We start from the raw sequence: 127,135 nt of genomic DNA on the forward strand, positions 1-127,135 counted from the left end.
AGCATCGGGGACAGATCTGTAGGTTTGTGTGTCTGTTTGTAAGTGTGAGCTTTGGCAACCTGTGATTACCTCTATTTTTAAAGACACTATTCATATCACACCCTTATATCTGCAACGGATTCCCCTGACAGCGGCTTTTGTCGGGGTTTGCTCACTTCCAAAACCTATTTGCTCACTCGCTGAAAGAGAACGTGTGAAGAAATCCTTAAAAAAAGAAACAACAAGCAGAGGAAAAACTGTGTGTGTGTGTTAGGGTGTGTATTGAAATCTGTTTCGCTCAACATTTGGAGGAGCATATTTCCCAAATGAGACAACGCTCATAGTGTTAACTTATTTTTCGTTGTAGTTTAAATTGCTGAGCTTTATACAATGGGGGCTTCGGTTTGGCTTTTCTTTTAGTGTCCTTCAGTTCTGCAGGTGAAGCTGTTCCGCTGTAGTGAGATACCGACCCACTTCTCTCTTCTTCCTCGCACTCCACCACCGAGCCACAGCGGAACCTTTCGTGTGGACCAAAATTAAACGCGCAGATGAGAGATATTTGACAAGGAATGCAATGTTCAGAGCAGCAGCTGACGCTCGCTCTCTCTCTCTCTGTCTCCATTGATGTCATGGCTCTGTGTTCACCTGGACCGGGGCAGCAGGCGCAGACGCTGTTTGTCCCGACACTCGCTTGGAGGCACAGCAAAAGGTCAAGCGACATAACAGTAACATCAGGGGACATTCTGAATAATGATAGTGGACATTTATTATACAGGAGCACAAGCAATCCCTGCGGGATCCTTTGCAGGGCGGGTCAGATGTGACACTGGGTTGGATTTCACAAATAACCACATTTACGCCAGGCCTTAATTGTGCCTCCCGTCGCTTTACTACCTCAGAGGGAGCAGCCGGAAAGAAATGAGGCATAATTAATAGCCGATTTTACTTTCGAACGTCTCTCCACCATCAAATGACTTGCGGCGGGTCTAGATAGACAGAGGCAGAAGTGTGACATTGGACGAGAGACGATGAGCCCGAGGGATGGATTCAAAATAGGAAAAAGGAGCCGGTGAGCGACCGAGTGAGGCAGATGGAGCCTGAAAAACAAAATGAGGGGATTACGAGAGGGAGAGAACGACGGAACGGTTCAATAACACTCCTCCACACTGGCAAAGCTTCATCAGCTTCAGAAGAGTCACGGCGCTTTGAGTCACAGCAGATGGGAAGCAGGGCCGAGTGTTGGTAGAGGTACAGCAGCTACTGCTGGTGGCCCAATCTCAGACGCTTTGTCAACCAAACCAAAATCCATGTCCAGCCCTTCTGTGAAGGCACCAGCTATTGTTTTAACAAAGACAAATGTGTGTGTCGCCATAGTTTATTCTCCGGGAATGTCAGAAAAAAAAAAGAAAGGCAAAAGAAATATTTCAACATCCGTCAGCAGCAACGAAATGAAGATGTTGCCGATCAAACGCTGTGTTGTGTGTTTACAATCTAAAACGCAAGTTTATATTACACACGGAACTGCTCGGTGACGTGCACGACCAACATTGTGCTTGTTGAGCTGTTGCATTGCACAGGCCTTTGATGGGGTACCAGAGAGAATCAATCAACCAACACTGTGTCCCACAGAAATGCAATTCAAACCAAACCAATGTTGGGCTTGAATTGTTGGACCGTTGTTTAGTGACGCAAAACAGTGACAGCTCTGCCTCAACTGTGACCACAAGCCGCAAACCACTTAGAGGACCACTTACATTTAAAAGATAAATGCATGAACACAAAAGCAGGACATGCACTACAAGGAAAATACATGTAAAATGAGTCTCTGGATGCAGTTTTAGTGAGTGTGACACACACCCCTTCCCATCAGATTGGACCGGCATCATCGACATCAGCTACATACGTATATACTTTAATGACAGCGTGTTGTAAATAGCTATTTCTCTCTTTGGACTCAAGGGTAAATGTTTAGCTTCAGGGTGACACACGCTCCACAGCATGCACTCTGGAGAAAGACTTTGAGTCCAATTCTCACCATTGAATTATTCGACTACGTTTTGCTCCTGTTTGTTTGTTTCCTTGATTCAAATGGTGGAAAACGTCATCACTTTCCCTGTAGTTCACGTTAGCGCGGGGGCATTAAATAAAAAGCTCTGAATCACTCGCACTCCAGCAGCGCCATTATGTGATATTTATGCTGCCGCTGTGTTTTCAGAACGTTTTTTTTTTTTTTTTGTGCCGTGCGCTGCAACGTGTGCTTGTGGAGGTTGGTGCATTATTCATACGTGGCACTCAGACGTCCCGTTGAAACGGCCTTATTCAGAAGCTCCCTGCTCATTTTTTAGGCCTTGAATACAGTTGAAGATGCAGGAAAACACCAACTGTCGTGCAGACCCAGGTGACCATCAGCATTCACTCTTCCACATGTCAGCGGTGCGGACCATGTTGTCTGGGCGCGTCGAAAGGGCAGAGACTGATTTGCAAAGATGTATTTAATGAGGCACGTTGCCGAGGATACTTCCAAACACTGTGAATTCTCAAAAGGCGTGAACGATGCTACATAAAACTAGGCACAATGATAAATAACAATTTCACATGGGAATAAGTCCAGTTCTATTGCCATTTTTCTCCAGGATGGTGGTCCAGATGGTTTTCTATCTGTAATTATTTTATAAACATCTGACAAACAACGAGCCATCAGCCCTTAGACCAAAGAGATGAAGGGGGAAGCAAAGTTGCAGGTATCATTGAATACGACAGCTATCACTACGAAGGAGACACCTCAACAGAAATAACCTATGACACAAAATAAAGTGCTTTTCACGGTATACTTTTCACATATATTGAAATGCAGGCTGAAGAAGGATCATTTTCGTTAGATCGGTCTTGTCCAAAAGGAGACAAACAAGTTGAATTATTCCATCGTTTGGCCTCGTTCTGCTGCTGTATTCTGCGTTTCAAACCAACATTTCTGTGACACATCTTCATGAAACAGAGTGTGTGTGTGTGTCTGTTCTCTCTTTGGAACACAATGTCCTTTTGAAGACTGCCTCACATTTGTTAAATAAATAATGGATGAATGAATCAGTAAAGTCTAAACTGTCAAAAGTTCACCTCTGAACTCTACAACCAGAAAAGTTCCCTATTTATTTCATAACTGAACAGCAAGCTGAATAAAGAGAAGACGAGAGAGAGAGAGATGAGACGGAGAGCAGAACATGAAGACCACAGGCTGACGTTTGATCAATGGTGACTGGTGCACCCGTGTGCACAGCACGACCTGCATGCACACACACTGACTCATCGCGGTTCGACGCTGGTGTCATTCCTCTCCCGCCGCCCGGTTCTCACTCAGACTCAGACTCCTCGTGGTGGTCAGAACGTCCCCGTTGGCCATGGCCGCGGCTTATTTCCCTGCGTTCCACGGTCGTGCAGTAAGGCAGTGAGTCCTTTACGTGGGAACGCGGGAGCCGCAGCTGTTAGAAGCTCAGGGTCTCGCTCAACGAGCTCAGCAACCAGCGGCGACCCTCAAGTTTCCTCTCACTTTCTTTGTGAATATTTCAAAAGTCTGTTCTGCAGTCGACTGTTTTATGCTCCATAAATAAAACATATGCTGTCCCATACAGTGTTTTCGTTGTTATATTATACTGAAAAAGTCAGAGAAGAAAAGTTTTTTTTGAGTTTCCCTTGAAAAAATCCCCAGTGACTTCAAATTTGTTTTGAAAATACTCTCATTTCTGAGCCTCCAAGTTGCCGAGTGCAGTTATCACTCCCGACAGCTGAGGATTTTTTGGGGATTGGGTCTTCTCCTTTCATCTTCTTCTCCTCGCTCTTCTGATGGGGGGGCAGGTGCAGCTTTCTTGTCCTTGCAATGGGCCTCATGGTCCCATGAAGTTAATGTCAGTCCCCATGCAAGACGGCAAGACGGCATGACAAATGACAAGAGCACAAAGGAATAGAACGTGAAGAGTGTGCAGAAACAAGAGCATTGAGGGGGGCATCACGCTCCTCAGACAGGACATGGCGTCCTCCCACGTCGCTTTTGTGGCCAGGAACTAAATGTGAACACTCATGTGCCAGGCATATTTAAATAATTTCCTTTACATTAATTTTTTTGACTTTGAAAGATAAAACTAGACTAATGAGAAATAGTTTCTTTCTAAAAGCGGGACTTTTGAGACACTAAATCAATTCCACTGGAAGCCGTTTGTTCATAAAGTTCCTGCTGGAAAAAGTGTCTTTTTGTTTGTCCAGTGTGTCCGTGTTTGGTACAAGTCACTCAGGACTGTGTGGAGAGTCGTTTCGCAGGGTCGAGGGGGACAGGGGGGGGGGGGGGGGGGAGGAAGGCGCGGTCTGACTTTCAGAGCCTTCCGGGGGGACGGCAGGAGTGGCGGGACGATCACGCGGGCTCAGATCTCCTCTATGGACTCAGCGGGGACCAAGCCTCTCTTCTTTCCGCTGCTCAGCCTCAGGAACACCTCGCCGTCTTCCCGCTTTCCAACGCAGATCTAAAAGGAATTCATTAAAAATACTGAGTTGCTCTGTGAAGTAACAGATACAATGCGGTTTCTAAATGTGGAGAATTTGAGACAATTTGAGACATAATTGATCTGCTAGGACACAGGTTTGGTTACTATAAGGGGAAGTACTTTTTTGTCAGAAATTATTTGAATAATGAATATCAAAAGAATAAAACGGTAAACAAAATTTAAATGACACATTTTATGGGAAAGATGACACCAAAATGAAAAATACATATTTTTGGATTTGATTCTTAGCAGCAGGAAATAGGATTTGGTTGTGTGAGGAAATAATGTGAGAAATGTTGATGATCAGTGCATTGTTCTGCTGATAGTCCGTTAAAACAATAGTGGAAATAGTGAGCGCTAACGCCGCTAAATAGACACAAACATCAGTCTTATATCAGTGTACCTGGGATTCCCTCACGGCCATGTGTCCTCTCTCTCGGCTGCCCGGATAGCCTTGGACGACCCGCCACACTCTCTCTCCTGGCCTGACCCGCTGCACAAAGTTGGCCGGGAAGAAGCCGACTTTGTCGCCGCTCTTGCCCTGGAAAACACAAGTGGAATGAGACAAACATCGGAAATGTATCATGGCGAGTGTCGAGATGTCATATCCTCGTAATAAGGCACTGCATTGGTTTTACAGCTGGTTTTACAGCAGGCCACTTAATTATCCAGTCTCTTGGGATATGCGTCTTCATTGTGTTGATTGTGGACCAAGCAAATATTTAACACACATGTCCAGACCGGAGGAACGTTTCTGCATTTATTGATATGTTTCAGAATAGTCATCAGCTGTTAAGTCTGTGGAAAGAAGGAAATTCCAAACAAAATATAGATAAATAAAGAAATAATTTAAGATGAAAGAACCCTCAGATTCCGCAGGTATAGTAGAACATTTGTGTTTCTGTTTCATATTGATTCACCAATCGTATCGGGTTCCTCAAAGGGAAGATTGAAGGTGTTCCATGACGACCCCGTCGATTTAGGCCACATAAGTGCTGGTGAATACCGCTCCGCTAGACGGAAGATACACAGACTGCACATGCGTTCATGGCACGAGCATCTTCCTTTTTCTTTGACGCACGCGGATGCACATTCGTTCGCAAGTCGACCTCATTATGTTAAACTCCTGGTACCTTTTGGAGAAAATGATGTTCTATTTCTGTCTGTGGCTGCCTGCATGTTTGTGACGCGAAAATTGGAGCAGGTGTTATTCATCACGTTCATGATGAACACATCCGCACACTAAATGCCCACACACACACACACACACACACACACATATTTCTGTTCCTTCAAACACACATCTTGCACACAAATGTTTGCGAATGATTAATTACCCACCTTCCACCACTCCTCGTTAGAGTCATCAGTGACCTGCACACGATCACCAGGCCTAGAGGAGAGAAGAAAGGGGAGCAGATGAGAAGAAAAGAAAAAAAGAAGGGATTTAGGTGGAGCGGCAAAGGGGAGGCGAGAGGGGGATACATGACGTGGAAGAAGAAAGGGGGTCGGGTCGGGGGGGAGAAAGTGAGAGCAGCAAGCAAGAAAAGAAAAATATGTAGAGTTCAGTTTGAGGACAAGAGATGATATTATAAAACTGCAAAATAAAGCGGCCGTACCCACATTTAAAAAGCTGTGCAGGTTAAAATGAATCTATTTGATCCTCTGCACGGGTTACAGAGCAGCAGACAACAAAGTCATGAGAGCGACGTGGAATACAACTCTAGCAGCTACTGCAGTGGGGAAGGGTGGGTCTGATCTGCAGCCAACCTGGTCTGAATGTTAATGACGCTACCAGGTTTTTATGACACACACACACACACACACACACACACACACACACACGCTGTCCTAGATCCAAACTGCTGTCCCAAAATACCCTTCTTTACATTGTGTCTTGTGTGTGTGTGCTCTCACAAACTCATAGTAGCAGTAAATTACACCCAGTTAGCTGAACAGAAGCGGTTTTGGATTCATTTAAAAAGAATTATATTCATAGTTAGACAAACTCGTGGAGACCTTTTTTTAGGTCTGTGCATGCAGTTTGAAGGTAGAACTGTATAAACCTAGTTTCCTTTATGTGGGAACAGCAACTTTGCTCAATTTCGATCTAAAAAAAGACCCTTTAAAAGTCCTCCAGTGGTGGGAGGGTCTGATTTAACAAGTTAGAAATTCATTTTATGTCACACTCTTAACATTTGCACATAATAGGTTGTATAATGTTGCATCAGGATTTCCGGTTACTGTGCATCCGCAGTCGGGGAGGCAGAAACGGTTGTTCCGGATGAATGATGACATTTTGTGTGAAAATGAAAAAAGAAAATGAAAACTAAACTCTTTTAAGTCAAAAGAGCACAACGCAGTAAACCTTCAGCCACTTGATCCTATAAAAAAAAAATGAACAAAGCAAAGTCCAATGCTTCTAAATCCCCCGAAAATCAAACCCTAACGACTCACAGCACATATTTAGAGCTGTCGCAGCAGGACAAAGGCAGGTGGCTCAATTTCATCCCTTGTCCCAGGAGGCCTGAATGAGCCAGCATTAAAAATAGCACCCTGAAACCCAGCGCGGCCCTTTTTAACGTCTCAAAGTCCATTTGATATTTTCCTGCTCAGTAAAGCCAAACTGGTCTGCTGGAGGAAAAGGTCTGTTGTTCCCCAACAACACGTAAACAATCCGGCGTCTCCTCTCGAAGGCGATTGTGCTTGGTAGACATCTCTCTCATCTCCTTATTGTGCAGTTACACCTTCGTCCATCTGGTCAGTGATCACAGGCGGCGAAAGCTTCTGAAATCCCTCGTTGTACAGGCACGTTGCTAATGAGGCGAATGAAGTGCAGTGCGGGAAACCAACAACGAGTGATCTCGGACACAACGGAGGGGATTTGGTGACCTTAAATAACCTCAGCTCGCATTGGGTGTGCAGAGCCTTTGGTTCCACAGTTAGTTGGGCAGTTATAAAATGAACGTACCGATTGTGTTGAACACCTACAATCACCACAGTAATGAAAATGTAACAGTGTCATGAATCATTCTACGGCCGCGTCCTTCTTTTCTTCTCTTTCCTCATTCTTCTTTCTCCTATATAGCTTTTATACCTATATTTGCACTTAACTTTCTCCGCCCCCCCCCCCCCCCCCCCCTCTCTCTCTCTCTCTCTCTGGCTATGATAATCTTCAGCTTCGTGCCATCTCCCTCTATGTGTGCACGCCTCTCTCAGTTGTTCAGTGCCTTTACTCCCCCCCCTCCCGCTGGGAACACAGCTCAGTCTCTGGCTCTGTGAGGGGACGGCGATGGGCTTTGAGTTTATAATTAGTCGTCCTTAAGGGCGCCCTGACACCGTCCTCTGCAGATGGCGAGGACATTTTCATCCCGCGGGAACAACAGTCGGGTCAGAAATACAGACAAAGCAAATGCACTCCCACAAACAATAGCAAAAAAAACAACAATATCACACAAGCACGTCTGCACGTCCACCATAAAAAATGCCCGCTGAAGGCGGACTGCGTGGCTTCAACTCACTGGAGTTCCAGGTCATTCTGTTCCTGAGGCAGGAACTTGTAGAGCGCTACATAGGTGTGGATGGAGTGAACTTCAATGCGCTTGGGTACCTGGACACAGTGAGACAGGGACGGGAAAGTGGTGAGATCAGGTATATAGACGCTCGGGGGAGGGAAACATCTGCAGGGGGGATTAAAGAGAGAGCTACCATCACACTGCTCTCCTCTGCTGCATTCGGAGCTTCGGCGGGAGTCGGGGCGCCGCTGCAGCTCTCGTCCTCCTCCTTCTCCACCTCGACGTCGGGGACGGAGACGTCTGAGGGGGGGGGGGGCAAGGGATTGTCTCACACGGCGCTGCTTACGCACACAACCACACATAACGGTTTCATCTTTTTTAAACAGCTCTCTCTCTCTCTCTCTTACGCGCACGCACAGAGACATGCACAGGTACATCACAACATTGCATCGGCACACATATGCACGGACATACAGCAAACGGCGGCGTTTACCCCCCGTCTCTTGAGTTATCTCTTCCTCCAAGCTGTACTGTCTCTGCTGCATCTCCTCACCTCCCTCCCCCTTGTCAAAGGAAAGACAGCGGGAGAATGTAATATTAGCAGAACAATGTCAAAGAGGATGCAAAGTGGGAGTAGCGCTGTTCTCCGCTCTGAATGCGCACCAAACGGATCAGTAGGTCGTAGAAGGAAGAAGAAGAAGGATACGCACACGCTTCATGTGCACTGTTTGGTTTGACAGGTGGGTGTTTAGGACAATTTGAACACTGTTTTTACTACTATATGTTTAATGAGAGGAGCACAGACACCACAGCGGCATCTGTTGTGCTCCTCGCAGACAGATGACGGCCATATGCCTGGTTGTATTTACAGTAACTAAGGGACTGAGAATGAACTTGATAGGAAAACATCGAAAAGGCCTCCAAAAGGAAAATCTGACATTTTTGCATATTTCCCTTTCTTATCTTTCCCATTTAATAAAACCCTTTTACGTTTAACATCACCCTGCTCATTCTCAATTATTTGTAGCTTCTTTCTAACGTCAAACCAAAATATGACAGGACAGTAAACTAGGGGGGGGGGCGGGGCGGTGCTGCGAATCTCTGCAATGGCACGCGGACCATTGGACCAACGTTGTACCACACTGGTCCAACTGTCCTCAACCACTGGGTGATGATGTCATACCAGGCTGCGCGTCGGTGACTCGGACAAACTGCCAAAGCTGGAGCGGCTCATCTGTGCCAAGGACGTCCCGTAGCGCAAGGCGGCGTACACGGGATCGACACGCATCCGCACAGCCTCTGAAACCACACACACACACACACACACATTCATAAAAACGAATGCACACACACACACACACACACACACACACATGCTTACGTTCAACATAACTGTACATTTTTCAAGCAAAGACACAGCTCTGCAAACAGCTGTGACCCCCCCACTGAGATAACACTGTACATCTTTATTGCGATGCAATTGTTGTAATGAGTAACACAGTCAGTCCTGGACCAGAGTGACCCACTTCATCTGACAGAGGACCTGACAAAACTTAAGTACACATCAAGACATTCCAATAATTCTACATGATTGGATTTGTTTATACATGGCCAGATGTGTGTGTATGTGCAGGAGTGTGAAGGATGAAGTCATGATGACATTCAGTTTCATATTGAAGTAGCTGCATTTATCTTCCAGGGATTAGAATTAAATAGGTGCGTGTAGGTCTTCACAGGTGACAAAGCTCAAGTGTGCTTCAGTAAAGGTTGTGTAACAGACGCCTTGTGACTGAAGCGAGCCTTTCTGTAAAGAGCAGATTAATTGCAGGGGAAGAGAAGGTGTGCTCAGACTCTACACAAATAATAATTATTGCAGTCTCTGACCTTCAGTTTTTCTTTTCAGTGACGACGTGAGAACTTAATGTCTCAGTGTCTCTTTTGACTCGAGTTTACTTCAACCAATTATAACTTCAAACATCCAATCAATAACAAGCACAGTTTGACCGTCTCTCACTTTAACCTTATACAGCTTCTTTTCTAGTTTAAAAGAAGAAAATAAATCATTGTACGGATTTCAATCCGATACCAATTATTTCTAATTGTCATTGAAAGACTGCGACGAAGAGCTTTAACAGTTACTTCACTGCTGCAGCGGATTAGACTCCCACCCGGATAAATGAGGTTTCATATGCCACCGCTTTACCAAAAGTCGCTAATTGATAATAATGTGTAAAAACACGAGCGCGGCTATTCTACCAGCTCTTTAGTTTGCTCGCTTTCGGGGACACTTTGCAATGTGCGATTGCGAGTTGGGCAGGTTGCAGCCTCAGCTTGCTCTGGCAGAGTTCCTGGCCTCATGGTGCTCAGCTCATGGGTGATGACAGAGCTGTAGGTCAATTGTGCCCTGATTCATAGATAGAGTGCAAAGGAAGTGACGGCGTGAGCTGCGAACCCTGATTCAGCTCGGCACACAGTGTCTGAGATGAAGGACTGTGTCACATACACAGATGTTCAGCCAAGAGGTATTTCAAAGAACAAACAAGCTCCCGATCAGAGATGACGGGTGGAAGAAGAAATCCAGGGACTTTGAGGACATAACAGCCGGTGCTTGAGAGATAAATAGGATGTGTTCGGTTTGTTTAACTTCATAATTGTGGAAACCAATAATTAAAAATGGGATTTCTATTCAAATGAATATGTTTGGTGAAATAGAAGGCCTGTTATGACGCAGTGACCTAGTTGGAGGCAGCGATTCAATGTTCGATGTTGGAGCTTGAACATGCAAACTACCAGACAATAACATCCAACCGTTTATCAGTCGAGGGCCGCACAGTGCACAGCATGAACAGAAGCATGAAAACATAGACATTAAAATGTGTAAATATCTATTCACATACTTCCAGGATGCAGACCGTCCTCCGAGGGAGGCTGAATTTGTTCTTCCTCTTTACATTTTCCCACTTCACGCTCCTCGGTCATCGGGTAAGATGGAGACAGTTCTGTGTTTAAACACACTGCATGCACAAGCACACACAAAAATCCACGGATAAAAAAAAAATAAAAAGGCGAAGCGCGCGACATCACAATAACAAAAGCACAGAGGACGCATACATAACACCCACTCACTCATAAAGCACACGCACACAGACACTCAGGAATGCTCACCTTGGCTCGGTTGAACTTCCTTGACAACAGACAATTGGTCGTTGACAAGCATCGGCGAGCTGAAGTTTCGCTTGAATGCACCGGACTAATGGAGGATAACAGACAGAAGGATTTGTTTTCAGTTTATTGGCTGAGCTGCAGGGGAAGCCTGCTAATGAAGTACCTTATGTAGTAATCAGAAACACATCAAGGCTCATTTCTGCCATCAAGTGACAAACTGAGGCAACCTGTAGGTCTCTTCGCTGCTTCACTTAGCCGTTTACCAGTATGCACGTGGCTTACACGCAAATGGGCATGTGATTATTTGTCTATTTGTCTGGACGGGTTCCATTTCACACTGAATTAAGTGTTTCGGCTGAGATACCAGTTTGTCTTCCCATTGACTTGCAAATGAGCCACTCAATTTTTCATATTATGTTAATAGGAAATTTTGGGACCCTTTTGTTCTTGTAAAGATCCCCAGGTTTCTAGTCAGCTGACGGCTTTCTCGCCGTTCACTGCCCCAATGATACCACCATCTTCCAGTCATCCCCGTCTTCGTGCTCTCCTGTCAGACGGCACTGAGCCGTCTGGAGCTCTTAAAATTGTCCGAGTGGCTCTCAGAAGGTCTCGCCTCCTGCTGCACATGCTCACGTCCTCTGTCCTGCACTGGGAGATAAACCCCACGGCTCTGTCTGAAATCCCTCCAAACCTGCCACCAAGTGGACTTCACTCCTCAGGTCAAGTGTCACGTCAAGTGTTTGTGTCTGCGGGTCGAAAAGCGTACGTGTACAAAACACGTGAAGCATTATTGCGATAAGAGTTAAATTCTGCGTGATCCAGCAGTCCGGGTTCACCGTGGTAATGTAACCATGGCAACAGTTGTCCCAGTCTCATATGTGTTTGTTATGGTAATGCTTTCATTTTTGAAATGACATAATAGACACACAAATGATGGCAATCCAAATGGGCTGTTAAAGAGGTCTTGGTAAACGCAGGTAAATCGGCAGCTGTAAAGCAGCAAAAACCTCTGATTCGACTGGCTGCCGGCCCAGTGTTACACTGACGAGTGGCGTGACGCCGAAAAGGTGAGACTGTTTCAACGTGAATGTGCGTCCAAAAACCACTCGAGAGCGTGACGCACGGCACCAGAGAGGAGCTCATAAGCCATGGGCACCGCACCAAAGAAAAGCAGCGTTTTTTTTACGGGGATGTGTCTAGATGTGATTGAGGCATGAGGTAACTAAATGCTCCAATTGACTTGAGCAATTTAGCAATGTAGCAAAAGTTTAGCAAACACAGTGAAGGAGTTTAAGCCTGAGACATAAGACCGGAAAACTCCACAGCAGCAAGTAGTCAACCCCAAGCTTTAGTGTCTTACTAGGATCTCATCGCACTCAAAGACCATTGTGCTGGGTTGAAGGAGACTTTAAATCTGTGACCGAGACCATAAATTCATTCATATTTGCAACATTACATACGTTGAATTAAAAGTAGGATAATTTTCTCGTAGACTTCTTCACAATCGGACCCCCTTTTGCATCAAGCGCAGTAGCCCTCGAAAGAAAGCAGGTTTAAGGCAATTCTGCCTTGGCGGCACTTTTCAGAACAATCGTATGGCACAATCTGCTTAATCACTGCAAAGGAAAGATTCAGCTTGCGAGTCTCTTTTTGTTTTCCCCCAAAGACCAGCTGATCGTTTCTGCTCTGCACGGCGCTCATACATCTGGTACCATAGCATACTGTATCCTCCTTGCAGAAACTAATTTGTAAGCAGATTTTGTTGCCTCTGGGATCGAGCGAGCAATTTCTTTCCTTTAAGGATATTTTCTCGTTCTTGTCATATTCAAGAGGGAAATGGAATGTTCCTGAGAAGTTTCATGCAGCTGATATCTGCCTTCAGCGGAGAGTAATACCCACCGTGGCTGAACAGACAAATACAAGATTACCATATACACAGGGGTTCCAAACAGGAAATCTAAGCAAAAAACCCCAAACACATTATCCCCCCCTTGTGAGCATAACACAGCAGTGGTGTTTAGTTACAAAAATGTGCCAAATATTCACAGACACAACATTGGGCAAACCAAGAAATGCAGTGACTATGTTGAGAAAATCACTACCGATGTTACAAGGACAGCAAATCCTTCTGTGTGTATGCTCGTACCTTCCCCTGGCACAACTGCAGCGACAGTTCTGAGGTGCACCACAGGTGAGCAGCCATCTTGCATGTCTTACACCGCAACGCCTGTTTGGAGTTTCCTGCAGAGAGGGACGAAGACGAGAGGAGGAGAGCAGATGAAACGCAAGACACACGGAGAGGCAGCCAGAGAGAAATAACAAGGCTACACGGGGAGAAAATCCCAACCAACCGGGGCGGCCTGCAGATTGTGCGAGCGGGTGGGTTTTCTCTCGCTTCTGGTAGAGAGCGTAATAAAGTGTTGTCGTTTAATCAAGCTGGCGCTGACACTAACAGCTTCATAATCAACGGCTCCCCCTTCCAAAACATCCTGGAGAGATTGGACAGCAGCTGGAGATATTTCAAGCATAATTGATTTGGCATTGTGTTGTCTTTCCATCTTTCAAGTGCTTTAGTGATAAAAACCTCTGAAATTGTGTATGTTTGTTCCTTTTGTTTGTCACAGGCTGTTGTTGAGCCACTTTTATCCTACTAACCAAAGCCGAATAGATTTCTGGATTAGTTGCAGGTTGGGGGGGACATCGACAGGTTTATAATTGTAATTGTAATGCAGCAAACATGCATTCTGCCTCACCAGCCTAAGAAGGAGACGGATGCTCCATGGTGTTCGGGGACCGTAGAGGAGTGCAGCTAGAGTGAGTTGATATATTACGTGCACATAAACCCACAATACATGCAACAACAACAAATTGCGCTCTGTAATCAATCAGTGCAGTATATTTATATTTAGCAGAAATACTGGGAGCAGCTAATGGCGGATGACATCACTCGTACATCTGCAGCACAATGTCCTGGTTACCAATCCATCTCAAACAGAGCTTAAACAAAGGCATCCAGTCTACGAGCAACCGAATGAGGAACGGTCACATGGCAGCGTTTCACTTGGCACATATCTGGCTAGCCGAAGGTCCGTTTGCACCATTCCCTTTCTGGCGGAATGTTTTTATGTATTAATTAAGTATTAGTACCACGTGAAAGAAAAGGCAAGTGCACCATGAGTGGATGGAGGACCTTACCCACTATCATGTTCTTGCAGTGCTGACAGTTGGTGGGTTTGCGGAAGACGTGGTCCTGGAAACAGTGGGTGATCTGAGGCCGCGGAGGTTTGGCGGGCAGCGATGGGGAAAGGCTGAGCGAGGGGGAGTGGGAGGAGATGGAGGGGTTGGGGCTGAGAGACGGTGAGACGGACGGCGACCGGTCGCCAGCGAGAGGGGAGCCGGGCGCCAGGGGGGGAGAAGGAGGCGGCGGATCAGTGATGAAATCTGGGGGCAGGCGAGCGTCGCTGTAGGACCTTTGGAAGAAGTTCTCCACGCTTTTGCTGCGCATGATGGTCTTGAAGGACAGCGAGCGCTTTAGTCTCTGCAGCTGCACACACACACACACACACATTGACAGAGGCAGAGAGAGAGAGGGTACACTATAATAAACACCAGATTAGTGCGAATGCAGTGGCACATTCGGGAGAAATAACAAATGTCCAATACGGCCTCAGGGCACCACAAGCAATATCCCGGCGTCCATAAAGACAACGCTGTGCAATATCACCTCATATGGAAACAACACGTTAACAGGCACTGTGACCGCACGGCGTCCTTTGAACGGTCACATTTAATAGGGCAGCTTGTGCATTTGGCCCGTGGTTAAACAAGATAAGCCCTTTCTCTTTGACAACACCCACGGCCGTGCATTGAGGCAGGAGGTCTATTGTGGGGAAACGAGACAAGATAGTTTAGGTAGCCTTATCGGCCATCGACAGCCTCTCTTCAGGCCTCTCAATCTGATGGGCCGCTCGTTGGGCCGATTGATCGGCTCACGCTGAGCATGCACGCCCCACGGACCCGACGTTCCCGCAACCTCTGGCGGCGTCACGCCGCGCGGACCCTTGGCGTTGACGTGACCAGACAGCTTTTCAGTAGCGGACGGTTGTCAGCGTTTGAAAAGCCGGACAATCGGACCGCAAAACTGCCAGCAGGAGCCTCTGAGGTCGGCTGGCCGCAGCCGCCCTCGGCATCGATTGGCTGGAGATAAACACGCGCTCCCTGACGCTTTTCTCCTCCGTACAGCCATTTGTCACCCTGACACGGAGTGTCAGCGAGAGAGCCGTGCGAGGGTGTGGCCGCGTGGCAGAGGATGAATGGATCTACGCGAATAGACAAACGGACAGGTAATCAGTCCGTCTGCACTTTCTCTCTCTCTGCTCGGGACTTAATCACTTCCCGGTGACACGCTGTTTACGGCTCCGCGCGTCTGGGGACGAGATATAAAAACAGTTGATTTGAGTCGGTGCTTGCGAGGCACAGAGCGGGACACAAGTGACACAAACAGCGCCGGCCCGACTCATCTCATTGACTGTGGATTTCCAGTTTTTGGAAATGCCTAATGTGAATAATGATGTTTAAATACAGTATATTTACTCTTTATTTATACCCATAGCAGCAGACATAAATAGCGTTGTTACCTGCTAAGACCCAACTAATGATGACTAATGAAGATTTATCGACTTCACAGCCGCGTGATGCTTCGTTTTCACTCCCCCTGAGACGCGTAGACGAGGGAAATGCGTAAAATCACCGTGCTTTACCTAAGGTGCTCAGATAAATTCAAATCTGAACATGAAAAACTTTATGTCAAATGAAAAAAACTCTAATTCTAAATGCATGGTGAGTTTGTTTGGTACCATCAATTTATACTTTATAGGAGTAATTATTTTATTCCAATAATCTCATAATCATTCTGCTGGAGCAAGATGGCTGGAGGACGAGATACAGCCAAAAGCAATTTTCACAACCCGGCAAACCAAAAGTTGAACATTGAACATTCTCAGATAACCTTTAAAATCATTAAAACCAAATATTCCAAGAAGAACGCCTTATAAGAACGTGTGTGTGTGTATTATTTTCTTTCCTCTGCAGCATAGCAGCCTTGAGCTGAGCTCTGTCAATCAGAGCAGCTCGGATGGAGCACAACAGCGTAACAGCTACGGATGGAGCACATGTCTCAATTACAGCTAATCTAATCATCTGTCGGTGTGCGCGCGAGCCTAGAAAGCATCCCGTCAGCTCCCATTTGTACATTAGCTGAGAGCGTCGCGGTGGAAGCCGGTGTGACACCACGCTGGATTTGGGTCACGTGAATTACTGAGTCAGGTGAGAGGCCGGTGGGTCGGTAGCAATGAGTCAGAGTGAGCCGCACATGACGCCTGGTGTCTGATCCAGTCCCAAACGTGGGATTATTGATCCGCAGCAATGGTCCGAGAACGACTGCGATGAAAACAGCCTCAATCTGATTTCATCTCCGAAAAGAAACATATGGGTTCGTTTTAGCTTGTTGATGTTTCAATTCTGTGAAATACACTAGAGTATTTACAAGGTGTAATCATTCTCACATATTTGCTCCATCTACCAGCCTCCGGTTGTTTGAGCAAAACATAAACGTCCAAAATCCAAACTCCAAAGAGGAACGGCAGCCTTTCAGAAGACACCGCTTATATTTGACCTGAATATGTAGCCTCCCTCCAACCTAATTGATCGGGGCCGGGCTGAGATCTATATGGGCCGCTCCAACCTGGCCAGAGGTCAGAACGGAGCAACAAAGGCTCAGTCCCACTGGGGACGTGACCATAGTCTGCTTTTGTGTGAACTGGTATAAGTAATTCAGCCTTTAGAGACGTTTGCAAAAGGAAAGGCTTATCCAGTCACTCCAGCTGTGTCTTTGTTTAAAAAGGTTGTAAATGTCAAAACATTCCCTCTCATTATAGAACCGGGTAAGACGTCCTTGTCAGCCTCTCCTCCATGTTTTGAATTTCTTTAAAAAGCAACAGCCAATCAGTAACATCGCTTTAAATAGAAATGTCCCTCTTTTCTCACCACTATGCGTGTTCACTCCTGAACTGTGCCAAAGACCAGAAGGAGAAATCTGTGCACGTAAATGCAATATTTTTCTTTCCATCGCTAGTAATTTCGACTTTAAAATTCTGTTCTAGCTTTGTGTTCCCCTTTAACACTTCACACAAAAATAATTTGCAAAGTGTCTCTGTGGACGTCACCGACCTTGTTTTAAGTGATGTTACAGTTTCATGAATGATAACCAAGCTATGAAACACACAGTGTTCCGCCTCAACTCAGTTGGCAGCCCGGCAGATCTCCGTACTGAATTTGCGATAAGAGATGCTAATCGCAGGCTGCTTCCCTCGTTCTGCCCCCATCGCTGATGCACGTACAGCACACACACACACAATCCCATGCTTGCTCATACACACATGCTTCTCTTCCCGTCTCTCTACAATTGCTTAACCGAGGAGAAATAGTAGAGAGGATTATAAGCCACTTTGGGCCCTGCCTGCAGGCTTCGCCCTGGTAACTCATCATCCACCAAGTGTTCAACCACACACACACACAACACAATGTCCGACCACGACGGGAGGGGATTGTTGTTTCTGATTGAGCATCTGCAGCAACAAGTATCTCTCACAGATACTTGGCTTTTATACAGTTATCTGTGTAACTTGAAGCCCTCTGGCGTGCAGTGTTCTCACACGTTTCCCTGCACTGTCGCATCAATAAACATCGCAGCAGTAAAGGTGTTACATTAATCAACAAGGACCTTGGTCCACGCCAGCCTCCCTCCCTCCTGCCCGCGTCAGTCAGGATCAGCGCCAGTCTTTCCTTAGATCGCCACGCTGTGTCCAGGGTCCCTAGATGATGAATCATACAGACTTTGGCAAACCCCACTCCATATCCCTCATGGCCGCTCACAACATTTATTCTTGGACCTAATAAAAAAAAGTCAGGCGGAGTGGAAGAACACCAACACACTTCTTTCATTTCTGCTGCTTTACTTTAGATTAAGCCGTACATCACTGCGCAGTGCTCAAGTGCCAGGCATCGGGGAGAAATACCTGGTGTGAGCTATTTGTTCTTTATCTTTGGAGTAAAGAACAAGGATGAACTGTGATCAAAACTGCCAACTGGACCCTCCAAAAAGACACGTTGGACGGTCTATCATTTTCTGCGCTCGCAGGCGGTCCCCATGTTAAAAGGACCTGTACACTTTAATCACAGAAAACATCACGAAATAGAAACAGCTCTCCGCCAAGAGCATCACAGTGGATTGATGTTCGGGCATATTTTCTGCTCTACCAATCACATTTCTGCCAGCCTTGGCATTAGACCAGTACATTGTTGGGAAGCAGGGAGAAAGTCCATGCTTCCATTCCTCTTAATCCTCTGGCACTCTATTCCTCTGTTCCTGGTTTCTGTTAAGTGCTGCTGGTGGTTTTGAGGGAGCAGCTCCGGGAAAACAAGCGCCCCGTCATATCAAATTAATATCTGTGCATTATGTGCCTGATTAGATTCTATGAAGACTGAGACCCCGTGGCGGAGTTTTCATTTTAGCAATGGTGTTGACTAAGTATGTATCGTATGGGTGTAATAATGATGAGATCTTCAATCCACCTGTGACCACACCTGTGCCGATTAAAGCCCAGCTGACATTGACTTGAGGCGGCTGAGGGTAAAATCGTGTTTGGGCCTAATGAATCAAGTGTTCCATTAAAAAGCGAGCTTTCACAGCTCCTGCACTTGGAAGGCAGCCCTCAAAATATTTGATAAACAGTCAACAAACGGATTCGTGGGGACACTTTGTAACGACACTTGAGGCTCACACTTCACCACGCAGGGCATCTCGTTTTTTGGCATAATAGGCACAAAATGCACATATAAATGTGGCCTTTTCGATGACATGACATGTAAACCTTCTTGTAATGAAAGGTCATTTAACATGTGTGTGTGTGTGTGTGTGTGTCCAGCAATGTTGCAAAAAAGTAAAATAAGTCATCAACAATAAGCTAAATCAACCAACAATACATATGAAAAGCATTATTTAAAGCAATCCTACCATGTGAATTATACTCATAATAATGTACAAAATATAAATAGCAACTACACAGAAATGTGTGTGCGAGTGTACGTGTGTCTGCACGCGTGCGTGCAGGAAGTGAATTTGGAGCGGCAGAGAAGAAGGAGGCAGACAGAGACAGTGACATCACACCGTACGCGTGTGCTTACACCTCATGACGCAGTCCTGATGAACGCAGTTGCGGTAGTGAAGAATGCATGCGATACAAAGCGGCGGAATAACGAGAAAGAGGCGCACAGCTGCATAACAACAGGTAAAAACTATTATTCAGCCCATAATGATTTTAGCTTAAAGTCTCCACGGAGGAAACTCGTCGGCCAAGTTGAGAGTCTTTGTCCCCCCGTTACACAGACTATTGTGTTGTCTGAAGGACGCGGGAGTGTGTTGGTTCACCGGAATCACACCTGTGTGCGTACTTGCCTTGGAGGACATCGGCTGGATGGACATGGTGCTTGGAGAGCGCTGCAGCGGCGCGTCGCTCTCCCTCCCATCGTTCCCAGTGAGCATTGCCACTGCCGTGCGCGGTCGTTAAAAGACACACAAACAGCTAAAGAAAACCCGTTTAACTCCGCAAACTGTGTCCGGTTTCCACAAAATGTCCAGCGTCGGCCATGCAAAAGCTCGGCAAAGTGTGACAGATCCACATCACAGAGGGGTTTCCACGCACCTCCTGCAGGTCGATTTGAAGAGTTTCCAAACACGCGCACGGCAGCTGTTTATATTTGGTTTAAGCCACGCACGGAGATGTGAGGTATGATCAGAGTCATTGCATCGTCGCTTTGAAGCGCATCCGAAAACTCCAGTGAGGACCAATTCCGTCCTACAGTTTCGGGAAAGGATTCAAAAGATCAAAAACGTCGATGCGCGGTGGGGGGGTGGGGGGCATCTTAGAATGAATACGTCCAACAAAAAAGTCTGCTTTGGGGAGCTACCGATTGGGTGCAACTCCCAAACGAGCTGTGCCCTTCACTACTGCACACACTTAAATTTAAGCGCAATCTGAGACCCGCCTTCCCGTGCGTCTGAGGCGCGTGATTGGCTCCGGTTTTTACAACTCTGACCGAATCGGGCACCACGGACGTGGGCGGGGCTTATTTTCCAAATATAGTCTATAGCTCGCATTCGGTTTATAGTGAGGTTCTCTTTTTGAGATCATAGTGAGGATGATTCCTCTTCGTTTTCCCGCCCAGTTTTATGTCAACACATAAAGTGCTTCTTTTTACTCAACTACTTAAAAAAAAAAATGAGAAAAAACAGTGACTACATAATTGCAACAGGTTAAATCAGAGGTCTTCAACAGGGGGTCCGCGACCCCCAAGGGGTCCGCGAAGGTACTGCAGGGGGGTCGCGAAATTTTTGGTTGATAAAGACAATTTTTTCCCCCACAAATGTAAATGTCTTCAGAATCAGAATTTTTTTATGGTCTTTAAATACACATTAACATGAATCCAACATATTGAAGCGAATAAATTGATGGAGAAGAAGTTATCTGTCAGTGCGCAACACACACGTTCAGCTTCCCTCAGCAGCTCTCAAGCTGGGCACCGGTTCACTCACAGCTCCTTTCATGCGAATACGACAGCGCAGGCACCAGCCAATCAGATCGCGTTTATGCTCACGTGTAAAGAGCGGGAAGCTCAAAAATAAAAGATGGCGGACCAAACTCCGTAGAATAGGGGGTCCCTGCTCCACCTCGCCATCAGTCTGGGGAACCTTGGCATGAAAAACGTTGAAGACCTCTGGGTTAAATAGTTACACCATCTAATTTGTAGTATAAATTCCCATATACTTGCCAATGTAGGCTATGCCACAAATGGCCGAGGACTTGTAGACATTTCTGTAGCCTATTTAATGAATTTGCGATTCAGTGCATCTGTCATCTTCACCCACAGCAGTAAAGGACCCATTTGGGATGAGCTGCACTACTTTCGCACATTTGTTCTTTTGCAGGGGAATTGTTTTTGGGACACACTCATACATTTCTTGTCATTTCCCACCTGCCCTCCAAACCCAGAGGTGTAAGTTACCACGTGGGTGCTTGCATTCAGAGTTACTGTATACAGCAGGGGTTTGGCATGATTTGTTTTAAGCTGCCACAACAAGACCCGAGGATTGGCACCCGTCATTTCAAATGCAATGTCATCTCCTGGACTCCCGGGGTCCACTCCACACTCACCTGATGAATTAAATAGACAGGTAGAGTTAACATAAGTGGAATTGCAGAACCATCCACAGTGTGCGACGGAGAGGAAACACTTGTGTCATTTAAGTATTTTCCTCCATCTGCACGGCATCAATTCACCTAAGCGTGACATCAAAATCTGATGTAAACCGTCAGGAAATCCACGTGCTTGGATGAGTTGTGCAAAAGACCCCCAATGAAGACAAGAGGAGAAAACCTTGATTACTGCTTCACTCAGACAGGACACAACAGATTGCAGCGCACTAGAATAAATTTACACAGATTCTTCATCTGTGCTTTCACCTCAGACATGTGCACGTCAGTACAGACAACAGAAACATCACATTTCAAACCAGACACACGCGTATGATAAAGACTGTGCTCCTAGGACCTCACAGAGACCTTTGCGAGGTATGGAAATAAAACTGTTGTAATTTATTATCATTTGTAATTCACCTCCAAAATCTAAACCAGACAAATCTGCAGGTCAGTCACTGCCTTCTCCGTGCCATTGGTACCTCTGCTGCTTCAACCTGGTACCCTCCTCCATTGGACTTTAGAACACGTTTTGGAGCAGAGATGTATTTTATCCTCCATCACTTACATTGACATTGCAGGACTCGGGTGGGACGGGGAGTGGGGATTGAGTCTGCGATTGCCTCATGATGCTAAACCCAAAGTTTATGGGCAATGCTTCCCTAATGTTGCATTTTTAATGTGATGATGTCTGCATTGTGATAAATGTAGAATGAACAATTCTTGCATTTAAAGTGTGGAGAGATGTTTAACGGCCAAATATGAAGTTGAGGATCCTCCACAGAAAGCCAAACCTGCTCCAATGTTCAAATGGTTTTAAGACAGTATAATTCAACCATGTTTACCTCTCAAAGTTGTATTTGAAGCTACAATCACAAAAAAAGTGTTTAGAAAAATCGTTTTAAACTGTTCATTTTATGATGTCCTTTAAGTAAAGAGTATATATAGGAACTAGTGGTTTACTCCACTGTAATCCTGAGTAAAGCAAATACATTTCTCCCATTGAAAAGCGGACAGACCCTGAATCCCGTCACCAGCTGAAAGCTGACCGGCTCTCGGCTGCCATCTGCTGCTCCGACAACAAGAGCAACAAGAGCATCACCAGAGTGAAAACCAGACAAGTCTTAATAATATAGGTATATATTTATTTATACGTATATATTCATTTATAATCGGTTAATTGTAAAAAAAAGAAAAGAAAAAAACATTTACAGTAATTTTATGAACTACAGTCATTGTCAAAACGTTTTTGAAATTTCACAGGTGTCAATCTACCATGAACACACAGTGCGGATTCACCTCTCGCTCTCCGTCCTGATCCTCAACCGTACTCCAGTGTTTGGGACGTGAAACAAGCGCGTACAGCTCGACCGGAAGGTCTAACAAAAGGATGGAGGCGTTTGGGAGGAAAAACAAGTCTGCAGTTTTGCTTTCTCAGGAGCCCGTAGTGTATTTTGTACCTTAGAAAGAGATAAATAGCAGGATGTTTCTTTTGTACAAAACTATCAGGAGAACGTGTTCGTACCCGTGACTCCGTCTAAGTGTTTGGCTTTAAAGCGCGCTGGCTCTGGTGACTCAATCAGTGACTGACGAGGGCGAGACGGTGTTACAACCTGGCTCACTTTAAATCCCGCCACGTTTCCTTCTTCGTCCAGTTGACTGTTCAGACCAGGAGAGTACATTCGATATCTGCGCCATTTTGACTCTTAGTTGTTCCCTAATCCCCCGTAAACCCAGTCAAAACAAACAGAGCCGAGTGGATTACACAGGATTCATCTCGGTTTTTCCTGCCCGACGTGGCCGCCATTGCCATTTTCTGTCTCGCTTGTTGTATTTGGACATGGGCACCTCATGGGAGAGAAAAGCAAGCAGACAAAGCACGCGTTTGGGAGAAAAATCCGATTCAGCCGTCCAGAGAGGTCTCCTTGATGGAAACAATTCAATAGGTGGAATACAAAAAGCATACATAGACTTCCTCATGAACTCAACTCACAGTAAAAAAAAAAAAAAAAAATCCAACTCAAATTTCAACATTTATTTAAATTGCACTGTTGCCAACACTTCCCCTGGACAAAGGCTACACTCTGGACATTAAGTAACAATAAACTCAAACACCATCAGATCAAAACTAAGGACTGGAAGAAGACTCAAACTCATCTCGGAGACAATAAACTTCAAAACACAGAGCAGGCGCAATCCAAACCACACCAAAACAAAAATGCAAAAGAAGAGAAACGGTAGAGATCCAGAGGAAATCAGAAAGAAAAGCAGCAAAGGACACACGTATAAAAGGAAACCGGACGAAAAAAAGAGACGTAGAATGAAGCAGGTGCGAGTGGAGGAGAGGATGATAGATAGAAAAAGGCTTCAATACTTCATAGGGCTGGGGAAGGGGATCCATTATAGCCCTCCGTTATGACAGAGTTCTTTCCAGCAGGAGATCATTTCGGAATAACCTCCGCTTTCAGAGACTCCGACGGTCGGATCCGGTCTCCACCTTCGGCGCCGTCACTGCGCTCCGACAGACGGAGGAGGTCCCAGCGTGCTTCTACTCCATCAACCCCCGCAAGGCCTCGTAGGATTGGAAGTTGCCCGATGCCAGAACCAGGTGCATCCCCTCACCGCTGCACTAGTTCCTCGTCATCAGAACCGTCACCGGTGAAAAACAAGAGCAACTAAATGAAAATCGAACTAACTGATAATAGACGTACTTTGATCGTTTTCAGTTGGCTTTTTCTTTCCATTGTTCTGGTCTGACAGCATGAATCCACGAGGTCGTGTCAGACTTTTATATTCTTTCACGCTGTCAAAAGAGCGTCTTTGTTACTTCCACCGGTGTCGACGCGAGCGGACGTGAGCCGACACGAGCCAGCGTCAGTTCTGCTGTCAAACTCCACGTTGGGTGCCGGCTGGATCGTCTGTCCGAGGCTCCAGCACGTACTCCAACACTTGGACAAGCAAGCGCGAGCCGTGCCGTAGTTCCCTCAGGAAGACCCATCGACAGACATCTCCTGTCTCACATCATCATCATCTGTCGTTTCGCTGGCTTCTACTCACGGACAATATTTACAATTTGATTTTAAAAAACTAGAGGTGTTACATGCAACATTTGGCATCTGAGTTCCCACATGTGATTCTTAATTGGTGTCCATTTTTAGAAAAATATTGAAGTGTTTTTTTATTTTTTTATTCTTCAGCATGTTGAAGCTTCGGATTGTAACAGAGAGAGGTGGGGGTTCAGGTGGAGCAAGTTCAGTGTGCGGATGATGATTCCTCACTGTGTGTGTGTGTGTGTGGTTAGTGAAATGCTAGTCTTAAATTCAGAGATGGCTGTTGGGTAAAGTGTCTTATCATTGCTTAACTGCAATTGGTGCAAATAGCTGCAAATTTCTTTCTTTTCGTCACAAAACAGGCTTTCGGGGGCTTTTCTATGTGTTTGTCTGCTGGACGCATTGCTGCCCATCTTTTCAAAATAGCCTGGAGGAAAAAAGCTAACCGGGTTCTTAAGTCAAATGCCCTTCCCTTCTAGAGGTAGCGGTAAAGTAGACCTTCAACACCGAGGGGGGGAGGTGCGACGGTCGCAGGGATTTTTAAATATTTTGTTAAGAAAGTAGAACCGGTCTCAAAGTGCTGAACAGAAGCGCGCGCTTCTCTCCTAAAATACGAAACGATGGTTTTTGATGGGAAAAATTTGACAAACTCGTACTTCATTTGATGATGAAGAGTTAAATCCCTTCACAGAGGTGACCACATTGGATTTTTACATAACCCTCTTTGTAATACTGGTTCGGCCACTAAACACAGACCAAGTAAGCTCTGACATTCAGTTAATCGGTGTATGCAAGTGTGTCTGAATATCAGAATGCCTGGTGTGTGTGTGTGTGTGTTCTGTATGCATGTGGTGGAGAGATTCAGGAATGTTTTTTGGGGGGAAAAGTTACCCGAGACCATGTGGGTTGTTTTGGTTCTCTCCCCTCTCTCTGCAGCTCCAAACTGGGAGGACACACCAGCATATTCTCTATGACCGGGCGCCACGGCGGGGACGGCAGGTCCGGGGTCAAGCGACGGGGAGGATGTACGAGGGACACGGGGCGTGGAAAGGTCGGGGTTGTTGTCTTTACATCATAGCAGGACGCAGCAGCGGCAAAACCTCTGACGACTGCCCCCGACGGAGGGCGGTGGAGTGACGGGAGCGAAGTACGCGTGCACTTTGATGTTAGGCAGATGGGTCTGTGTTGAGGGACGAAGGAACAACAGATGGGAATAGTTTAGTGGGACAAATACTTCCAAATGAGCACAATTACAGACAGAACGAGATCAGCTCGCTCTGGACAGAAACATCCCTCACTTTTTGGTATTTCACACCTCAGTTTGGATCCACTTCTTGTGGGTGGAGCGGTGACCTGAACACCAGAGTGCTGCTCGCGACAAAATGTTTGAATCCAGGAGATGCCTCTGAAATGTTCTCCGGTGTTGATTCTGAATCAGGCCGTTTTCATAGGAAAAAGGCTGCTGTCATACTGCTTGTTGTGCCCCACTTGTACTCTTCCTTCCTCATTTAGAGGCTGTAGAGCTGATTAGCAACTATGCTACATGCTTGTACATCACCATTGCTGTAAGACATCTATCCACCAGTAAGACACTGTCACGTCAAATGTACTAGCAGCTAGCATAGCCTAGCAGCTACCAACATGTTTGGGCACCATCGGTCCTAAACTGGTCCGACACGTGATGGAATTCCTCTGCACAGTTATGTATGTCGCGCCTCTGTTTGGGTTCCTTCCATTGCAAAAAAGCCCTCTCCGCCTTCAGCTACCGTCTCCCACATTTAACGGACTACAGCTCGCAGCGGTTTCGTGTCAGGGGGTCAACGCACACCGGAAGTAAACAAAGTTCTGTTAACTGCGTTAAAATATTTTATCGCATTAATCTCAGCACCAGTAATCACAGATTAACCCCGTAACTTTGACAGCCCTAATTTTGACACATTTGGGAGAAAGATTCGAGAGGAATCAGCCATTTGTGTGTATAGAAAAAAAATCATAGATCTTATATATCAAAAATTGGGAGCAAACTAAAGTGTATTTTGGATCGACTGCATAAGAATCAGAGTTTATAACGATGTTATAAGCCCGCCGCACTCACCCGTAGTCTCTTGATGCCAGCGCGGGTGATCTGCTGGCAGTCATAGAGCTCGATGCGATCCAGGCTGTGGCAGCTCTTCAGGTGCTCCAGCGAGGCGTCTGTGATCAGTGGGCAGTTGTCGAGCTCGATCACCTCCAGACGGTCGTGAGCGCAGGGGCCACTGCCGAGGTGTCGGATGCCGTCATCAGTGATCAGCTCACAGTGAGACAGACTCTACAAGGAGTGCCGAGACAAGAGCGCCATTACTCGAATATCTGCGACGTGGTGCTTGTAAATACAACAGGACTGGCAGCCACACACACACACACACACTCACCAGGACTTGCAAACGAGGGCAGTGGATGGACAGCTGGATAAGTGTTCCATCTGTGATCTGATGCAAAAATAGATATATTTTTAAATGTCATAACAGCATACAAAAGTGGAACTATAATTTGTAGCTTTGATTGTTTATTACCTGCACACATTCTTCTAAATCCATCTTTTCAAGCTCATGACAATTCTATAGCAGAGAAAGAGACACTATGTTTTCAAGATGCTTTGGGACTAAAAACTAGTGAAATGAAGTCCGAATACTTCAAATGAAGCATGGAATTGTTGCGTTTGTATGAACCAGTAATTCAATGCCACACTCACCCTTGCTAATGTAGTAAAGCCCACATCTGTGAGCTGAGAGCAGCGAGCCACTTCCAATATTCTGAGGGGAGGAGTGGAGCAGAGTTACACGAGTTACGAACGCGGCTGTTGTCCTGGCTCACGGCTGTCACACTATTACGTTAGTTAGTAATTGGACGGGCTTTTTACAAGACGGGAACAGCTACTTGATTCTTTTCTTTCCAAACCATATGATTTAACCCCAAGCGCCAAGTGCAGAGTTAGGATTTGTGTGGAGCGCGTGGACTCACCTGAGGCGAGGGCAGTTCTGTCCCAGGGCGTGCAGGATGGCGTCTGTGATGTTGGCACAGCCCGACACACAAAGAGACTGCAGGCGGTGACAACCTCGGCAAATTGTAATGAGGCCTTCGTCTGTGATCTGCTGCTCACAGAGAAAGTTCTGTTTGCGTTTTTGTGTGCGTGTGTGTGTCTGTGTGGGAGGTCACTTAAAATCAACAGCCAAGGTGAGATGTGAAAACATAAAAACGTTCCTGTGCTCAACACAAGCTATGCTTCTAAATCAATGTGCAACTTTGACAGACAGAGTATTCACGTACTTTAATACAGAGTAAATAAACGGTTTTAAATATTGCTCAAGAAAACCGTGTAGATCAGGCAGAGGAGGAACGGGTGAGAAACAGCTAGGCGAGAGAAAGTGAAGAGGAGGAACTCTGACAAGATGAGATAATGAGTTCCTGAGGTACGAGATGAGAAAGAGAAGGACAGGTGAAGGATGAGGACGAGAGGAGAATACAGGTGGCGATGAATGAGGGGCAATAGTCACATGGAATAGTCTACATGCACGCATACATACACATCGTCTGGCCCCGTAACTTGTACTTACTGAGCATGTCTGCAAATTGAGCGTGACCAGCTCCGGACAGTGAGCCCCAATATGTTTCAGAGCCTCGTCCTCCAACTGTGGAAACACAGTCAACTGTCACTGATATATATATACACACATATATATATACAGACATACATATTTATACCGTAGTGTTGACGGTCAATAGAAAGACATGGTGCTGTACTGTATACGTTGTCATGTTCTGTTAACATGCATGCAGTTCCTCAGAAACATCCTCTGTTGCACAACAAGTGATGCTTTGTTTGCAATAGCAGCAGCTGTGTTGTAATGAAAAAAAGAGGTACTTGGTAGTTAGTACAGCACTTTCTAGTCTTGCAACCCCTCACGTCTCTTCTGCTCTACATGTCATTCACACACTGTTGGCTTTGAGAGCAAATTGAGAGGTTAAGTGACCGTAGCCGGGGGGGGTGGGGGATCACACCCCCCATTTTCGACTTTCTGACCCACAGTTGCTAATGGCCAGAAAACGAACCTAATGCAGTATTGAGCAATAGGAACAGTAACAGATGTTACTCTGAATGAAATAAAATCCTCCATGCCGCAGTACGGATCACCAACTCCAGCGTACCTGTGTGCATCCCTTAAGGAAAAGGCCTTTGAGTCCTGGACAGCAACGCACCAGGGCCTGGATGCCATCCTTGGTGACCTGATCACACCAGGAGATGTTGAGCTGCTCCAGCAGGGGACAGCCCTCACTGACAGGAGGACATTCAGAAAGGAAATACATTTCATTAGGGGGAGAAAGAAAATCATGGGAGAAGAAGAACATGGCACAGAGGGAGGGAGGATATAGGAAACATTATTTAAGTACCTTTTGTGCAATTTACGTCAATTACATAATACATTTACTTGACTGATTTAGGTTCACCAACTGATGATTTCTGAGGGTGTATATGTTGCAAATTCAGGGGAAATGTGTTTCCCATACACACCTGAGAGCTTTGAGTGACAGGTTGGTGATTGAGGTACAGGAGGCGAGGTCCAGGTGCTTCAGCTTGGGACAGAACTTACTGAGGCTATTACATGTGCTGCGGAGGAGAAAAGACAATGAGCCTTTTCAAAGAGAAGCGGCATGATGGGACACTGGCATCCCACAATGATGCCCATACCTGTCAGTGATCTTGGTGCAGCCATTTAGACTGAGCAGCTCAATGTTCCTGCAGTTCTGAGAGAAAGTCCTACAGGGAGGAAAACAAACAGAACTCGCCAAGCGCTCTCTCTCTCTCGCTCTCTCTTCAAGGTCTGAAGTAAATAAAATGTCTGTCAGGTCAAGTCCTCGTCATACTCACCTCAGGGCGCTGTCACCCACCCCCAAGCAACCCCGCAGGCTCAGCTTTCTAAGGAACCCCCCACATCGCTTTGAGATGTTCTCCACCACCCGGCCCTGGAACGAAAGCAATCCACTCAGCCGGCTGTATATGCTTCTAGACCTCCATTTCAAATTAACAACGTATCTCATGTGAAGCGAGAACCGAAAACGAACAAAGCAAAAGACCAAAGTTACAGGTAGGAGATTAGATTTACTCACCTCAATGTCCCTCTGGAAGTCAAAGAGGTCGATTCGTTGCCAGTTGCTGCCATCTAGGGCCAGAACATTCCAGGACTGTGAGAAGGGAGGGAGACACGACGTTTAGGGTCAAGTTTGTTCTCAAACAAACTCAATCACACACTGGAAACACACAAGACAAAAACACATACAGTCACGCACACACACACCTTGTGAACACAGACTCACCCGTGAGACCTGGGCACAGCGACAGAGTGTCACGACATCCAGAAAGGAGAAGATTCTGGAAGACAGACAGGTTCGGTTTAGAGACCCTGATCCCCGCTGCCAGAAGCTTCCTCCTTTACACTAAACCGCCCAACTCGACCCTGCTTCGGCTTCCGCTCGCAGCACTGAGGTGTGAGTGAATCAGCGAATATCCTCTGTTGACTGTGGGCGGCGTGGATGCGTTCGCCCCCTTTGCTTCGGAACAGAGGTGGAAATTTACTACGAGATCCCTCAATGCAGCAAAAAGCTGCGCGCGGGTCGATGCAGGGATGCCCCGAGCTCCAGCACAGCCTGACACCCTCACAAATCAGGGCGCCGAACCTGGCGAGGCAGCACATGGCCAAGCGCCGCAGCACGGGCCGGCAAGGCCGGGGCTTGAGTGATGGCCTTTGTTTTTTGTAGCATCCCATTGTCTTTTTTCCTGAATTCCATTCAAACGCTTTATAGCCCGACAAATCTGTTTTTAATTACAGTTTTAGCATTGGGAGGAGGGGGAGGGGCTCTAATCCTGGTTTAGATTTAATATTTTATATATACACACACAAGTGTCCTACAGTATATGTGTCCTGATCGAGGTCTGCAGTGGGGGGGCGTTCAAGGCCAATTGTGACTTTGTGTACGATTGGATGTTCTGATTGAGAGCGAAAGGCAGGGAGGCGAGTGTGGAGAAGGCAACATGCCATATTTGCTCGCAAAAAACAAAAAAAAACAACTACAAGATTCTAAGTTGTGTGTTTCAAAAGGTCACTCACCGTAGCAACAGCTCCTTGGGCAGCTTCTTATTGATGACCGCCTCGTCACTATTTGTGAACATCTGAAAGGGTACAGAAGAGCATGTGAGTCCTGGGCGTTTTTTTCTTAAGCAAAAGCTGGAGACTCCTCCATCCCCTCGCTTCACTCAAGGATATCCGAAGCATATAAAGAAAAGATAATTTGCTTAATGTCATCAGCCAGGATAGATGCAATGTCATGGAAAACATGTGGCAGCTGAAGGTCAAACAGCACAGCAAACTGTAATTTGTATCTTCTTTACAAAATCAGCAGGAAAGGACTTTGTACTGTCGACTACAGGGCCGGGATTTCCTCCGCTCGCTTGTTATCTTTTCTGCCTGCATATGCTGCCTGTTTACCTCCCCTAACAACAGCGTCCGCATGCACGGAGAACGCCCATTGGAATTAGTTACAATATGTTCTCGTAACTCTGAAACTAAATTTCTCCAGATCTGCAACGGCAAATTGATTTCAACACGCATGATTGTACAAGTCAAAATAGAAAGCTACGATCCGCAGATGAAGCCAAAGTAGACAAAGAGACGGTACATTAGCATTAATTAAGACCAAGCTTCTTGAACACACGCACACACACACACACACACACGGTTCCCATAGTTTGTGATAAATAATAGTCTGCTAGACTTTAAAATGTAAGACGTTGAGATTCAGGTGCCTCCCTTCAGTCACAGCAAAGCAAATCAAGCAACATCTGGCCACATCCATATTCCATTTATCTTTCTAAATCTAGACCAGACGGGTTAATTGAGCGGTGGGGGCTTTAGTGTGTAAATAAAAAGTGCTAATGCTATTTACGGGAGATAAACATCTTTTACTTGTGGAGGTCTATCCTAAAACCACATTCACAATAGCAGCAGATTTTGACATGCACACTTAATCAGACCTCTTCATCAGCACAAACAAACTGACAGGTCTGACTGTCAGTTAAGTTCTGTCAGTTCTGGGTAAGAGCCTCTCCACACGTGCCCACACGCAGGCAGTCTACGCAGGGGCGGCCTGCCAGTGCAGACGTGTACAATTTTGAATGAGTAAGATGGGTCAGACATTTCACGTTTGGATTTGGGGCAAACTGACTAATAGCATGTCCTCCACAGCGCTACGTTCTGTCCAAATAATCCAGGGACATTTCCAAAGAGCCAGCTGAGCATGGTCAACAGGCATACACTCTCCCCTTTTGTAATCTAACATAAATGAATGCGAGCATTATGTTTTCTCCACTGGCCAACTATAGTCAGGGAAGAAGGCCTGGCAGGAGGTAAAAAGCTGGATGGGCTATAACCTCCAGCTAGAGATCATTGTGAAGCTAAACAAAGTGGTCATATTTTTAAAAAACTGAAATGTTCTTGTGACAATATTGTTATTAATTACATATTAGAGGGCTGTAGTCTTTTGTTTAAGGCTGGTATACAGCAGATTAGTATCTTAAACCGGGCAGTTAAGCTTAACAAAATACAACATTTTTGGAAATACATACAAAAGCACAGCTCCCTTTAGTGTATGATGGAGCAATTGGGTTTGAGCCGTTTCACCGCTGTGCCTTTTTGGTGAGCTACATTGCCTGTTATATTGTGTTTTTTACCGGTATATTTGAACTACCTAAATGCATGAGTAAAACATAATAATTATCTTAATTTTGGAAAAATGCAACAGTAATTTGCACAGCCCCTGTACAAATAAACTAAGAAAAAGAAAATTGCATTTTAAACAGCACATATTTTGGTCCTGCATTATGAAAAAGAAAATGCGTGTTGCACATTCTACTACAAAGTTTCCAAGAAATACCCTGTTTACCAGAAACCCCCAAAATCCGAAAAGCACCCTTTTTTATTTTGAAGTAAAGGTCGCCACTTCCGGTTCCGGAATCCGCTTCGCTTGACGCCGCGGCTCTACCGCAGCTGTCGGGCCAGAAGGTAACGGCCTGAATCTTCTGAGTCGTCAGCTGTTGCGCCGTTAAAAATAAATAAAACCACACACGCACACAAATCCCACGCTGCCTGTGGATTAAACCGCACTAAGTGCTTAGACTACACGGCGCAATGTCACCGACCGGGGCTCGTTTCGGGTGCCGTTGTTCCTCCAAAATAGATCAGCTACGCTTGCGGCTGCGACACAAAATTTACACAAATGCTAAATACAACACCGCAACTCGTGTGCGTGTAGCTGCAGTGTAGCTGTCATTCCGTACAGGTAATGGTCCACGTTACACGGACGGTCTGGGCCCATTTGTTGCCCATCGCCGCCACCAGTACCGCAGCGGCCGTGTCAGTGCACAACAATCCGGCTCGTCCGACAACCCAACAACCCCCCAAAAAGTCATATTTGAAGAAAATAAATCACGGCCGGATAGACACAGGTGTAATTGTAAAACCGCTTGTGGGAATTGTGATGTCAACAAATGTCCTTCGTCGGTAAATGTGCTCCGCGCAGCCTCGGCGTCTTTGTTTTGACGGCGCAATGTGAAAAAAGGAGAACGTGTTTGGGACCTTTAAACGCTCCATTTCCACAACAACAACAACAACACTACCACCACTAGTGTTTCGGTCTCTGTGTGTGAAAACGACGACCGCCGTGTTCTCTTCACGTGCCTAAACCACAGAAAAACACTGGCGTTTCTGACCCAATCCCACCGCCGGTGACTGCGGAAGCTGCATCCACCGCCTCCCCGCAGGCGCAGTCCAACAACAAACACGGCGGCGGTTCTCCGGTTGTAGGCCCGCATCCTGACGGGCTCCACGGCTACGCGCGGGGGTGGGGGGACGCGTGTCAACGGCTGCCGGGTCGCGGCGACGGCGGGCTCACCTCGAAGCGGCTCCGCGAGACTCCATTCACCTCCTTCCCCATGTCGGAGGGCCGGTTACCGACGCGACGGATTCGGTGTAGGCGACGCGAAATGCAGATACGGGGCCTCTTCCTTCCGAGTGCCCCGCACGACTATCATGCTACCGTCCTGGCGGCGGCTCCTCGGTGGCGATGTCGTTGTATTTATCGAACTGTAAAAAACAACAACACAAAAAAAAAACTGTCGAGGACGTCTTCTATCGGATTAAATGCGAGCTACGGGCAGCAGACATCCAGTAAGCCAGTTCTCTTATCTGCTCGCGTTGCCCTCACCTCCTCCTCCGCCTCCTTCTTCTCCCCCTACAGGCTACGGCTTTCCATCCATCCACACAATAGCCCGACAGGAATAGGACCTGGAAGCCCAAAATGGAGCTGGTTTTAGGACTAACTTCACATCACTTGTAAAGGAAATTACATTTGCGTTTATTGTCCAAAGAACCAAATAAAAAAAAAAACTTTAAAAAAACTTAAGGCAGGTTTTGGTAGAATTTGACACGACAGAGCTAGAATATATAATAATACATATCGTTGATCCTTTCCTTTGTATACCTTACTTGGAACTGACACATAAAAGGACCTATCCAAGGCTAAATACGTCTAACATGAGTAAGTTCCATCATCGAAGTCTGCTGGCATCATGACACAACAAGTCGCACTGTTCTATTCGGTGCAAAGAAGCGGATTGTTTGGCCCATTATATCATATTGACCATTTCAATGTTTGTTAACTCAATTCCACTGCATTAACTGTTCTCAAAAAAATGTTAACTTTCTTGTTTTTTCAGTACGCGACTTCCTGCTTCTCGTTTGCCACGCCCACTTTGACAATTGATCCAACCAACGTGCAAGGAAGTAGCGCGTCAAATTGCGTGTTCAAACGTTGGAACACGTGCTTGATATGAGTTTATTGTTGTCTTGTGCCACAATAAAAAGGATGTTAATTAATGGTGTCTTTCCATATCCTTTGAAAAATGTGGGTTTAATCTCTTTCTGATGGAAATACCGAATAAATTTGATGTACTAACTGTTTCACTCATTGGAAACTCATTTTATTTCCCTGTATTTAACAAATTATGTTATTGAGTTGACAGCAAACTTCTGTCATTGTAATTCTAAAGCTATAATTTAAATGATACAGGGAGATAAAATGCTCCCTCTGTTCACTGGTGCACTTTATTTTTAACTTTTAAATATTTTTACCCATAGCCTTATACTACTAACCCATAGCATTATAATTTATCTTATTCCTCGTGCACTGTTGTCTTGTCGTCCATTGTCATACGTATGACAATGGACGACAAGACAACAGTTACGCACCACCTCCTGTTACGCACCACCTGCCAAGTCAAATTCTTTGTATGTCTGACATATTATGGCAATAAATGTTTCCTGATTACGGCCCAGCTAAAACAGCTCAAATTCATAACTGAAGAAGTGAAGTGTGGGAAGTTTGTTTCCAGTTATCAGTTTGACTTACTTTATAAGGCTCACTTTATGAAGTTCTCTGTTGGCTTGGCACCATTAAGCTTACCCTGTATTTTATATTCATTGTTTAACTAATCTTAAACACAATTTGGACAGACCGACACAGGCTCAATAGCGACTCTTTTGTGAAATAGATGTACAATCATAACGTAGCCCCATAGAAACCTTCACATTTTCAACTATAAAACTTTGGTCTACATTAAACAGAGACAGACAAAGGGCTCTAGCAGCATTTTCTACACGTTGCAGCTGCTTTCATTTTCGCCTATTGACTTGTTTATTTTCATAATCCACGCTGCCAACTGTTTTTGTTTGGCATATGTATATTTTGAATTTGCACCTGTTAATCTGTTTATATTTATGACGTTTGGGTTATTGTGAACCTTCTCACATTAATATTCGTTACTGATTGCATTTAGTTTATTTGCACTCGAACAATATCCCTAAAAAAACGATCACGTAAATAAATATGTGACACAGAAGCTTGGAGCTGTCAGGGCCCCAGGACGGTTGCTCGTTATGCCTGTCGGTAATCTAGCTTTGCCATGTTAGAAATTTAAAAGCCACCACGATCCTTATACTTCCATTCCCCGGGAATACAGTGCCGCGTGTTGTAATATTTCATACAACAATCCTGTAATACCGGAATGTTGTTCCTTTTTCTTTTTATATTTCCCGTTGCTGGCGCACGACCACGAGTACAGTGGGCGGGCCATGTGTTGTGATAGGCCGTTGCTAAGATACTACCGAGATCGACAGCGTTCCTGTTTCCGGTTCATTCCGCTGTGCGAAGTTGCTAGTCACAGGAGCCACAATGGCGTTTGTAGTCTCCTTCAGATAGGGCTGTGGATGATATTAAATCCACTAGCATCGCCCTAAATATAGGCCTGGTTGACTCCCAGAGCCATTAATAATAAACTGGAACATCTACTGCACACGACAATACTATGATTTCTAATCAATATTGACTTTATAGGAGATAAAACTTATATTAAAGGGAACATGTAAACCGGGTCAAGTTTTCATTTTGTTCGAGAAACGAGCGTCTTTAATGAAGGCATTCACTTAGTTTCTGACTGCTAAGGTCGTAATTCTGTGGAATAAAAGCACCTTAACTTAACTTGGCACTGGACAAGGACACCTTTCACAAAAGGACTTTTTCTTTTTCACGAGTCGGCTCGCTAGCCGTCGAGCATTAGCTAGCAGTGCTAGCTAAATTAAGGACTGAGACGACAGCATAGTGCTCCGATGTTCGCCTGGGATCTTTTTCATCCACTGACTAATTCAATCTGCGTGCTCTGCAGTGCTGGAAACCCGTGGTATCGTTCTGCTTAGTCGGACTGCGTTGGCTATCCCGATGGAATGAATCGGCGTTGAGGAGGACTGGACGCGAGCGGCCTTGGTGTGTTTATATTTTCTTTCTCCCTCTGCTTAGTAACTTAACGTTTCTGTTGTGGGTTTGGAGGCGCTCTACTCTCCCCCCCTTGTGAATGAATTGCCTGGACCACCGAGGCCCAGTTGCAGCCGAGGTACCGACGCCGGACGTGAGGGATGCCTGGGTCGGACCGACACCATGGGACCAAGAGGAAGCCGGAATCTAGCGGTGTGCTGCACCAGACCCAGGCCTCGACTCGCGCCTCTGCGGCCGACAAGACGAGCAAGGAGGGTAAGGTGCAGTCGAAATCTTCGATGTCCTCTTCCAAACGCAAACGGCACAAATCAACCAAACATAGTCGCGGGTTCTCGGCGGCGCCAGTACCCGAAGATTATACCCTCGGCGATGCGGCGCCACCTGGCGTCCACACGGTGAAGCCTCTGGTGGAGTACGACGATATCAGCTCCGACTCGGACACTTTTTCAGACCCGCCGTCGAGGCCTTCGGAGAGGGGGGGAGTGGACCGACTGGAGCCGTCGCCAGACTACGACGGGGATGACGTAGACATAGAGGCCGACGGTAGCGAGGACACGGGCCACAGACACTACCGGAAAAAAGCCAAGGACCCCAGCACAGTTAGAGACTCTGGAAATGGAGAACGTGGGTACAAGAAAAAGAACAGCAAAGATCGCGAGAAGGGGAGTGCCGGGAAGAGCAAGGAGAAGGCCGCGTCCTCGGGCCCCTCGTCCAAACGCCAGGTCCAGCCCGAGGGCGACTCTAAACGGGGGGAGCTGATGCTCTCTACCCAGGTGCAGCCTGTGGCGAGCGTGGGCAGCACCACCTCCTCCGCATCCTCATCTCGCAGCAAGGAGAGCAGCCGCTCGGGCAAGTCTCGCAAAGACAAGCAACAGCGGCGGGAGGGCCGCGCGGAGGACGGCCGCGGCTCCTCCCAGAGGAACCGAGCCGACAGGAGCCACCGCAAGTCCTCCAAGAGCCACAAGTCCAGCCCCAAGGGCAAGGCTGCGGCCAGGGGGAGCCCCCGCCGGAAGGGCACCGGCTCGGCGCTCTCGCCCAGTCCCAGAAGAGGGGCCGGCAGCGAGAGTCCACAGGGCGGCGGGTATGGGCAGCAGGGGGACGACGGCTACTCCAGGCGGAGGGTGGCCCAGCAGAGCCCCTGTCCGTACGGGGACATGTCCCGCCGCAGCAGGCAGAGGTCGGACAGCCCCTACGGCAGCAGACACCGGTCCTCCAGCTACGAGAGGGACAGCAGCCCCTACTCGAGGAGGCGCTCCAACAGCCCCTATGGCGCCCGCCGGTCCTCCAGCACCAGCCCCGTGTCACGGTGAGTACAGGCGGCCAGGCGTTCGTGGGGGGGGGGGGGTAATGGTGTGGTAGTGTACGCGGACACACGCATTTCCGATCCACGATGCTGCTCATTGACAGAAGTCAGTGGGACCGGTTCTTACTCGCAGAGGCCTTCTCCAGCCAACAGAGGGGGGTTCAGCTTGTACGCCCCTAAGGACGTTGATAAAAGCCTGATGGTGACAAAATGAAAGGATGGTCATTGTGTCATGACAGGCAAATGTTAGGATGTATTGCGTTTATTTATTTTATTTTAGAGCTTTGGTTTAAGGGCTTTACTGCACTCATCAGACTGACTGACAGTAGATTTTAGCCGCTGTTTTCCTTCAAAGGCAGCTTTAAAAGCTGGGAACACACTTACATTGTTTTATAAATAAGGATCAGTCATGTTAGTGTTTAATGCAATAGTTCCACTTCCTAAAAAGCCATTTGTCATGTCCACGTTTTGGTTTTAGTATACCTACACTACGAGTTAAAATTTGTATACAACATGCACAGATTTTAATTTGTATTTATAGAATCAAGGATACCTGAAAAGCCTTTGAATGTATTTTATGGTTAACAGCGACTGAAATAGTCAAAGCAAATGTTAAATAGCTCATTACACAAGGAGAAGGCGCTATCACAGTTTTGAAACTAAGTCACTTGGTTTTGGAAAGAATCTTTTGTCTATTTCTATATGTATTCTATATCAAAAGATCTCATAATAGCCAGTTTACTACCCGTTCTATCAACAGAATGCATGCTATTCTTCATCTACACAGAGATGTCAACAATTCATTTTTTTAATTTAGGCGCTCTGGCCGCTCCAGGAGTCGTTCCCCTGTGCACTACTCGTCTTCTCGTCGCTCCTCCTCTCGGTCCCGTGGCAAGAGGCATAGTTCCTCCGTTGCAGCGGGGGCCGGCTCCCACAGCAGCCGACCAGCGAGCCGCTCCCCTCCCTCCTCCCGCCTGCCACTTAACTCCAGCCTGGGAGCGGAGCTGAGCCGCAGGAAGAAGGAACGGCAGGCTGCCGAGGCGGCTGCCCGTGCTAGTGGCGGGGCGTCCCCTCTTCCGCCAGCAGCGGCGCGCAAGTGTGCCGGCTCCTCGTCGTCGTCAAGGCCCACTAAAGCTGCAGCTCCACCGCCAGAAAGAGACTCGACAGCAGCAGAACCTCTGCCCCCACCGCCTGTGCCGTTACCCCAGGATGCTCCCGGCGGTGAGGATCCGGTCGCTGTGCCGCTACCTTCCTCGTCCGCCTCCTCTACGGCCCCGCCTCAGCCCTCTCCTCCTGTGCCACCCGCCCCAGCCACGCAGGTTCCACCACTTCCCCCTCAGGCAGAAACGAGTATCCAGCCTCCTACACCGTCAACCGCCCCCCATGTCGCACCGCCGGCTTCGGTTCCCATGCGCAGCCCTCTCCGGCAGATCCCGTTCCACAAGACGTCGACTCTTCCTCTCCTGCCTTTACCGCCTGCACTGCTGGGAAACACTCAGGACAGGTGAGTTCCCCCTAACAGGGACACATACCAACGTAATGTCTTACAGCAGCCTCAGGTGCAGGAGGACATAAGAAGTTAATTTACAGCACTGGACTGAATGCACATTCATCTCATCTGTGCTCTTGTAATAAAGTATTCATTCCATCATTGTCATCCCTAATGTAGAGTAAAACATTTCACAACCTCACTTTAGAGGCTAGTTTATTAAGTAGTGTTATTTGTGTTCTAAGTCACACATGAAAGTGACTGACCCGCCTGCTTCTCTCCATCACCATGGAGCGGCCATACACACTTTTAGTTTAGCACTTTGCGTACTCTTAGATGCCCACAACTTTCTCCGCCCACACACGGTAGTTTTACAATAAAATGGTCAGCTGGGTGAAAAGGTCAGTGGTGGCGTATACACATGAGGGCGTGCTCAGCACATTGGATATCTGTTTTTCTCTAAACTTTTGTGTTTTGCATCATCAGTCCAAAGAAGTCCACCCCCCCTCAGAGGCCATCCAGGAAGGAGAAGGAGGTCCGGAGCCGACCGTCACTCATCGACCTTCCTTTACCCCCCACCCTTCCTGGAGGTGACTCCTCACCCCCACAGTTCCCCACCCAGCAGGCGCCACCGCTACCCCAGGCAGTCCTTAAGAAGAGACCAAAGTCCGTGACTCACTCACCCACTCCCAATCTTACTCTTCAATTTCCACGTTAAGTCAAATCTGAGTGTTTTTTTCTTGTTTTTCAGGATTTGCTGCCCGCGATATGGTGAGCGCAAACATACCCAGAGCGACTGGGGAAAACGCTGTGTAGATAAATTTGATATCATCGGCATCATAGGAGAAGGCACCTACGGCCAAGTGTACAAGGCTAAGGACAAAGACACAGGTAAGTGAACATCACCAGGACACGCGTCGCCCTCGTACTCGTGTGTTCAAATCTAAAAATGTATTTATTTCATTAATTTTTTTAACGTGACAGGTGAATTAGTGGCTTTGAAGAAAGTGCGTTTGGACAACGAAAAGGAGGGTTTCCCCATCACAGCCATTAGAGAGATCAAGATCCTGCGGCAGCTCAAGCACCGTAGTGTTGTAAACATGAAGGAGATCGTCACCGACAAGCAGGATGCACTTGACTTTAAAAAGGACAAAGGTAAGAGGATTATATATTTAAAACATGACAGTGCGAGTCAACCGCTGTGACCGGCAGGAACTGCTAAGACGCGTTGCTACGATCCGTGTCAAAATTAAAACATAGACTTGTTTAATTCAAAACCGTGACCAAATGACAAATTACTACTTATTCCTTTGCCATGTAAATCCCTACCTTGTATGTTACTGTCTATTATTCACATTCATATTTTGAATTGACATTTAGACTCAAATATTTCAATTCATATGCAGTTTAAAAGTATCAAATCAGGAATCAAATCAACTTTTAATCACAATGTATCAGACCCTAGTAAACAGATATTGTTAATTTCATGATGTGTATCACATCTTCAGGAAATCTGAATATAATTACAGCAGTGGGTCCGGTAGCACAATAAGTTAACGTAGTGAGGATTCACAATAGTAGCCCTTCTTTGGAGTTTCATCTCACATGAAGCAGTGCTGGTTTACACCTTAAGAAAGGAACATGACGCGGTGCTGCAGCTGGCTGTGCACTTAGAACAGCGTTTCAGCTCACTGTCGAGCCTTCTCACTAGATGCGGAACACATTTAAAGTGAGGTTAAAAGATATGCGCTGATGAAAGGACAATAGCAAACCTTTTACACCTTCGATTCTTGACACTTTTAGGGTTGAGTATGTTTTGTGTTTCTGGTTTCTAAATACATCTTTACTCCGTATTTAGGTGCTTTTTACCTGGTGTTTGAGTACATGGACCACGACCTGATGGGCCTCCTGGAGTCTGGCCTGGTCCAGTTCTCCCATGAGCATGTCCGCAGCTTTATGCGCCAGCTGATGGAGGGTCTGGACTACTGCCACAAGAACAACTTCCTGCACAGAGACATTAAGTGCTCCAATATACTGCTCAACAACAGGTGAGGAAAAGCAGAAGGAGTGAAGTATTAAAGTGTCCGTTGTTTAGACCTTTGGTTGCGCTTCATCTGCCGTAGCTGCTAGCATTTACTTGATTAGCAGTAAGGACCTTTTCAGGTGATTTTCCATGCTACCTTTTATGAGCATGTGTTAATTTAACTAACCTCTGAACCCCTTCTGTAAAACTGACTTAAACAATATCCGCTATAATGGAGCAGCAGCACCATCAACATCCACAACAGTAGCTCTGAAGTGATCCTGCAGAGGGTTCAAATGCAGCTGTACTCTGTAACAATTGTAAACTCAAAGACCAAAAGCAGTCACATGCTAACAATGATTGGAATGCAAGAGGTGTGTGCGAAGCAACAAAGGCAACTGCTTTGCTTCTAACTCGGGCTTCAAATTACAGCTCCGATAGCCAAGAGGCGAAGAGAAAGTAGCTCAATGGATGAAAAATGGATCCATTCAGTTGGGACATTTGTTCGCTGTCATTTATTTTTTCGTTTAAACACTCGCTCTAATTATGTGTTGACCTTTTTTAAAAAAGCAGCATGTATTTATTATTTAACCTGAATTAGAAGAGAAGAAAATTCTATATTCTTTTTATATTTCTATGAAAAGAAAGCGTCCTGATTTTGTTTAGATGCAAACTAGTTAAAGAGGCAGAGTTGTATTTAGTGTCTCGGGGTCAGTTACTGTCAGTGTTTCTTCCTGGTTTTGTTGCCGCTGATCCCTCTCCTTTTCTCCGCACAGAGGGCAGATCAAACTGGCTGACTTTGGTTTGGCTCGGCTTTACAGTTCAGAGGAAAGGTAAGACGTCCAAGGCTTTTTCCCCAACACTGAATTAGATGTCTCGATGGCAATTGATTGCACACATGCTGTATGAAAAGGCAGAGTCTCATCCTCCCCCCTTCTCCCCCCCTCAGTCGGCCGTACACTAATAAAGTAATCACACTATGGTATCGGCCCCCTGAGCTCCTGCTGGGAGAGGAGAGATACTCTCCAGCCATTGATGTATGGAGCTGTGGGTGAGTAGAACATCATCCATTCACACTTAATAACAAATGAGTATTTTCTTTCTGCCGTGTAAACTAGACTACGTGTTTGCAGCACACTGAGTAACTTTTTAATCCCGAAGCACCGTTTACCACTGAGACACAAATGGAGCTCCCTCAGGAGTGAGATGCTTGATTCTTTTCATTCTGCTGTCAAATGTTAACTTGATTATAAAGTAGAGGACCATTTAACAAAACATCTTTTAAGCAGTATGAAGAAAGAAAAACGTTGCCCCGGGAATACATTTCTATACTACTTGTTCACTCTTTGTCTCTAGCAATCTTCTTGAACTATGATTGCTAGAGTTTGAGGGAAACACAAAAGGTATCTTAAAAAGCCAAATGTAGTAAGATTTATTTACACAATCCCACTCATCCTGTCTGACGAAGACAGTTTTTTTTAAACTAAGTTTGGTGAGTGGTTGTATATACTTTGATACTACTTCTGCTCATTCTTTGTCATGACAGGTGTATTCTGGGAGAGCTCTTCACAAAGAAGCCCATCTTCCAGGCCAACCAGGAGCTTCTTCAGCTGGAGCTCATCAGGTCGGTCACCCCCTCCTGAGCATAAAGCACCTCCAGTAATGCTGCCACCGCTACACCCCGATATCTTTGTTTCATCATCGCTGACCGTTGTGTCCTTCCCCCACAGCCGTCTGTGCGGGAGCCCCTGTCCTGCAGCCTGGCCTGACGTCATTAAACTTCCCCTCTTCAACACCATGAAACCCAAAAAGCAGTACAGACGGCGGCTGCGGGAGGAGTTTGCCTTGTACGTAGCAATGCTGAGTTGTCTCCCCCCCCCCCCCCCCCCCCCCGCGCAGCTGAGGTCAGCCAGTGTCTCTTTCTACAGTTGAAAAACCTTTTTTCTTCCTTTTGCGCAGTCTACCGACTCCTGCCCTGGACTTGCTGGACCGAATGCTGACCCTCGACCCCGCACGGCGCTGCTCATCAGAGCACGCGCTCAACAGTGACTTCCTGAGTAACGTTGAGCCCAGCAAGATGCCGCCGCCAGAGTCAGTAGCCCAATGGCCTCCGCTTACCCCTTTTACTTATGTTCTATTCAATATATATATATATATATAAACATGCATCTTTTTTTAACAAATTGTGAGAGCTGAATGCTTTTTGTTGTTTATAAATCTTATTTGGGGTGTAATAACCTATCAACTGTCTACAGTCTCCCGCACCACCAGGACTGCCACGAGCTGTGGAGTAAGAAGAGACGCCGCGCCCGTCAGAGCGGGGTGCCCGAAGATGTGCCTGTGCCCAAAGTGCCCCGCAAGGATGCGACCGGGACCTCCAGCGGAGAAAACAGCCGGCCTCAAGCCAGCCCGGCTGGAGCCCCACCGCCGGAAAAGCCGCCCCCTGCCGCTAACTTGGAGAGTGAGTTGTCAGGTAACTGCCGCCTAGGAGACCTTGGGGAAACACTGGTCCTAATACGACACTTATTTGATACCCTGTTGACAGAGGTTGAGGCTGGTATGCTGATATACTCTTTGCACTTATTCAGAATAAAATGTCTCTGAAGGAGATATTTATCTGATGCTTTTTCATAGTCTGATTGGTTGTTCTTGTGGATGCGTTCAGGACTGGGGGTTGCTGCAGAGCAGTTGAACCAGACGGAGCTGGCGGTGCTGCTGAACCTCCTCCAGGGACAGACGGACCTCAGCCTGCCCCAGGTGGCTCAGCTTCTTAACCTCTCCAAACCAGAGACACTCAGCCAGTCGCTGTCTGCCCTCAGCAATCCCTCTGACCCCCAGGGGGCGCCAGAGGACCGGGCCCAGCCCGCTGCCAGGTCCCAGCCCCCAGAGCCACCTCCCGAACCCCGGGAACTCTCGCCGACATCCGGAGACCCGGCACTCAGCCAGGAAGACCAGGCCGGCCTTCTGGCTCTCATTCTGGGCCACATCATAAAGCCACAGGCCGAGGAGCAAGGCGACGAGAGCAATGGCGTCCAATCAGAAGAGGCACTAATGCGCGGTTCGTCTGCCTCTACTTCTGATCGCAAGGGCAAGTCCGGGTTTAGTCTCTAGAGGGTGGAAAGTGTGGGGGGGGGGGCACCAAGGTCAGTCGAAAATCACTGGGAACAGCGAGAATGAAGAGAGCAGGGCAGACAGAACAGATAGAAGCCACCTGAGTTGTTATTTCAGATTCCTGTGTACTCTTATCAAATTTAGACTTCCTGATGAAATCAACAGTGATGAATTAACCAAATGAATTGGGTCATTAGTCCTATCATGCATCCCCCACCCTTTCCATTACCCTTGACATCCGCCACACGCTCGCCACAGTCCCGTTTAACCACCTTCCGTGTTGAAAAATGCAGTGCCTCGCAAAATGTCCCCCCAGCGTTTGTCGTCATGTGACCCTGGTAACCAGGTAACACGGTTATCTCTCACTGGTGTACTCAATAAACCAGGAGAAAGTTTAGTTTTATTCATTTTAGTCAACGGGAAGGTTCACACTGTACTGTTCCTTCCACATTTCTCCCACTTCCTTGTTTCTTTCTCACGGACTTTGTTTCTGTATCTTTCCTCTGAACTCTCCACTCATGTTCTCACTTCATTTTCATCATAAAGCAAGTGTCATGGATTCTTCACATGAGGCGATGTTGCTTTAAACAGTCTGTAATGTCAGCCTTTTTATGAAGAAAGTCTAATAAATTATCAAGTGAAAATAAATGTTTTGAGTCTTTAGACCTCACCTGCATGTGTTTCTTTTAACTTTGGTTGGTCACACTTTTTTTTGTTTTTAAACTGTTCATTCGGACACTGATATTAATTCAAAATGGCATTAGCAAGTTGAATAAAACTATTGGCTGTGCTGCTGACACTGGAAAGGTAACGGTCCTGTTTTCTTCTGCTCATTTCTCCTGGGAAGCACTGCTATAGAAAGGAATGAGACAACCTGGTTTTGTTATTGTGTTTCCTCTACATAAGTCACCCTTCCTGTTCATCCAGCTGTACGTGCCCCTCCTGATGTTCTCATCTAGTGACCACATTTTCCCTTTACTGAAAGTTGTTGGTGGGAGGAAAAGCAAAAACGTCTGAATCTCTCTTGCATAAATTTTATGCAATATAGTTTCATTCCATATAGTGAAACGGTTCAATGTCAAACAGTTTCATTTTCAATGTTTAGATTTAATATATCTGATTAGGAGCATGCCTGTATGTTTTTCTTCTTTTTTTTTTCGAAGGCCGACTTTCAGGTCATCGTAGTTTTATCTTTTGCTCCATATGTTAACTTTATTGCAGCAGTACTGGCCGATAAGTTTTCCCTCATAGTTCTAAGATGCACTTCTAAAATGTGGTGAGACATTTAAAGTGCCGTGCTCTCCCTCTTGTGGAGAAGGTAGGAATTTCAACTGTCAGGCCCTTTCATAACAAATGCATTGCTATTTTCTGTGAGTGCAGATCAGAACAGAAGAGGACAAATGACGTTTGGGGTAGTCGTATAGATGGTGCACATTAAAAATTGCTATGCTTTGATGCCTAACGTTGTGTCCTCTGTCCCGTTTGGCCCCGTCAGATGGTACGACATCAAAGAGCAAAGCGCTTGGGGTCAACCAGGTGCCTCCATCTGCTGAGCAGCGTCCCCCCTCTCCACCCGGGCCTCCTCCGTCAGCTCTCCCCCTGGGGCGAGAGGCCCGTCCCAGGCCGGACATCAGCCCCGCCATGGCGGCTGCCTTGCTCCAGCTCATCTCTCAGCAGGACTCTGAAGAAGCCGGGAACCCCGAGCCCGGCGATGACCCGTCTCCGGCGGGGGATGCCCCGCCCCCTCCTCCACCCCGGGTTGCTGACCCCAAACCTGCAGCCGACGCCCCAGCGGGACTGGGGACCGCTGCTCCTACCGCTGCAGCACAGTTCCCCAAGGACCAGGACCTGCGCTTTTCTCACGGAGCCGCCCGCTGACCCCCCGAGGTGCACCGAGGCGGCTGCGTTGTTCCCGGCACGCAGAGGAAGAGTGCAGATGGGACACTGGACGCATGAGCAGGTAGCTAAAGTTGAATCAAAGATTATGAAAATGAATGTCTTAAGGAAAGAGCTGCAGGGCCTCGCCGGGTCCCGATCACCACCGGGAGCAAAGCCGCTGCATTGGAGGGAGTGTTTGGACCTGGGCTTGATCCGAAAAAAATCCACAAAGTGACCGTTGCCCACTGCAATCCTTTCCCTGTTCACTGAAGATCCTGACTTGAATGAAATTTAGCTTCCAAACTGAGTGCCGTGCAGCTGACACTCAACGTAGAAAGCAGCTGTGATCTTGTTTTTTCTTCCCCCAAACAAATGATTGTCACGTCCTCTTGCAGTGACTGCTTCTGACGTCTGTTTTCGGAGGTTGGGCTGGGCGTCCACTCTGATATAGGGGGGGGGGGGTGTGACTGTGATGGAAGCTAAACTACTGTGAATGGGTATTTGAGACGGACCACTGGAGCTACACGAGTTTCCCCTTGTGCCGCACATGCCGGCCAGCGCTGCTGTTTTCAGCCTTGTGCCTCCTTAGTGACCCCTAAAGGATGTCGTCCTATCGGGGGGAGCGTGGGTTGAGTTTCTGCTTTGGATGATGCTTACAACAGTGCACATCTGCAGGACTGTATTATTTTTTGTTTAGTTTTTTTCACACAAAGACTACTCCATGTTTTCTTCTGTCTGTTATCAACAACTGATCGTGTTGTCGCCGCGTGAAGGTTTTCCTTTAGCATACAGCAAAACGCATAAACCTGCAGTACTTCTTTCCTGTCTCTAATATGGATTTAACCACAAACTGCTCCATAATACTCAAGCTATTCTGCTAGTTGAGATATACAACCCTAGAAACATGTACCCACAGAGAGCAACCCTTGTTTTGGCTACCTGGTGGGCTGTGAAAGCCCTTTCTAAAATGCCACCGCCTACCTGCCAACATGTGCAACAAAAGCTTCTTTTTTCTTTTTCTCCTTTTTTGGTGGTTATTTTCTACATAAAGAAAATTATTCACGCTTAAAATAAAAAAATTGGTCCATGGTTTTTTTGTATGTTTGTTTTGCTTTGGAGAAGGGAATGCTGGAGGAAATGGTTTGGTGTGTCTGTAAAAAAGAAGGAAAAAAAATAATATTTTGTAATATGTGTTTTTCTCGGTTGAGTTTATTAAAGGAAGTAATGCGACCAGTTGAACGGTGTCTCCTGGTGTGAATGTTTTCTCTGAAGTGGCCACTAGATGGTAACCCCTCACTCGTACAGCGCCGCTGATATCTGCAGCAGTCATGCACCAGAGTTCTGATGATTCTCATTCATCTTACGATCTGGCAACTCCTGTTGGGCTTTTTTTTTTACCAGGAACATGTCATTGATCGTAAAGGTCACATGACAAGACAAGGGTAAAACACAATGTAAGAACCCACTGTTCATAATCTGAATGAGGTGCTTGTTTTGTTGGTTATCGCTAATCGAGTTTGCAGGTAGTCCCGTGTTTATTTAAATCCATATCCATACGTGTGGCAGTTGAAGTGTAGTTTGTTTTCACATAAAAAGGCAGTGTAAACGTATGAGATTGACCCGTCAGACAGTGACTGCAATCCTCCCTTTCGTGTCAATCTTATACCCGTGTTTATTCCGTTACAAGCTGGGTTGATCTCTCCATAAAGACCCTGACGGGCAGACATGGATCATAAACTGCAGGTTTGCATAGAGAGGCCTGCAAGGTTCATGCAAGACTAGGTGTGTGTGTGTGTGTGTGTGTGTGTGTGTGTGTGTGTGTGTGTGTGTGTGTGTGTGTGTGTGTGTGTGTGTGTGTCTTTTTGTGTTAGAATTGGCTTCACGCACACCCAGACCAGTTCGTCACTTGGCAGGCCTACAGAGCCGCCGCTTACCCCTCTGGCCCACCAAGCAGCTGAGCCCTCTGAGTGAGAGATCCTTTCAGAGCGGAGGCAGTAGGAGGCTCACCTGCCCCCTAGCGCAGGCCCAGTGTGAGTGGGATGAGATGGTGCCGTGTGCGTGCGTGTGTGTATGTTTCCGTCTGATGCTTTCGCCCACCGGGACTTCAAATAATGGTGAATGTGCCCGCAGGGATCTTCCACGGGAGAAGTAAGTGGGCAACGCCAGTGCCAAGTCACAGAGACGATGGACGAATAAATCAGGAGCGAGGAGAGGGAGGGGCACGAGGCGGTGCCATCAATCAGAAAGGCACCTTATGGGGAATGCCCATAAATGTAGGAAATGAAGCACGTGAGCGACATAATAGAGACGGGGCTGCCGGCGCCATTCAGGAAGGAGCCTCCATTTTGGACGCCGTCGCTTCACTCTCAGCCACGTTCTGGAGGACTTCCAGACAGACAGTGAATTGACTGACTGTCCATTTGGGTCGATTTATTCAAAAGGTTGTTGAGGCGCTTGTCTTTTTTCGTATTGCATCTTGGTCCAGTTTTCTCTGTTTTCCCGGTGCAGGCTGATAGCTGGAGCAGGAATATTGGATCCACGACACGTTTCACTTTAAGCAGTCGTCCACTGTGCGAAATCCGTCAACCTTGAACGGATAGCAGCTCCGTTTTGAACATGTGTCAAACCAAGAACCCGGCTCTCGCATCACTCATCAGCCCCCGACTGAGTACAGAGCATTTTGGAAGGTGGATCCTTGTTGGTTCATTTGTTGTAGAAAGCCAGATTTAACCTTGCAGGGACTTGTCGGATGCTCTTTTAAGCTGAAATGATCTTAAACGAGGCTTCTTGATCATCAGATTGCAACAACAAACGATTTAAAAATCAAATCTAAAACAACGGTTTGTCTGACCTGGTGCTACATTTTAATTAAAGAAAATTCCCTTTTGTGATGGAGACGGCGAGGCTGATGGACAGCAAAGGAGTTGAAACCCTGACTGTGGAGAAAAAAGCAATGCAATTAATATTTTACACAATCAACAATAATTTCTAAGCCTTTTGGCTGGATTGACCCTCAACTTCACAGCCTTAGATTGTGATTCATTAACTCAAGTTGCCGTCCCAAAGTGCACAGTGTGAGATACCACTGATGCAGGCTTTCCAGACAAAACAAAACTCTAAATCTGCGGCTGAGGAGCTCTATAAATTCACTTTCTTTTAATCATGTTTACTCGTAAATGTAATATGAATCTGGCTCTTTAAAACAACACTATAACTAATTTTCCCGTTAATTTACAGTAGTCTACTGTCTCCCACATTTCCTGTATTCTACTGTAGTTCTACAGCATACCTATCGAAAATGACATACTATAAAAATATGACCGTGTAGCGTTGTAAAGAAGTGGCATTATGCTGTTATTTTACCTGTGCCAACTGTAAATTACGACAGCATACTACTGTAAAAAAAAAAAAAGTATTACAGTGCTGTATAGAAGCGGCATTGTACTACTCACCGAATGTGTGTGTGTGTGTGTGTGGGGGGGGGGGGGGGCAGTGTAAATCTGGGCCACTGTCGTCTCTGCTACGAGTTTGATGACTGAGGCTGTTTGATCAGTGACTATGAGTAAACTCAGTGAGGGGAGGAAGGGACTCCCACAGTCCCACATCTAAGACACACACACACACACACACACACACACACACACACACACAGAGTGGTCCGCTAACAACAGCGTAAATATAAAGCATAATGACAGAGAATTTTCGAATGGTCAACAGAAAAAACGTGTAATTAGCAATGGAACTTGGGGAGTGAGCAATTTTTGCTGTCTTCATCAAATCCTCTTTTTTTGTCTTCAATCAAACTGAATTTAATGTCACTCGTTTTTGTTTATGACGCTTTATTCATGTGATGTATCGAAAAAAATCCATTGACTTCATCCCAGCAGTGATATATGATTTAGTGCTGCTACAGCATGCTTTATAGACACTATAACGCCATCTCCATTTCTACTCAGTTTATAGTTTTGTGAGAAACTGCTGTCACACGCGCTCGTTATTTCTTTATCACTCAGCAGCAGTGCGACCAACAAAATTCTTTTTAGGAGGCTTTCGGACGAGCCAAATGATACAGATGTTTGTTTAGTATTTATGTAAAGTCACTGGTGCCAGGTCATAAAACTCCTAATAACCCTGAATCACATTCACTGCTATGGTATGAATTCTACCTATAGCAGCAAGCGTTGCATCAATAATCTATATTAGGGGTGAAAAGGCTTAAAAGGAAAAACATCCCTCTCTCTGCGTGATGCTGCACTTCTGCGAACCAAAGTACTTTTCCGAGGTCTCATTAACGATTACATTCAAAGAGCCTCATGAGCCATGCAAGATCATTGTGTCTCTGTGTGTGTGTGTGTGTGTGTGCGTGTGTGTGTGTGTGTGTGTGTGCTGCCGCTTTAAGGGCAGAGGGGCTGCTGGGAAAGCAGTGAGCCAGGTTGGTGGAAAAGGAGGCGGGTGGTGATGGTGTAAAGGGAGGGGGATGTGGGTGGAGGAGGGGGTGAGTGGGGGGAGACGGGCCCTGCAGGACCATTTGCGCTGAAGCTCATTTGCGCAGCGACACTTAATTGGCTACAACAATTAATTAATGTGTTGGAAAGTTGGCACAAAAAGTTCATTTAAGAGGGTTTTAATAAGCAATTAGAGGAAAAGCAGCGAAGAGGGGGAATTACTGGAGAGGAAAGAGAAAAACCAAGATGCAGCGCACGTCTGGCCACTACCAGCGTGTACGCCGTGCTGTACCAGGGGTTCATATCTTTGTCTCTTTCTCTGACCCTTCAGTTTTTGAAGAGCCGACGGACGATTAGGCGCCATTATGCCGCTTTATGGCTTTCTGTGTCTACCGCTGCTGGTCTTAAGTGGACTTGAATCCCATGATGCCCTCATATTGTGTACATATCAACCCCGGTGGCCCCTCCTGCCCCTCCCATTCCTACCTCTTGTCCCCGTGCCCAGTGGAAAATATCGCATGACTAATGAGCGGAGCGGGTTGGAATCCTGGGGAAGATGTCCTTGGAAGACGAATGCATTTTCAGCAGAATAATTAACTTAATTAACAAATTCACATGCATATTCATCAGCCTATTAATGTCTGCTCCGCGCTGCTTGATGAGCAATGCAATAATAACCGTTTCATTTGCATATTTGCATTCACACTCACACCCTTCTCCAAATAATAAAAAAAAGACAGTGTAAGAGACTCAAAAGACAAGGAAGTCGCCTGGCCTCACGTTGTGTTTTGCAAAGCATTTCCCTGCGAAACACGCACAACTGCTCACAGATATCTATCTCTGGCACTCCTTTCCAATCACTGCATGCCAGTTCAACTTTAACAAGATAAGAAGTGTGTGCGTGTGTGTGTGTGTGTGTGTGTGTGTGTGTGTGACTCTCTCTCCCTGCTTGCACCTCCAGCCCTTTTCTTGAAATCACTGCATCTCCCTCTATGCTTCCTCTCTTACTGCTGCACCCTCCGTCTCTCCTTCCTGTTTTCGTCTCTCTCTCCTCTTGTTATTTATTCATCCCCATCAGACTCTCAGTCTGTAATTTATTTATTTTCCAGCTTTTGAAGTTGAGCTCATCTGCCTGTCAGTGTTTGCATGTGTTGCTGGAGAACTTGCATGCGTGCGACGAGCACCGCCGACAGTTGTCTCATTGCACCTAAACTAAAGGAGCATCTAGTAGGGATCTAAATAAACAAATAGATCGTTCGTTTCATTTTACTTCCTTGATTCCTGTTCACGTTTTAAGGGCTCATTGTGTGTTTGTGTGTGTTTTTTCTTTAACACTGTGTTTGTATTCTGAGAAGCAGAGATCTCTGTGTGTCTCTCGGGGAGCGATGAAAAGTCAGGCTCTATTTCCTGAGAGGCTGTCTTTCATCACCCAGGGTGCATTTGTGTTTACCTCTTCTAATTCTACTTGTATTGTGTCATTGAAGTCCCTTGTTTGCCTTTGCGAGCTCCTCTCCAATACTTCACATGATAGTGATGTGGAAGATAAACGTGTGTGTTGCATTTAAACTGGACCTGGGGCCACTGTGTGGGTGTCTTTCATTGCCTATTTGAGGAAATGAGGGTGATGCATTTGTGAAACTAAGAATACGTGTACGTGCGTGTGTGTGTGCGTGTGTGCGTGCGTGCGCTTGTCTGCATGTTTGTGCTGCCAGCTTGTGTTCAGACAGCAGCAGTTTGCGGAGCGAGAATTGAAAGAAGGGAGGGATGCCAAGTGAGTCCCTGGAGACAGATTCATTGGACAGAGAGAAGAAAGAGGAAATAAAAAGGATTTCACAAACACACACACACACACACACGCACACACACTCGTGCAGCCACTTACACAAAGGAACCGGGCCTAGTGAGCTCCTACAAACCCCACAGAGAAACAAACTCACAGCCAATAAGCGAGTCTTTCATGTGGTTCAGGTTTGATATCACTTACATCATCAGGTACAGCTTCACCGGGACCTCCCATCATGCATCGCCAGAGAAGGACCTAAACACACTTCAAAGCGTTAGGACCATTCAAAGTGTTGTCAAGGTCCAAAACGCAAGTCCTCACAGGGGTAAGAGAACAAGAACAAACAGATCAAGATGGATCCCTCTCCTCCTCTCTCCATCGCTCCCACTCCCTCCTCCTCCCCCCTCCCTCAACTCCCCAGTCTGGTGAGGTGACACCCGGTGTGCAGTGTGACACTGAGCTGCCACCTCCCACTCCCGGCATCACACCTCTGCCCCCTGCTGGGCCAACCCGGTCACGGCACCCAGACACTCGGCCGGCGCGTCATCAAAGCTGGCGGCACTGAACTTTCCATTTTCTCCTTCTCTCTCTTTAAATGTTCTGTATGCAACTATTTCACGTCTAGTCCTGTGCGCTGCGATTCTTATTCATCTGGGGTTGAAATCATCTGCTGTTGATGAATAGAATGTCTAATAAATCGACACAGACTTTCTGATGTCTGTGTTGCAGCTTTGGTGTAGTCTTAAATGATCATAATTTCAAACAAAGATCAAGCTGATTATGCCAGAAAGCAAAAACGGTTTGTGTATTTACAAATTTCGTCTGCTCAAGCCACTGAAGATGATCTGATTCTGGATGTAATCTGTAAAAGGTTAAAAGGTCACGCCGGATGAGGACAACACGTCTTCCATTACAATCCGTTGCAGTTTTGTTGAACCTGCACATCTCGCGGCCCTCGGAGTCACCAGGTGTGTGCGTCCAGCCCGGCAGGACAGTGGCGAGCGGGGGGGGGGGCGAAGCAATTGAGATATAGAGCATTAGTCGGTGTCAGGAGTAAATTAGAGGCCAGATCTGTTTTCTAATCAGAGCACAAGCACCGTGTTAGAGGAATTAGGGCGACAGCTGCTGTGAGCTTTTTATTCCTCTCTCTCTCAGCCAGAGACAGTCAGACCAGCTCAGGGACCACCTCTTTACCGCAGCCACCTGTCAACCGGTGCGCGCGCACGCGTGTGTGCCTGCGCAGACACGCATGTTTCCCTATCCAAATGACATGCACACTCACATACATGTGAGCACACACACAGACAAACACATCTACTGTCATGCAAGCTCGCACACAGACACATGAACACCGTCTGGTACGCTGACCTCCCTCCGTCTCTGAAATTAATGACAGTGCAGGTTGCAGCCATTCGAGGTGTGTTTATGTTTTTTTTAAGTGTGAAGGGCCCTTATGAGGTATCAGATGTAGATAAGGTGGAGCGGTGGGCGGCCTCGCATATGTCTGTTTACTATGAATCCATGCGAAGGCCTCGACGGCGCATCCACCGATGGATTCGCCGCACCAGCTTTGCAAGTGAACAGATATTTTGACGGATTAGTTGGTGCAAGAAAAACAATCCTATCGAGCAACGTAGCAGTAGTGGTGTTTTACATGCAATACAATATGTAAAGCGTGTACAAACAAATATAAATTACGTCTGCAAAGGTGTAGGCAGAAGCATAATGCTTATATATTCTCTGTCCTAAATTCTTACAAAATAAAGCCACCCTCAAGAAAATTTGATATAAAAGAATAAGAAAGAAAAAATATATATATGCACACATCATAGCACATTTACACATAGGTGCATACATGCATATACATACATATACATACGTATCAATACACAATTCATTCAAAAATAGCTTTATAAACTTCTAAAAGCAAAAAATGACTCATACATTTCTACATTTGCTTTAGCGTTGTTCCATAATTGGACTCCTACAATAGAAAATGAATAAGGCGAGGACAGATTCTCGTCCTTGGGGTTCACATCCTTACAAGTTAAATGAAAAAAAAAGCCCTGAAATAACTGTCATGAAATGTGTTCATTATTTGGTAACATAAGTGATGTTTAAAAAGGTTGACTGCTGGTTTGAAGGATGATTGATGATACCGGGGATGAATAAATGAATGTCGTGAGCTGTTTGCACTGATTCCACCCAGCAGAGATCTCTTGTGGGCATAATTGTGGGAGGGTGAGACGTGTGGGAGGTGGCATCGAGATTCACACAGTGTCACATACTTGCTTCAGAACTGTCACCTCTTCTTTTTTCCTTTTTTTTTTCAGATCAAGGGAATCGGTGGTGTGTTTCCAGTGTTTCCAGGTAATGTGCAGGAATGGATTTTGGAGGAGTGAGATCATCGCGGTGGGTCTCGATAGAACTGCAGTGATTGCCAAAAATACTTATTCTTGTCAGTCAAAAAAATATTTGTATAGCATTCATCGGTTTCCTCAAGGAATACAAGACACTACAATGTCCGTAGCGCAGTATACACTTGATTTTTCCTATTTCTATGTGGAAAACTGTATTTGTTCCCAGAGGTCACTTCTTCTCTGCTCTTCCACCGAGATTTGAGATTTCAACCTTCTCTCTACTCACATTCTATCCTCAATCTGACCGCTGCGTTTGAAAATAAAGATTTCAGCTGACCAAGAAGGTTCTTTTTCATTTTTAAATCCATCTTAACCACTTTCCCTGTCCGGTTGGATTGAGAGCGTAGATATAAGAATACAATTTACATCCCATTATAACACAAGCAGAACTCAGTCATCCTCTACGCCGCTAATCCTTAGAGGGCAGCAGAGGTGCCGAAGTCGATCCCGGCCACCATCGACCGGGTACAAGCTGTCCAGTCAGTCGACATGGACACAGACAAACATTCTCTCTCCCAGTCGTACACCTACAGGCAGTTTTAGAGTCACCGATTTACCAAACCTGCATCTCTTTGGACTGTGGGAGGAATCTGGCGAACACACATGGAGAACACTTGCTATCTTGCCGCCTAAGAGGAACTCAGATTGTAAAAGAAATATTTAAATTTTGTCATTTTGAAGGAGAGAGCTGCACAAATTCAAAAAAGTTCTCTGGCTACTCTCATTGAAAATCAACCCTAACGGATATCTCTAACTATCAGACTCAACATAGACTCGACAGCCGGACCAATCTAAACATAGAGAGATTCAGGTAATAACACCTTAACGTCATTGTGGTTGTCTATGAAAAACAATGTTGTGTGAATAGTAAGAGACAATCCAGTTTTACGGTGAGGAATCGGAGGGAAGAATTAAGGTTTTCTAACACACATTTCTCTCTCTAACTTCAATTGAGGTGCCAGTCTTCTGGCTTTCGACGCTAATTTGCTACAAAACACATGCACATTCACACACGGACACACTCACACATCTACCCACAAACACTCGCACGCACACACACACACACAGGGACAAACACAGCCCTCTTCTCACTCTTACACATCCCACACATGTGCGCCGCCACACAGTGTCATAAATAGACAGACACGGCCAATCTGAGGCTTGGATGGGAGCCAGCGCTGCAGCAGCTCACTAGTTAAATTATTAACACCAACTGGGAGAGAGACAAAGAGAGGAGCGGATCAGGCAGCTCAGCGGATAGGAGATGTGGAGGGGAGAAAAGAGGAGGCGAATCGAGACAGGGCCGACATCAGAGGGGCTGAGGAGGTTTGCTGTTTAGGGGATGAGGGGGTCCAAAGATGGAGAGAGAGAGAGAGGGGGGGAGGGAGGGAGAGAGGGAGGAGAAAAACGGCTGCCGAAAATACAAATATCTATTGAAATTGCCAAATGAGGAGAATTTGGGAAGACTACAGAAAACAACAGGATGTTGGCGTGTGCGAGGGGAAGGTAGAGAGAGGTGGATGTTGAGGTTTTTGTCATGGATGGCAGAGGAATACTAATGGTGTGCGTGTGTGTGTGTGTGTGTGTGTGTGTGTGTGTGTGTGTGTGTGTGTGTGTGTAGTTAGCAGAGTGAGGGGAGGGTAAGAGAGATGGAGAGAGATGTTGGTTCTGATCCAGAGAGTTAATGTTGCGCTCATTGATGGATAGAGTGCCAGCCATGAGGCTCCATACCCACACAAGATGAATGTAGGGCTGCTCTCTCTCTCTCTCTCTCTCTCTCTCTCTCTCTCTCTTACGTCCCTGCTATAGTTTGATGTCCCTCATCTTATTTCTGTCTCTTTTCATAAGTGGTAATCAGACGGCTCTGCCACCGTCAGATCCTAAACATGTGTTTGGTTTTATGGTCCGCCGCTGGAGCAGGGCGTCTTGTGTGTGTGTGTGTGTGTGTATTTATGACACAGAGAACACTATTTAAACATACCTTTGACTGCACAGTCAGGCGTTAAATGCAGAAGAAAAGGTCAACCCCCAAAACCACAACAAATGTGAATGATAGAAATGTCTTCTTTCAGGAAAACTGCAGCGAATGACATCAATTTTTTGAATTGTCCTCAGCAAAGAAACACTCATTTTGCATCTATTTTGAACTTTGCTTCCTCTGTAACGCATATTGTTCTAACAGATAATGATTGATGAAAAACACTTTGAATGCACGTTCAGCAGAAAAGCAGTATAATGTGTTTAATAGTGTGCATATTTGTGTGTCTGTGTTTTTATTTATACATGGAACTTGAATACTTTTTCCTGCAAGGCCCCCTACACCTCCACCACACACACACACACACACACACACACACACACACACACACACACACACACACACACACACACACTTCTGGCGGGGGCATCGGGGGGTGAAGTGATCTGTGCGAAAGCCTCCTGTTCTATCCGCCGCGCGGCTCAGGCAGAGGGGGATTGTGGGTAGCTGCTGTCTGCAGGGGTGGGGGGGGGGCAGAGTTAGCGGGGAGGGGAGGCGAGGGGTGGATGGGTTGCCGGGGCGGACGGCAGCAGATGGCGTGCCACACTGTGAGGGCCGTCGGCTGGCATCCAGAGGAGGAGGAGGAAGGTAGGGGGGAGGTGGGGGAGTGGGGGGGGGGGGGGGGGGTACGGGGATTGGAGGGGCACTGCTCCCAAAGTGCCAGCAGGCATCAGGAGGGAGAGAGACAGACAGAGGTGAGGTAGGAGACAAGCTGGTAGACAGGCAGACAGGAAGAGACCTCCGGACTCAGAGATTAGAGCTTAAGTGGGGTTCGGGAGAAGGATTTTGCTGCTAATTGCATCCAACGAAGAAGAACCACAGCGGCAGCTTTGTCTTTGAGCCCTAAGCCTCTGGTGACTTTTGACCTTTTTTTCCGCTTCTACACAGCGTCTCCCAGTGGCCGCCGCCAAAGGACGTGCAGTCTGGGCCATGCAGAGGTCCTCCGTTGGCATATTGTGGTTTCAGGATTGCCACCGATGTAGCATGAGGTTGGCATGGGAAGGGCATCGGGTTGGCATATGTGCTGTGAGCAGATGACAAAGGGCTTGCTCCGATGTGACATAAGTCTGGCAAGCTTGGCATCAAGGTGGCATAAGACTGGCACGGGGTCACAGGGTGCCGAATGAGTAGTGTCTGTCGTAGAAGTCACAGTGTGCGGTTTCTGCGCCTCATGTGTCCCAGTTTCAGAATAGTTACAGAGATACAACAGACAAAGTGTTTGCATTCTTCACTCTAACGTGTCAATCTTGAAGATTTTCAAGATTGACACGAAGTTGACATCTTGGACCACTGATAAAAGTCTGGCAGCATATACACATTTTTGGGATTAGAGGCCAACATTCCTGGAAAAATATGCTGTATTTCAATTGTTCTCCACTGTGAACACACACACACACACACACACACACACACACACAGAACTATGCATCGTTTCTAAAAACCTATACGTGATGAATCGATGAGCAAACTCTGGACTGCTAAACTCTTAATGCAATTCCATTGTTTCACCTAAACAACAATTCTAAAATCAACCAGGACTAACATTGTAAGTAATGCCACTCTACATAAACATAATAAACGTGTCTTGTGGCAATTCTTTGGTGTCTTTGAGATTCAATCAACGGAATTGTCCGAAGAGTTTAGCTGTCTGGATTCTTTCTACTACAAAAGAAGTGTTCCGAGTCTTATTCCATTTTTTGTTTTCATGCAATGGAAAAACCTGCAATGCAGCATTATTACCGGGTAATAAATAGTGTAATACTCTTATTAGTGAGCCATACTCACCCAACTGTGTTAACTTCTTCTGAAATAATGACTCAACAGACATTTATTTAAGTCAAAATCTTTGGGATTGTGTACAAGTCACATTACTAACCATGCATTCAAAGCTTGATAGTTTGAAAGTACATGTCTTCTCAGGAAAATGTATCATGACTGATTTTCTAATGTTATAAAAATGATGTAATCTAATTTTTTAGATCGGTCATTCAACTGACTACAAGGACGCTGTATTTAATTTAATTTAAAATGTTGATCTACAGAGTAATTTTCATTTTTTCCTCCCTAAAATGTAGTCGAGTAGTGTTTTAAAAAAATGTACACGCTAAAGTATGTTTTATATTTGTGGAATACTTTAGAACGCACGCCGCCCCGTGCTGCATGTGTCTGTGCCCCTGTCGCTCTCGCTCAGGAGTTGGCACACGGGCCTTAAATATTTCATTTAAAAAAGATTTGTCATTCCACATACATGCGTGCGCGCGGCACGCTAATGCTAACCCACATCTCTGTGCTGACTTCTTCAAATCTGCGCCACACGACTACGCCAAATGCACTCAGCCGTACTAACGCCATCCAGGACTCACTTCTGAGCCGTTTAGATTGACCTACTTGGTGGCTCTGCGTCAGCCACTGATTGAATTCTTTACACCGTGTTTTGATCAGGGTACAACTTTTTTACATTCCTAACATGTGCATTAAGCTTTTGAATAAAGGCCTTGAACACGCGATGTCATTTGGGTCACAGTCCGTGGTGGATGGAGGACGTTGTTGCTTTTGGAGGTGAACGGCTCTCTTTCCTTTCTGCATTCACTGCGAGTGCTTCACATTACCTGCGAAGTATTGTTGAAAACGAGTCTCTGTCTCCTCCTAATTAAGGTGCGGGTAACAACCAGCACCTTCAGCAGAGCATGCACATATGCAGACAGACACAAACACACACACACACACACATATGCACCCGTGGCCACACACAATCATCCACACACACACATCACAACCCGCTGCTGCAGAGAAGGGTTGAACAGATGTTGAGGAATTTAAGATGCAAAAGGGAACTGGGACTCCCCCCACCCCCTAAACACAAACACACACACACACACACACACACACACACACACACACACACACACACCCTGTGCCCCACCTTTCTGAACTCCCCCTCGCCCCCTCATTCGCATATATGCACGCGCTCCCGTCTTTACCCTCTAACGCGCTCATGAATCTACATATTTTACACCCAAAACTTCGAGCTGCATCTTAACTGCCTCTACACTGTTAGGTTACGTGTGGATGGCTCGTGCGTTCTCATGTACCTACACGTGCGTGCACAAAGGCAGACACAGACAGACACACACGCGTACATGCATTGTGGCCGACATCCCCCCTCCAGGCTGGCCCTGCTCATAAGGGGCACCATGTGGCACTCTATTCCCTCTGGCACGAGGCACAGACTTTGCCAGCTCTGCATTGTCCTCTGCCCGCTGGAGAGACACACGCCAAAGAAATGGCCCCTCGCTGCCTCCGTCTCCATCTTTCTTCGCCTTTCCTTTTGTTTACCATGAACTGAGATGGATGCCGTTTGCTTGCTTTTGGCCAAAACTTAAGATAAATAGGTGTGTGTTTGGGATGGAACACTACGGGGAAATCTAGTTTCCCGCGCCTCATTGTCTGCCCGTGTGTCCCGCCAGATTTCCACCCTTTGTCCAACTGAAGTATAGTAAATATTGTTGTACAGCGCTGCAGTGGATGATTAAACTCTGTGTCCCTCAACAGAAATCACATATTCTGACTAATTGATCCGTTGGTGGGGTGTTTCGTCTTCTCCTCCACATCCTTGTTGACTACACAAAGATCCTGGAAAATCCCCGTGTGGACGTTTTAACGGACACTGACACCAAGACATGACTGACGCAGATTTTCTTTGCCGGGTCACTGTCAGCGGTAAAGTAGAGAACCATGTAGTAAAAATGCAAGATCGGCCATAAACAAAACATAAATGTGTGTTGAGTTACAACCGTACGGTGCTTCTGTTTATAACAGGTTAAATATGTACCAACGGCATTGGATGTGGGATGAGTTTAGCCTCTACATCACTAGTCAAACTGTGCGGGAAAATGTAAAAATCTTAATTTGTTTAGATTTTTTCTAGTTCTTAGTGTTGTGGGATGGATCCTAGTAGCTCTAACGGAAAACGATAATCACATAATCACTCAGGATTTCCATCTAATGCAGGGATTGCACTGCTTTCTGTTCTATTGACTTCATTTATTATGATTAGTTTCATCTCAATTCAAATGATTATTTGATATTTTAAATGTGCTCCATTGAAGAAAAAACATTGTGAAAAAAAAATCCTGAACATACACAAATTTAAAAGAAATTGAATAAGCAGACTGGAGGTGTTATTGGTCTGCACTAATAGACAAAAGGACATCGACGTCATCGGGAGGAAAGCGCTCCCTCCCTCCAGCACACAGCTGCTCTGAGGAGAGAGGGGCTCCGCAGGGCTCCGGGTAGCCTTAGCTCTCTATGCTTGGGTGAGAATTAGCCAGCTTTAGCACTCGCCTTGCCTGGTAATCCCTTAATCCGGCTAGGCTGAGGAGGAAGGCTTTGGAGGAAGGATGGCGTGTCAATCCATGTCTCCACGTCTCTCTTGGCACAGCGAGGCACACAGAAAACATGGAAAAGTTGCGCCGTGCTTTAATGAATTTGCGGTGTTGTTCTGTGTCACGATTTTCATCTTCTTTAACATCTTCCAACCCTATCAAATAAATAATGCCAAATTCATTGTGATACCTGACTATATTTATTAAACACATCATTGGTGGAGAATAATTGCAGCTTTTATTTCACACCACGGCACTGGACAGCATTTCATTTTATTTTATTTTATTACCTGTGCACTGCTGTCTTGTTGTCTATTGTTACACTGTCTACTGTCACGCACCAACCGCCAAGACAAATTCCTTGTATGTTTGACATATTTTGGCAATAAATGTTTCCTGATTCCTGACATATTCATTAAACATTACACTCAAGAACTTATTTCCAATATGACATGTACAGTAATGTAATAAAATACACCCTGTGGCTTCATGGGGCAAATAGAATGTTTCTTCCTAAACCTACATGGCAAACTTGTTGGTGAACAAAACAGCTTTTACATTGATGCGTGATTAAAAAAAGAATGTACAAATATGTAGATTATTGATACTCTAATTTATGTTTTTTGCTTCACATTTGCTATATGTGTATATGTTTAAAGAGATGCTTTTCTTCAGTAGAAGAGAAAAGTCCATTATGAGGGAAGAACACATCCGATCACAGTCAAAACGGGCATGTGTGCAATGTATTGAAAAAAGTATTTGTACTTTTATTCCCGCTCCGTTTTTATTTAGGCAATTCTATTTCTGATTTGCAAAGGTAATTTTTCCATTCCAGCTGTCATGTATACAACCATACATTATTTACAGATTCCCTGTTTCTTATGTTATGTTCTAATGTTCTACCTCATAGAAAAGAAGATCCAGTCCTAACCTCACAAAGTTGTGTCAGGACGCCTGCACACAGCGCACAACACCAAGTTCAATGCAGTGTGGCGATCAGCTGTACAATCTTTTCATCCTTGGGAAGGTGCAAATAACAAACCCTATAAACACACAAAAGACTAAACGCCCTGTTTGTGAAAGTTCATTCATTTTAATAAAGCACATTTGCTTTATCGCCTGATCATAAGTGGTAGTTCACAGTCCTGCTGATAGACCATGAATAACAAAACATCCCGACATGTTAACATTGGCGGCAATGCAGTAACACAGAAGGGACCGAGGGGCCGCCTGGTACTGATTGTGCAAACACACGGTAATGAATGGCTAATGTGCTGGTGCAGGAGACTTTAATGCCATCCTAATTCCCTTTTGCTCAGAGTGGGGCACTGTGTCCTGAGCCTGTTAATCTGAACCCTTTAAACCTTTAATCTGGGAATCTGTCACACACACACACACACACACACACACACACACACACACACACACACACACATAAAACATAGACACGGACTACCTGTCATTGCCTCGTAAAATTACTGCACCATACCTGCCACATCGCTTGGTCTCTCTCTCTGTCTCTCTTTCTCCGAAACACATGTGACATATTGAGCGCCTGCAGCGAGATTCTTCCCCATGAGCGGCATTCCAGAGCAGGCCGTCCCAGGGGAGCATGGGAGTGGGGACGGGCAGTGGTGGGTCTGGGGGCGGTTTTTGGGGATCGGGGAGGGGGGGGGGGGCGAGGTGGTGAATGGAGCTTGTTGATGCAAAGGTCTGGTTGCTCGGAGTAATTGGAGGGCTGGGTTGGGTCAGTCTGCTGCTGTTTGGACTCTTGGTCGAGAATTGTGTCCCTGAAGAAGGACGGAGGGACCGTAGGACAACTGAAACGCTGTGGCCTCAGAGGTTGTCTTACTGAGCGTCTCATTTACACTTCCAGACACGTCATGTCCTACCGATTGATGGACCTCATCGATTCCCTAAAGGGAAAACTAGTCGTATTAAAGAATCATCCAGGTGGACATTATGTTCAGTCGGCAAACTCAAGGGAGCATTATTTGTACAACTTGATCCACATTACATTTGAATGCAAGTAAAACAACATCAAACAAGGAAATTGTACTGTGGGCACAGTGGGCCTTCTAACGTGTCCAGTGGGCCATCTGGGCATCCACTCCACACAGTTTAGGTCGCTAAATACCGCCAAGTGACCTTCATACTAAAGTGTGGTTCTGGTTGCTTTTTCTGTATCGTATCGGTTGCTTGTCCTCTGTTTTCTTTTGAAGACAAAACACCCAGATTGATTCTCTGTTTTTGCAGAATCTTCATATACGTCGACCCGTTTCAATAAAGCATAACCCTTTATTTCTCGTTTAACTCTTCTATCTTACAGCAGCGCATTGCAGTGCAGTTTTCCGGGCCTCTCCTGCGGTTAGATCAGAACGGGGTCTTTGTATGCGCCACCCGAGACAATGTGTGCGTGCATTTTTGTCACATATTATCTTAACATTTCTCCTCTTTCTCTCTCTTTGTCCTCTCCTCAGTGTGTTTGCCGGTTAATATTTCATTTGCTTTGCCGTTGTAGAGGGCTGGTACATTAACCAGCGGTGCCAGTTGAGCTCCCTGCTTGTGGCTGGCTGTATAAAAATAAACACACTCTAGTTGTAATGAACAGATGTCACAGAATTTAAACGTGAACGCTCCCCCCCCCTCCTCCTCTTCCTCCTTCTCCACACACACACAAACACAATCCAACCTCTCTCCCACCTCCTCCTCGTTGTTGCTCACGCGTAAAGGCGCACATGCATGCACACACACAGCAGCTCACACTCATGCATCAACATGTTTTCAGACAGAAATGAAAGGAGCTGCAGGATCAAAACCCTTATAGTCCATATTGAGCGCACACAGAAACTCGGTTTATTTGCATGTTAGCTTTCCGTTGACAGAGTAGCATGCATGTCAGGCATTTTGTTGCCTTGCCAGTGTCTGTATTTGCCAGTGTCTTTATCTGCCTTATATTTCCCTCTTCGTCCTCCTTCCGTGTGTCTGACAGTCCACCAGCAGGCTGACGCTGTGGTCATTTTACAGACTCTCTTCATGAGGTCCCCCCATCCATCATCCCTCAATCCCCAGCGGCACTATCAGAACTCATTTTGGTACTGTGAGGAAGGGATGGGCACAAGTGTGTGTGTGTGTGTGTGTGTGTGTGTGTGTGTATGCGCGTGTGTGTCCATCCCCCTTGTCACTCCCGATCTTTTCCCACTGAGCGTGTGCCAGCTCTCTGTGTTTGCTGGCTGACAGGACCAAAGGAGAGAAGATTGTTCTCCACGTACCCAGAGACCCTCCCAGCTAATGTGCTGGTGCAGGAGACTTTAATGCCATCCTAATTCCCTTTTGCTCAGAGTGGGGCACTGTGTCCTGAGCCTGTTAATCTGAACCCTTTAAACCTTTAATCTGGGAATCTGTCACACACACACACACACACACACACACACACACACACACACACACACACACATAAAACATAGACACGGACTACCTGTCATTGCCTCGTAAAATTACTGCACCATACCTGCCACATCGCTTGGTCTCTCTCTCTGTCTCTCTTTCTCCGAAACACATGTGACATATTGAGCGCCTGCAGCGAGATTCTTCCCCATGAGCGGCATTCCAGAGCAGGCCGTCCCAGGGGAGCATGGGAGTGGGGACGGGCAGTGGTGGGTCTGGGGGCGGTTTTTGGGGATCGGGGAGGGGGGGGGGGGGCGAGGTGGTGAATGGAGCTTGTTGATGCAAAGGTCTGGTTGCTCGGAGTAATTGGAGGGCTGGGTTGGGTCAGTCTGCTGCTGTTTGGACTCTTGGTCGAGAATTGTGTCCCTGAAGAAGGACGGAGGGACCGTAGGACAACTGAAACGCTGTGGCCTCAGAGGTTGTCTTACTGAGCGTCTCATTTACACTTCCAGACACGTCATGTCCTACCGATTGATGGACCTCATCGATTCCCTAAAGGGAAAACTAGTCGTATTAAAGAATCATCCAGGTGGACATTATGTTCAGTCGGCAAACTCAAGGGAGCATTATTTGTACAACTTGATCCACATTACATTTGAATGCAAGTAAAACAACATCAAACAAGGAAATTGTACTGTGGGCACAGTGGGCCTTCTAACGTGTCCAGTGGGCCATCTGGGCATCCACTCCACACAGTTTAGGTCGCTAAATACCGCCAAGTGACCTTCATACTAAAGTGTGGTTCTGGTTGCTTTTTCTGTATCGTATCGGTTGCTTGTCCTCTGTTTTCTTTTGAAGACAAAACACCCAGATTGATTCTCTGTTTTTGCAGAATCTTCATATACGTCGACCCGTTTCAATAAAGCATAACCCTTTATTTCTCGTTTAACTCTTCTATCTTACAGCAGCGCATTGCAGTGCAGTTTTCCGGGCCTCTCCTGCGGTTAGATCAGAACGGGGTCTTTGTATGCGCCACCCGAGACAATGTGTGCGTGCATTTTTGTCACATATTATCTTAACATTTCTCCTCTTTCTCTCTCTTTGTCCTCTCCTCAGTGTGTTTGCCGGTTAATATTTCATTTGCTTTGCCGTTGTAGAGGGCTGGTACATTAACCAGCGGTGCCAGTTGAGCTCCCTGCTTGTGGCTGGCTGTATAAAAATAAACACACTCTAGTTGTAATGAACAGATGTCACAGAATTTAAACGTGAACGCTCCCCCCCCCTCCTCCTCTTCCTCCTTCTCCACACACACACAAACACAATCCAACCTCTCTCCCACCTCCTCCTCGTTGTTGCTCACGCGTAAAGGCGCACATGCATGCACACACACAGCAGCTCACACTCATGCATCAACATGTTTTCAGACAGAAATGAAAGGAGCTGCAGGATCAAAACCCTTATAGTCCATATTGAGCGCACACAGAAACTCGGTTTATTTGCATGTTAGCTTTCCGTTGACAGAGTAGCATGCATGTCAGGCATTTTGTTGCCTTGCCAGTGTCTGTATTTGCCAGTGTCTTTATCTGCCTTATATTTCCCTCTTCGTCCTCCTTCCGTGTGTCTGACAGTCCACCAGCAGGCTGACGCTGTGGTCATTTTACAGACTCTCTTCATGAGGTCCCCCCATCCATCATCCCTCAATCCCCAGCGGCACTATCAGAACTCATTTTGGTACTGTGAGGAAGGGATGGGCACAAGTGTGTGTGTGTGTGTGTGTGTGTGTGTGTGTGTATGCGCGTGTGTGTCCATCCCCCTTGTCACTCCCGATCTTTTCCCACTGAGCGTGTGCCAGCTCTCTGTGTTTGCTGGCTGACAGGACCAAAGGAGAGAAGATTGTTCTCCACGTACCCAGAGACCCTCCCCTGCCAAGTCTGGGATGAAATCCTCGCTAACTCCTCACAGTCGGGCATCTCAAACAAAACACACACCATTACTGCTCCGGGTGGGAGGGTGATATCACACTAAAAGTCAGTCAGATAGACAAAGGGTTGCTTAAAACAAACCCTGCAAAGAAAGATCTTTGGTGGGTTTTAGATTTCAAATGTTGTTTTTACTAAAGAAGGAGTTTCATAATTTTCCTGGAATCAGCAAGAAATAGATATGAGAAATCAGCGTGACTTCAAGATGAAGAAAAAAAAAATACATATATAGAATACATGAATATAATATCAGATTACCCGAGCAGCAGGTGTATCAGAACAAATGTACATAGCCTATAGCTCACAGGTAAATCTGTCTTGGTCAAGGCTCAATGAATTCACCCACAAAAAACCTTCCTACCAACCGACACTGACGCAGGAACTTTGAACACGGGTGTCTTTTATGTGTCTTCCTCTCCAAAGTTGAGTCTTTAAAGTTTAAAAGAGCTGCAGAGAGCAGGCAGCGGCGGTGACGGACGGAGCGGCTCGTCCCTGTGATGGCAGAACAGGCCGCAGGAGATTAGAGGTGACGGAGGAGGCTGAAGGAGAAGGGAGAGATGAAAGGAACCGAGGGGAGAGGTGCGGAGGTCGTCCGGGGGGTGATCAGTGAGGTGGATGTGATGCCATCTGACAGGTCCAGCTGGGAGACTGCCCGCCCCCCCAGCGCTGCAAACTGGTCAATATGGAGGCCAATTACTGCTGCCCATGTGACGAGGGCATCATCCAACCCTATCATAACACACGTGCACGGCCACACACGCGCGCGCACACACGCCATCTGTGCAGACCAGCAACGACCCCCCCCCCCCCTTCGGATCCAGTTGCGTCCCACTGCACGCTCCTACTTAACCTCTTAAAGAGGGGCCAGCCACCGGACCCTCGCCGCCCCAAACACACCGGAACTGGGCCTTCGTTGAGAGCTGTCGGTCAGGTCAAGAACAATTCCGCTCCGTCGAACTCTCTGAACAAACACGTACGCGTCAACATCTGGCACCGATCAAACGCAGGAAAACATGGCCGCCTGCCAAAGGCCTGAAACCTACCTGGCGCTCACCAAGATCTCCACCTCTTGTCTTTTCATCCCCGGGTCGTCCCCCTCCTCCCAAGATCCTACCCCCTCCTCCCTACTTCCTCCTCCTGCAGCCCTTGTTTCTCCCTCGGCGGGACCTCCAGCATTATAGCCCTCTTTCAGTTAAGCTTCTGCCTCGTCTTCTGCCCCACTGCCCGAGCTGCATCGTGCACCATTGTGTGATAACAAACAGATGCTGTGGAATTTCCTCTGGATTGCACTGCCTCGTCTGCCGATGGGGGGGGGGGGGCACCGGCATGTACAGTCTGGCAGACTGAGGATGGCCGAAGCTCAGGTTAACATGATTGTACATCAATTATTCAAAGTGTTATGTAATATTTATTTTTATTTTTTAAATCTAATGTCTGTCCATTTCAAGTATTACTTTGTGGTTTGTTTCTTTAATCACAGACTAAATGCAAATATTCAAAATGTCAGATTGTATCAACTGAAATCCTAAAGGCTTTCATTTACACAATATCGTACATTATGATTTGATATCTGCATTTTGCAAAAACACTCAGTTATTATTTTAACTAGACGTTAATTGGAATTCACACCATAATACTTGTGACATTTTGATAATCGCACTATTGACTGTTATGTCGGACAAACACTCTTGATTTTTTTTCCTTACCAAGTTGAGTGAGAAAAAGAGTGGGCATGAACATGATAATTTAAACAGCGAGATTCATTCACTCACTTTTCATCCTGAGTGTCATTGGAAGTTTTTTTTTTTCTTCATACTTTTATTTGCACAATTGTGCCAAGTAAAGTATCAAATGATTCATTTCACTATAGGCAATTAAAACGAAATTTATAAAATGGTGCGATTTGCTTAAATCCTTCCGTTGGTGATGCAATTTAAATAAAACACCTGAATCCCGTTTCATATTTATCACAAACCAATATCATGTCTTCATTAAAAAAAAATACGTGGCTTGACTTTGCATAGATCATTTGACACACACACATACAAGTGACATTCAGCAAGCTGCTTTAATATTGACACAATTTGAATCAAACGTAATCAAAATGATGGATTTTTTTCTTTCTTAAAATGTGGTTTGTGTGCCCACCGTCAGTGTCTTTGAAGGCTTCATGTGTGGACAATAAACAATTTTCTTCAGCCATCACAACCTTCTTTCAATGCATGAGCTCATGCACAACATGACATAGAGGTGAGTATATTCATAGGCCAACTCCTCACAAAAATGCCTTACTGCGGCGTATCTCTTTGCGTATTTGGCGAAGAGTTACTCAGGATGAGCGCTCTCTTTTTTTTTTAAACGTCCTGGATAATGAACAGATGCTGCAAAAATTAGGAAAGAAACATCAACTCCTCCCAGCAGTGCTACTTTGGCCCGGTGAACTGCACGCTGGCGCACACACACTGGGTTGTCCTCTCCGGAGCTCCTGGTGCTGCTGCTGGGGAACATTGAGGGACTTGGCACAGCTCTCCTCTGCAAGCCTGCCAGCCTCTCTCTCTCTCTCTCTCTCTCTCTCTCTCTCTATCTCCCTCTCCCTCTCTCCCCCTCACACACTCTCGCCGGACAGTGGAGGAAGAAGAGAAGGAGTTGTGTGTGTGGGGGGGGGGGGGGGGGGGGGGAGTATATAGAATCCGCTTCTTCAGAAATGTATGCAATTCTCTTTTTGCTGATGAGGCCAGAAAGAATGCAGAGGCCATTAAACCACTGCAAAAGTGTAACATCAACCTTTGGTTGGTTGATTTGAAAACAGCCTGAACTGCAGAACTGCGCTTTAGATTCCCACCCGGGACTCTTCTGCTAAATTAATTCACTCAGAGGTAGAAGCTTCTGCCAAATGTTACATGTTCAAATTGAAGGCAATGGTTTTATATTGAAACTGAAGGGCACAGATGACGCCAATGAAGATGAATGATTTGAAGATTTGAAGAATAATTCCTCACAATGCCAACATCCATGACGAAATTCAAATATAAATGTATCTTTGTTAATATTTTTTCTTTATGTAAAACATAGAACAGAGCAGGAGCATAATAGACTTAGTAAATGTAAGATATTCTCTAAAAAAAGGTTTATTCATCTTTTAATAGTTGCTGAGGACCAGGTGCGCAAAAAAAAAGACACTGTCCATATTTTTGATTGAATTAAATATTCCAAAATGTGTTTATCTGTTTGTCCAAATAATCATATTATATGCATTGCACTAAACCTAAACAGTGGCACTACCTCACTACATGTCAGTGTCCTCCCCTTGCCAGCAAGTATGGGGCTAATCAGCTATTTGTTTGGTAAGTTATTCCAGAATTTTTTTTTTTTTAACTTTCCACTTTTAGACTGTACACATTTTGTGATGATCAAAAATACACGACAGGGCCGAAATCACAGCTGATGCCCACGCTGTTTTAGTTTGTTTTAGTTTAAAAGGGAAATAATAGTTAAATATTTGTATGTATCGATGTTGGGATTTGTATTCATATTCGTACTGGTTATCATCACTCACATAAGACCAGTGTGCCCTTACAACAGAGAGCACCCAGGACATTTTGGGGAACATATGGGTCCCGGGGCAGCGCTCCAAACTCTGGCGGGGTGCGGCGGCCCCTCGCACCGCCTGCGTGGCTCTGTGTGTTCACCTTTTTTTTATAAAAAGAAAATAATGAATATTTAATATAAATGTTGAATATTTTACCTGCCCGTTGGTAAGTTGCATGAGTGTTATGTTTACAAAGATTCAATAAAGATATTTAAATTATTAAAACCGACCCGCATAAATACATTCATATGTATAATGGCAATCCAAATAAATGTCTGACATAAATATGTGTTTTCAAAGTTGCAAGGTTTGAAGCTATGAAAGGGGTCAACTTCATAATTACTATCTGGTGTTAAATACATTAACGAGGGATGGGAATTACACATAAAATAACAAATATTTATTGCGGCGTTTATCAATGGCGCCAAAACTGCATTGCCGTCTGACAATAACGTTAATTATTTTAATTGATTTAATTTATTGACAAAATCAAAAAGAGAAAGAAGTAAATACTGTTATCGCGTGTAGAATATATAAAAACAAACATAAAGCACCGAGGGTCTTTTTCGTGTTCTTTATGTGATGGTGTGACATTGGTTGTGATTCCTTAATTGTGCATTTAAGACACCTGGCATGAAACCAACATGCCTGCAGTACGTGTGTTCTGGAAACGTGTTGTTTTTTGCAATCACGAACTCATTATATGTTGCAGTTTTACATCTATATGGATATTTGGATTTTTACCAAATGTGCGGCTCAAACAGTATTTTGAAGGAACTCGCCGCGGTGCTGAAGCTGAGTTTTTCCTCACGTGTTCTCTTAATGGCGGAGAGGGGCCTCCATTATAACCCGGATGACTTTGAATGACATCAGCTAACCTTCATAGTGTGTGTGTGTGTGTGTGTGTGTGTGTGTGTGTGTGTGTGTGTGTGTGTGTGTGTGTGTGTGTGTGTGTGTGTGTGTGTGTGTGTGTGTGTCCGCACTGGAATCAGCGTGTCAATCTGTGAAGCAACGTTTACACTAAATCTCCCCATGCAATTTGAATCATCCCGGACATTTTAAGGATTGTTTGTGTAAGTTTGAGCTTCCTGTCGGAAAGAAAGACGTATTGACACTAACTTAACTCATTCGATAGGAATTACAACACTGCCCTCTTCCTCCCGTCTCAGTTCATAATATAAAGGCCCCGAGGCTCTGTGCGTCCTCCAGGTCGTGTCACCAAGCAAATCCGGGCTCATATTCCTCCCATTTCCCCTCTATTTATAGTTTGTTAAGCCCTGATATCGTTCCAATACATTACTTTAATTTGAGTTCGATGTAAAAACGATGATCCATGATCCATCTTCCAATAATTATAGAGAGTGAATCCATTTTATAAAGCGATATATTGTTGCGTGTTTCGATAGGTGACAAAAAGAAATCAAGTTGCACAGTGTCATTTATTGTCATTTTATTTTAGCACTCAGTTGATTGAATACAAACTTTAAAGACTTGAATTGTATGAAAGAAACGCTCTGCAACACGTGGGATCCCTTCATTTCCATTGACTATTAATGATAATTACAAAAACAACACAATAAATACGTGCAATAAGAAGAATGATAATAATAGTAATAATTATAATAACTTATTCAACACAGCATTACAAATAAAAACGAAAATGTTCAACGAAAATGTATGGACGGTACAATGGCTCAATTAGAGGAATAACGCTCATATAAATAAATAAGAAGAAAAGTGAAAAATGATTGTTCTTTTTTTTATGTGCAGCATGGCCAGATGCATTGGGTGTATATTGTGTGTTTGCATGTGTGTATGTGTGTGTGTGGGGGTTTGGCAACAGTGCTGATGAAACAGTGTCTTTCCGGGCCGTGTTGCCCCTCTTCCGCTGGTCTCTTCTTTGCATAGATGCGAAACGTGTGTTTTGCAGAGACTCTTCTGAAAAAAAAACTACCACTTTTTTATTGGTTCAGTACTTCTTGCATTTCATTATTTTCATAATCCCCCCCCCCCCCTCCAGATATCGAACGTGCAGGCAAGTCAATTTACATTATCTTTTTTGGGGGGGATTTTATTCCTAATTTCACAAGATTAGAAAATTGCCGCCAATATCATGGCGTGGCTGTAAACCAGTGATACAGTGGTAAATAAACAACTTCCAGTAACCAAAATGCAAACAACCACCAATACAGACACAACTCCCACTTTAAAATAGCATTAGTATTGGCATCACGGGCCTTTTGATTTGTTCGTCAAATCTCCTTTTATTTCAGCTGGACAGATTCTGTTGCGATGCGATTGTGTGTTGGTCGCCCTTCCACTACATATCTGACTTTAGAGAAAGAAAAAGCTAAGACGGAATAAAAGGAAACGGAAAACACCAATGACAACGAGTGAAATATCTCTCCAGAATGTCTCAATCCTGGCAGGTAAGCTCTTCAAAACGTGTGCCGTGGTTAGATGTTTGATTGCCGGGGGCCCACGACGGGCTCTTTATTTCAATTGTGAAAAAACGCGTTGAGTTCGTCGTACGCCGGGGCCCGTTCGTGGTGTAAGTGCATGTCGTGGTAAGGCGGGACGTTTTCAGAGTGAATGCCGCTCCGGGCCCCCGAGGAGCCAAACACCAGGTTGGGGGGCCCGGTGGGTCTGGAGCCAGGCAGGCCGGAGTAATGCATAGAGTAGTATCCCTTCTCGTTGTCGGGGGACGCAGCGCCTTGGTGCTTCAGGGAAAAGTTGCCACTGACGCACAGGGGGGGGCTGAGGGGCCCCTCATACTCGGGACTGTTATACTCCGGGGATCCGCTCCCCCCGTACAGAGAGTCGTAAGCCGAGCAGTAGCCGTGCGCCCTAAGCGGATGCGAGTTCGAGCCCGAGACCGGCTGGCAGTGGGGGCTGGAGAGGCGTGCACACTGGTACGGGTAGGAATGCATCGGGAAGGAGCTGGATCCGTACCTCCCGCCGTCCTGACACTGCTGATCGGTAAGGAAATTACGGGAGTTCAGCTGCAGGCATCCCGCCACCAGGTTTGTCGTTGGCTGGGAGAGTCCTTTGCACAGCGTCTGCACGTAGGACACAAGGTCGGGCCTTTTTCCAGAGCGCAATATCTCCGACAGGGCCCAGATGTAGTTCTTGGCCAGCCGCAGCGTCTCGATTTTCGAAAGTTTTTGCGTTTTGGAATAGCACGGCACCACTTTGCGCAGGTTGTCAAGCGCAGAGTTCAGGTCGTGCATCCGGGTCCGCTCCCGTGTGTTGGCCTTCACCCGGCGCATCCTGGAGCGCTCCACGCGGGCCGGCGTCATTTTGCGCTTCTTGGGGCCCCTTTTCTTCGGCCTGTCTCCCTCCGCGTCCTCTCCATCCTCCTCTTCCTCCACCTCCTCGTCGTCGTCGTCGTCTTCCCCGGCGTGCTCGGATTGCGTCTGACTGCCGTCCCTCAGCTCAGATCCCGCCGTGCCGTCCTGAGTGTCCTGATCCTCATCTTTGATTTTGGAATCCTCCTCCTCGCTGTCTTCCCAGCCCGAGTATTTCTGCACATCGGGCAGCAGAGACGGGTCACTGAAAAGCCTCGTCAACATGGTTGCTCTGGAGAGGAGAGAAAAGTACATTGAGGCCTCACTATTACGGGACAAGCAGTGTAAAATGAATGAAATCAATTAAACCGAGGGAATTTTTATTAGGCGCTACCATCCACATAAAGACGCTAACTTTGCATCAAAGTTTAAATCACTAAAACCCATTGCCTGTAAAGTCTTTGATTTGGCCTGAAGGACAACTAGTATAAATTTGGGTAAAATTAAAAGGGGGGAATCAGCTCTTAAATCGTTGCTGTCGAGTTAGAGCCAGACGGATCCACATTTAATTCCCCGCTGTCATCCGTGTGCCCTGCCGCGTCCTCCCGCAGCGGGGTCGCGGCGGCAGGGGCCACATTACAGTTCCCACGAGGACCCCCACTTTCACTCCTCCTGACGCGCATATAGCATCCTGGCCGCATTCCAGCACTACCCGTCCACACCTTGCACCTCTGCTCAGAGGACGCGAGAGGGTTTTTTATTTAATTGGTGAGCTGCTGCTCTGTTTGAAGTCACGCTTTTATTATTTAACCAACGCGTTTACAGACATTTCTCAGCTGCAGCGAGAACCCAAAGGAAAATCCGCCAACAATGTGGTTTAGGCGTTTTGAAATAACAAACTGGATTTTATTGCAGATAAAAATAATAATGATTATTATTATGATAGTTGCAATAATGATAATAATAATAATGGTATTTTTTTAATCCAGGAAACGAATACTTTTAAGACATTTGGAAAAACACAACTCTAAATATTTATGCTCTGTTAAAACGAAACACAAATGAATTAATACCACAAGTCAGCAATGAACTATACCAAGAAAAAAATGAATTGATTATGCTACCACTTAATTAGTAAGCGGATCCCCTTCTCAGATAAAAAGGGGTTAGACGAGATGATCTTTGAGAGATTCAATGAGATTCAATGAGCTTCCTCCCTGACATGTTTTACTTCCCATCCATTATAGTGCAGCAGCAGACAGACTTGCAGCCACAGGAAGGTATGCTTGGTTAATTATCTCTGGGGGTGTGCCAGAGGCGAAATCTAGTTTTAAAATCTCAGGCTCAGGAGGTTTGCTCAATTAGAGGAAGAAAAAAAACACACACACACAACAACGTTTAATTAACAGACCATGCAGCGTACACGAAATAGATTTCACACATAATTCAGTATGCACGAGTGCACGATTTCAAAGCACTTTTTAGTCAGCGATAACCTTTTACAGATCGGAATTTGCTTGTATCCTTTTATCCCTCGTTAAATATAAAAACCCCACACAAACTCACAAAGCATAATTAGGCAATCCAATATCGCAGGAAAAAAACGTGCAACAGCTCCACTGTTACAGCAACGTCTGCTGTTTAAGCAACGTGATGTCGAGATAGATTGTTAGAGATAAAACTAGACAAACAGAGATAAATCCCGCCGCGCACCGCCTGTCACCGTGCGGCGTCGTCACCACCCTTTCCATTTACTCCCGGACTGAACGTGCAAATCATCGACGAAATCATCAATAAATCTGCCATTAAGCTCGAGGACGTCCTCCGACGCAGCCGGACATGGTTGTGAACATATTCCAGGAAGAAAGAAAACATCTTATTCTGCGTACTTATTGTCTATTGTTTCTCGGTCTCCGGGTGCAGAAGCAGGACTGTGTAAATCAAACCAGTGTCCGATCTGATCTATTTACAAGCCCGCGATGCTCCATTCCTCCGGACTGCCCCCCCCTTTGACCCGAGCCTGCTATCTGATTTGAGCTCATGCGGAGCAGGTAGATCTGGATGTCAAAAGTTGGAGGGCATCAGAGCAAAGGTGCTACGGACACGTAGTTAAACGAGGATGCCTCGTATATCCGTTCTTGCCATTTGAATGGATTCCAAAGTGTCACCCGATGTAAACGAATTAAACGAAAATACCAGAGCAAATGATTGATTGGCAACAGATTCAACGGCTTTTTGTCTTTCAACAATAAAGTCACCAAAAACTGGCTAATTCAAGTGGAACACTGAAGACACTCAGACACTAACCTGTTCATCTGTGTGCAACAACAATTTACTCCTCCATTTTGGAAGGGCATTCAAGCATCCAAAGATGCGTTTTTTAATTTCCAATCGATTCATTAATAAATGTTTCTATCGTTGTCTACGCTCCAACTCACCTCGACTTGAGCTCCTCGCGGAGGCGGCGGGGTGGAGGGAGAGCAACGGGGGGAAAAAAGGAACACGTGCGTGAGTTTCAGACCATCTTCATGGAGCGCGCGAAGCAACGCATCCTCCTCGGTGTCGTGCGGGGCAGAGCGCGGCTTCCTTCTGCCCGGCGCGGATGGGGTTGTTCGGGAGGGCGCTTCACTCCCCGCGCGCGCGCACCGGTGCGACCCGAGCGTGCGATCAAACGTGCGTCTGGCCGAGTGCTGCGCGCGTGTGTGTGTATACGTGTGTGAGTTAAGTGAGCATGTGTGTGTGTGAGTGAGTGAGCTACCGGGGAACGGGGTTACATACCAGCTAAAGGCTGTGATGCCGGCGCGCATATGGCCGGCGCGTCACCGGCAAGAGCCATCACATGAGAGCCCGGTGATTGACATTCGGAGAGATTTGCCCGCGGGGGGAGAGAGACATAGAGAGAGAGAGAGAGAGAGAGAGAGAGAGAGAGAGAGAGAGAGAGAGAGAGAGAGAGAGAGAGAGAGAGAGAGAGAGAGAGAGAGAAGGAGGAGGTAGGAGGTGAAGGAGGAGGAGGAGGAGGAGGAGGAGGAGGGGGGGGGGGGGGCTGTGCCATCTGTCGCTACGTTAGAGCTCACACAGCCAGAAAAAAAATGAGGAAAAACAGAAGAGAGAGAGAGGGAGAAAATAAAATAAAATGGAGGAACAACAAAAATCATCATTGTTGACCTGTGCTGCTGCTTCAAGGGATGTTGACTATTTTTCAATTTAACCTGCGAATCTTCTCATTCACCTGCCAAACACACTCGTCGGCGTTTACTCCACTTTAAAGAAGAGCTGCGCAGGTAGCAATCATTATTATAGGAGGCAAATACACGATCAATTGGGATTAGGTCGACATATACCTTGACTCACGGATGCCCATCCAGAGTTAATAATAGTGAATAAGCCCCAAGACAAACATGTTTAGCAACTCAACTGCTCCTTTAAAGACGTTTTTCTCATGAACACCTTTGAGATGATACTATCATTTTGCATGGAGCTTATGGCATCAATGACGGGTGGGGTTTAGTTACAGGTTTCACCATCCATCACATCCCTGGTTCAGAAGCAGGGTGGTTGTAGGGGGGATGGGGATGCATTGCATTAAGGCCAAGGAACAGACGGCATATTGTTTATTTATTTACTATTTTGGATCAAATTAGGCTTCAACGTATTCCGAGGAACAACAACCAATTGGGATTTGTTCTGACTTTTGAATGAGTCCGATCAGAAGGTATATGACGCAGGATATTGCCGCATGGAGCGGGTTGGTGCTCGCGAGGTTACGTGAAAAGAGCGAATGTTTGCTGGTCGCTTTGTCTGAATGTGTGAGGTTTGCCAGAGCGGCCGCTGGTGTTTCCTGCATGCGATGCTAAATGAGGGGAGTCTGCAGGGGCGAGCATCCGAGACAGAGCGAAAAAGGGGGCACAGTGAGAGGTGAGAGAGAGTGGGACCCAGGTGTACAGGGCCACAGGGGAAGTATGAAAAATGAGGAGAGGGATGGGAGGGTCGGGGGGGGTTAGACAATAGGGGATTGGTGCTGGCAGGAGCTGGCAGAGGTGCCCAAGATTTAGGAGGAGGAAGGTTGGCACCTCGCTTGTTTAGATGTAAGAATTCTCCGCCAGCAGCACTCTGGTCCCTTCAGCTGCATCTAGTCCGTCCCAGCTCCGAGATTTCTCTATTTAGCAGACATTAGTGGAGTTAATGGGGGGGAAATGAGCTCGATGACCACCAAGTCCAACTTGGCACAAAGACACCAACCGGACTAAGGGAACGAGGGAGAAGTAGCTGATAGAAGCTCATCATGTCCTTGGATCTAGATCACCCCTGTATCTCTTCGACAACCACAACTGAGGGAAGCTTTGGGGGGGGGGGGGGGGGGGGTTGGGTCATCCCTGGGGTCACCATGTAGTGTGGCAGCTGTGGCTAGGGAGCCGTGATGCTATATACTCACTAATGTGTCTCATCCCTTCTGGGATGAGGGGATGGTAACTTGGCACTACCCCAAACCATGGCGGGGTTATTGTGTCAGCATTTGTGTGTGTGTGTGTGTGTGTGTGTGAAACGGGGGGCAAGAGGCATCTAGCTCCACCACCGAGCCAAATCGATGCCCTATCCTACCTCAGTTGCACTGAGAGATGCAAAGAGGGGGGAGGGGTGGGAGAGGGGGGGGGGGGGGGGGGTGATGCCTCTCAACAAGTCCAAAACAACCTTCAGGTCACCTTGCCAAAATAAATGCTAAATGTCAACAGTGTGACTTTAGCCGGCACCGGGCTAGAGGCAACTCCAACCAGGCTTTGGTCTGATATTTCAATGCTGGATGAGAGCTTGCTGGGAATTATGATATTTCAGAATGACTCTGCGGGGTGTTTGTTTAGGATTAGTCATAAGTACGGGCCACCTGCTGCCTTTTCATAGGCTAAATGACTGCAAAATGAGTGTCCTTTCTCTTTAAGATATAAAAATCGCCATGGGTCTTTTCCTCTATCCTTAATGACACTCAATATCCTTTCAAAGTCATCAAGCCACTCCTCCTGACTGTTCATCTTTTCTATGCCTTTCCCTTTTTTTTCTAACTGTCAGACATGTGAGGCGATGACCTGCACTCTGCTAGTCTGTCTGCAAGAGGTGCAAACTTCTACTGGCACAAATATGAAATACAGAACACACACACGCGCACACACACACACACACACACACACACACACACACACACGCACACACACACACACACGCACACAACCAGACCCTCCCACCCCCACCAGACACCGGGACCCCATCTGCACGCTCCTCTCTCCAGCCCCCTAATTGCATATGCACAAATGCAAATGCCTATTAATTAATTACTTGACTAATTAGTGCAGTGGTATTTTGGAGCGATAAATCAAGTGGAGATGGGGCCGAGGACGGCGGGGCAGCGAGACGGGCCGCGCGGAGCATCGGCAATAAACCCACACCAGAGGGAGTGCTCCTATTGTGCTGCGTCCTGCGTGTGAATGCGTGAGCGGGCGCAGGGGGGGGGGGGGGGGGGGGGGAAGGGTGCGCGCACCCTGGATCGCCCGGAGTGAAGCCTCGTTTAAAAATGCCGAAGAGCTGCAAGAGGCGGACTGAGCGGGGTGAGCGCTCTCTGTCTGAAAAGGGGAAGCGAGAAAGGAAGAGCGAGGCGGACAAAATTGAAGGCGCCGATAAGATGTATGACCTCTGCTCTACCGACGGTGTTGTTTCTTGGCCCGCGGCCAAGTTTGGAGCCTCGTTGCACCTATTTTCACTGGGGAGAAACCATCAGCTACACACCGTCCCTGCTCCTGCTGATGCATATTCATACTCACATTGTAAATCTTGTACAATAGTTCATTGAGCATAGCAGTTGGCATCATTTACACAGTGATACTGATGTGATAATTGTGGCATCTGTGATTGGGAGGTGAATAATTCTGGCAGTCGTGGTAAATCGTGTATCCGTGTGTGTGTGTGAATGGATGTCTGTGTGTGTGGGGGCCTGTAGGTGTGCCAGGCCCCCAGGTACCCGTGGAGATCTCCGGACTGAAATATTCATTCTTGTTTGCTCGCCCAGACAGTGTGGTCCTAATTACAGCATCAGAAAGCTCCGCCTCTCCTTCTCGCCTGTCTTGGCTGCTGTGGAGACAAACCTCATCTGGGAGCAGGATGGATGTGTAAGTATGTGTGTGTGTGTGTGTGTGTGTGTGTGTGTGTGTGTGTGTGTGTGTGTGTGTGTGTGTGTGTGTGTGCGCACACGTCCTTCTACACCATTCATTCCAGGGATCGGAACCGGGGTCGGTAGATCCGTTGCCTGGCTCGCTCAATTCTCACACCTTCTCACCCATTTACAAACACCACACACTCAAGAGCACATTTCCAACGAGCGGTTCGGGCCGCAAAGTCTGTGGAATTCATTCATCTCATTTGCCTGCGCGTGGCGTTTTGCGCGTGTCTCCAGCTCGCCCTCACGCCTCATCCACGGTGCGCGTGTCGGAGCCGGTCGAGGATCGATCTCTCTGTCAACGTGTCTGTCTGTCTGTCTGTCGATCCGTCGGGTCGGTGTGAAGCTCTGGAGTTTTTCATCAGTTCCCGTGCCAACCCAACCCGGGCCCGGCCAAGCTGAACCATCTTGTGGGATTTTTGGCTTTTAATTATAGTAAGAGAGGATTAATTATGGCAGTGGAAACAAGGGGCCATGCATTATTGATGCTATGAGTGAAGGGCTGGAGGGGGTAGAGGGTGCTAATTAAATCACTGCCCCGCCGCCACGTCCTCCTCCATCTCTGCCTCCACCATGTCTTCCACCTGCTACGCCTCTGACACCCCACCCTACTTTACTGCCCACGCCCCCACACACACACACACACAAACACACACACACACACACACACACACACACACACACACACACACACACACACACACACACACACACACACACACACACACACACACACACACACACACACACACACACTCATAGCTCTATTTTAATTTGCTTTTGTGCTGTTGTTTTTGTACATTAACCTTCACTGAAATCTCCAACTCAAAGTTGTAAATAAGCATCTTTACCTTTCCAGTGATCTCACTCCTATTGAGTGTTTCCTTCCTCTTCTTGGGTACAGGAAGCTTTCCCCTCTCGGTTCGCGTGCTGCCACGTCCTCTTGATAGTGATTGGTACATCTATTCAATGTCCATCAGTTGTGACATGTTTTAAATTTGCCTTCATCCTAAATGAACGCCTCGGTTTCAATTTCAAACCCCATTAGGAAAGCTCCTTGCATGCCGTCAACACAGGACGAGGCTTTTTAAGAGGCAAATCTAACGAAAGGCTGCCACCTACTGGAATTCATTCATAATTATCATTATCGGTGTTTACCATTTCTAAAAAAACATTTTACAGGTGTAATATTCATATTAATTATTAATAATATATAGTATATTTTGCCAGTAAATGTTGTAACCAAAAATGCCACTAAATTTTGATTTTGCCAGAATTGACCAAAATAAAAAGGAAAAAGAAAGATAATTAAGAAATTGAATTGAATTGTTGATAAGTAATTATTATTAGGGTTCTTGTACTCTAACAAAGAAAAGACACTTTATTCTAGTTTCAAAGTCTCCCAGTGTTCTTCTTTAGACCTTTGTTTGGGAACCACACTTTTGACTTGACCTTCCACAAATATGCTTTAATTTAGACTTCATATTTCTTTTCTTTTCTGTCTCAGTTTCTTTTCTTATGTATTTTATTCCATGTGACTCTCTCTATAGATTATTAGTAAGCTGATATGCGGTGTGTTGTGCCAACACAGACGGATATTTGTTCCCTCGCATCAGACGCTGCAATGATAACAAGCTGGGGAGTTGATCCTCTGTCCATCCCAGCAGCGCTCACAGAATCATATAATGAATCATTAAGTTCTATAGAATAACAAAATGTCTGTGCTCGTGTCTGACCTCATGACGAGAATGAAAATACAATATGATATTGTGATCTTTTACATTCCATTGTAAGTTGTAATGACACCGATCGGACAGCAGGTGGTGCTCATGCCACCTTCATCACAACTAAAGCCGGTGAGCCAGTGCAGGTGTACACGACCATGGCTATTCATGCAGCACTGCCTGTCTATTGTGAGATAGTATGTTATATAACTGGATTGAGATGTGTGTGTGGGGGGGGGGGGGGTCAAGTGTTGAATGACAGACAGTGCCTCTCTCTGCTCCTTAACAGCATTACCTGGACACCTGCTATGACAGTACAAAGCCTCTCTGTGATCCTGATTAAATGAATATTTCACCTTTTACAGTGATGTTAGTCTCTACAATCCCATTTCAATGCATCAGCGTGTTGATGCGGGAGCACCTGGCCGCTAGAGACAATTAGGTAGCATGAAAGCACGAGGATCGTGAGTAGCAATGTTGGTTAAAACTTTCTCCAGCTTCTTCCTCTGTTATTAGTTTGTTTTGTGATGACACATTCAGAATGCAAACCAGGAATGCATCTGGTCCTCGTAGCAGGTCAGGTAACACGGGGGGCGTCTGAAAGGCCTGTGAATCACTTACATAACAGCAAGGTTTTTGTTAGCTCTCGCTCCACCGCCTGTCACACGGCTCAAGATGCCGCGTTTAGGAGTAGATAGAATTACACACTTTTTCCTAATCTTGGTGCTGGTTTGGAGTGTCTCCAGAGTAGTGTGTGTGTGTGTGTGAGCAGTGCACATGGCACATATTTTGTACACCGTGTCCCTGCTTTATTGCGGGAGTTATCATCACGCTTGGAGTTCTCAGGCTGCAAGTGTGATCCATCTATGGGAGGTTTTTCCTCTGGTTCTGCCAGCAGAGTGATTAAACGGCACGCCTGACACAAAATGTATAAACACAAGGACGAGTAACAAAAATAGAGACAGACAGGCTGGTACGAGCGTAGATGGGTTTAACCAATGTCTGCAAACACACACAGCCGAGTAAGTGACACATCAGGTTTAATTAGAGGTACAAACAAATACAGTCTCTCCCAAGGGGATTCACACCCACAAACATCGTGGGGATGCTAGCGGTGATTAGCAATAAACAAATACAAGATCAAACATTGATGAATGAATATGGAGGGGCAGCTTCAGGACAGTGGAAACATCGTGATCAGCTGAGGTAAACACAGATCATTAAGGTTGTTTCTTTCAGGGGATTTTCCTTGTTAATCGGTTTAGGCACGAAGGACTTCTCGAAGAATATCCATTTGCGTTCCAATTAGAGCAATTTGTTCAACTTGTCAGTGTCCACAGTGTGGTGTAATTTTGTTAATATGACAGATGGCCAGAAGAATTTACAGTGCCTGGCTGCTCTGACACTTTTCTGTTCATACATTCACAAGCTTTTCTGTCTATCGGCTTTTCTTACGGCCCGGAGCTCCTGTTTCATGTTGCTTTGGTATAACATGCTCAACACAAAGCCAAACCGCTTCACATGTTAATCCCACCTAACCCCAACTGCTCTACATGACGAGCTGAGAGGGCGGAGCCACCAGGAATACATATTGTTGGATTTGCCCGAGAAGAGAGTGTCGTAGGAATAAAAAGGAAAATAATTAAGATGTCCTGGTGCTTTAATAACGTACATTAAGATGTCTCCATATGGGCATTAATTCTATGTGCATCCAACCTGTTTTAAGTATAATCGGTTCTGCAAACAACCATGTTAAGGTTTTCGGGGGAACTGTAATACGTCATGGGATTACATCCTGGTTTTCTTTTTATTAATTATTCCTTTTTTGCATGCAAACACCTTTGTACTCTCCTCAATAAATCTGCAAATATGAGCGTCTGAGAGACGCATCTTATTTTGCCAGAGAATTGGAATTATTCTCTGGGATGAAATGTCTCATTTTATATTTAGAGTCTCTGATCAAAGCCGTTCCTCCTGTACCAGACTGGCACTTGCTAGTTTCATCTGTGTTGGACTATTTCTATTGATTTTTCAAGATTTGTTTTGGCCGGTTCCCCTGGGTACTCATTCGGCGTATGCCAATAAAATATTTCGGGGGTATTTGAAAAAGTAATTCTGCAGGAAATGAGATCAAACAAAGGATTACTTTAAAGAGTGAGTTAACGCCAGGTATGTATCGTGTTTAACCTGAGAACACTGTGGTTTTGCAATGCTTACAGGTAACAAGGCACACATCTAAACGGATATAGTTTTGGCAGCATGTGGTTTGCAGGTGTGGCATACGTTGGGTTTATTTGCCATTTCTGCCAACATTACCTTGTTTTTAGCTTCCACCTTCAGGTTCTCAGCAGGATAAAAAGGAGGGGGATTTCGCCTGATGTTTGGCATCCTGTCTTGCTGATTTTAATGACCACAGTGGTGACCACACACAGCTGGTGGTCGCTTTCCTGTGTGGTGACTTCAAACAACACTTAAAGTGTTCAGCGTATTTGCACAGATCAGATTCAATACTGTATATGTATTTGTTTTTTTCATCATCCTACTCACTCTCTGAATTCCCTTGCATAAAAGAATATTTGTTATTTAAAAATACTTTCTCATTGCACGGTGGACTTTTTTGCATTCTTTCACAGAGCCTATTACACATCCCCAAGATTTATTGCACAGTCATTGCTGAGGTTATGCAACCACTGGCAAAACAAATCGAAAGGCAACCGGTGACTGAGAAGGGTTTTATCCTCAGAAACATTCAGCAGTTATTTACACAGTGTCTATTAGCAGAAGCCACAACCTTTCAAAAAAGCAATAATGAGTTGCCACCCGCAGGCATGCAGGGGTGGTGCTTTGCTTGTCAACAAGAGGGGCTATGGAGCAGTAACCCCCCCTGACAAGCCCTTTAAACCCTGGTTCATCTCCTCACTTATGAACAGTGAATAAATAACATGCTGGAATGTCTGGCCTGCAAACCTCAGATCCCAGGGTAACTTTTTCACCTTGACCTTTCACTCTGTTCTGCCCACTAAGCCCTTCCAACCACCCTCCTCCTCCTCCTCCACCTCCTCCTCCACAACTCCAGCTATCTCCTTCATTCCATCCGCTGCCAAAGCTCAACTCTGCCCTGAGGCCAAATCTACCGCTTTTCACTGTCCAAATCCCTCTGCCGTGTGAGTGAAATAACAGCAAGGCCCTGATAATAGTACTGGCACATGCCCCCCTCCCTCTATACCCTTTGCATTTCCATCCATCATTGTTTCTTTCTGTCTCAATGTCCTATTTGTCATTATTAAGTGTCTCGTTAGATCAAAACTAAATTAAATTATCAGTTATTTTGGCTTTTCTACAGGATGGAAGACAAAAACCAAGGTAATCCAGTGTTACTCAGTGTTACTCAGTGAAATTAATTTGTAATAGCATAATGTGTAACAGCCCCCAATGTAATAAATCCAGTGCTCATGGCTGTTGGGTCCCTCGTACATTCCTCCTGCATGATCCTGCATGCACCGCTCTACTTGTTTATCCCTCCTTGCACTCCCGGCTCCCTCCATCGCTCAGCGCAAATCTCTCATTCACAAATAGAGGCCAAAAGAGGCTCAGCTGACGTGATGAGATTATTATTTTTTTTCTGATTACAAATCAACCTCAGCTTAGACAAGAAAAAAAAACGCAGCCGCCGTCCTGCTTCATCCTCTTTCCTCTCCTCCCCTATTTGCTCCGGCCCCTCCCCTCTCTCGTGATGTCTCCTCCCCCCTGTGGAACTTTGCCCCTCCTCTTCACCACCTCCCCACCCACGTCTCTCCCCCAAAGCCACATCTGAGGACGTGCCTCACTCTCATCAGCTGCACAGGTTGTAAAGAAAAGGGGGGAGGGGGGGGAATAGGGAGAGAGGGAGAACAAGAGAGGTAGAGGAGAACACTAGCGACCGCTAGAGAGGGAAAGAGAGATCAGTTTAGAGTTTTGGTGAGAGAAGGAGGGCGTCCGGGTGTGAATGAGTGAGGCAGCCGAGAGGAGACAAGTCTTCGGGAGTGGGGCTACACAGCGGTGGGAGGTTCTTCCAGGGAGGTTGTAGTGATCTTCAGCACAACTCTCCCCTCCTTTCACTGGGAGTCAGACACCCACCTCCCCCCCCAACCCCCCCTCCAGGATCCAGAACCATGGAGCCCTCTGTGTCAACCGAGGGCGACGAGGAGCCCAAGGAGAGGAAGAAGATCCATTTTGCTGTGCCGACCACTGTGGCCACCAATCTGGACCCTCGGCAAGTGGAGATGGTGAGCAGGCGGTGGGCAGATTGGTATTGGGGGGGGGGGAATCAATTTGATGTTTTTGAGGAATCATGTTTTAGTTTTCGCCGTCAAGTATTCAACAGCTTAATTTGAGTGGAATTAACAGATTTCCCCTTTTCCCTCCAACATTTGTCATTCAAAGGGGGGGGGGAGGGGTGGGGGCATTGCCTGGTGTCACTACGAAGTGCTGTAACATTACTGAGCAAATTGCTCACTTTTGTCATTAATTTCCACTCTGCATCCGCCTTGCTCGCTGCTCAGTTTAGTTTCTTGCTCGTGCAGGTTAGCTAGGTCTGCTGCCTCAGTTTGCAACACGTTTGAGAAATGATGATGACATTTCCCTCTTGCTGTTTCCTCATGAGATTAGCGCCTCGCCGTCTCATCCTGACCTGTTTAAAGTACGACACTGACACAAATGTCATTGACTTGCATATGCAGCTCTTTTGTAACAGAGCAGCAACATTCAAGTCCTTGACATTTAGTTGTTCGCGCAGCTGACAGTGTTAATAATTACTTTTTTTTTTGCATTTGGCTGCTGTCCCTTTCTCTGCACGTTGGTGACCACTGTCAACTGAGCTTTTGTTAGTACAATGATGCTTTCATCTCTCGGCAGACCAAAGGTTCCTGTGACTTACTCTGCATGGCCTGTATCATTTTGTGGAATGTTCATTGCTTATTTGTAACAGAACACCAAAAACCGACCCGCTCTTATTTTAGAGCAGGGGGAGAGGGGAGGGAGGGGGGGGCAAAGTAGGACCTGTTTGTTGCCGAGGTAGATTGAGGCCAATGGCTGATTCCTCCGGAGAGCTCGAGCAGAGACGGAGCAGGAGTGCAAGAGACAGAGAGAGAGAGAGAGAAGTGCCGGGCTGTATGGAGTAAAGTACGGAGCAAAAGAAACAACCGGTTCTCCGGGTTCGCCCCCATCTGGGCTCCGCTCCCTCAGTAACTGTCCTTGTTTTACAGCTGTCATTCAATAAAGAGGCTTTTGATGAACTCGTGTGGCTTCCCGCGATTCTCCTCACTGATCATCACGTATTCAAAGATTGCTTGCAAAGAAATATGGAAATTGAACTTTTGCCAAGCAAATCTTTTGTTCATTTCTTTCTTGAACCGAGTGGGACTTTCATTTCCTTACACCGCCAGCTTTTATTCAGCTACTGTCACAAAACAGGTTATCAGGCCACGTCTTATTTGCCACTAAATTGCCACTAGTCACTAAATGACTTGCTAAAGCAACATGTTTTGCAACACCTCATAAGACTTGCACTAACATTTGGACATAAACGCCCCCCCCTCTTATTATTATCTTATCTCTCACATCCTGCCGTTGCAATCTGATCCGTGTCACTGCTTCCAAGAAACCACGTGCTATCAACGTACCATATGTGAGAGTCCTATACTCATGTTCTCATCCTCCTGTCTGTTTCGTGAGGACCTTATTGCTCAATCCCCTTATGGTGACACAGTGATGATATTTAGCGGCAATATTTAGAGTTGTTGGCTGGTTCTCCTTCAGTAAGCCGGCCTCGGCTTTTACTTTCAATTGGTCTGTGTGTGTGTGTGTGTGGTTGCTTTTGTGTGAGCTTGGTGCTGCTGTTCAAACCAGGTTATTCACCTAGATGTTTAAAAAACTGTAAGCAAAAATGTAAAACCATAGGATGATGATGATGATGATGATGATGATGATGAGAGTTATTTCTAGCTTTGTTTTTGTTGTTCTGCGTGTGCAGGTGGATGAATCCTGCTTGTTAAAACAAAACGACAAATGTGCCGAAGGAAACTGCAGGGTGTGTTTGTGTACGTGAAAGCAGATAGCATCTACCCAGAGCTGATGGAAGTCTCCAGAGACGTGAGGGTGGGTAAGAGTAAGGTTAACAGCACTCATTTAAACCCCCCCCCTGCCCCTCCCCGGCCCCCAGCAATCACCGTTGCCCTCAAGTCAGTCTTCGCTAATGAGTCGCAATGACTCTACCATTCTTCAGAACTTGTTATACAACCGGCAACTCCTCACTGTTCTTTCCAATTATTTAACCCCCCCCCCAAAACCGCTGTTGACTGACTCGGCGGGTCTTGTTACTATGGAGACAGGCTGCGCAACAATGTCGCCCAACGCTCCCCTTACGTTTGCATCTGAAAGGTCAACTTTAATGGACCGCTCCGTCCGTCTGAAAGGCTGTTTACATCGATGGTGTTACATGTTTGTGTTTCGTGTGTGTGGGAATCATTGTTGACGGGCTCAGGTGTTAGTGTGAGAGACGATTCCACACCTCCCACTCAGTGCAGAATTGCCCATTGTGGGAGAAAGAAGCAGCTATTCGTGCATGCTTCAGAGGTGATGTTCTTATTGAGCAACACTCAGAAGGAATATATTCTACCGTAAAACATTCTTGCTTATCCTCATTGGTGTTTGGCCATGCAGATCGTCTCGGTTACATCCAGCCGAGTGCTACGGCATATGTTGCTTGTAGTCGTAGGCCGTACTGTAGGGGAATGGTTAACAATGTTCAGGTTTCAGCATAACCCCCTGACTCCACAGTCAGCACATTTCTTGAAAGCTGTCATGACCAAGACAACCTGAATATTCCAAATACAATTTGGATGTTAATTTAATCGTAATTAACATATAAGAAAAGCACTAAAGATCTTCTAACAAGCCCTGAAGCGCCTTGACCAGAGTTTGTCATTCATTTCTTTTCTGTTTGTTTCCAAACTCTGTCCTGGATATATCTGCAGTTATGTTCTCCTCTTGAAATACTTCTGTACCTCACAGCAGTTATCCCTTCTTAGCAATCTTTGAACGATCATGAGCTCAGGTATGATTGCTTGTGAACGCGTATAAAGCACATGGTTCCGTTTACCATTCCTGGCCCCCACCATAGACGTGCCTGGTAGCTGATGTGGGGCGAAATGCTCCACGGACAGGGATTAGGGTCATGGAGCACTGCATCCGTACCATTAACTCGCAGTGCCATCAACAAGCAGACCTCTCTCTCATTTGACTCAACCTGATCTGCAGTCCAAAGCCTTCGAAAGGGCAAACCTCTCTATATTAAAGATAAAGCCCACCCACCCTGCGCACCCTATGCCTCGTACCCCCCACCGCACCGCCTCGCCAACCCTCCCCAGTTCAGGCTCTGGGTTAGATGTCAAACAGCGACCTTCGACGCAGCGTGTGTTTGTGGGTAAACATTAGCAGTCTGAGGGACTGTCAACATGGACATCTTTTCAATGGCACAAAGCACGCTGGGACCGGGCCGCAGGGGGCAGAGATCTCTCCCTTACACGGGGGACAAGAATGTCCCTGTATGTTGGTGCGACTCAAAACGGGATCCGTCAAACTTACGTAAGAGAGATTTTCTATGTCTCAAATGTGTCCACTGTGTTGATGTTTTTGGTGGCAAAAGCCAATAAGGAAAGAAATAACAGGATACTGCCGTAACCACAGATTGCAATTAGTTTCAACACAATGAATGAACCTCTGTCTTCTGAAGGCTGCAAATGTGCTTGTCCCCCCCGCCCCCCCATGTTTTTGACAGTTGAGTCATTTTTATTAGTTAATGAGTCTACGGAAACATTTCATGTTGTGTATCTGTACAGCAGCTCGGGACAAAGTTTGCTTTCATGCTCCTGTTCCTCTACGTTTTAGCAGTTTGTCGTGTGCACAGAAGCCCGCTTGCGTTTTCATGTAATAATTTACATCCTCAATAGCATCATGTTGTCCATGACGAGGATTGTATTAACTGAACAATCTATTATCTTCTGTTGGCTCCAGTGTGTAATGTGTAAACACTTAATAAAGCATAAATATTGAGCATGGGGGGTGGGGAGGGGATTTGCTGACACTGTACACAGTGTGTTAAAGACGCACCGTCCAGAACCTGATGTGGACCTGCAGTGCTCCAGCACGGCCCCCTGAGTCTTTAAGCTTTAGTCAACCAATCATCCGTAAATCCGTAAGTCACTCACATTAGTAAATAAGTCAGGTGCCATTCAGGATATGAAGAGCTGCAGCTCCTTAATGTGCATTCATTAATCTCTAATTGCATATCCACTTTCTGTTTTCTCTGTTCTCTTTATTCATTTTTTTAACCATGGCTTTAGCAACAACAGCATTCATCATATCTGTGATGAGGATTAGAAAGGCAACAGTGGCACAGCTGGGAGGGAAATGGGGGGGGGGGGGGGAATAAGAGCTGGACGGGATCAGGAGCTGACTCGTGACCAAATATTCACACATTAATATGTTTATTGCAGATTTATCAGGGTGTGATAAATGGACACTGAACTGCACTTTTGAGCTGCCGTCCTTCCTCTCAATTTTACTTTCAACGGCAGGAGCTGGAGCCTCCTTCTCTCACCAAAGAGCAACAGGATGTTCAGAATGACGGGCGTGATGAAGGGAGCATCGCGGCGTGACTAAAACCAAACGGGATCACTGATCACTGTTTCATCAACACGGAGAAGACGCGGCATTATGTTATTGCTGCTGTGCCTGTTGTAATCTCTGATTTCCGTCACGGAGTTTGAGAGTTTTTTTTCTCCGTTTTTTTTTTCCTCATGTTTATCTGCATGCAACCTAATGAGCTTACACGAGGGGCGTACCATGTGTATCGGGGGAAATGGCCTTAATCAGAACTAATGCTATGCACAGATAGTCCAATCACACAGGGCGTGTTGTCCTCAAACACACAACTAATATTTGGAATGTACGCAACGTGACGAATTCATTCGAACAAATCTTGATGACGACCTTTGGTGTGCACATTTGACGAGGCTTTTGCATCTGCAGGTTGTGTGTTCAACCAGATTTGTCCAGCTGCTACCAGGTAGAAAATATCTCCAACAACAGCAACCTTCAACATAAATCTGTTTTTCATTTATCACCTGCGGGTAAATGTGACGAGTGCAGATGAGTAACTCTGTCCTTTGTGTGTCCCTCCCCCTGGTGACCCTGGAACCGGCCACAACGCTAAACAGAGTGCGCAAACAACGAAGGCACAACAGCCCCGCGGTGTTTGGAGGCCGTTAGAGATGCCGTCATGCCCCGTGAACTCTTTGACTGACGCGTCCCCTGTTGTCTCGCCTCGCCCCGTGTTTCTCCAGTGTGCACCGCGACCTGGCGGGTGGCTTCCTGTCGCTCATCCCCACCTGCGCATCCGTTGTGTTGTGGTGGTAAACATCTCATCCAATAGTCGCTGGAACACCAGACCAAGCAGCTAATTGCGTAAAAGCCTCGGGGTGCAGGCCGAGGGGAATGAAGGAAAGGGGGATGTGTGATATTCCGCCAGTAGATGCGGCGTAATTACGTTTCATTTTTCTCGGGGTCATTGGAGAGCCCCTCCAGATGCTACCTCCAGCCCATCTGTTCCTTCAGTTAGAGTGGGTGGGGGGGGGGGGGGTGGGGGGCAAAGGTCACCGCTTGAGTGTTACGAGATTGCTGAGGCAGCAGGAAACTCTCTGAGCGAGCGCGTCGTCGTGCACATTTGACCAACGTCGGACCTCATTGCGCTGCGGTCGGGGGTTGTGATCTGCGTTTGCACGTCCTTGACCCCCTTTGGGTCACAGCTTGAACCTCAACCAGCGTGCGTTACTGCGTGGAGCCTTTCTTAAAGCTGTCGCGCAGCGAGAATTGAGCGTAGTCTGAATATGTCTGAATGAGCTGTTTGTTATGCGATATATCTGGTCACGGGTGGTTTGTTTGTTATGCTTACGGAAACATTTAGCCTGCCAGCTTTGCCAGGACGGCGCACGCGGGTCGGTATCGAGTTCAATCCTGACAACAGCCTACAGTCAGCAGTCTGTCCAATCCCTTGAGCAGAAACAAAAAAATCATTAATTCCTAGAATTGTATTGTGGATTTGCTCACAAACAGAAACAGCAGTCATATCAAGCATGATTATGATGATTAACATGGGTTATATTTTGCATCTCGTAGCACAAAAGCATTTCACTGTTTTATCTTTCAGGCTCTAAATCATTTTGCTGCTAATCATAAAGTTGATAAGATACAACCAGCTATAACTTTGTATTTGTGTTTGAATTCCCAAACGTTTCAATAACTACTTATTCCACACCACTTTTGTATTTTCTGGATATTTGACAGTCTTAGTTAATAGTAGTAATAGTAGCTTGATACAATTCCATTTTGTTCACACTTCTGTAATAGACTTACAAATCAAGCATGTCATTACAACGCGTGATTTATCTGTTATTACATTTATTACAGTTATTACATTTATCAGTTATCTGCATTAAGTTGAGAGGGATCTTTTTTCACCTCATTATATTATCAAGCTCATTGTGCGATCGCACTTGAGGGCCCACATGGGGTTCTGCCTCTATCAGAAGGTTGGGGGGGGGCATGACTTTCTTTAATTGAGTTGCTCCTCAGTTTCAACCAGCCAAAGTTCATGACAGCAGAGACAAGAAAAGAACGGAAGTAGAACTTTGTACACCCAGAGGTGGATGAGACAAAAAACCCTAAAGGAATAATAACGAACTGGCCCAGGGATCAAAATCATCCGTTGCCACTCGGAAGAGCAGTAGAGCTACGCCAGTGAAACAGACTTCAAAACAAGACCTACATTCCTGTGTTCCAGATGCTTCCTCCTTGGGGCACTGAGTACTGTGCACCTACACAAATGCTTATTCCTGACTGGTACAGCGTCGCGCAGATGACATGACCACGAATCGATCTCGCACAAATCAATATGGTCCCATTCCGGACCGAAATGCCATTCGGTACACAGGAGATTTAAGCTGACAGGGAAGGAGATGTGAGAAGGAGACTCAAGATGCTTGCGTGTTGGCGGTGGGTACGGAGCAGAGCCCTCTGTCGACCCCCCCAGGGACCCCTGCGATCTAGTTTATGCTGTACTACTACTGCTGCTTTTTATAGGCCCGGCCACGAGAGCATCAGCTTGGAGAGGCGCCTCTGGGGAGCAGACCCACATCAGCAGATCCGCACCCAGGCTGCTAAGCATGACTGTGCTAAGCCAACACGCGCGTACCTGTGCACACACACACACGCGTGTGCAAAGTTAACGTTTGCTAATGACTCGTGTACGCCACACAGGACAGAGTGTGGTATTAGAATTTGAATCTCTACTATAGAAATGTAACTCTTAGATAACGAGAATTGCATTAATATGGCACATCTTAAAACATTTCTCCTAATTACTTCATATAGGGTTTAAAGAATTGAGCAACAAATAAATCAATGTAGAAATACAAGATGTTAGATGTATAAATTTAATAGGAGGGGATTATATTAAAAAAATCTTAGGAAGTTTTTAACAACTTCTGTCCCACAAAACAAAGTTTGCAATGCAACAACAAACTTGCAGGTTTCCACACTTCCTGCACCCGTCACACAATGCAGAGTTTGCCTATTATTCAAATCCACTCCTCATGCTTTAGATGAACTGACGCACATCTTTTCCAGGCTGTGATGCATCAACCAAATCTCCGGCGGTGCTGCTCCCTCCTGGGGGGCCGCCTGCGGGCGCGCACCTGTGGAGCCGCTGAAAGGCCACGGCAGCGGCCTGCTCGAAGCCCCTCAGAGCAAGTCCACAACATCTTAGTACATAAACAATGGCTGGCAGCAGAGGGAGGCGGGGGGAGGGGGGGGGGGGGTTGGAAGGGTCGGGGGGCAGGGGGTTTAGCGAAGCGGAGGAAGGAGGGGGCGAGAGATAATGCGTAGCGGGAGTGATCTGGCACGCTGTGCCCCAGTGTCATCGTGAATGAGGAAGTCGCATACGTGTTATGTAACTTTGGTCCAGTGGGCTTGTTTTTAAAGCTGGAAAATTACCACATCGCTGTGTGCGCAGATGTCAACTGGCATTGCCAGAGTCACAAAGTATCATGTCGCACATTGTGTGTTTCCTTACAAGACAGATGCACCTTTTGCTTTGCCTAAATACATTTGTGTATATTGACTTTCATGTACAAACCTTTTTCATATTCCTTGTTTGTGTTTCACAAGACCACCAGGATGATTACACACCCCCTCACAAACACACACACAGCACGTAGCCCCAGGCCGTCACACCTCGGCGGGGGAAGGGAAGGGATTGATTTGAGTTATGAGAGAAGTGAGGGAAATGTCACCGTCAAGGAATGACGGATGTGTAAGGAAGTAAACAGGACGGAGGAAGCAGACGATCAAGGCAGATGGAAATGAAGAGGTGAATGAGAGAACGAGTGTCAATCCGGGGGGGCGGGGGGGGGGAGACGGGACAGCTGGGAGTCGTGCGACAAGATTAAAACGTGTATCTGGTGCCGTGAACAACGACAACATCCACACTCGTTTACTTTGTGTGGTTGCGTTTTGAAGGCCCGACAAGCCTCTGCTTTGGCAACATGTGCCCGACTTCAATGACGCACACGAAGCTCAACGAGACGCAGGCAGAGCGAACACCGACCTGTGTCTTTCTGCATGGACCAGTTTAATACAAAATAGAGCCGGCCTGTTTCACTCTGTGCCGTAAACAGCACCCGCGGGTTCAGGCCGTGGCCAAGGTTGGCTTCCTGCACAGAGGACACTCAATACCTCACTTGTCTGACTCGCCAAGTCTACTTAGCTGCGCTGCTTTTACTCTCAGCACACCTCATTTTATCCTACTTTTTTTCCTACAGGTGTTGTAGGTGTCGGCCATTAATCCTCTGGCATTGCGTTTATTTTGGTTGAAACTCTCTGCGTGTGAATCTTATTTATGAAGCACGGGCCCCACACATTCCACCGAGGCCCAAATGCATTTTAAATATACATTGACATATCCAACTAATTCAAACTTTCTTGTTAAAACTCTTCTTATCTTAGTCTTATATTGTTTTACCAAAATACAGTCGTGAAGTAGTTGGCGGTATAAACTCTTTCAGTTCCTTCCAACTCTGAAGTGGGCGAGTGCTTTACACTCTAAATAGTTTAAAGTGACATCAGCCTCCAAGGGGTTGTGAGGAGCGATGCCAAACTGCATAAGTGCAGTGTGATAGGCCGGGCGGGACATCGGTGGGCTTGAGGCGGCACAGCGTCGTACTTGTCCCCGCGAGGACACAGAGGTGCTGTACACAAGGACTTGAGTCCGTCCGGTCGTCTGCTCTCGCAGCGACAGCGATCTGTCCGGAGCCGACGGGGGAACAGTGTGTGTTTCAGAGGGAGACTGTAGTGTGTGTGTGGGGGGGTGAGGGTGGGGGGTAAGGGAGTGTCCGGGCCAGTTGCTGGGACTCATTTATAGTCTGAAATCATTTTTTGCACTATATACCTCTTTTAGGAGGAGGGATATAGTGGTAAATGGAGCGCACTCACTCACACACACACTTTTGTGTGTGAAGAGGTCGTTCAGTCCTCGTACTTCTGAAATGGGGGCTAATTTGACACTTGAGCAACAAGCATGAATTCCACTTTCTCTTCTAAATAACATGCCTTTATTGATGATGCTGCGCCGGCCTGGTTAATTATTCATCTAATTATGGCTGATGTGTGTGTGTGTGTGTTTTGTTCACAGATCCGACGCAGGAGGCCAACGCCTGCCACACTATTTAGAGTAGCCGACCAATCCTCTCCCGACGATGATCAGTCCACCCATCAGGTAAAGGTGAAGTCAGAACACTTTTCTTTATTAAGTATCTGCGCATCCTCATCTGTACTCTATCCAAGGAATTAAAAAGTCACCTTCATTTTAGAGTTGTTGGACAAACTAAGGCTGTGTTTTCTATTGTTGAACACTTTTCTGTTTAACACTTTCTCTGATGTGTCAATCCTCACCAAGTCTCCATGTTCAAACCCCCGCAAAAAAATCTGAATTCAAACTTTTAAGCATTTTAAATTCCTGGAGCTTAAAGGTTTGTTCTTCACCTTGGATCAAAATTCTTAATTACCAAAGAAAGTCAGAAGAATACAGTAAGAGTACAGTAAATCGTTTGCCAAAATAAGAACTGTGGTAAAAACTTTTGCGGTGAAGAATTAGGTTTGTCAGGCAGCACTTGGAGTAAATATGAACTCTTAAGGAGGCAAATACAGCACTCGAGCACACGGAGTGACTATGACCTGATGTGTGAAATCTGGAAGGTTTTCATTTGAAATGTGAATTTGTCAGGATACCGTGTGTGCTTATTGCCTGTTATTACTTCATAAGGATGCTACAATTTACACAAGTGTGATCAAGGGTTGTTACGACAAATTACAATAAGCAATTGAAACAATATCCTTGTAGACAAAATACACTAAAAGCAATTCCCTGAATAAAGAATTATCGGAATTGTTTTGCTAATGACTTTGACCCATTTCTATTGTATACTAGTTCTGAATCACTGGATGTCTCTCTCTCTCTCTGCAGTGGGTCGTGGGAGAGAACGGAGTGCTCAAACCAAAACGTGTCAATCCAAACGTGTACCAGCCTCCGTCACTCAGAGGTACGGTGAGCAGTACAACAGGTGGCGGTCGCATGTCGTGATTTGTCCTCGTGTTTGCGTCCTTTGTGCTTTACCGTGCTTTCGCAGCAGTCGATTCTCCTCCTCGCTCTCTATGCTTCATGACGGCGGCGACAAATGGGACAAAAGTGCATGTGACAGATGGGTTAACGCGCTCTAAAAGCCTGTATTTCATCCCCTTTTTTGCATGCGTGACACGTAGTGTTACCGGCATGCAGTTACATGTGAGCATGTTTCCATGTGTTTCTGCTCTTTACTGTACACTCACACAGCATGATTCGCAAATGTGTGTCTGAAAGAGAAAGAGGGAGATTAGAGTGTGACAGCTGTGAGACACTAAGTGTGAGTCTAGGAAAGTCTGGATCATCCCGGATTACGGCCGATGGTGTATACAGCTGTGACGGACACGCACGCACACAGGAATGAACGCACACGTGTGGGCAGCATGGAAATGCACCAACACAAACATGCACTTTTTTCTTTTGTGACTTACTGTCGTGCCCTGTGGCCTCCTGCGTGTTGCATGTGCCCGTTAACGGAGAGTCAACACAATATCTGCATTACCGAGCCCGTAATCAGCGGAGCATCATTTCATGGGGATTCATGTGGAGCGATGATATAATGAGCCAGGAAGCCTCGTTCCTGCGTCTGAAATCTCTCCTTCTGCAGCTCCTACGCAGAAGGAGAGAGGGGGAGGGAGAGAGAGGGCGAGAGAGAGAGAGAGGGGGGGAGAGAGAGATACCTCAGAATCATTTCTAATTCTATAACCTACAGTGAACTGGAATATGTGAATCAGTGAGCTGCCTCGGTGGCGCCCTGCGTCGGCTGAGGGTGTGAGGGTGTGAGGGAGAGGAGTCAAGGTGACCCGGGAGAAGCGAGAGGGGGGAGATGAGGTGTCACCACATAGTGTAACTGGAGAGAGAGAGAGAGAGAGAGAGAGAGAGGAGCCTGAATCCGCGCTGCCAAGAGAGCGGCGAGGAGGCCGCAAACAAACAGATTAGAGAGCAGGGAGCAGAGAAGGGATGGAAAAGCACGCGTGCTCAAAAGAAATCCGAGTCGGGTGCCAATTTTCTGCCTGTCTGTCTGCCTGCCTGTCCGTCTGTCTGTCTGTCAGTGCATGTGTTTAATTGGCTTCAAAAACAGCTGTGAGCCTAAAATCCGAACAGTGTGGAAGCACGGTAAAAACCAAAAGAAGACATCCCTGTTTCCCTGCGTCCATGTGTTCTGTGTGGTTGTCTCCCTGTGCGTGCGGTCTTACCTGTAGCTGTGCAGAAGATGGCCGAAGCACATATGCAGCACCTAGGTGTCTACCCCCCTGTGGAAGACCCCTGTGAAGGGGAGGAGGATGGGGACCACTGGCAGGGAGAGGAGGGAGAGGACACATCTCCCATCGATGCTGCTGGTGAGAGAGAGACTCTCTGTCAACGGGCTGCAGCAGCAACACTGAGCACACAAGAAGCAACCAGGACCACATGTGTCCTAAAATGTCCTACAGGGTCATGCTGTATAAAAAACACGTCCCTTCCACATACAAATGATAACCTTTATGCTGTGCATGCTGTTCATATGAGCATCTAAAGATGCATTTTTCATTTTGCTTGCCCATTTTCTTTAATGTTTAAGTGGAGTCTGCTAATATTTTAAGGATTGCACATCTAACTATTGCAGCTGCAGGTGAGTATCCCGAGAGATCCAAGCATGGGACGAGGGATCTTTCCTCAGGACTTATTTTACTCCGTTCGATGATAATCTTCACCAGTGAGAAAAACAGGAACATACAGTATTGCATTGCGTGTCAACACAAACCAAGTCAAAGTTTCTTTCTCTTTCAAGTTCATAGTTTTCATTTAAGGAAATACTAAACATAACTCTCTGCTTATGACTCGGGACATTTGCACCAGAATTATTTTCCAATTTTTTAGGTGCCACTAATGCCGGACTGTCAAGTCTGCATTTTACAAATAATGGAAAGAATAGTGGACGTGCAAGGGGGCTGAAAAACAGCCGTAAAGTAGAAACATGCAGATCCTCTGAAATAGTGAGCTCCCTTGACACATTTAATATGAGGCCCTGTTGCTTTTGAACGAGCAGAGATGCTCTTCTCTAAGAGTTCTGCAGTGTTCTGCAGGATGAAGCTCATGGATGAAGCTCTCAGCATTAAACGACAGCGCCAGTGTCCCACAGTGTCCCACAGTGTCCCATAGGGTCCCGTAGTGTCTCATAGTGTCACACAGAGAGGACTAACAAGCCCACACTGTCCTCGCGCATTTGTTTTCTCTATCATTTTGTATTCAGGGTGCCTTTTGACTGAGACGTAGTTATGTGCTGCAACATAATATTGGTGTGAGTTTCCTCTCCATCAAAACACATTTGAAGTTGAAGGGAACTTCATTTTGCACAAGCAAACCCCTGTTTTTTTTGTTTAATGTTGCATAATTCTCCATTACATCACATGAGGAGAGTGGCGTTTCAGTACAGAATTATTGCTCCGTCTGCCCAGATGACGGCCTCACTCAATAAACCCCTCTGTTGAAACCAAACGTAACCGCAAGAGAGATTCACATTTGGTATTTTAATTACAGTTCCTCTGCGATCCATCAGCCTGTATTATAACGGGCAGAAGACAAACTAAGGAAAACGAGTTATTTCATTGTCAGATCAACACATTAAGAGAAAAACAGACATTTATGTTTATTAAAGTCTATTCTTCTCCAAACTATCAACTAGGTCTCCACGTAATTACTTATTTTCAATTATTTGCATAGAATTTTGCTGAATTTTGTGTGTTTTGCTTCAGAAAATTATTTTAAAACAAGTACTTAATCTAAATAGTTGGTGTTTTTGTTGAGGTTTAGCATCATGATTTCTCTGCTTCCTTTGACATCGGCCTTTGTTTACTCAGATCACCAAGAGACGGCGACCACCGAGCACTCAGTCAGGTTTTCCAGCGTGAGAGAGACGGCAAAGCAGATCCAAGCAGCACCGGAGGAGGAGGAGGAGGAGGAGGAGGAGGAGGAGGAGGAAGAGGAAGAGGAAGAAGAGGATGAAGAAGAAGGAGATCGAATCAAAGAAAGGGCCGAGGAGAATAGCCGAGGGAGTAACTGAAAGAGAGAGAGAGAGACAGAGAGAGGGCGGGTCGGGAGAACTGGGGAGAGTGAAGGTGTTTTGTGGAATGGTTAAAATCCAAAGATCTCAGAAGAGGTGAGGAAACGAGTCTGTGCTGCTTAGGGGACGCGCTTAGACGAGTGAGGATTAGAGAGATATTTCAGTGAAATCCAACATGAGAGCGAGCAGAGATCTCTGCACTACTTCACCTCTGAAGATTGAAGGTAGCGGGGGATGAAAGAGAGAGAGAGAGAGAACAGAGAGGCAGCTTGTGCGTCAGCAGTCAGCCCGTATGAGCAAGTGAGGAGTGAGCTACAGACCCTACAGGTCCTGAAGACCTCTGTTTGTTCTGAGAGGGGCCAACGAGGTCGACATGACCAGATACCCTGCAGGCCAGTCCTCTCTACCTTCGTGCGTCTGCACAGAGCTACGTTTTCCTTTAAAGGGGGTAATAGTTCCACAGTAATCATACTCATCAACTCTTTTTAACGCATACAACCTTTTTGTAAAATGCTTGAAAGTCTTTGTGTGATAAATTCTACACTTTCTTTTAAAAAGAACATCTCTGTTCTGATTTGTGCGGTTAAGATAAGTGCACATGCACCGCCACCTGGTGGGAGACCTTTGATCAGAATATAAAGTGATACTCCAAACAATCACTTACAATTGTTATATTTAATAAAGGTGTAATGCTTGTTATGGTCGACATTTTCTCAACTTAATTCGATTCTAGAATTATCGCACAATACCGCAGATTTCATCTTTAGGGGTGGAGTCAAGTTGGTTTTAAATTTTGTCTCATTGATATCAACTCAACTGTTTACTTTTCACTCTCCATTAATACAAAACTTGATCAGAGTTGTGCTAAATGGTCACACACTAAAATCTTATGGATTGTAACCTGTACGTCTTGATGGCTTGAGGAACTTTTTTCATTTTATTTTTAAGTTTTAAGTAAGACAATGTTTGGAGTATCACTTTAAGTCAGACTCAGTATAAGAACCCCAAAGTTTTTTCCTGTAATTGTGTCCAATCCATGAGCAAGTGAGTGTATGTATGTGGTTATTTCACACCACAGAATGCTTATGAACAAATATATAAAGGGAAAAGCTACCTCTAATTAGTTTGACTAACAAAGCTCAACTGTGGCCTCTATTTAAACTGGATTCATTGTGAACAGACAACGTGTGAAGGAATAAAAAAATGTGATTTCTAATCCAATACTGATGACTTTTTGGGGGTTTGCTGATGTTAATTCGTTCCCTTTTGTATGTTAACCATTTTCTATTTTCATCTTTTTAATCGTACACCATGGATCTGTTGTGAGAGCTATTTTTCTAATCTAATGTCCAGTGTTTGAGTAGCGTAGCGCTGTCCATGATTCCACTGTCTGCTGTCTGCGGTTAATGACTGACGTTTGGGCCAAATGGTCACTGCACAAATCTTCTGAAGTTTTATTTTCTACCACAGATTTTCTCTCTTTTTCTTTTAGTTAACAACAATTAATACATTTTTTTGCTTTTAGTGGGCATATAACTCATTTAATTTACGGTTTAACTGAAGTGACGACTAGATCTTGTTGTTTGTATCATCTGAGCTGCAGTTTCTATATATAAACTGTGTGAAACTTTGAACCCTGACCTGCCTAAATAATGGGATGACTGGACGCGACAGCCAATGGTGTCCTCCCTCCTCCGCTCTCTGTTCAGCTCAGCTCTCCATCTGGGTCAAAAGAAAACAGCCATGGAACGACATGTATGAACTCCAATGCTTAGTCTGTCTTCATTTTTTATTTCATTTTTCTTTGTTCTCTTGTTTCTCAATGTAATGTGGTTGTTATAAAGTGAGCAACAATATACTATCAAAATAAACAGTTTTTCCTCTTTCCCCTTTAAACAGATCGGTATGTAAATTTGATCATTTCAGTCATTTGCATGCTGCAACATCTCTCTTCAGTCACAAGTTCTGGTGCTTTTAAGACATTCACTTGCTCATTAGCACTACAAGTACAAAACGTTTAAGTCATCATAAAATAACAACATTGAAATCCTCAAAAGACCTGTGGCTTGATCACACTTAGTTTTTATCTTAACTTCAGTCTTCTGCCAAGTAAGTGGGAATAATCTACCTTTCCACTGTAAAACAACGAGACATATGTTAATAATGCTACCTCTATAGAATATGGTAAACTCTTTATTAGTTAACCAGATCTGGATGAAATCTTAATCTCTAAATAAAACATTGGGCTAGTTCAAAATATAACATTTAATGTTTACAGAATACGTAATACTGTAAAACATTATAGCTATAATATTATCTCTTCGGTCCTTTGAGGTATTGATGCGTCCAACCTGCTATGGCATTTCAATAAATACTCGAACCACTGTCGTCGTTGGAGTATTGTTTTTTTTCATATTGTGATATTTAAATTACAAACATACCAGTATTTACACGTTTTGAAAGTTTTATTTTGAATGTTCTTACCGGAAGTTGTTGTACGTGTCCAGTATTTTTTATGTCTGACTTTACTCTTCGGCAAGTTAACGGTCAGCACAGATTTTGATCCTAACAAGCGGTAACTTTGGGGTGGTTAAGGAAGCCTGGGTACGTGTGACTCTTCTAGTCTTATATTGTGTTGTATTTTATATTTCCGTATAGTATTCAGCACAGACAGATACAGTTTTGCAAGTGATTTTTTTGGCTCGTTGAAACGAAGGAGTGAACCATCTCGCCGCAACATTTAATCTCTGAAGGGTCAGCCCGGAAGACTGGTAACGTTGGGCGACTATGATAAATCAGGTAAGTTTAATAACGCTGTATTGTTTTTTTTAACAAAACGATGAGATGCGGGTTGACGACATTTTTTTGTTTCGCAGCTCAATTCCCTGTAGCTGTTCACTTGAGACGTGACGTGTGTGTGTGTGTGAGATTATCACGGTGTCACTTAACTTCGACCCAGCGCAAGTTGGTGTGACGTTAAGCTAAACTAAGCTAAGCTAACCGTGAGATGGGACGTCAGGGGCTCGTTAGCTTGCTAGCGCAGCGGCTTCACCGGGGTTTGTTTACAAGAGTGCGCCAGCGACCCGGGTCATCGCTCTCCGCCTGTGTCGCCTGACAGGGGTGCGTTAGCTTGTTAGCTTCTCTGACAGATGCTGAAGTGCTGTTTTTTCTAAGAAGCTTTTCTTTTTTTTGGGGGGGGGGGGGGGGGGTTGGTTGGTCCGAAAGCCCTGCAAACAAAATGTGACGTGAATCTGAATGACACAGATTTAAAGATGTCCCATGCAAACGCTGGTGGGGGCAGTCTCCGTCCATGTAACGCCTCGTGATGCTTGTTTACTTGAAGTTAGTTGTCCGGCAAACAGTCCAGCAGACTTTGAAACTCACTCAGCATCGACTGGTTCACTGTGCGGACACTTCTTCACCCTCTTCCTGTTCGCACGCATTGATTTCCCCAAAATCCGATGACAAAGTGCTTGGAGTAACTTCCCCAGTGCTGACAATACATGTGCTTGATAAAAAGCTGTGGTCGTATCTTCAGTCCCGTGTTGACCTCAGAATCTTCTTTAAATCAAACGATCAGCAAGAGCATAAATATACCCACAGACACACTAATACAATACAACATTACTATAATAATATAATAAAATACAACGGTCTTATCTACATACATGTGGCGCAACCGTTCTCTGCTGCAACGTGGTTTAGAAATCCAGATGTTGATCAAGACGAGATAGATCCAAACATGCGTACTGGATGCCGAGATTTAGAATATCAGTGTTTTGATCGTAGAGTAGATACACGTGTCTGGGGGTTAATCCAGGAAAGCTTTGCCTCTCTTCTAGCAGGGGGAGTTTCCTGTCTGACTGGAGGAATGTCGGGTGGAGGCTTCAGGCAGCTCGGGGGCAGCCTCCCCGCCATCGCCTCCCTGAACACGTCCTACTCTACGTCTCTGTCCCTCCCTTCCCCGTACCTGCTGGTGCCCCCCGCGGAGCGCCAGGCCATCTCTGACGTCCGGCGAACCTTCTGTCTCTTTGTGACGTTCGACCTGCTCTTCATCTCCCTCCTGTGGATCATTGAGCTGAATGTGAGTTTGCGTCGCCGGCTCGGCGGGCGGACGGACGGGTGTTGTGCGCGCGTGTTGTGACTGATGAAGACTCTGTTCTCCTGCAGCTCTCCATCTCACTCTGGGACAGCTTGAAGACTGAGGTGGTCCTTTATGACTACAAGTCGTCCTTCTTTGACATCTTCGTAAGTGGCACAACCCGCCTGTTTTTGTATCTTCATAGGCTGATGTTTTCACACAGCCGTCAGAACCACGCGATAAGGTCACATGGTCGTTGTTCTTTCTGTCCCCCCCCATCAGCTGCTGGCCGTGTTTCGTTTCCTGTGCCTACAAGTGGGTTACGCGGCGTTTCGGCTGAAGCACTGGTGGGTGATCGCGGTAAGTCACAAAGCGCACACTGATGAAACAACGTTGTGTCTTGTTAATGCCAGGTGTGGACATAAAGACAAATCCAAATCCTCCTTCCTCCCCAGGTTTCCACTCTAGTGACCAGCGTCTTCCTCGTTGTTAAGGTCATCGTATCTAGTGTGAGTGTCGCCCTCCGTGCACAGTTGGGTATCACCGGTTGGTTGCACCGGTGGTGCAAGCGCATCACATCCAAAACCACAAAGACCTTTTCACTTCTGCATGCGATGAGCTGCTTCGTGATTCTAATGTTTGATATCGCACATGAGGATCACAGGCGTGATCATAAAGCACTGCTTCCTTTTTTGTAATCTCCAACGACGGTGAAAGGAACCATCGTGAACTCTCGCTATGGCGCTGAAGTACCTTCTGTCTCGTGCAGCGTGTGACGTGGTTTCTGTCTCCCCGCAGCTCCTCTCCCACAATGTCTTTGGCTACGTGATCCCCATCACTTCGTTCGTGGTGGCCTGGCTGGAGACCTGGTTCCTCGACTTCAAGGTGCTCCCCCAGGAGGCCGACGACGAGAGAGGTGAGGCCGCCATATCACCACACATGCGGGAGCGTGTCGCCCGTCCAAAATATCGTTCTCCTGAAATCGTCCTGAATCTTCTCCCCTCCGACACCAGCCTACCTGGCGGCGGTGAACGCGTCCTGCGAGCGCACCCCGATGATCTACCCCCGGGCGGTTTCGGACGGACAGTTTTACTCTCCCCCGGAGTCCGTCGCAGGTGACGTTCGCTCGTCTCCGCGCTTTTCCCTTTTGTGGGGCTGCGTCTTTTCCATTTCTACTGAACGCTTCTCACTTGGTGTTGTTCCTGCAGGCTCCGAGGAGGATCTGGATGAGGAGGGTCTTGGACGCAGAGCCGTCACGTCACAGGTACCTGAATCGGCCTGAGGAGACCATGTGCTCCCCGCCAACAGTGACCGTTTCTTGTTTTCCCCCCCGTCACTCTCGCTGCAGGACAAGGAGTACGTGAGTCAGGGTCGGGAGGCCATGTCGGTGGTAGAACAGATCCTGGCCCAGGAGGACAACTGGAAGTTTGAAAAAAACAATGTGAGTGTTGGATTTTTTTAACTTCAGCAAAATGTGCCTTTTCCGATGGAGAAGTGGCTCCTCGTCCCCTTTGGTCACACACACGACCCGAAATGAGCGAAGCTGCTGACGCGCTGCTTTCTCTTCACACAGCAGAGACAAAGAGTTTCTGTTTTCGTACATGCATGTTCGCACGTTGCAGATACGCTGGTGTATATGTGGACCAATAGAAATGCGTTGACATTGAAAATGGCAAACTTCTTTAATATTAAAAAAAAAAAGTTCACCCCCAGAAACATTGTTTTCATGTAGGTTTCCGTAGATACACTGAAGTGAAAGAGAAAGTACTAACAGCATTTGTTCTGCGTCAGGACGTGGGAGACTCCGTCTACACACTGGAGATCCCCTTCCATGGAAAGACTTTTATTCTGAAGGTACCTCCGCACTGTGTGTACGCATCGTCTCACTAAGAGACTTGATCCATTAGTGATCCAAATGACTCTATTTAGACTCCTAACAGTGTGCTTGTTTTTTCATGTTTAGTCACGCAGGCCACCAGCAAAGTGTTCTTTAACCGTTTAACCCGTCATTCAGTCTCACTGAGGGCTGTCAAAGGGTTTTTCCAAACTAATACCACTGTAACATCTGAGGTTATTACTGCAAACGATAAACAAGCCGAGTCACGACCAACACAAATTCATATTTATTCTCCTAGACAGCTGTGTTTTTAAATGGCCGTTCTGTTAATGTTAATTTATTACCTAGAACAGCGTGTTGATTCTAAAGATGTTGTTGGGCGACAGGAACTCCGAAACGCACACGTACACAGACGCTCCTTCTGTTCGGTTAATGTAGCCAACAGCAACTTGCTGCTCAGCTCCGAAAGGCTCGTGACTCACATTCTCATAAGAGGTTACATGAGTAAATACAAATGTAATCGCGGGGGGGGGGAATATCCCGCCGTGAAATGAGTTGGCGACGGGCCTTTTGAAAGCGCTTGTGCGTCGTTGTCTCGGCGCAGGCCTTCATGCAGTGCACTGCTGAGCTCGTGTATCAAGAGGTGATTCTGCAACCCGAGAAGATGGTCCAGTGGAACAAAACGGTTTCCGGCTGCCAGGTGAACAACTTTCACGTGGTTTCACTCGCCTCCCTGGCGTCTTTTTTAAATTGAATTGTGTCATCGTGCTGTGGCGGGGTCCTAACGGGGGTCCCAACGGGGCTCCTCTGGCCTCTTCTCAGATCCTCCAGAGGGTCGACGACAACACGCTGGTATCGTACGACGTGTCGTCCGGAGCAGCAGGCGGCGTTGTCTCGGCGAGGTACATCAGCAACCTGCCGCTTCCCCTCCGTCTCTATTCTGGCCTTTTTTTTTTTAAATCTGGCTGCTCTGAAGTTGAAGTGAATTGATTTGATGGATTTTCTCTTCCTTCAGGGACTTTGTTAACGTTCGTCGAGTGGAGCGCAAGCGAGACTGTTACCTGTCTGCCGGCATGGCAACCGACCATGACGCCAAGCCCCCCGTCGGCCGCTACGTCAGGTCAGAGCGTGGTCCTCAACTCGGACAAAAAGTGCAGTCGTGTTTGCCCGTTTTCTTCAAGGTCTTTTTCTTCTCCTTTTTACCTTTTTTTTTTTTTTAACTTCATTTTTGTCCTCGGCCTCAGAGGAGAGAACGGTCCGGGAGGATTTGTGGTCCTCAAATCCAGCAGCAACCCGTCCGTCTGCACCTTCATCTGGGTCCTGAACACAGACTTGAAGGTGAGGAGATGCAGTTAGGCATCCACGTTGTGTCCTTCAAAGCCAGACGGATCACTTTCGCCTTGAAGATCAGTAAAAGTCTGAATTTAGAAAAAGGGGTTGTTGTTGTTGTTGTGGATGCAGAACATCGAATGAGATGAGAACAAATAGGCGGTTAAATCATGACTTCAGTGATTATACAACAAGCTAGTAACACAGTTCTATTAAAGACAAGTGCTGACCTCTGCATTGTAGTGCACACTGAGACGAATGCATCTGTGAGCTGCTGAACAGCTGATGACAATGTGACGGAGCGAACTGAATTCATTCAAGTGTGGCGTTAAAAGAAATTTGGAGTAAAAAATCGTAATCATTAGCTGTGAAGGATAAGTGATGATGCCGCTAAGGTGGCTAAAAATGACACCAGGAAATAGAAGACGAATGCATGACTTTAAATAGACACTCGTACGACCCTGACCCCATTAAAAACACACCGTGACCCGAATCAATGCCGGCGCTTTGTGTCTCGACAGGGCCGACTGCCTCGCTACCTCATCCATCAGAGTCTGGCCGCCACCATGTTTGAATTCATGTCCCATTTACGCCAACGGATCGCCGACCTGCGGCCCTCTCTCCGCCCCCCCCACCACCACCACCACCACCACCAGCAGCACCATCACCACACTTAAAGCAGAGGAGTCCAGCTGTGCCGGGACAGGTGGCGACGCTCCACCACCGTTTACTCCCACGTGGACGCGGTGCCCTCCGCCCGAGAGGGGACGCGCCACCGTGACTTCTTATCACAGGAGACGTGTGACCACTCGAACGTCTCCCAGATTTCAAAGGCAAAGGCCGCGCTGTTTGTAGTTTTTTTTGTTTTTGTCTTTTTTAATTGCGTGCACACCCATGTTTTTGCCGTGCAATCAGAACTTCCTGGTTGCGGAAGCCGTCTTGTGGCTGGAACCAGAAAAACGGGGAGGAGGTCTCCGCCCAGAAGCAGCTGTCCCTCTGGGTCTTCTCGCACTGCACGAATGGTTCGCCGTCAATTCTTTTGCTTTACTTTCTTGTTTGGCTTATTTTCTCTGTTTTGACAGCACCATTTTAGTAGGTTGATTTGGATATTTCCACACTTTATTCTCCTTCACTACACAGTGATAGATGGGGGCGGGGGGGGAGTCACCTGCAGACCAATTACCACTAGATGGAGACCACTGACACACACACACACAGTCCGACTGCGTTAGGCAGCAGAAATCAGTTAACAAAGTTTACTGAGGGTTTTAAATACTGCTTTTGTTTTGTACTTTTGGGAGTCCGGCGCTAACAAAGGCAGCTCTTAATTGCTCTGTGTGCTAAAGGAATTATCCAACTCTCGAAGAAGACCAATGGCGACGGGCTTCACCACGTAGGTCGGCGCATACTTTGTTCTCTTTGGTGCTGATGACCTCCGGAGGCCTTCCGGCGAAACGGCCGGCGCGTTATTAGTCACGTGGTCGCGATTCACTTTGAGGTCTTCTGAGTTCCTGAAGTTCGGCCCCGTCGAGGAGGTAACGTTTTTCTTTTTGCAGGATTACAGAAAGCCCGCCTGTCTGGTGACCAGGGAAGTACAGATGAAGCGTTACATCGCGGGGCGGGTGTAGATCTGGGGGCAGTGCAGCAGACTCGTTCCTCCTCGACTCACCGGTGTAATTGTGAGGTTTTGATGCAGATGTGGTCCTTCAGCACATCACTGTCCCAACACGCCCGTTTTACTTTAGTAAACCCAGTTTGTTGTGAACGATGACATCACAATCTGGTTGTTATTGTTCCAGTCCATGTCCAAGACAAGTGGACATTGAGATTTAACAGTAGATTTGAGTCATTTTAGTGACCTACTGTGCTCAGAGAATTTCAAATGAAATTTATGTTATTAACAATTTGGTGCCTTTACCACATGTGACATTACAGGTCAGCCTTTTCTTCTGCTCTACATGTATTTCATACTGTTGAATCAATGCTTAACACACACTGTACTGTATGTATATGAAGGCTGCAGAGAGTACTGGTTTTCTTTAAAAATATATTTTTTACAACACTTTAAATGAGTCTATGGAATATTGATCCAACATGTTAATTTAAATCCATCATAGGAATACTGATCACCACTTTTTAAGTCTTAACCAGTGTCTTATGTCTAATAAAATCTATGAACATATCAGCGTTGCAGCTTCTGGTCTAATTTGACTTGCAGACAAACCAAACAGTTGTTATAGACCTCTAGCTTCATTTATTTATACTTGGTATCTAATTTGTACGGATGTATAGATGTGCGCTATCTGATTATTTATTCGTTCCCTCATTGTGAATCAATTACAGCAAGTGATGTAGAATGTGTCTCGCTTGAAAATAATCGCACAAATACAGTTAATGGGGCCGCACAATTAATGTGTCGATGTCGGTTTTAAGATCTTTCTTTTATATATTGATATCTTCATTGTGTAATTTGTAAAGAACAAGATGAAGCAACGTTTAACTCATCAAGGCCTGGATTCAAAATCAAAGGGAAAATCTGAACCATGACTGATACAACTCGCATTAAAGGTCAAAGGGTCACTGTCGTGTAGGTGTTAACTATCTGGAAAATGAATTGTGTGAAAAAGAGATATTATTAGTAATGTTGTGTGAGAGGCAGTGTAATACATGTGGTTATAACTATTACTCTAGTTAACATGTGAAACCGTGGGAAAGAAAATACACTTAGAATAAAAGTTATCGTGCAGAATAAAGTATGTTATTGGATTTAATTATTGAAGCATCAATATGAGAATCATATTCTCATTCAGGTTGCTGCTGCTAAAGACGAGCTCTTCCTGTTTGGTAGTTTAAACATTATTACAACCAAATTTAGTGGTTGGTTGTATTTGATTCCAATAATCTGACTCGCTTATTTTAAATATAGGCCTAGGTGCTTTATAGTTTTACCGGGTAACAAATTCATAATGCAGACTTTTTTTAAAAAAAGAAGACAAAATTCCGGTAACCGAAAGCAACCCGACAATTCTCTTTTAATCCTTGTACAGATCCACGTATAAATAACCTCAGTGAGCACATGACCGGGCCGTTGGATAAGCCTTAAACAAATGGAGCCGTGGTATATTGAATATCAGGCCTCCTGTTGTGTTGTCCTCGGGGCGCGATGCTTGGGACAGGACACGGAGCGGCTCACATGATCCTGTTGTGACCGTCTTCTGAGGCTCTGTGAACTTGTGTGTCTCACTGGTCTCATTGTTCTCCATGTGCGGCGGAGGAGAAGCACCAGTCAGTCCTCCGGCTGCCGTCTGCCTGAGCGTCTCCGCCTGGATGCCCCGGATCACTCGGCAGGACGTGGAGCCGTGTGCTGGGACCTCCAGTCGGGAGAATGAGAAGTAGGTCGAGTCTGGAGATCCGTGACCTTTTGTTTGTAACTTTTTAGACTTGTTGCTCTTCCTGCTCTTGTTTTTACAGCTGCCTCTCCTTACTCTGCCACATCTTTTACTTTTCAACGAAGGTTGTCAGAAAGGTCGCCTCCTTTAAGGAACCTCTTCGGAGCATCCGCTGGGACGCAGGTGTTTTGGGCTCCATCGGAACCCTCCACTGAAATCAGCTCCACTGAGGCTCGATGAACCAAGGAGGTTGATCTGCGGGGAAGAAAAAAAAAGATTACCGGCTTAAATTATCGACCATTGAGGAGCTGCACAACCCACCGCCTCTAGATGGGTTCGGTCTTCAGGAGGTTCTGCTGCTGCTGCTGCACCACGGACGACGGCGACGATGATGAAAAGCAGCCTTTAGTACCGTAAGAACACCAGTATCGGTTTCAATTACACTGCTCACCTGTGGAACACAGTGGAAAAAATGTTTCAATAAGTGATTTCGTTAACTGACTGCTTGTGTGACAGCGTGATGACTGTGCTTGTGTGTTGGGCGACCACGCAGCCCGGATCCGTTGGAGTACTTCAACCAGGAGGTCCAGAAGCGCCGCGACGAGGAGACCAACCTGTGGAGTGAGCCGGGCGACCGCAGCCACTCGGAGAGACCAGACGACCGGGTGCTTTACAGCCTGCTGCAGGCCAGGAACAAGACCCGCATGGGGTCCACGGTACGTGAGGTGGATCGGAGAGGCCTGAGCTGAATATGAGAAAAAGAAACCACTAAAAAAAAAACTTCAACCGTAGAAAGAAACAAGTGTGAAGAAAGGTGGATCAATTTATTTGGGTGTAGAAGAGTCAAAATGGTGCAAATGATAGAAAAACTAAATGACGAGTCATCTAAAGCCCTGAGAAAGTTATTCGGGTTTCTTTTTAAAAGCTTTGGCCTCTTTCTTGTTCAGGGCTATCGGCGACTAAGTGTTGACATCGAGGCCATGAGAGACACGCGGCGAGAAGTCCGAGACAAATGGAAGATAATCCTGGAGAACTTGGGTAATGCTGGAGAGAGGAGGACTGGGGTCCGATATGTCTTTCTTCACGCAGAGTGACCAAAGATGGCTTCCCCCCCATCCCAGGTTTCATAGCTGAGGCGGACTCTCTGCTGGGAGTGTCTGCTGGAGCCTCGCTGGACGGCATGCGTAACGCCCCAGCAGCACGCGAGCTGCTCCACACGCTCCACACCGAGACGTCCCTCTTCTACAGCCGAGAGCCCCCGCCGGAGAGATATCTGCTAATCCTGGTGACCTTTGAACCCGTAGCGATCCCCGGGATCAACGCCCACATCATGCCGATAAACACATTCGCCTCAACTGTTTAAACCTCTTCTTCATCTCCTCCTCACAGGACCGCCTCCTGTATCTCGATGTGGCTGAAGATTTCTTGGCGAAGGCGAAGCGCTTCTACCCTCCAAAGGAGGACTCGGACGAGGAGGCGCCGGGCCTCGCCATAAACCTGCCGCTGCTGCTGGCCAGGGTGGAGGCCCTGAACGGGAGAGCCACTGAAGACGACGAAGAGAGCGAGAGAGACGATTGAAACGCGAGCGGCGGAGCTTAAGAACCTACTTCTGCAGTAGTGAGGGACACGAGGCAGGGGGCAGTAGTCATCCGCCCGGGAGTGCCATTCTGTTTTCTCTGCTCCACACCTTGCATAACGGGCCTTGCAGATTTTCTGGTAAATGTTACATTTACATCTTGTTTTTTTTTCGTTCACCACAGAGTTGTGTCAAGTTCTGAGTCTGTTCATTGTTCAGCTGTTGTGAACCTTCAGGGTATCGATGTTCCTTGGAGATTATATCATTCAATCATATGATCTGAATAAATAGTCCAGCATGTTAGATTCTTTCTCGTAAGAATGTGTGATTCTATAAAAGATGCTTTGAACCATGTAAAGTCGAAAATGTAGCTTTATACATATAAAAAATAGTCGATGGAAATACGACGTAACTCTTAAATCAGTGGTGCATGTGACTGAGGGACTTTCAGGTGGAGTGTGACGGGTGTCTTTTCCTCTAAAGGAATTTACAGAAAATGTGAGCGATTTCTAAGCTCATGTAGACGTTTGTGGATTTGTTCTGGTGTCCCAACATGTGATGAAATAAAGTTCCAGTCCGAAGCCTGTAGCGTGTCCCCTTGGTAGCGTGACCACACAGTCCAATCCACAGACACGCCTTGAATCCTGGCCCGGGCGTCCTGCAGGGACCGGAGCGGGTCGCAAGCTAAAGTGGATGTTGTTGACGTCGTATGAGACAGACACACTGCTGCCACACGCTCACCACACACCAACACACACTCACATAACTGATAACGCGTGACTCTGAGGTGCCGGTGTGAGGCGGTGTCATGTTGAAGATTGTGTGCAGGAATCAATGGAAAGTTCACTTTCCCCTCAGGTGCTTGTAACAGCTGAACTGCGTAGGACTTTTTTCATCCTCTCAAATTCAAACAGTTGTACAGAAAGTATTCAGCACCTTTTAAATTTTAAATTCACTTTGTTTCATTGCAGCCATTTTATAAAATGAAAAAAGGTAATTTTATTTATCATTGATGTACACTCAGCATCCCATCAGAAAAAAACAAATGTGGACATTTTTGCAAATTTATTAAAAAAGAACACCTGAAAAAAAGAAAAAAAAAAAAAAAATATATATATATATATATATATATATATATGGGTTTTTTTGTTGCAAATTTTAATACATTTGCAAGGATTTCCTGTACTGTATATATACTGTATATATAATCACATGGTCATAAGAATTCAGACCCTTGTGACACTGACAGTCATATTTAACTCGCTGTCCATGATCCACCTTGAGATGGTTCTACTCCTCCAGTTTTCTGTCACGATGGGGTGCTGAGTGCACAATCAATGAGAAATACAATGAACTTTTTGGATTTTAAATGGCTGCAATGAAACAAGCTGCATGTGACTCAAACTTTCACAACATACCTCATGTTCCTACTGCTGACCGGCCCGTGCCTCGTCGCCCCCGTCCAACTTCCCCCCCTTGCTCCCACTCCCCAAATCTTTAAATGTCACTTCCCGGGCAGCTTTGGCAACGCTGCTGCGCGACACAACGTCTTTCCCGCTGTGGCCCGATGCGTTTGTGGAGACAGATGAGCACGAAGTGACCCTCCACTCTCTGGGCTTCATTAGCACAGCGTGACTCACCCCAAAACAGCAAGGACGTGGCAGCCATCATCGTCATGTCCCCTCACGTAGTTTTAGCAGGTGAATGCCTCCAAATGAAACAAAATATGTGTACTATCTAATCAAGTGCACACTTAGCCACTTAGCATCGAGGGGTGTAGTGACTTATTGGGTTTCCACTGAAGAGATGCCGACCTCTTGCTCTTGACACTGGGGGAAAAAATGTGTGTAACGTGTGTTCAGCTGAATGTTCAATGAGGAGATTGAAATATTGACACCGTTGACAAGTAGGGAAAAAATAGCATGTAATTGGTACATCCGATAAACAGGCCACAAATAGGTGAAAAAGAAAAACGTAGCCATGATCTTTTGAATTATTGTGACAACTGACACAGATATGGAGGCTTCAATGTGAAAGATTGATCGATCGATCTGGTCATCGGGGTCCTTTACATGTTATGTTGTGTGTGTGTGTGTGTGTGTGTGTGACATCCGACTCCTGTTATCTGGTGATGTCACTACTGGATACGGATGAATGAGTCAGAGGCGGAGACCAGTAGTAACTTCACACCAGCAGACAACTGTCACAGGTTTGTGTGTCGGTGTGCGTCTGTGCACTTCACAGTCTGTAACCTGAGTTGATTGGGGCTCGCGTGGCACTCCGTCACCGAGGTAATGAATCACCGGGACGGAGCTCTCAGTGCAGCACAGCACCATGGCATTTAATGAGGGGTGTTTGATGTTGTCACAAGGCACAGCTGCTGCAAAAACTTCATTATGATTTTTAAAAGTTAGCAGGACGCGACGAGCCGCGGCGTAAAGTCATCTCGCGCTCCACCTTTTCACTCCCCTGTGACAGAGCTGTTGTGTTCTGATGCATGAATATTTAACCTACTGCCTGAAACTCGCTCCGCGTGTGGAAAACAGCTGCGCCTTTGTCGTCTTTCCACATTAATGCCCCGTCACTCGCTGCTTTGTGTTCATCAAGATCGAAGCCCTGTTGAGAGCTCCTCTCCTGTCTGTCAACATGTGTGCATGATCTCCACACGCCATCTCTACGGCACGTATCGCTCAAAGGTACCGCGGTCTCAGGTGAAGAGGAAAGTGTTGATTACATAGAAGACCGGCCACGTTGTTTGAGAATAAGGACATCTTTTTCTTTTCCCCCCCCCAAATTATATCTCTCCCCTCCTCAAAATCTGGGCTTCCAGCTCTCCGGGAATGAGACACACGGAGTGCTCGGTGTCGGGTGTCGGCGCAGACTGATCGTAGAGTGACAACACCGAGCACGAATAGCAACAGAAGGTCTATAAAAGGACGAAGCCGAGGCCCCCCGGACCGAGACGGCACAAATTGACAGAGGCAGGACGAGAAACAGTGGGAGCCAGGAGACACAACACACGCAGCCGAGCAGAAGCATCCCTGTTCCCTGGAACAAAACGGGCCTTATCGCAGAGAACTTATCGACCAGATCGACTCTCGAGGTGACACATCCCCGACAGGTCCTCCCGCAGCAGAGATGATGCCGCCGCGTGGCGTCGTGGAGGAGAGTAACGGTGTGGTGGTGAGAGCTGAGCTGACCTGCAGCGTGCAGGAGGAAAACAAGGCTCAAAGGGAGAGTTACAGCGCCGACTGGCACAGCGTCAGCCTCAAGACGCAACCGCAGGACAGGTGAGACATTCTATAAAAGAAGCATCCCCTCAGTGTGGTGTCTCTCACTATGAGTGGTAAGAAAAAAACAAACCTATTTCTGCTAAATACGTCCTGGCTGCGATTTAAAAACCGTCCTCACCATCGTGTGAGGCGGACGTCTGCTCATCTACTTGGTAATTATCGGTAAAAACCTGCTCCCATGTGGGAGGATGGTTGGTGCGATGACGTTGGTGACTGACTCGGAGGAGCTCCCACGGTTTCTAACGACTTTCCTCGAATTCCCGCAGGCAGACAGTGAACGAGAGTGACGACTCGCGCAGGGAGACACTGTCCCGGCAGTGGCGGGCCCGCTCGCTGAGGCAGACCTGTCCCTCCGGCGTCTTCAGAGTGGGTACCGTGGAAAGAGGGGCGAGGGAGCACCAGCTGCTGCCAAAGAGAAAGACTCTCCCCTTGCCCATCTTCACCCCGGCCGAGCTGGGCGTCCGGCTCGGGCGCGGGGCCCCGCACGCGGGGGAGGACCTGCCGCCCTTCCTCACCCCGGACGGCGCCTGCCCCAACAAGAAGAGCGTGGACGAGATCACGAGAGACCTGCCGCCGGTCAAGCCCAGACTCATGGAGTTCTTCAAAGGGCCCAGAGACCTGGGGCGCTCCGTGTCTCAGGAGGCCCAGAGAGGGTGAAAGAAAAACAGAAAAGGGGAAAAGGGGATGTTAAGGAGAGACGAGTTGGGTGACAGTTGGGAGAGATTAGTCATTGAGCTTGTGTGTGTGTGTCAGGAAAGAGCATAGGCGAGGTATAAATAGATGCATCTCTAGTGACATTGATCAGAGCACTGCTTGTGTGCGTTGCCGTGCACACTACTGGTCACTGTGGGCATTTGGTGGTATCGGGAATGTGTGTGTGGAGGCATTTGCACAACAAGAGGGGGGTGGGGGGGAGGGGGGGGGGCTCAGCTGTGTCCTGGGTTGATCTCCACCCGAGCTGCCCAGCTGTTCCCGCCACATCTGCTACAAAACCCGACCATACCTTCACCACGCCGTGGAGGATTAGGTTTTTGCGATGAATAGTGCCGAGCTCCTTGTGAACGAGAGTCTTCCCGAGGTTATCGGGCCGGAGGACAGTAGGTGCTGATGGGACGTGATGACGCAGAAAGCCAGTGATGGAAAGAGGGCGAGAGCCAAAGGGGAGGGCTTGTTGGAAAGTACCTTGATGGGAGTCTCTGATCTCTGTGAAGGGTACAGAATGCTCTGGCGTCTGTACATAGTGTGCGTGTGTGTGTGTGCGTGTGTGTGCTGACATCTCTACGCAAGAGGACTGAAACTAATGACCTTAAGTTATTCGCCTTGTTAGTCGAGTGCGGCTAATGTGTATGTAACGTATATGCTCGAATTCTAATAGAAGAATAGATACTTTACAGGCTAAGATTAGTTCCTTGAACAAATTTCAAACGTGTGTAATCATGTTGAAAGATTTTACATAGATATTTATATTTTTGAATAAAAGATGAACTGCCCTGCTCTCTTGTTTTTTTGATTTTCTTGTCACTGTTTAATTCAGGATACAAAATGAACATATTGTCTTCATATCTAATGGTGAATAGTTAATACAAATGAATGAAGAAAATATGATAATAACAGCTAAGTTAAAACATGCATTTAAGGAGCTGAGATGATGCCAGAACGGCTGGAATAAATAGCTGTGTGTCCGTCGATTTGGATGCAGACACACTGAGAATGTCCTCCTCCCTCTGAACAATCCCCACTTTACAGCCCTCATTTATCTTTTATGTTCCACTGCCCGTGTTTGTTTCCGACACAGAGCCGTTCCCCTGTCGGTGGGCAGCGCTTCACCAACTCCTATTCATTTACTTCATTACGCGCTCAATCCAATGTATCAATGTCAATCGTGGCCCTTCTTTAATCTAATTCCTCCTCTGATGTGTCTCATTTACTCCTCCTGACGTTCCCTCTCTCTCTGTCTGTCTCGTGTCTCTCCCGCTTGTGTCTCTGTGGTGGAAACGTGGGGTGGTTTGATAATAATAGCTGGGTAAACATTGGCATTACCCAGGAGACGGTGGCGAGACAGTGGAGAGACGGTCCAGTCCTTCCCATCTGAGCTCTTAATCCCAGTGTTCTATCAGAGATCTGTGTGTGCTTCAGCATTCACACCCTTTTTTTATAATTATATCCTCCCTGCTGAGAAATCGTGTGCTCCCTTCACTGTCACAGCGCAATAGAATTCAAACTCCAAATGATCCTTTGAACCCTTTGAAACTATTTTCAGTGGGTGCCCAACAATCCGGGAACTGAGATGTTAAATGTTATCGCGCCAAAACTTTGTACATTGCACAAGAGTGCAGATGCTGGCTGTCGTTTCCCATTTGGCTGTTAGTGCAAGCTGGTGAATGCAACGCTTAAGAATTTGCTTAAACTGCACATAATATCAACACCTTAAACTCAGATTAAACCTGTGGGTAAAACACCTATATCATTTCCAAAAAAACATGTTTAATTTAATGCGTGAATTAAACTATTGTTATGCACTTATTACGACACATTTGCTTTTACAGTTGTCACCTGCCGAGGTTGAGCATATTTCCCTCTCATCCTTCTCAACACAGTGTATTTAAAGACAAGGTCACACAGTGTGGCACAGAAATAGATCCTATGTGTTGTCACACTCCTGCCATGTCATACGTTGCTGTGTAATCAACACTATAGCGTGCAGTGTCACTCTGAATGCTCATCCATACAGAAATAAATATGGCTTGTGATCCATTCTCCATCACAGTGAACGTCTGCTGCTGCTCCCTGGTGGATAATCTACGTAATGTAGGTTTTAAGAAAATGCAACGAAATATAAATTGCATTAACGGAGCACAATCAACAAAATCCAAATTCAACAGTATCAAATAAAAAATGGTAAACACAAATGTGGAATGAGGACACTTGTCTGAAGATGAATGATGTTCCCATGCAATGTTTTGTCAGTGAACTCATTGTCCTTCTCTTTCTTTCTCTGCTTCTGCGTCAGCGCCATTGCTTTTCTCCATCTAAAAATAGTCGAAAACATTATGCAAATCGAAAGCAGTTGATTAACTAATTTCTTCAGCTACACACAATCAACGGCCTTATAGTCACAAGCAGCATCCCCAATCAGTACACTTCTCTTCACAGAATGACTGCAAAGCCTCTTGTTGGCACCTCTCTCGTCACCCAGCTGTGAAGGGCCTCATGACGTCACAGGAGCAGCCCGTGTTAATTGGCGATCGACCGGGTGCTTCTGTGCGGTTGGTTTTAACTGCTGTGTGTGGTGAAACAAACAAATGGCACAATATTGGTACCTAATAGCCGGGGAATTGTTCAGTCACAACAAATAAAAAGCAGTTTTATCCAACAAAGAGTCACCGTCTTTGTGTCCATAGTTTTCCATTCTACAAATAGGGGTTAGATTTTATTTTAAGAGCCAAACATTTGCATGCAGCACTAAAGATTTCCTTTTGTATATAAAGGTCTCACATGAGGTCGGGAGAAACTGGGGATGCTGTAATTAAGTCTAACATCATTTGTGGATCACTGAATTAATTCATTAAAAAAAAAGTTTCTTTCTATTAAAAAAGTAGATACTCATTTTATAACATTTTAATCAAATGATCCACTGGTACCTGGTACCACCTCGGGGCCCAAAGGATGGATTATCCACATGGTGACGTTATTCACGGCGACCTGCTGCATCTGAGAACATTCCACACAAAGCACAATCAGCACCGTGTCTGACTGTCCTCTGATTGTCTAACGTTGTTTCATCAGCCTGCTACTCTGTCCTCGTCCCCCGTGGGGGACATGTTGATTAATCCGCATTGTGACAAACGGAGGGGACGAATGCAATTTGTTCAGCAATGACTCACCCACCGAAATGATTCCGCGCCGTCTCACCCAAGAATTTAAGACTCGAGTCACTATAATTCCACTGTCATTTAAAAAAAACACTGTACATTTTAAGAAATATTCCCCCCCTCTTATAAATTCAAAATGCTTTAGAGAAAATATAAATGATGTTTGTGGCCACCAGTGGTTTATCATCTCAATGACGCAACTCTCGGTAACTCCACAAACTGCGATATTGAAGTTATGTCAACTTCATGAATAATATAGCAATAATACTGAGAGCGACTGTCAGTATGAGGACTATTCATAGCAACAACTGCGACTGTATCCTCTCTGCTAGAATTGTCAGTATTCAACCCCGTCCTCTATTTGTCCACGTGTGTAAAGATGTAGAGTGATTAGTGAGAGCCGATGCTCTGATGTCCCGAATGGCACCTCGCTAATAAACCACGGAGAAACGGGGCAGCTGGTTGTAAAAAAAGAATATTTACTCAAGTCAACATTTGCTTTATTTTCGTGTTGTGACATTCTGCAAACTTTTAACGCATTTCCAAGAAGAAAAGATTCCATTCGCACCGACGTGGACGCCAGTGTCTCTGTTCTGCTCACAATAGATCTCCAACAGTCTGCAGCCAATAAGATCAGTTCAACGTGACGGCTCATGGTGTCTTTTATTAGCTGAGGTAAACAATGCGACACAGGAGCTGGATTGAGGCGGCTTTCACAGCTGTGCGGCAGCTTTTAAGAACGTTATACTCCTGAAAGCCTTTTAACCTGACTCACACCACTTAGAAACACTGAATTATCCTTCGAGAAGTTGCAAACCGGGTCCCCAAAGCCTCCTGCACACGATCTCACGCGCAGATCTCTATGCAGCGGTCCAGGCTGAAGCGCGTGGACCATAAATAATGCAGCTCGGTGTTTGCTGTGAAGCTGACAACGTGACAGCCCCGAGTGTGAAATGCTGAGATTGGGCTTGTGTGTGTCGGGTGACAGCTAGCCGCTCCCTCCTCGACACCAGCACCGGGCCTAATGGGGGGGGGGGGGCAGGAGGCTCCCTGGTCGCTGGCGGCTGCTGGGGGAGCGATTGGGGCTGTAATGAGGCTCTATGCCTGGAGGCACGCCGGCTGAGAATAAACTCCGTCTATCCAAGACGCCAAGCTCTACTCCACGGGAAGAAAACCGAAGGAATGTCCTCCAATATGGAAACAAGATTAAAAAGATGATACTTTTCGTAATTCTATAAACGATTGTATTACGATGCAAGACCCTGTGATGGGTTTTTGTGTTTGAGCCATGAATAAATCTGCATGTTAGTTGTTGCTAAGCTTCAGCTGTCTATCAACCAATGATTGAATAATAATGAAGCCCGCTTCCAAGAAATATCCAAAAAGATGTGAATTCTATGACTCAAAGTGAAGTGTTAAACATCCTCTCTCCACGCCATACGGGAGAGATTTAATTGACTAAATCCATGGAATGTGGCTCTAACCTTTGCTGAGGTGCAGAGAAACACAGTCGCAAGTTGCTATGGTGCCAAGACACACTATTCAAACCCACGAAACCCACACACATCAATACTTTGACCGACAGTGTTCACACAGACTGTTTGAGCATTTAACCTCACTTTGGAAGCCAAAATCAGAGCAGCTGGTAACTCAAAGAACTCTGACTATATTGCATTGTCTAAAAAAGAATCCACCCACTCTGGACTTTCTTTTGCTTTTGTTCCAAGAGTGAATCACAGTGGAAATAAATACTTTTAATTACACTCATCATCAAATGACAGCTCTTCATTTTCAAAGTAAAGAATATCTATAAATGTACATGAAAACTTTGCTTTGGTGTTCTAGATACTAATAATCTAAATGAGGTGAAACTTTACTTCATCAAATAAAGATATAATCAACATCTAAGTGGAGGGTAACACAATGCTAATTTTACCACAGGGTTTAAGGGTTTTTGTGAGGGATTGTTATGTGTTTGTTAATTATATTTTTTATTAGAATGTCAAATGTGCAAATTGGGAATTGAGGCATGTTTAAATAGTGCTTTTCATTTAGTTTGAAAGCATGTAAAGAAGAGATGGTGGCGCGGACATTATGGCATGTGGCTCGGTTACATAATAAAATATTCATATGCTGCCTAGGGACAACAATACAGACACATGTGTTTAGAGTCACTTATAGCAACAGTATAGCAACAGAAAATACAGAAAATAATCTTATTTCCTTCTGCCATTTTGGATAATAGACAGACAATGGGGGGAAAAAAAACAAAAAGCGGATGCTTGCTATTTGGATGTTGATTACCATGGCAACTGCTGAAGCTCTGTAGTATCCAGGACAGCCATTCGTTTTATTTTAAAAAGCACTTAAAAAGTTGAAATATTTTACTTTAGAGATAAGGGTAAAATACATGACTGAGATCAGATTTTAACACGGGACCCGAGACATGAACTAACGGCACGTGCAGCTGGAGTGACCAGAGGAGAGGAAACAAGAACTGGAGTCAAGCTGTTCACATCAATGTTCTCTCCAGACTTGCAAGTCTGGAGAGAACATTGATGTTAAGCTGTACAATCATTGGTTTGCTCGGGCTAAAGGGCTAGTCACTGCTGTGAGCGCCTGCACAGGCACCGCTGGATTTCCCCCGATTTCCCCCTTCCAGGTGATTTTATAGTAATAATGTTTACGTTAGAGGCTCAGAAGGCAGAGTGTTCGAATGCGAAACAGCCAACAATCCATGTAAAATACCCGGCTACAGCCTGAGAGCGTCGGCCACCTTCATTAGAAGACGGTTTACATTTTTCTGCACCCCTGTGCCTTCCAACTCTACCTCCCTCCCTCCCCCCTCAACCCTCCCCACCCCCTGCCAGCCGAACGGGCCTCTACACCCCCATCACATCCACAGCTCTGTAATTAAAACGCTGTAATCTGGGTGGATCGTCTCTATTTTTAAAAGCCCCTGTCAGCGTGTGGGTAAAGTGACACAAAGGGAGGCATCCATCGCCTAAAGAGGAGGACGAGTAGGAGGAAGGGGGAGAAAGGAGCAGCCGCAGCAGCAGGCGATGACCAACTCCTCCGCCAGAGCTGAGGAAACTAATAAACTGTGTTTAATTGGCAGAGTGGCCGAAAGATAATTCCCATCCTGTTATCCAGTGTAGCCCACGCACCTCACAACTTTTGGAATAACAGATTTTTTTTTTTTTTTTTTATTGGAACAAAAAGAGAAGAGAGGTGTTTACTTCCTGTGCACCAACACAGGAATGCAATCCACATCTTGTGAATATATTAAGAAATAATCCCTGGACAACCTGAACAACATAACTCCTAATTTATCATCTTTCGTGTTCAATTGTATGGCCATTTGGGATAGTTCTGGAAATTGCACTTAGATGAGATGTTACATGTAAAGAGTAAACTATTTTCTATGAGATGTTATGTGTGAAAAATAAAAAAATGACAAGTCTACATACATATATAGATACATATGGAGATTCCAATGAGGGTTTATCCGTTGTGTGATTCATGACAGTAAACCACAGGTCTGATACACTTGCAGTCTAGACGGGTAATTCTGTGTGGTATTTATTTGATGAAACATTACAGCTGTGGTCTTCGCAGAAACACATGGCTTCACTCCACTGAGTGTACTTTTCCAGTTGTTGGTGTATTAATATGAAGTAGCGCTTCATGTTGAAGTGGGCGAAGGTTAAGATTTAACTATCTAATATAATTCAACCTACAGTAAATGCATGAGTTTTTTATGAGTTTTTTTATTAAGGTTAGGTTTTGTGTATAAAATACTCATCCACGGCCACAGAAATTGTATCTACAGGTTGGTATCAGATCATTTTTAGGAACCTTATATCTATACACGACAAATGTAAAATACAAATTAGGCCGTGAAGCTTTATGGCACTTAAACAGCCGGCCGAAGGCACAGGCACCTGAGGTATGATTAAATCATTTCCACATCTCAGTAATATTTAATCCCACACGCACACACAAATGGTCATCAGTGTTGGATTGAGGGTTGATTAGGGATCATTTATTTATACCCCTGGGGTGCCCAGCAGGTCTGTATCTACCGGCAGTAACCGCATTAACTCGATGTTCCACGGAAGCCACTGGCAGCAGATTGCATCACTGTTGCCGAGAACTTCTACTCCAATGTTATCCTTTTCTAACGCTGGTGTCACAGTCGCCGCCATCATCGTTTGCGGCGATGGTGACCGTTAGATGGCGGGTTTCAAGTTGAAGCTGTTATCATTAGTCCATAATCCCCCCGTCCGCCCATCCTCCCCACCCCACCCTCTCTTCTGCCCTTCACCACCTGCGACATCAGCTCGAGAACATGGCCATTACCTTTCTCCGTTCCTATGGCAACACCACCCTGCAGCCTTTACTTTATGTGTCGGCAGCGGCGTGTGTTCATGCACACAAACCTGTGCGTGCGTGGACGTAGCGCACAGGTTTGTTTAGATAATGTCGGCAAGGTGTACAATCTATTTTACTTTTTAATGTAGTCTTCCTCTTGCTCTCTGTCAGTGGCGAACATGCACTGCTCCCAGCCTTGAGAAACAATGAACATGTTGTTCACACGATTTGTATTTAGTTTCCAGCTCTGTAGTCATTTGTCTCTGAGTGACCCCCCCCTGCAGCAGGCGATTGGTACATCTCTGATTGGAACAACTGGACAGTCAGAAAAGCTTTATTTCTCCCCATCAGGGGCCATCCGATGTCAAGCCGACCCTCACGGGGACGCTGAAGTCTGCAGCAATGTCCTGTCATGTTGAATGACATAATGACAACAAGGACGAGCACTGCGAGGTAGAGCTTCCAACATCCATCCATCCACTTGTGCCTCCTCTTCTCCTCCTCTCCCTGAGGAAGAGTGCTGACTGACAGACGCCCCCTCGCTCGGCTGTGGGCGAGCTTGGTATCGCGCCGACCACCAGCTCGAGCCAATTAACGCGTGCACACTCCTGGGTTTATTAATACACAATCAACTAATTAGACGCAGACAAAATTAAATTGCGCACGGCCATTTAAATGTAAACGGTCAAAGGAGGCGTATCGGAAGGGTTTGTGGTGATGTTGCACGATACGGTGTGCCAGTTCATGGTCCACACAAGTGAGAGAGGATGAGACGTCCACCATCCCGGGAGAGCAGGCGGCCATTGGAGAGATGCATGTTCAATATTTTGAGAGCATTAGCTCCCGTTCTGCAGGGGGGGGGGTGCTTTTGGTTTCATCGGCCGCTTGATTGGCCCCCGTGGTGATTGTCCCCAGCCGAGGCGCCCGAGCTGGTGTCATTGCGCCCGACTTCCCTCCCCCCAGTGCTCTTCCACAACCTGCGCCGAGCTCCCTTCCTCCTGCTTCCATCTGGATCTGCGCGTGTCTCCAGATGCGGGATCGACCCAAGGCGTGATCCTCCATTACGCGGGGAAACGGAGGCGGAAGGCGGTTTAATGCAGCGTACGAGTCGCCATTCCTCACGAGAGTTAGATTCAAACGCACTGCCAAAGGCGTCCGCAGACAAAGAGCCTTTGTGGTAATATGCTCCATTTAAACTTTGCTTCAGGTTGGAGTCTCAGTAGATGATTTGATTTAGAACAGCCCCCCCCCCCCCCTCCTCTGGTTCATGGTTTCCTAAATGAAAACAACGAGTCACACTCTGATGTACCTGTTGTTTCTCTTTCCCTTTGAATACAGAGCGAGTCAGAATGTTGGGCCATCTGTTCTGCTGCGGATCTCATGCCGCTGGCATCCAGCGGTTTGTTCACATCGCACATGTGTATTCCTCGAATGCGATTAAGCTCTTTGTACAAAACAGCACCTGTGAGATCTAAAGCAGTGAGTACTAAGTACCAATTTGCATATCGTTTTGCAATAAGAAGAGGCAAATATTTCATCGGGATGAATTTGTTTATTGATTATCGTCCTTCAATTGTATCATCACTTGATGAAATTGTCAAGTTTTCACAATTTACAATTCAACCATCTGAATTGAGCACACAGTAACATTAACATATATTCAATTGACACTCCGATCTCTGATTTGCTAAGGATTCTGAAACACTTGGAAAGTGAATGAAAAAGTAGAATATGTTGAAAAAACATGTCAGAAACAAATGAAATATTCCAAGTAGAGTTTTAGTTTGACTAAGTTTATACACAATAGTGTTTTGAATATGCATCGTGACCCGGTGCCCTTCCAGTGGACTGCAGAAATTTCCCCTTCAAAATATAACGTGACTTCATTACGGATTGAGCTTTTCCTCACAGTTCATTGTTATTCATTTTCATTGTGGAGAGCAGGACAGTTGTTTTGTTTATATTATATTAAAATCCTATTGATTTATTGATTCACCTATATTGAACCATTGATATATATATTCTCACATTTATTCCAGGATTTATTTCAGGCGGATTCATATCGGATAAAATGTATTTTTCCTCTACAGCAGAATGATAATGGCTCTAGTGAGATCATTCTCCAGTGCTGATGTGGAGATTTGTCGGACTAAATGAGACTTCTGGTAAATATATTTCACATTTACGTCCCAGAGTAACGATTACACATAATCTATTTCTTTCCCACATTAGCACCATCTTGTTGTTCTTTGTCATCTTCTAATTCCCTATGACATGACAACACGCGTTTGATTGACTTCCACAGCAGCGCTGGTTCGTAGCGTCTCGGGAACACATTTTTGAGAGGACAAATAAAAAAAGAAAAAGTACACTCACTCACACACAGGTTCAGGTCCCGGCAGGTAAGAAACCCAAAGAATGTCTTTGAGTTATCGCTGCATGACGGCAGAGTCAACAACAGCCACACAACGCTTCTATTCAGGGTGAGAATATGTGCAGCATGGAAACGCGTCTGTTTGTGTTGGTAATCGCCAGCTTCACAGTGTAACGGAGAGAATCAGGCAGTTGTGTTGTTTGTTGTTCATTTTCCCTGCACATAATAGATGTATTTAAAATTTCATGAGTTTGCATTCAAGGCCTATTTGTTCCGAGCCGAATTGGATATGGCACAGTTTGCCAGCAGTGATACGAAGGGAAGGCGTGTTAATGTTTATCTGCACACGTGTGCATTCGTACCTCGCCCCTGTGTGTTTGCAGCCCTTTAAGTGTTTCTGGATGTTTCTAGTTCCAACAGGCTCGAGCACTAAGAGGTCTCACAACAACTATGAACAATAATAGAACTGCTTGAAGAAAGAAACTAATTGAAGCGATTGTGAGGTTTTAGTGGCACTGAGTAAAGCAAATGAAAGCAAGGTACAGACAATAATTGGATTGTGGATGGCAGGTCAGGGTGTAGGTGACACCTGGGGGCAAAGGCGACACCTTCTGAGACGATGGCTAGTTCATGCATTCTATCTGTGTGTGTCCACATCCTCTCACCCGTGCTAGAGATAAGGTACTGCGTTGATTCCTCTGCCTCAACTGATCGTATCGCTGTTGCTCCTTTCTTTGACATTCTTTCTCAACCAAAAACAAACCGATTGAACGGGGCTGAGAAAGCCCCCTTCAGCCTCGTTGGTCGGCACAGAAATATTTTGTGTATCTTGCTCTCTAATGAAAAACAACAGAGGGAATTAAAAATTGATTTCACTCCTACGCTGATAAAGCACATTAAGAGAATTTCAGTCAAGTTGTACGGGATGAAAAAAACGACCTTTATTACAATTAACTGTGTCGGCCATTGTAGGTTTAATTACCATTATATATGACATGATTGGATGGCCAGTGCGTGTTTCATTATTTTTTGTCAGGTCTTCGCTGTAAAAGGTCAGTGATGATGCTCGCCGACAGCAAACCTTAAGTAACGAATGGAGCGCTATTCACCAGCGCACCGCCGCTGCAACATTATCCTATTAATATCCTCCTCATGCACTTATTATAATGAACTACATCTCAGCCAGTCGAGCAGGCCGACTCGTCGGCTCGCAGTGCTTCACTTCCCATTGCGGGTCATACAATTGGTGAAGAGAGGCGGCATGACGAGCAGCATCAACAACAGATTGTGGACACGTGGATGGCGCCGCGTGCTAACTCTTTAGCATATGCTCCGTGGTAGTGGGCGAGTAGTGGCGCCTCCACAGTGAGAAAAACAAGACTTTCAGTGGATCACAGGCAAGATAGTGAGTCATTTGAACTTATATTCAGCCAAGTCCAGATAAAATGATTCAGTGTAGTAAAGTGACAAGACTTGGACGGAAGGATTCATAATATTTTCCTTGCAGCACAGAGTCAGGATTTATTCAGTTAGTTGAAGGCTAAATGTAATTTTAAGTGGTAACTGCTCTGCCAGAGAGTGTGGCTCAATGTTTTAGTTGGTCTCTCTCTAGCAGTCTGTTGTTTTCAGTTGACTGATACAAGGTCGGTGGTAGTGGCTGATTAACTTTTGTCACGTTGACCTAATA

At 46.1% G+C, this 127,135-nt stretch overlaps 8 protein-coding genes and 1 long non-coding RNA gene across 15 annotated transcripts; 6 read left to right on the forward strand and 3 right to left on the reverse strand.

Moving 5' to 3' along the window:
- Positions 1 to 2,456: 2,456 nt before the first annotated feature.
- LOC120828444 (SH3 and cysteine-rich domain-containing protein 2) lies at positions 2,457 to 20,250 on the reverse strand. 3 transcript variants are annotated; one of them, XM_040192018.2, is made up of 12 exons: positions 19,704 to 20,250; positions 14,384 to 14,732; positions 13,335 to 13,429; positions 11,189 to 11,273; positions 10,921 to 11,037; positions 9,207 to 9,322; positions 8,517 to 8,586; positions 8,217 to 8,323; positions 8,030 to 8,118; positions 5,850 to 5,901; positions 4,912 to 5,049; positions 2,457 to 4,487 (listed from the first exon to the last, which is right to left on the reverse strand). In XM_040192018.2, the coding sequence occupies exons 1-12, from the start codon at positions 19,788 to 19,790 to the stop codon at positions 4,389 to 4,391; spliced, it is 1,404 nt and encodes a 467-aa protein (XP_040047952.2). In that variant the 5' UTR covers positions 19,791 to 20,250; the 3' UTR covers positions 2,457 to 4,388. The 3 variants fall into 3 exon arrangements, with proteins under 3 accessions (XP_040047952.2, XP_040047955.2, XP_040047956.2); XM_040192021.2 differs by lacking the exon at positions 10,921 to 11,037 and having other exon boundaries at positions 19,704 to 20,248; XM_040192022.2 differs by lacking the exons at positions 8,517 to 8,586; positions 9,207 to 9,322; positions 10,921 to 11,037 and having other exon boundaries at positions 19,704 to 20,248.
- A 2,375-nt stretch (positions 20,251 to 22,625) lies between these two features.
- fbxl20 (F-box and leucine-rich repeat protein 20) lies at positions 22,626 to 33,724 on the reverse strand. Its single transcript, XM_040192024.2, has 15 exons — positions 33,534 to 33,724; positions 30,695 to 30,756; positions 29,904 to 29,958; positions 29,697 to 29,771; positions 29,458 to 29,552; positions 29,278 to 29,346; positions 29,101 to 29,196; positions 28,737 to 28,863; positions 28,145 to 28,219; positions 27,552 to 27,682; positions 27,283 to 27,343; positions 27,104 to 27,148; positions 26,963 to 27,019; positions 26,647 to 26,859; positions 22,626 to 25,731 (listed from the first exon to the last, which is right to left on the reverse strand). Exons 1-15 carry the CDS (start codon positions 33,573 to 33,575, stop codon positions 25,624 to 25,626), a joined length of 1,311 nt encoding a protein of 436 aa, XP_040047958.1. The 5' UTR covers positions 33,576 to 33,724; the 3' UTR covers positions 22,626 to 25,623.
- Positions 33,356 to 34,513, forward strand: LOC120828462 (uncharacterized). The gene is made up of 2 exons (XR_005713525.2): positions 33,356 to 33,808; positions 34,357 to 34,513. It is a non-coding gene; the product is annotated as an uncharacterized LOC120828462 (long non-coding RNA).
- Positions 34,514 to 35,698: 1,185 nt separating this feature from the next.
- Positions 35,699 to 47,510, forward strand: cdk12 (cyclin dependent kinase 12). Of its 2 annotated transcripts, none has more exons than XM_040191996.2 (14): positions 35,699 to 37,773; positions 38,588 to 39,274; positions 39,746 to 39,925; positions 40,011 to 40,150; positions 40,244 to 40,414; positions 41,118 to 41,307; positions 42,059 to 42,115; positions 42,232 to 42,333; positions 42,829 to 42,906; positions 43,013 to 43,129; positions 43,242 to 43,373; positions 43,538 to 43,755; positions 43,948 to 44,370; positions 45,889 to 47,510. In XM_040191996.2, the coding sequence occupies exons 1-14, from the start codon at positions 36,608 to 36,610 to the stop codon at positions 46,269 to 46,271; spliced, it is 4,044 nt and encodes a 1,347-aa protein (XP_040047930.2). In that variant the 5' UTR covers positions 35,699 to 36,607; the 3' UTR covers positions 46,272 to 47,510. The 2 variants fall into 2 exon arrangements, with proteins under 2 accessions (XP_040047930.2, XP_077939687.1); XM_078083561.1 differs by having other exon boundaries at positions 43,948 to 44,340.
- Positions 47,511 to 71,732: 24,222 nt separating this feature from the next.
- Positions 71,733 to 76,397, reverse strand: LOC120828450 (neurogenic differentiation factor 2). Of its 2 annotated transcripts, none has more exons than XM_040192028.2 (2): positions 76,023 to 76,397; positions 71,733 to 73,876 (listed from the first exon to the last, which is right to left on the reverse strand). In XM_040192028.2, exon 2 carries the CDS (start codon positions 73,867 to 73,869, stop codon positions 72,796 to 72,798), a length of 1,074 nt encoding a protein of 357 aa, XP_040047962.1. In that variant the 5' UTR covers positions 73,870 to 73,876; positions 76,023 to 76,397; the 3' UTR covers positions 71,733 to 72,795. The 2 variants fall into 2 exon arrangements, with proteins under 2 accessions (XP_040047962.1, XP_040047963.1); XM_040192029.2 differs by lacking the exon at positions 76,023 to 76,397 and adding an exon at positions 75,474 to 75,524.
- An 8,893-nt stretch (positions 76,398 to 85,290) lies between these two features.
- ppp1r1b (protein phosphatase 1, regulatory (inhibitor) subunit 1B) lies at positions 85,291 to 101,219 on the forward strand. 2 transcript variants are annotated; one of them, XM_040192039.2, is made up of 5 exons: positions 85,291 to 85,772; positions 95,294 to 95,383; positions 96,125 to 96,200; positions 97,483 to 97,620; positions 99,121 to 101,219. In XM_040192039.2, the coding sequence occupies exons 1-5, from the start codon at positions 85,659 to 85,661 to the stop codon at positions 99,321 to 99,323; spliced, it is 621 nt and encodes a 206-aa protein (XP_040047973.2). In that variant the 5' UTR covers positions 85,291 to 85,658; the 3' UTR covers positions 99,324 to 101,219. The 2 variants fall into 2 exon arrangements, with proteins under 2 accessions (XP_040047973.2, XP_040047974.2); XM_040192040.2 differs by having other exon boundaries at positions 95,294 to 95,377.
- Positions 101,220 to 101,828: 609 nt separating this feature from the next.
- Positions 101,829 to 108,752, forward strand: stard3 (StAR related lipid transfer domain containing 3). 2 transcript variants are annotated; one of them, XM_078083581.1, is made up of 16 exons: positions 101,909 to 101,927; positions 102,040 to 102,122; positions 103,166 to 103,407; positions 103,494 to 103,571; positions 103,687 to 103,764; positions 103,860 to 103,913; positions 104,203 to 104,320; positions 104,418 to 104,519; positions 104,613 to 104,668; positions 104,753 to 104,845; positions 105,196 to 105,258; positions 105,846 to 105,941; positions 106,064 to 106,143; positions 106,257 to 106,361; positions 106,486 to 106,579; positions 107,092 to 108,752. In XM_078083581.1, exons 3-16 carry the CDS (start codon positions 103,195 to 103,197, stop codon positions 107,245 to 107,247), a joined length of 1,386 nt encoding a protein of 461 aa, XP_077939707.1. In that variant the 5' UTR covers positions 101,909 to 101,927; positions 102,040 to 102,122; positions 103,166 to 103,194; the 3' UTR covers positions 107,248 to 108,752. The 2 variants fall into 2 exon arrangements, with proteins under 2 accessions (XP_040047957.2, XP_077939707.1); XM_040192023.2 differs by having other exon boundaries at positions 101,829 to 102,122.
- An 859-nt stretch (positions 108,753 to 109,611) lies between these two features.
- On the forward strand, positions 109,612 to 112,121 carry LOC120828458 (melanoregulin). Its single transcript, XM_040192043.2, has 6 exons — positions 109,612 to 109,962; positions 110,085 to 110,372; positions 110,513 to 110,675; positions 110,907 to 110,997; positions 111,081 to 111,244; positions 111,349 to 112,121. The coding sequence occupies exons 2-6, from the start codon at positions 110,290 to 110,292 to the stop codon at positions 111,535 to 111,537; spliced, it is 690 nt and encodes a 229-aa protein (XP_040047977.2). The 5' UTR covers positions 109,612 to 109,962; positions 110,085 to 110,289; the 3' UTR covers positions 111,538 to 112,121.
- Positions 112,122 to 114,489: 2,368 nt separating this feature from the next.
- On the forward strand, positions 114,490 to 116,318 carry tcap (titin-cap (telethonin)). Its single transcript, XM_040192044.2, has 2 exons — positions 114,490 to 114,825; positions 115,095 to 116,318. The coding sequence occupies exons 1-2, from the start codon at positions 114,674 to 114,676 to the stop codon at positions 115,483 to 115,485; spliced, it is 543 nt and encodes a 180-aa protein (XP_040047978.1). The 5' UTR covers positions 114,490 to 114,673; the 3' UTR covers positions 115,486 to 116,318.
- The last annotated feature ends 10,817 nt before the right edge of the window (positions 116,319 to 127,135 follow it).

The sequence above is a fragment of the Gasterosteus aculeatus genome, chromosome 11 (assembly GCF_964276395.1).
Source record: "Gasterosteus aculeatus chromosome 11, fGasAcu3.hap1.1, whole genome shotgun sequence".
Lineage (NCBI taxonomy): Eukaryota > Metazoa > Chordata > Actinopteri > Perciformes > Gasterosteidae > Gasterosteus > Gasterosteus aculeatus.

What these genes read in the sequence shown, in the direction of transcription:
- LOC120828444 (XM_040192018.2), bottom strand. Translation starts at nt 19,790, where the DNA reads ATGCTCACTGGGAACGATGGGAGGGAGAGCGACGCGCCGCTGCAGCGC. An exon ending in GGACGGTCTGCATCCTGGAA is followed by an intron (nt 9,323 to 10,920) that starts GTATGTGAATAG and finishes GTGTGGTTTCAG; the next exon opens with AGGCTGTGCGGATGCGTGTC. An exon ending in CTAACGAGGAGTGGTGGAAG is followed by an intron (nt 5,050 to 5,849) that starts GTGGGTAATTAA and finishes TGTGTTTTCCAG; the next exon opens with GGCAAGAGCGGCGACAAAGT.
- fbxl20 (XM_040192024.2), bottom strand. Translation starts at nt 33,575, where the DNA reads ATGGGGAAGGAGGTGAATGGAGTCTCGCGGAGCCGCTTCGAG. An exon ending in TGCACCAAGATCACTGACAG is followed by an intron (nt 29,197 to 29,277) that starts GTATGGGCATCA and finishes TCTCCTCCGCAG; the next exon opens with CACATGTAATAGCCTCAGTA. An exon ending in GCTTTACTACATTAGCAAGG is followed by an intron (nt 27,149 to 27,282) that starts GTGAGTGTGGCA and finishes TCTCTGCTATAG; the next exon opens with AATTGTCATGAGCTTGAAAA.
- cdk12 (XM_040191996.2), top strand. Translation starts at nt 36,608, where the DNA reads ATGCCTGGGTCGGACCGACACCATGGGACCAAGAGGAAGCCGGAATCT. An exon ending in GGCTAAGGACAAAGACACAG is followed by an intron (nt 40,151 to 40,243) that starts GTAAGTGAACAT and finishes TTAACGTGACAG; the next exon opens with GTGAATTAGTGGCTTTGAAG. An exon ending in CTTGGAGAGTGAGTTGTCAG is followed by an intron (nt 43,756 to 43,947) that starts GTAACTGCCGCC and finishes GGATGCGTTCAG; the next exon opens with GACTGGGGGTTGCTGCAGAG.
- LOC120828450 (XM_040192028.2), bottom strand. Translation starts at nt 73,869, where the DNA reads ATGTTGACGAGGCTTTTCAGTGACCCGTCTCTGCTGCCCGATGTGCAG.
- ppp1r1b (XM_040192039.2), top strand. Translation starts at nt 85,659, where the DNA reads ATGGAGCCCTCTGTGTCAACCGAGGGCGACGAGGAGCCCAAGGAGAGG. An exon ending in ACCCTCGGCAAGTGGAGATG is followed by an intron (nt 85,773 to 95,293) that starts GTGAGCAGGCGG and finishes TTTTGTTCACAG; the next exon opens with ATCCGACGCAGGAGGCCAAC. An exon ending in AGTCCACCCATCAGGTAAAG is followed by an intron (nt 95,384 to 96,124) that starts GTGAAGTCAGAA and finishes CTCTCTCTGCAG; the next exon opens with TGGGTCGTGGGAGAGAACGG.
- stard3 (XM_040192023.2), top strand. Translation starts at nt 103,195, where the DNA reads ATGTCGGGTGGAGGCTTCAGGCAGCTCGGGGGCAGCCTCCCCGCCATC. An exon ending in AGCACTGGTGGGTGATCGCG is followed by an intron (nt 103,765 to 103,859) that starts GTAAGTCACAAA and finishes CTTCCTCCCCAG; the next exon opens with GTTTCCACTCTAGTGACCAG. An exon ending in CCCGTCGGCCGCTACGTCAG is followed by an intron (nt 106,362 to 106,485) that starts GTCAGAGCGTGG and finishes CCTCGGCCTCAG; the next exon opens with AGGAGAGAACGGTCCGGGAG.
- LOC120828458 (XM_040192043.2), top strand. Translation starts at nt 110,290, where the DNA reads ATGGGTTCGGTCTTCAGGAGGTTCTGCTGCTGCTGCTGCACCACGGAC. An exon ending in AGACCCGCATGGGGTCCACG is followed by an intron (nt 110,676 to 110,906) that starts GTACGTGAGGTG and finishes TTTCTTGTTCAG; the next exon opens with GGCTATCGGCGACTAAGTGT. An exon ending in AGAGATATCTGCTAATCCTG is followed by an intron (nt 111,245 to 111,348) that starts GTGACCTTTGAA and finishes TCCTCCTCACAG; the next exon opens with GACCGCCTCCTGTATCTCGA.
- tcap (XM_040192044.2), top strand. Translation starts at nt 114,674, where the DNA reads ATGATGCCGCCGCGTGGCGTCGTGGAGGAGAGTAACGGTGTGGTGGTG. An exon ending in AAGACGCAACCGCAGGACAG is followed by an intron (nt 114,826 to 115,094) that starts GTGAGACATTCT and finishes GAATTCCCGCAG; the next exon opens with GCAGACAGTGAACGAGAGTG.